Genomic DNA, 143,244 nt, shown 5'->3' on the forward strand with positions numbered 1-143,244 from the left:
CTTTTTTAAGGAAAAAAGCAATTAAGAAGTGATTAAAACCCTTCAGCTCACCCATTCAGGAACTGGTAATGTTGTTCAAGATTTATACTAAATTCTTCCACTTGGAGCAACATACCCAATAATGAAATTATACAAGAAACACAGCTAAGAAAATAGGAATATTCTTTATAAATTCTTTTTTGAACAGATGAGCCTAGCAGACCCTAGCTGTCCCCAAGCCTATCACGTAAGGTTAGACATAAAATTCCTGTGAAAATCATGGATAAACTATCAGATCCAAATGGGCATTATATACATTTTTGAAAGAGAATTTAAATCAAGAAATAACGTTGGAATGTGACTTTGCCTCCAATTGTGGTTATGTTTCTTTCTTTCTTTTTGAAAAAAACATTATCTAAAACAGAACATTGGGTGGCAGGAGAAATAAGGAACATGGTGATAACGCCACAGGCTGTTCTCTGACATGTATGATCTTCCCTGTCCTCCCCACAGAATTTGAACCCAAATATATTCATATCCCTTAGTTTGGACGCCTTGAGGAGGGGTTTACATAGGAATCTAAAAGTGCATACCATGGGATCTAACTTTCCCACTCTAGGTGATTATGATTCCCTTAATATGAGATGAGTGCAAAAGGGGGTGGGTCCTGTGTACAGGATTGGGGGGGGGATTATAATCCTTGAGGGATGCTGCTAAGCACTAATGGGACTCCTGTGGGGGCAGACCTCAGATGCTGAGCTTCTTCCATCAGGGTCTCTAGAGTAAATCAGGTGTGCCTTGGATGGTTCAGATTGGCCGGGAACTCAACAGAGCAGAAGGCCTTTGCAGTTCCTGTAGGTTTTGTGCTGCTGTGTCTAAGCTCTGACCAGGGAGACCACAACTCAGAAGAAAGGGCTTGCGGCTACATCGCACTGGTCTCATGGCATGCATGCACACTTCTTGCTGTTTTATTTACTCACAGGTAAACAAACTCAGTAGAAAGACATCTCTTTTCAAAAGGAAGTGGATACTTTTGGTATTTTCCTCCCACATCTGGGCAAAAAAATTATGCTTGATAGGAGACAAAACTTCTTTGCTCTCTTAGAAATGTTAAGTTTTCACACCAAAGGAATAGAGAAAGTTGGTTTATTATATGACATGGAAGAGACATGCATTATATATAAATGCTGCTTCAGACAGCAAAATTGCAATGTAAGCAGGCAGCAAATCCTGCAATACACACACCTTGATCTAAAGAGAGATGAAATGGAGAGTTGGGGAGGAAGAGTATATCTGTCCTGAAGCACGTGCATGTTGGTTCCTTGGGTGCTGAAAGAAGGTCCTTGTGGGAGCTAGGAGATCCACTGGCTACACATTTTAGGGTTCCTTTCTACCCTTTTCCTTCATGGAGAAGGGAGGAGGCTTTGAGGTGAGCAACTCCCAGAGTTCCCAAGGTATTTCCCCCAGAGTTCATGCCCATTTATCACCTCACCATCTTGCAAATGAAGAGCTTGGAAGACTCTCCTTCTAGCTGGCTGTGACTGAGCTGGTTCCCTTTTGTCTCTGCCTTCAAATTACCCTGGCATTATTTTGATGGTCTCCATTCAGGGGATGAACAGACTGTACCTGGTAACGAAATCAGCATGTGCTGGCCTTTATGCAGGGTGTGAGGAAGTCAGAATAGACCTGAATGCCTTTCAGGACACAAGGCTGGGATCAGACTGGTAGCAGGGTCACTCTTGTCCTTTTAGGCTATGTCAACCTTTGATACTTCTGCCATGATCGGCAGTAATAAATGATAGAATGAAGTTCAGATTGACCCACACCTATTCACAAGGCCCCAGTATCTCAGCGGAGATGCAGTTTTATTTTTGTTTTGGCATCAGCAGCTGCCTTTCTTAGGGCCTCGCCTGCTTTACATGAGGAACTTGGAGAGGTCTTCCTTGATTTCAGCTTCATCCCAAGGCCCGTGGATGTTGTCTTTGAAGAGCTGCAGCTTGATGAGGCAGTAAGGACACAGGCAGGAGATGGAGACGAGAAGAAGGGCAAAGAGAACCATGCCAATGCTGGAGATGGTCAGCAGGCCCACCAAGGCAGACAGAGCAAAGAGCAAAGTGGCGACAACATAGCAGCGGGGAGTCCGGGCTTTGAGCTTCTTTTGCAGCATGGGCCACAGGGCAAAGATCTGGATAGCGAATGTCACCATGACGAAGGCGTGCAAGGAGCGAGGCAACCGCGAGGCCAAGCAGACCGAGGCAAAGATGGCCATGTTAAGGGACAGAGTGCTGGACACAATGGCAGCATTGGCGCCGTAGTCATAGAAGATCAGATGTCCCAGGAGCATGAGAGAAGACATGGCATAAATTGTGTCTGTGCTGATGGACTCAGTCAGTGTTTTCAACACTGGGGAGAAGCCGTAGGTGAAGGCCACAAACACCACCGTGTTTTTCAGATCTGCCCAACGCGTCTGGCCGCTCTGGTTTCTCCCCATTCCTGAGTCCAATACGTCAAAAAGGATGTAACCTACCAAGGAAGTCACCAAGCCAGCGCCAAATAACCACTGGGGAGCCAGCAGCCCCACATCCATGTACCGCCAGATGACGACAAAGACGCAGACGCTGCACAGCTGCTGTATGACCACTCCGGACTCAAACACCACCGCCCAGTACTGGTACTTGCGGGCATGGATGTTCTTGCGTAGCTTCTCTAGGAAACTCTGGTCCACATAGTTATCAGGAAAGGGCTGCCTTTTATACAACACTTTCTGCCAGCGCTGCCGTGTGTTTGGTCCCAGCTGAGCAGGCAGCATGATTCCGGCCAAGTCCCTGTCTCACGGCTCTTCCTTACAACATCAATGGATGATGGAACTCATGCCCAGACTTGTCCCTGGTTTTCTAGGTCACTGCTGGCACCTAGAAAGAAAACAAGTCCATCAAGCCAAGATCTGCAGGTCAAAAGCACAGCAGTCAGTTCCCATGGCCACAGAAACCACCAAGAGAAGCTGTGCTACAACACTTGGGGACCCCATCATCCGACTGCTTCGGAAACAGGGCCCACTATCTTGGCTCCTCCTAGGCAGTCACATTGCTTGGCTTCTCCTTCCTCCGGCCCTTCATGATCACCAGTAACCAGAAGTCAACAAAATCTGTTGGCTTTACTTGGGAGCAAACACGCCAAGGATTTGGTATTTAGGCTCCATGTGTTCTTTCATATATAGCACCCCAAAATCTCTGGCCTCCTCTTGTGCAAGCTGGGCACACACGTGAAAGTTGTTCAGGGGAAACCGAAACATGTGTGTGCGTTTAGCTCCCAGCATGAAAATACCTTTATGGTGCCATTTCCGTTCACTTCCGCCTTTTGATCCAGTGCCAGCGTCCCTCCGCCAGCTGCCTGGAACTGACTTGCAGGGCTGGAGATCCCTCCGTTCCCCAAGCCAAGGATCCCCGGGATTCCCACGGGCCGCCGCTCCCTCGGGGCTCCAGCCGGCCAGGCCGCGGTGGCTCCCAGATCGGCGTGCAACGCAGCTGGCAGCCCAAGCCGGCGAGAGCGCGGGCTGGCAGGCGCGCGCCCGGGGCGGGGAGAAGGGACGCCCGGGTGCCTGGCGGGGGAGGCCGAGAAGGAGGGCAGTGGCGGCTCCCTGCCTCCCTTCCTCGTGCGCCAAGAAGGCTCCTCTTCCCTCCCGGGCCGAGCAGCACATCCGGACGTGCAGGCGCCCCCGGGAAGGAGAGGCGAGGCTTCTCCCTGGCAGGCGCTGGTCCAGGGGAGCTGGGGAACTCCCTCCCACAGGACAGCCGGGCTGAAGGAAGGGGTTCCCACCGACGCATCTGGCCGGCCCCAGTGAGAAGTTGGTACGTTTACTGGCTGGTTTAGGTTCAAATCCAGGAAACCCGTTTCTTAACTAAGAATGGCTAAAATATTGTGGAACTTTAAAATAATAATTGCCCCCCCCCCAAAGATTTTAAGGGACATAAGGAAACTCACTGAACACACACTAGGGAGTGAGCCCCCTGGAATGCAGTGATAGAAGTAAATATAGGATCACACCGCGTGTCCCGGGGTTTATATTTGTTGTAAATAGGTTTATTGACCCAGGGATAGTGCCCATTCATCCCACTTGGCTCAGGTGTAAAGACAGATAGTACCTGCCTAACCCTAGGAGGAATTCCTGCCATAAATTCAGACATCTGCAAACTCAAGTTTTAAGTGGTTGGCATTTTGGGGTAAAATATTGGGGGGGGGGTAAAGCCTTGTGCATGTACTAAATGGACAGTTTGACTCAATTTGACACATTTGCATTATTGCATGCTCAGAGGAAAAAAAGTCCTTTCACCTGTGCATAGGTTTCTGGGTCAAGCATGACCACCGGACATAGGGCAGGGTTCTGTCCTATGAAATACGCCTCTGTTGGCTACCAATTGTATTATGTTATGGGTCAAATATGCTGCCATCATCTGATTCAGTAGCTTTACCTGCTAGCTAGAGCAAACGGACTTTGGCATCGTTGTCACCAGGTGCCCTGTGTGCCTGTAAGCTGTCACCCTCCAGCAGGGCACCTTTTGGCAATAATTTTTTTTTGTCAGTGCTGATGTTTTCAGTGGAAGTTAAATCAAATTCAAACCAGCCCTTATCCTCAGTAACCTCAGATTACAGGAACTCCCGTAGGAGAAATGGTTCTGATCAATGCATTCAGATCCACTGAGAAGAGCAGGGGAACACAGAGTGTTCTTGGTGTGCACATCCGTCCGGGAAAGTGCTAAGAAGTGTCAGCTTTTCCTTCCAAGTATCTTGTGAGGGTGATGAGTGGGCCTCCTAAAAATGGTTGTGGGAGGAATAGGGCTCCCAGAACACACAGGCAGTGGGAGTGGGCAAATTGATGAAAAAGGTTCCATATGATGTCACTGAACCCGATTTTCTCAACAGACAGAAGCATCAGATATAATCAGGCTTGTACTAAATATATTTACTAAATATATTTACTCATAATTAAGCTCTCCCAAAGTTCAGTGTGGTTCATGTTCTAGTAAGCATATGTAAGATTGCAGCGTCAGCAGCACAAGTATACGTGCAAAGGTCATTTTGGTGATAGTAAATGAAGCCCACGTCAGCAGCACAAGTATACGTGCAAAGGTCATTTTGGTGATAGTAAATGAAGCCCACTTGAATGACGCTTAGGTAACTCCTGTTCTTGCTGGATAAGGTCCACTACCTGCACCTCACATGATGTTTGTTTCATTTTTCAGGTGTAGCTGGGGACAGCGTGGCAATAGTGGTGTCTGATTTCAAAACTAGAGATTCCTAGCTGGAGGCCCTATGGGACATTTGGGATTTTAGGTTGCTCCGCCTCCCATCTTGCAATAGCTTCTGATGCCTTTCCAGATTTCTCTCCCAGGGCCATAAAAATGTTTCATATAGCAAATCGGAAGTCAGTCACTGTGTTAGCAGCACTGAATGCTCTCTTCCTGAGTGAGAAGACATATATATACACTCAAGATCCATGCAGCTTAATTCCCAAAGTCTGCCAACTGGCAAATTTCCATTGTGAGAATTTGTGATAGGAGATGAAGTGAATTTCTTCATACACAGAGCTAGATTATGGAAAACAAAAGAAAATAGGGACAAGTCAACAGAAGACGATAGAAGGGAATGGGTAATGAATTCACACAATTTGAAATGCAAAATTTCAAAATTAAAGCTTTTAGTTCCAAAATTTAAATTATTTATTCTGGAAGCCATTTTTGGTTAATTTTCATAGAACCATGGGATCAGGTTTTGAAAGTACAAATAACAAAAACATCAAAACAGTGAGGGTGTTTATGTACTAAGTGTTTATGCAATAACTGCATTTTGTTCACTTGTTATGTGACATCATGATCAAATTTGTTCTCCTGTTTCCCCCATCTACAGTTCTTCAATCTTTTTTCATAATGCAACCCTCTTTTTAGAGAAAGAATGAAACATTGGTGAAATCTTCCTTCTAAGTAGCCTTAGAAGGAACTCTTTTATTTTGTTTTGTTTTTTAAAGATCTGTGACTCTGAACATGAAAGACCTGCTGGGGCTTTGAGGGCACTTGGGACCCATGAGGAAGGAAACTAGCAATCTTATAGTGTGATTAAATGATTTTTTTAAAAAATAAAAATGTTAAGATTTACTTTTAAAAAACATGGAGTGCCTGTCCATTTGGCACCTTAATATTGGGTTGATCTTTTTAGCCTACTTTTTTTTAAAATGGTAAAACGATTATGCAACTAAAAATGCTTTAGTTCAAGTTGTTACAATTGATTTTTAAAATGATTAAAATATGGAGGGTCTCCTTCATGATTATGTAGTTGTTACATGTGGTTGGGTTGTGGATTTTTTTTGAAATTAAACGGTGTTTAATTTCAAACGGAGGGCAAATGTTGTCCCTATTTTCAAAAAGGGGAAAAGAGAGGACCCAAATAATTACCGCCCAGTCAGTCTGACATCAATACCAGGGAAGATTCTGGAGCAGATCATTAAGAAAACAGTCTGTGAGCACCTAGAAAGGAATGCTGTGATCACCAATAGTCAGCATGGATTTCTGAAAAATAAGTCATGTCAGACTAACCTTATCTTGTTTTTTGACAGAATTACAAGCCTGGTAGATGAAGGGAACGCAGTGAATGTAGCCTACCTTGATTTCAGTAAGGCATTTGACAAGGTGCCCCATGATATTCTTGTAAAGAAGCTGGTAAAATGCGGTCTTGACTATGCTACCACTCAGTGGATTTGTAACTGGCTGACTGACCGAACCCAAAGGGTTCTCATCAATGGTTCCTCTTCATCCTGGAGAAGAGTGACTAGTGGGGTGCCACAGGGTTCTGTCTTGGGCCCGGTCTTATTCAACATCTTTATCAACGACTTGGATGATGGACTCAAGGGCATCCTGATCAAATTTGCAGATGACACCAAACTGGGAGGGGTGGCTAACACCCCAGAGGACAGGATCACACTTCAAAACGACCTTGACAGATTAGAGAACTGGGCAAAAACAAACAAGATGAATTTTAACAGGGAGAAATGTAAAGTATTGCACTTGGGGGAAAAAAATGAGAGGCACAAATACAAGATGGGTGACACCTGGCTTGAGAGCAGTACATGTGAAAAGGATCTAGGAGTCTTGGCTGACCACAAACTTGACATGAGCCAACAGTGTGACGCGGCAGCTAAAAAAGTCAATGCAATTCTGGGCTGCATCAATAGGAGTATAGCATCTAGATCAAGGGAAGTAATAGTGCCACTGTATTCTGCTCTGGTCAGACCTCACCTGGAGTACTGTGTCCAGTTCTGGGCACCACAGTTCAAGAAGGACACTGACAAACTGGAACGTGTCCAGAGGAGGGCAACCAAAATGGTCAAAGGCCTGGAAACGATGCCTTATGAGGAACGGCTAAGGGAGCTGGGCATGTTTAGCCTGGAGAAGAGGAGGTTAAGGGGTGATATGATAGCCATGTTCAAATATATAAAAGGATGTCACATAGAGGAGGGAGAAAGGTTGTTTTCTGGTGCTCCAGAGAAGCGGACACGGAGCAATGGATCCAAACTCCAAGAAAGAAGATTCCACCTAAACATTAGGAAGAACTTCCTGACAGTAAGAGCTGTTTGACAGTGGAATTTGCTGCCAAGGAGTGTGGTGGAGTCTCCTGCTTTGGAGGTCTTTAAGCAGAGGCTTGACAACCATATGTCAGGAGTGCTCTGATGGTGTTTCCTGCTTGGCAGGGGGTTGGACTCGATGGCCCTTGTGGTCTCTTCCAACTCTATCATTCTATGATTCTATGGTGTATAGATTTTATGAAATAGAATGAATGAGTGAGTGAGTGAGTATGGCCTTTGCGTTCATTTCTGTGAAAAGGTATAGAGCAGTGCTGTCCATCATCCCGACGCGGTGAGCTCAGGTGTGCTGGCCAAGGACCAGCCTAGGGCAGCCCTTGCAATGTCACAACCGCAGGTAAAGGCTGGAGCCCAGTCCCAAGCATCATGGAAGGTAAAGGTAAAGGGGCCCCTGACCATTAGGTCCAGTCGTAGACGACTTTGGGGTTGCGGCGCTCATCTCGCTTTACTGGCCGAGGGAGCCGGCGTACAGCTTCCGGGTCATGTGGCCAGCAGGACTAAGCCGCTTCTAGTGAACCAGAGCAGCGCACAGAAACGCCGTTTACCTTCCCACCAGAGCGGTACCTGTTTATCTAATTGCACTTCGTGCTTTCGAACTGCCAGGTTGGCAGGAGCAGGGACCGAACAACGGGAGCTCACCCTGTCGCGGGGATTCGAACGGCCGTCCTTCTGCTCGGCAGGTTCTAGCCTCTGTGGTTTAACCCACAACGCCACATAGTGCAAGAGGAAGCCGCAAATTGGGCGCTCAGTGCGCCTCTAAAACCTGATCTTGAGGCTCTGCGTCACATCGCCGCCGGGGGCCTCGAAGACTATAAAAAGCCCCCGCGCGGCCTTTGCTGCAAGCTGCCGTAGAGAATGCCTGATCGACGAAAGCGATTTAAGGCTCTTGTCGGTTCGTGCTCACGGCGCGTAAGTTCTCTTAAGAAAAGCAGCGCCTTGGCTGCTACACCCCCATCCCCACCCCGCCTGCAACACCCGAGGCAGTTTCAGAGGGACCCGCGAGCGCTCCGGCGTTCCCGCAGGACGCCTATCCCTCCCCGCCATGGCTTTAGGGCGGGGGAGCGCGCGGCCCGTCCGCGGGCGGAGAGGGGAAAGGGAAAACTGTCCAATCAGCGGCCGCCTTGGAGAAAAGGTCGCTGTCGATTGGCTGGCGGCGGCCTCTCTGGGCCGTTGTCTTTCGAAACGGAGGGGAAGCGGCCTGGTGCGCAGGCGCGGCCCTGCCTCCCCTGGCGGTGACGCGTCACATTCCAGCTCAGCGCGTCGCGGATCCAGCGCGGGCGGCGGACGCGGCTGCCGCTCGGAGCCCTCGCCCGCCCCGCCGCCCGCCCTTCTCCGCCCCGGCCCTCGGGAGGATGCGCCGCCGCCCGCGGGCCCCACGAGGCGGACGGCGGAGACCATGAAGGAGCCTCCCCGCCGGCGGCTGCTCCTGGCTTCCTCCTGCTTCCTCCTGGGCTGCCTGGCCGGGTGAGTCCCAAGGCGCCCCCGCCCGGGCCAGGGCTCTCGGGCGCGATGGGGCTCCTCCGCCTGCGCGGGCTGTCAGCTGAGGTCAGGCCTAGGCAAGCCTGGCGCGGTCCGGGAGGCGGGCAGCCCGCGGGGACGGGCGGCGGAGTTCCGCTCGTGGGAGAGCAGGAGGAGAGTCCGGGAAAGAGGTCTGGCTGCTGCCCCGGGTCCCTGGGCCCCCTGAGCGGCTTTGGCGAGCTCAGCCAGGCGGGCCGGGCAGACAGGGATTTGCAAGGACAGAGCGGGATTCTTAGTGATGTTGTTTCCCTGCACTCCCGTGAGCTGCTGCGCCCCAGTTCTTCAGCCTGGCAGGCTTCCCTTGGGGGCTTTTTTCGCTTTTTGGCTGTTAATCTGTGTTTGGCATAATAACCCTGTAAATGTAGTGAACAACTAGCATGTAGGATTCTGCTTTCTGTCGAGGGACTACAGTCCTGCAATAGATTTTAACTAGTTACAGATGGGTAGCCGTGTTGGTCTGCCATAGTCAAAATAAAAAAATTCCTTCCTGTAGCACCTTAAAGACCAACTAAGTTAGTTCTTGGTATAAGCTTTCGTGTGCATGCACACTTCTTCAGATACACTGAAACAGAAGTTGCCGCCCGCCCTTCTCCGCCCCGGCCCTCGGGAGGATGCGCCGCCGCCCGCGGGCCCCACGAGGCGGACTAGATTTTAACTAGATTTTAACTAGTTAAACTACCATTCTAAACAAGAAAAGTCAGAGGGGGAAATGGGCCTTGTGTTTGATAAATGTACAAAACCAGCTGAAAAATAACGTGCTATTCTTTGTTATCAATGTGTTTTCTCCCTCGGGCATGTAAGAGTGTTTTGAAAGCAGAGCAAAGATGTAGCTAAAGCACCACACTGGCAATTTCTGATGGAAATAAGTGGAGCTTCAACATGAAGTCACAGATCTCCATCTTCAGGAGGAGAGTAGCAAGCCAGATATGCTACAAAAGCTGTTCTGTGACACTTAGGTACAGTGGTACCCCGCAAGATGAATGCCTCGCAAGACGGAAAACTCGCTAGACGAAAGAGTTTTCCGTTTTGGAGGTGCTTCGCAAAACGAATTTCCTATGGGCTTGCTTCGCAAGACAACAATGTCTTGCGAGTTCCTGCTGGTTTTTTTCCCTTTCCCCCCTTTTTCTAAGCCGCTAAGCCGCTTATCAGCTGATCCGATCAGCAGATAAGCCGCTAAAAGCGCTAATCTGTCACTGGGCTTGCTTGCAAGACGAAAAAACCGCTAGACGAAGAGAATCACAGAACGGATTCTTTTCGTCTTGTGAGGCACCACTGTACATACAACCATATGCACTAACAGTATGTTTGTAGGCTGGTGTATATTTATTTTATTGGCAAGGCTGATACAAGTATGTATTCTTATGATGCATTATGACTTGCGCCAATCTGAATCCCCCTTTGCTTCCAGATAATTTGCTCACATAAGCAGCTTATTCAGCAGATATTTGGGGGCTTAATCCTTTCATTATTTATGAATAACTGATTAATTAATTATATTTGTATACCACCCTTCATCCATGGATCTCAGGGCAGTTCACAACATAAAAATACACGTGCTCGCTTTGGCAGCATATATACTAAAATTGGAACGGCACAACATAAAAATACAGGATAAAAACACAAAATACATAATAAAAAGAACAACAAAAAGCCCATAAACCAATAATCCCCTCCCCCCACAAACATTTAAAAGGGCCTTGTTGAAGAGGAATGTTTTCGCCTGGAGGGTGAGACTTAATACCCATGGATTCAAGTGACAATAAAGGAGTTTGTGACTAAATATTGGGAAGAACTTTCTGACAGTAAGAGCTTCTTCGACAGTGGAACAGTCTCCCTTGGGAAGTGAAAACTTTCATTGGAGGTTTTCATGCAGAGGTTGGGTAGCCATGTGTCATGGATGCTTTAGTTGAGATTCCTGCATTGCAGGGGTTGGACTAGATGACCCTTGGGGTCCCTTCCAACTTGATTGAAGCATGTATTCTGGCAGCAATTCTTTAAGCTTGGAGTCTGGCAGGATTTATTTTTCACAAATCCATGCTAACTCCTACAAATCACTATATTATAAAGATATTTGCAGATAGACTCCTTTATAATATGTTGTAGTTTATTCCCTTATGTCAGAGTTAGACTATCCAGTATTTAGGTTTTTTGGGTCTTCCTCTTTCACCATTTTGAAGATTAGTACAACATTTACTTGCCTCATCCTCGCATGCAGGCCATTCTCCAGGAATGCTCATACTCTGACCCCTCACTTTTCAGGCTGTATTTGTGAGGGTGCATTCAATGCCCTTTTGGGGCAAAACAGGAGTTGAGTAGGTAACTTTTTTTTTTTGCGGGTCAGGGCATATTTCATCATCCTTGCCTCGCCCTCTCATGGCATCAGCTATGATGTAACTGCATCTGTCTGTGGTTTTGTTCTTTTAACAGATTACCCAGCTGGCATGTCTTTTGTAAAGAGAGTCCTTCCTCTGTCTCTTTGCATTTACCAAATGAGAACTGTCCCTTGGCAAACATGGACAAGAACACCCAGGAAAAGGTAACTGCCTGGAAGAAACTGAACAGCTTTATTGGGGACTTGCATGCAGAATATGACATGAAAAATGTCGTCCTTGCAGGATTATTTAAAGGCTGCTTTAAATTGAGAGGAAATGTTTAAATTTGAAGCAACAACTCAGAATGGCTTTCTTTTTCTATACATCATGGAACCTAAATTATTGAAACATAATGATTTTCTAAAACAAGCTTATCTGTGTCTTAAGGTTCCTTGGCCATCTCTCTTGAGTTACATCCAAAGCAGCTTCTGTGAAATGGCCCTCCCAAAAGCCTCTTCTGGTGGTGACAGCAGGATCTTTGCCACGTGTATCTGAGAAGATAAAATCAGACAATCCCCCAGGCTAGGCCTTTGGAGCATCTCTCAGAATGGATTTGATTTCACCCCAGTGGGTAGTTGGGAATTCTTCTTCTGCAGGTGCTGCTTTGGATGCAGCCCAGTGTAAACAGTGCAGCCATTGTTAAAGATTTACACAAGGGTGGCCTTGATTGTTTTTGTTGCAACAGGCCTTGTGGCCCCTTGAAGAATAACTATTTTAATTACATATATTATGTATGCTATCCAATGTCATGCGATTGGACTCTCCAGAGTGAATTTGGTAGGAACTGAATGGGGTAGAAGAGGAAGAGAAGTCCTCCTCATGCGGCAGGAATAACCCTGTAGGCCAGCTAACTCCATTAGATGTCACCCTATGACAGTTTTTCTCAAACTTGGGTCTCCAGCTGTTGCTGGACTACAATTCCCTGATGGGAGTTGTACTCCCAACAACAGCTGGGGACCCAAGTTTGAGAAACACTGCCTATTGCATGGGTAGGCAAACTAAGGCCTGGGAGACAGATCCGGCCCAATTGCCTTCTAAATCTGGCCCGCGGATGGTCCGGGAATCAGCGTATTTTCACATGAGTAGAATGTGCATCTCTGGGTTATTTGTGGGGCCTGCCTGGTGTTTTTACATGAGTGGAATATGTGTTTTTATTTAAAATGCATCTCTGGGTTATTTGTGGGGCATAGGAACTCGTTCATATTTTATTCCAAAATATAGTCCGACCCCCCACAAGGTCTGAGGAACAGTGGACCGGCCCCCTGCTGAAAAAGGTTGCTGACCCCTGGCCCATGGCATCAGTCTGCATCAACTTTGGCCATAATGTTTTTGGTTTTAAGATGCCAGAGGTCTCTTTGTGTTTGCTAAATGTCAGTCATTGAAAGGTCTTAAACAATTGAAGACACTCTCTAGATCACATTTTGGTGCATGCAAAATGGTGAAAGATTAGACTAAAAAATGTCTTTTAGGATTAAAAGTACCTCCTCAGAGCCGAAGTTTCCCAGGAAAGCTTGGCAGCTGCATCTATCTAAATACATTTCTGTATCTTTCCACTAGGAGGAGACCCATGGATCCATTGGAACATTGTCTTTGGAACACATTGACTCCAGTATAAACACCCATCCTGAAGAATGTTTAGTTGACTGCACAAAGCAAAAAGAGGCAAGTCTTTGGGGATATGCCTATTCTTTCAGCCATGATCCATGCCTCTGAGCTTTGGAGCGGTCATAGCAGCGCTTGAAACTCCCCTGGTGCTAGACATGTTCCGCTATAGGGAATGGTCCGTTGGCAAGCAGTTTCAGAAGTCTTGTTGTGCTGTGCTGTGTCTGATAAAACTTGAGATAAAATTTTCTGCCTGCTGCCTGAGTGATCTGCCACTGCTTGCCCCGCTGTGTGGGTCAGCTGGAAGGCACTGCAGTCGCAGGAGTTGAATGCCTCCCTGCATGACTCTAGATGCTTCCCCTCCTCCATGTGGCTGCGCCTGCCCTACCTGCTTTGCTTTAGCTGGGCTTCCTTGAAGGAACGGCTAAGGGAGCTGGGCATGTTTAGCCTGGAGAAGAGGAGGTTAAGGGGTGATATGATAGCCATGTTCAAATATATAAAAGGATGTCACATAGAGGAGGGAGAAAGGTTGTTTTCTGCTGCTCCAGAGAAGCGGACACGGAGCAATGGATCCAAACTCCAAGAAAGAAGATTCCACCTAAACATTAGGAAGAACTTCCTGACAGTAAGAGCTGTTTGACAGTGGAATTTGCTGCCAAGGAGTGTGGTGGAGTCTCCTGCTTTGGAGGTCTTTAAGCAGAGGCTTGACAACCATATGTCAGGAGTGCTCTGATGGTGTTTCCTGCTTGGCAGGGGGTTGGACTCGATGGCCCTTGTGGTCTCTTCCAACTCTATGATTCTATGATTCCTTCTCTCCTTCATCTGCTGCTGTGAGAGGGAGGGAGGGAGGACGGGTTTTGGGGGGAACTTTCCCCTAGGTAGCTATTGGGAAAGTGCCTCACATGTGTGGTCTAAACCACTGAGCCCCTTGGGCTTGCTGATCGGAAGGTCGGTGACTTGAATCCACATGATCCACATTGTTTCCTGCTTGGCAGGGGGTTGGACTCGATGGCCCTTGTGGTCTCTTCCAACTCTATGATTCTATGACTCTATGATGGGGTGAGCTCCTGTTGCTCTTTCCCAGCTCCTGCCAACCTAGCAATTTGGAAGCATACCAGTGCAAGTAGATAAATAAGTCCTGCTGTGGCAGGAAGGTAAACGGCGTTTTCGTGCACTCTGGCACTTGTCACAGTGTTCAGTTGCGGCAGAAGCTGTTTAGTAATGCTGGCCACATGACCTGGAAAAGCTGTCTGTGGTCAAATGCTGACTCCTTTGGCCTAAAAAGTGAGATGAGCACCTCAGCTCCATAGTCACCTTTGACTGGACTTAACCGTCCAGGGGTCCTTTACATTTTTTGATTTCTCCTTTGCATGGGGGGAGGGGAAGATCAACACAGAGAGTCCTTTCCACCACCAGGGATGAGGGGGGAGAGGCTGGAGGGAATGTTGTGGGGTTGGGGTGCTGAAGAGACTGGGGTGTGTGTGTCTCTGTGGCTCAGCTGTGTTTGTGCTTCTCTACAAGAGGGAGGAGACTGAGAAATAGCAAAGGAGAGAGGGAGCCATGGGGGGTGTGTGTGAAAGGTTTTTATTCTGGAGTAAATCTGCACCTCAGAGAGCCTGTCTGAGTGTCGGGTGTGAAGGAGCTGCCACTGTGGGAGGAGGGAAGGAGGCTGATATCATCATACAGTTTAAAGGTTGTGTTGTTTTGCTCCTATCGGTTGAAGGGTTTGAAGGATTTATTTAGCCTTTTATCTTCCTTTCGGGCACCACCTCTGTGGAAGCTACAGTGGTTACATACAGGTTACATACGCTTCAGGTTACAGACTCCGCTAACCCAGAAATAGTGCTTCAGGTTAAGAACTTTGCTTCAGGGTAAGAACAGAAATTGGGCTCCGGCGGCGCGGCAGCAGCAGGAGGCCCCCATTAGCTAAAGTGGTGTTTCAGGTTAAGTATGGACCTCCGGAATGAATTAAGTATTTAACCTGAGGTACCACTGTATACTGTTTTCACCCCGTTATTTACTTCATAAAATGGGTATATCAAATGAGTGCCCTCACAGAGGTTTAAAAAGGAATTAAACACTAAATACCAGCAAAGCCCTTTGACCAACTGGCCATTGAGGTCTCTGGCTGCTCAGCTCCAACCCTGGCATCTCTCTGCTGTGAGAGCCCTCAAGGGAAAGGCAGCATCAGCAACATTTGTGCAGTGGGTCTGTTCCACCATTGAACTAGGTAGAGCTGGTTTGGCTGCTAATCCTGTTTAGGGCAGTCGTTGTATAGAGGCTTTTCTCAAGGAGTGACTGGGGAACCCAGCCAGATGGGTGGGGTATAAATCATAACATGATTTTTATTCTTGTTGAGAGTACTAAGTGCAGTACGGTTGCTGAGCTGCAGGGCTGCCTTTGTTTAGCACCGGGCACAGGATGTTTGGGTGTGAACAGGTGCCTCCTTTGGACTGCCTGAGCTCTCTGGTTCCCTAAGCCACTTGCCCTGGCTCTCAGTAGTAGAACTTGCTCTTCTCCCTTACGTGTTCCTGCACAGGGACCTTGGAGAAGAAAGGTAGGTTGCTCTCCTGTAGCTTAAGTGGTCCTCCTTCCCCACAGTCCTTGTATCCTCTGAGCTGATTTTCTCTTTCTCTAGCTTTCTTCTTACGTGCTGCAGCAGTCTTATTAGCAACCGAGTGAATAGGCAGGGGCCACCCCCCTTCTGGAGGACTGGGGGTAATCCTCTTGCCAAAAAGCATTTTCTCACCCACCTCTAGAAGGTTCTGAACATTGCTCTATGCAGGTTTCAGAACCTGTGAGCAATGACAGTTGAAAGACCTATGGTCACAGGCAAGCGATACTGATGCTATTAAAAAAACAACCCTTACTGGCAATATGAAGAAGTCGCTTTTCTGTTACATGTAAATTGATGGCTAAAAAATGTCTTTAATCTGCTTGCAGTCCAAGTGTAAAATTAGTTAGGGAAAATGCAGATTTCTAGATGGGATGTAAAGATTTTATGAATGCTCATTTCCTTTGCACAATAGTTTCCTTGTGGACTGCGCGGCCAAGTCTACTGGCACTATGAGAATAAGAAGCACTTGAATTTTCCACAAGGAACCTGAAGTATTTGCTAGGCTAATGCAGTTGAGTGCTGCCCCCGTCCCAACAAATTGATCCCGATAGCAGCATTTCATATATGTAGTTTTAGTAAGATGAACCACTTGACTATCATGGTGAATTGTATTAAGGCTCAAAGGTTAGTTTTTACTTGTCCCAGCTTGCTTATGGTTGGCTTACCCTGTGGAATAGCAGCCTTGTAGGCTTCACTATTCTTTTTTGTGCTTTGAGTAGTTAAAATAAATTCTGCAAATTGGGCAGATGTTGGAACTGATTCTAAAGTGTATATTGACATTTTTGAACAGAACATGGAGATGGAGGAATTGAGGACACCTGAAGTTGAGGCACAGTCTTCAGTGGATTCCAATGAAGGTTCTTTTAGTGTAGCTGATATCCCTGATAGTACTTTCAGCATATCTACCTCGGAGATCTCACCAGTCTCTCAGCCCAAGTAAGCTATTCCATTTTTTTTGGCCATTTCTGCATAGTATTACATCAAGAGGCATTTCACCTCCTGGAGATACTTTCTGATCAAGCAGTTTATAATTTTTCTATTAAAAAAATTAACCTTTCATCTGTTCTAAACAGAAACTGAAAGAAGTGTGAACCTGTAAGATATTGTCAGGGACTGGATTGAGAAATGGTGGCAGCCCCCCCCAACCTTCCCATTGATTTAGAACAATGGTTTGCAGAGGGGCATAATGCTGAGGGGGAAAGCTGGGAGATACTGGGTGAGGAACAGCTAGAAGAAGAAATACCAGGAGAGAGACAGCTGGCAGATTCACTGTCTTTAGAAAGCATTCCTGACCCCCCCTTTGCCTAAGACTAGACGGGCTTTGAGATAGAACAGAAAGCACAGTGGCAACAAGCTCAGATTACCCGACGTAGGAGTGATGTAGATTAATGGGTACGGAGGGGGTGAACCTTTACTGGGAGTAATGCCATTCCTAGAGAGATATGCATTCCTTTGTCTCTCGCTGTGATTATTAAAGAAATAAATGGTAAGAATGCTCCTTTCATTTGATCTGCTTATTTACTGTCACCAGGGGAGGGATCCTATTCCTCGAAGCCTGACATAGGTAGCCAACACACTGCATTATGTATTATATATATGCACTTTAAGAAAACTACACGAGGTTATCAACTGTTGACTCTCTGACTTGATTCATTCATGGCAGCAACTGATACCACATTAAAGTTAGGAAACTGCATTTGTTTTAAGTTGAATTATATTGACAGGTGTAGTATTGCTCCATAGCTAAAGATTCACTATTGACATTTCTAATAATGCCAGTGAAATAATAATAATAATAATAATAATAATAATAATAATAATAATAATAATAATAATAATAATAATAATAATTAATAATTAATAATTTATTTATACCCCATCCAATCTGGGCGGCTTCCAACAGAACACTAAACTACAATAACCTATTAAACATTAAAAGCTTCCCTAAACAAATTCCCTACAATTGCACACTTTCTGCAAGAAATAATAGAATAAGTCATTTGAGTAGAAGAGTACTCTCCCTCTCAACAGACTAATTGAGGGTTGGATGCATTATTTATTAATATTATTATCCCTCCTTTCTCACAGACTGGGACTCAAGGCAGTATATACAAATATATGCAAAAATGTAAAAACGTATAAAAGATGTTCCCTCACTGCCTCGTTTCATATATTGGGCTATATGCAGTTCTTTGTCTTCTGTGGTTACCAGGCAACTGCTTTAATACAAGGGTGCGTTGATGTGTCATGGTATTAGAAATTCCAGCAAAAATATTAGTTATTTCACAGAAGTAAAAAGCATGTTTGTTTTCTTTTCCTTCAGTGCAATAGAAAACTCCAGTGCTGATATCCCTGTAGCTGAAGCAGAGCAGTCCGAGTCTGACTGTGACCTGGCTGGGGCACTTGAGGGTCAGCCTCAGGGTGACTCTTCGGCTCTTGATACTTCTCCAGAGGGGTGAGTATTAAAATAACTGCTGCCATAGGCTGTTCCATTGATTTTCATTCTTCTTCTTTTAATTTTCATGTCTATTCAAAGAGATGCAAGGTGACCAACCGGTGGTGGATTTACGTGTAAGCTAAGCAAGCTCTAGCTTAGGGCCCCACTCTCTTGGGGGCCCCCAAAAAATTAAAAGGGGGAAAAAACCCTGGATGTAATAGTAATTATCTCACTATTTGTATACTTCTTAATTGTATTTCAGTTCAACAATTACTTTGATAAAATACATATTTTGTTATGTGCAAATGGCTTTCGATACCTATTAGGTCCGTAAATTACCATATAGCATATATTCAACTCAAAAAAACAGCAACAATTTGTTGTTGACAAAGGACAGCTGGACATATAAAGGGCCCCATTACCTTCAGTAGCTTAGGGCCTCATCAAACGTAAATCCGGCCCTGTGACTAACAGATAGTAATAGATAAAAAATAAAAACAAACCTAGTCCTTAAAGACCAACCCCCTCCCAGTATATGCTCAAGTAAATAATCTAACACTATCCTTGACTAACAATGTATTTCTAGATAATCAAAGTCAGTAACTCAGAACAGCTTTTTATTGCCTGACCTTGCAGGTTTAATTTTCTTTTTCTGCTCCTTCAATAAGGTTAATGAGGGGCAGTATTACTGTACTTGAAATACTTCTGACCACATGTCACTTTACAGAAGAAGCTGAAAAAGAAGCAAAAGTTTTTACCCGCATCCTTGGCTAAGCAGGTTTCCTCTGGCTTGCATTGCCTGTCCGTGTTGGAGGACAGACTTTTTTCACAGTTGAGACCATACTTGGAATATTGCTGCTCTTCACTAAAACACTTATTTTATCAAGTTCAGTAGCAACTGACTGGTTCTCTGTGAGAATTCTGTGCTGTCTATATTCTATGTATTGATATGTAAAAATATTTTGAGTTAGGTGTTTCTGATGTTGCTGTATTTTCAGCCTTGTAGGTCAACATATAGAAAATATATCTTCACATGGAAAGGGAACGATAACTAAATCAGAATTCGAACCCAAAGTTCCTGCAACTGAGCAAAAGACCACTCCAAAATCTGCACTGAATGCTTCGGGTAACATAAGAGGGGAGGTAGGTGATAATAACCCCAAACCCCCTGTAGGGATACAAATGGTTCAAGTAAATGTTTATCTCTCACACTAAATATCAAAGAACATTTTGCTCCCTTTGTGGTTTGACATTTCTCAGCTTTATACTTTCTACAGTATTGGTTCTCAGTGCTTACTTTAAATGGGCAGGTACTTAACGTGCTGCTTCCGTTACAGCTTACTTTCGACTACTAGCAGATGATGCTCATATTTCAAATGTGGAAAATGCCAAGCACTACTATTGATTTTATGGGACGCAGGTGGCGCTGTGAGTTAAACCACAGAGCCTAGGACTTGCCGATCAGAAGGTCAGCAGTTCGAATCCCTTCGACGGGGTGAGCTCCCGTTGCTCAGTCCCTGCTCCTGCCAACATAGCAGTTTGAAAGCACGTCAAAGTGCAAGTAGATAAATAGGCAGCGCTTTGGCGGGAAGGTAAACGGCGTTTCCGTGTTCTTCTCTGGTTTGCCAGAAGCGGCTTGGTCATGCTGGCCACGTGACCCGGAAGCTGTATGCCAGCTCCCTCGGCCAATAAAGCGAAGTGAGCACTGCAACCCCAGAGTCGGTCACGACTGGACCTAATGGTCAGGGGTCCCTTTACCTTACTGTTGATTTTATTTTAACATTACTCTCCTGCTTTCATGTGAAAGCACATTCAAAATACAGTAACTACAGCAAAAACAGTGCCGAGACCAGCAGATAAAATGCACCACCCCAGACACTAAACTTGAAATGCTTGTTGGAATCAGCTGGTTTGTTCCATCTTCATCCCTGCCTTGGAACTGGAGGGCAGACTCCTTCCAGATTTGGTTGTTTACAGGAAGAGCCACAGTTGCATGGACAGGTTCTTGTGTGACTGTTCCGGTCAACAGACCCATCTGGAACTTGGCTCCACTGCTCTGCCTTGGACAGTCATCTAGCTGCAAAGTGGTGGCAAAACTGAAACTAACCACAAGATAGGATACCATACCATTTTTTAAAAAACGACCTAAATAAAACATTTGTAAAAGGTTGGTCCTTAACAACTGTAGTTTCCCAGCATTTTGGAACTTGAGTGAACATAGAAAACCATTGTCAAATCAACATATTTCTTCTCAGTTGAAGATGAACAATGCAGGCATTACAGAAATTCACTCTGAAACATTGAGGGTTCATGGCTTATCCTTTTTATGATTTTAAAGGAAAAACAGAAAAAGCAGAAAAGTCAATGGCATTGTGAAAAGAATAAAACTCCACTCCTTTCTTACTGTAAATATGTAGTAGCTTTCAGCAAACTGGTGCTTTCTAAATGTTTTAGATTACAGCTGCCATAAGCTCTGACCATCTCAGCTGGTTCTGATAGGATTTGCAATCCAGAACATCTAGAAGGCAACGGGCTGGGGAAGGCTATACTAGATTCTCTGTTTTGGTATCTACAACCTTGTAAGTGATTGAGTTATTCCCTCCATGATAGTCTGAGTACCTACTGAGTACCTTAAGGTCTCAAAAGTATAGTAGGACACACATTTCATTCCTTTCTCTAACCAGCACATTTTGCACATCACATTCCCCCCAAACGCAAGCTATGTTTTGCAAAATAACAATAAGAAAAATTGTAAAAGCACTGCTATGCAATAGAATGGTCAGTTTACCATGCAGCCTGCTGGGCATAACTTGCCTTTTAATGTTTGGTTCTTGAAGCCTTACACTGTTTTGATTGCTTGCCTTATTGCCTGTCTTGTTGTTTTTTGTTAATATCTGAAAACCTTGCAGAGAAAAGTAGGAGAAATTGACCCAACTTCTGTAATAAGCCCAAAGGATCCAGGAGATATTCCCACTTTTGATGAATGGAAAAAGCAGGTTATGGAAGTGGAAAAAGAAAAGAGTGAGTTCAGGGTTTTTTTTGGTGGGGGGGGGGAGGTTGTTGGGTTGTTCTTGAAAACTTTGAACAGACTTATCCCTTAAAAATCAAGTATTTAGCACTGACCCTTTTTTATTTAAAAAGAAACTCAAAACCCTTGCCAAAGGGGGAGAGACTCTGGTTTTATGGATAACTGTATTTTTTGTTTTGTTCACGAGTTTTGTTAACAAATGTCCTTTTGCGATGCAGCGCTTGTGTTTCTCTACTCAGTCTGTTTTAATCAGGGGGCCAAGACCACGTGGGGGCCATGGGCTGCAGTGTCCCAGCCTGCGCAGGGCCTCTTCACTGGCCTCCTCTAGCCTTTGGGCTGGACCAGTGCCAGCTCAATCCCCTTCTTGTGTGCTGAGTGAAGGTGGCTGGGAAGCAGCAGGAAAAGGAAAGCCTCTCTGCTTTGAGAGGAAGGAAATCAGAAAGCAAGATAAAAGATTGTGAAGCGGGGAAGAGAGGAGGAAAAAGTGAATGTTAAAGGACCAGGGAGGAAGGAAACTGGCATGTTGTGGGTGAGTGGAGGATTAAGGTGCAAGTGAAAGGAGAATGGGAGAAGAAATGCCAGGAGGTGGGTAAAATACTTTGAGAGGCATGGCGAGGGGAAATATATTTATAAAAAGTCCTTTCCACGTAGAGACTCTGGATCAGGACATTCTGCCTCCAATGGAGAGGCTGAGCCACAGTGTTTCCTGAGCCAGGTCCTGCACTTAGCTTGAGGAACACTGAGCTAAGGAACTTCTTCACCACCGTTTTGTGACTGGGTCAGGGGTGGCCAGTAATTTTCAGTCCATGGGAAGAAAGAGAGAGAACCCCTGATCTAGATAAACATACGGCTGTAGTGTCATCAGCTGTGCAGAGATCAGTTCCCCCCTGGAACTGTGGTCTTGCCTTCCGTGTCCTTGGTCTGCTGGCATAATAACCAGCTCACTAAGACATCATAAGTATCCCAGCCCTACAGAAGGGAGATGTAAGGGGTGCTCTGTTTTTACAACACAGCCGTTAGTCATAGCAGCTTCTGTTAGATAGATCTCCCATTAAGCAAGGGCGGAAATGATTGTCTAAATGCAACTGAGTAAGTATTTTGTACCGTAAAAGAACAAACCAAAGGGTGCCCAGTTTTTATTTTTGATATGACAGAGGTGTTCCCTAATTTGTTTTTTAAGGACCCTTGTTTCATTTTCCCACATTGCGATATCAGAAATAAGAATTTGGGCACCCACTTTAGTTATTTACTTTGTTGAATAAAACTAGGACATTCTGGCCTACAAAAATTGGCTTTCCATGTGGAAGGGCTGCAGAGCCAGCCTGTGGCTGAACTGGGTGGGGTGTGCAGGCCATGCTCAAGCCATGCTCCTGTGCTGCGTCTAGGCCACCTTGCTTCATGGAATGCTGCCTCTCCTCCTCTCCAAATCACTGACCCAAGCCCACCTTCTCTGTGCGGCCTTTGACACAATCCCCTAGTCCAGCATTAGTGCATGTAATCAAATCACGTATTCTTAGTTCTCTTTTGTACTTTGCTGTGAATTTTCTCATATGCACACCTGCTTGAGATTAAAACCCCACTTGACTCATCTCCCTAATCCTCTAGCTTCTACTTGGTGCAGTGTTCGAAATTAACCATGCACATTTTGCTGCTGGCAGGGCTCCAACTGCGACCATGTGGAGATTTCTGGGCGCTAGGTTGGCGATCACAGTTGGCAAACCTCTGTCTTAGCCCATAGTTAATACAGTGATACCTCGGGTTAAGTACGTAATTCATTCTGGAGGTCCGTTCTTAACCTGAAACTGTTCTTAACCTGAAGCACCACTTTAGCTAATGGGGCCTCCTGCTGCTGCTGCTGCTGCGCCACCAGAGCACAATTTCTGTTCTCAACCTGAAGCAAAGTTCTTAACCTGAAGCAATATTTCTGGGTTAGCGGAGTCTGTACCCTGAAGCGTATGTAACCCGAGGTACCACTGTAACCATTTCAGTTTCAACTGTGTGTGTTTCTTCTAGCCTACTGGGACAAGTGAATTGCTGTAAGAGCAAGCCACAGTCAAGCAGTGTAGCTGAAACCATAGAATTGTAGCATTGGAAGGGACCCCAAGGGTCATTTAGTCCAACCCACTGGTGAACAGACATTCTGTTGTGGCGACCACAACCTAGATTTCAGTGTGTTGTTTGGCACCTAGCTTACATACCTGAGTTCAGTGCTTTTTTCTGGGGGATGCAGGGGTACAGATACCCCTAAACATTTTGTAAACATTTGTACTTTTGTTAATTTACTGTATTTATTCCCTCCGATTTGAACTATAAAATGGTGATTTTCTTGAGTCAAAATGAGAGTACAGTGGTACCTCTGGATGCAAACGGCATCCATTCCAGAGCCCCGTTCGCATCCTGAAGTGAACGCAACCCATGTCTCTGCGTGTACAGGTTGTGATTCGCCACTTCTGTGCATGCGCGTGACGCCATTTTGAGCATACGCGTGAGCGGCAAAAGCCGGAAGTAACACGATCCGTTACTTCCGGGTCGCCGTGGAGCGCAACCCGAAAACGCTTAAGCCGAAGCTACTTCAGCCCAAGGTATGACTGTACCCCTAAACTTTTTTTTAGAAAAAAAGCACTGTTTGAGTTTCTAGCACCAACTTGGTGGGAACATTTTTACCTAGGGAAGCAATGAAAATGTTTATCCATATATTGTCTGAAGTTGTACTATCCATTCTGTCACGTCCTGATTCATATATAGACCAGGAGTTTATGTTCTTTAACTAAGGCAGTCGGTTTATTATTTGTGTGAGCCTATCTGCTTTGATTTAGAGGGATTCTGCTTCCCGTGTTAATGCATTTGGTTTTTTTAGTCAAATTTATAAGAGTAAGTATAACATAGAATTTTGCCTGGTTTTTTTGGGGGGGGGGTTTAAAAATATATGGAGTACACATCAAACCTAAACTTATTTACTGCTTCAACAACATAAAAGGAGTCACTTAAGGCATACTATTTGCCATATTTATGAAATTTACAGAGTACTTCTTTGTTTAGTCAGAAGTAAGAACCACTCTGTTTAATGGGAGCTTGCTTCCTGGTAACTGTATAGGATTAAAATGCCTTAATCTGTGGAATAGACAGGAATTACTTTTCCTTCTTTCCGTCTTCCTTCTTACTAGACAGTTTGAGTGATTAAAATATTTTTTGCGTCCCAAGAGATTCCTAATACTTACCGCTCTTTTTTCCTCCTAAAAGGGAACTGTGAGTGCGTCTTATGGAGCGAATGCAGGCGGGAGAAGCCGCTCTTGCTGGCTTTTCGGCGAGGTGGGAGAAGGAAAGGAACCTCTCTTCTTCTGGCTCCCTGGAAAGCCGGCAACAGCTGCTGACACTCTCCTCAGCTCTCTTTAAGCAAGAGCTGCGCAGCGTGCCTGCCTGCTCACTGGCTTTTCAACAGCATGAAGAGGGGGAACTCTGTTCCTTCAGTGTTTTTCCTTCCCTCCCCTTAAACCCCTCTCCCGCATTGTTAGCAGCCTCCTTCTCCACACACCCCATGTGTGCTCCTTGCCCCTTCAGTGATTTTCATTCCCTCCCCACTTAAAACGTGGTTACAAAGCACAGATCCACATGGATCCTCAGGATTTTGCATTGGGCTACCACATCTTAATGATTTTTTTTCCTGCATCTCCACTTGTGTAAGAAAAATGATTACTTTTACATTTGGGGAGAGAAGGGATGCACGGCTGCGCTGATCAGCCAAGAGACCAGTAGCTTTGGACTCCTCATCCTTAAACCTTTCTAGCTCAGCAGGTTATTAAATTAATCTGTTGGTTACTCCTCCCAATCCATTTCCCCATTGTGATGTATATTTTTAAATTGTAAGCCTGAGGGTAGGGGACTGTGTTGTTTACAATGGTATATAGTCTGCTCTGGAAGCAGGTTGTTTTGGCTAAAGAGCAGGGCAGATTATTTGTTAAATGCAAGTACAGTCATACCTCAAGATAAATATGCTTCAAGTTGAGCGCTTTCGGGTAGCACTCCACAGCGACCAAGAAGTAACGGAGCACATTACTTCCGGGTTTCGCCACTTGCGCATGCGCAGACGGTCAAAATGACGTCATGCGTGGAAGCGGCGGCACGCACAGACGTGCTTTCGCGTCTTACGTTTCGTTCAGGATGCGAATGGGGCTCTGGAACGGATGGCGTTCGCATCCCGAGGTACCAGTGTATTCTAAATCTGAGCAATTACAAATACTACTGTTAACTTCATGTAAGTATTAAATACTGCTGCCTTGCATATAAATCACTTTAGCTTAGAAGCTTGGAAGTAACGGCATAGTGATCTTTCTAATTCGTTGGTATGCTTCCTTTCGTATGCAGGTCAGTCAATGCACCCATCCTCCAATGGAGGTCAGCATCTCACAAAAAAGGTCCAGAAAAATAGGAATAATTATGCTTCAGTTGAGTGTGGTGCCAAAATACTGGCAGCTAACCCAGAAGCAAAGGTAAGTATACCACTTCAAAGGCCATGTCGGTGGACGTGGCAATACTATTGATGACTTTGTCAGTTAAATATAACAAATAAATTGGTTTCTTGTGACACTGTTTCAAAGCTGGAGCCTTCTTGGTTCAGTTCTCCCCAGAGAATACCCTGAGAGGATTCCCACTGCTGCTGGCTTGGATGGAAAACTCTTTCTGCCAGTCAGCTGGCCCCTTGAGAGGGAAAGAGCTGAGGAGACAACTGGCAGTGTTGGCACCAGCGAGAAGTGGCCATGCCAGCCCATGAAGGTGAAGTTCCAGACGTTTTGGACTACAATTCCCGCCAGCTGCAGGCAGTATGGCCAAGGTTTAGGGGGGCTGGGAGTTGTAGTCCAGAACATCTGGAGGGCTGCAGATTGGAGAAGGATGAGCTAGAACAACTCTATTCCATAAATTTATGCTAGAATAAACTTGTTTATCTTTAAGGTACCATAGCACTTCATCTCAAGAAAGAAAGAAAAGACGCCAGCATTTTATGGCAGCCTAGATGGCAAGGGGCTCTTCAAAAGTCCCACTCCAAATGGCCCCACCAATGAATTGGTATTGGGGAAGTAAAGTTCAGTGGGAGACTAAGGTTCTTATCATAGCATTGATGAGCTGAAGTTTCAGCTCTAATTTTTACATAACTTAAGCAGCACTCCTTAAGTGCTCTAGAATCTTGTCAGGCTAGGTAACGTATTATTATTATTATTATTATTATTATTATTATTATTATTATTATTATTATTAATGTATACCACCCTATACCCACAGGTCTCAGGGCGGTTCACAAGACAAAATCACAATATAAAACCACAAACAACATAATCAAAACAAAAACAACCTAGTACCTAGTACCCCCCAAACACATTTTAAAAGGGCATGGGATGTCATTTAGCCCAGCCTTAGAGATCTAGCGGTGAATCTGTGGATGAGATGTTTCTTAAACTTAGCTCTCCACAAATTAATGCCTGCACTGTTCATTGATCATCTTGGTCTTCCTATTGGAGCATAAATTGTCTTGTTCAAAATGTGCCTGAGTATTTCTGTTAACACTTCTTTAGGAAGCCAACCCTTGTTTCTCCAGGATTAGCAGAGGAACACAGTGTTACGAACATAAGAAGACGCCTTCTCTGTTGAATCAGGCCTTGGTCTCATCTGTCTTGCTGGCTGTGGCTCTCTAGGGTTTCAGACAAGTCTTTCCAGGCCTTACCTGGAGATACTGTATTTCAAATCTGGGACCTTCTGCACACAAAAGGTGGTCTCCTGCCGTTGAGCTATGTCCCTTCCAAATTGCTGTGTTGCAGTTAAATACTTTCAGACAACATGACCTGTCTTCAGGGTTGTTGTCCGTGTTTTAACTGAAAAGGGACACACAAATAATACTGTGAATTAAACCAAAGGCATGTTGAGATTTCTAAAAGTACCAGCAGTAAAAAAGAGGCCAGGATTCTTTTAAGTGTTATTAACACTTAATGAAGTGTTATTTTCCTTCTTTATAGAGTACATCAGCAATACTAATGGAGAATATGGATCTCTACATGCTGAATCCATGCAGTACTAAAATCTGGTAAGTAGTTATGCAGCTCAGTGAAATAAATATCTGTTATGCCACTGAATTGTCTACAGTTTCTGGCAGGCCTTGGTAGCCAAGCATTGTATGCTACTAGCCTCGTGTGAAATGTGATTGCATCAAGTTATTGCAACAATTCATAAAGCATTTTCAAAGAAGATACTGGTTTCATCAGAGGGAAGTTATACATAAGAAATAATTATTAAAGATATAAAATGGCTTTGACTTTTAAATATATTAATTGCACAGCTTCATGGTTTTTCTTTCTAGTTTTTTCTCCATATGCAAGTAAATAATTTTGTTAAGGTCCAAATATTTTCATATCAAACAAAATCATAACAAAATCCAAAATGTAGGGAAAACATGGAGTTTGGCCAGTGAAGTACCTATTTTTATTCCTAAGTTTTTCTGCATATAAAATCCTATCTTCAGAATGGTTCAAAAGGTTTTAATTTGACTAACTTCCAACTGCCTCTGACTGGAAATTGACCCCTCGCTAGGCTTGGGCTGTGAAGTACATTGAACGTTGGCTTAAGGAAGGCTTGTCTGCCCACTGTAATGCACCTTTGGTTTTCTAAAGATCAACTAAATTCTTACACAGAATTATTTACCATTTCCAACTTGGTTTTCAAATGTAAACTTCTAATAAACTGTGCTAGGAATTCATCAAAGAAATGGAAGGAAATCTGCAGCCCTGCTCTGCATAAAGTCTGTGCCTCACTCAGCACTTGCCTGAGCAGGAAGGGACTTTTAGGATTGTTGGTGCTCTCTATACGTGAAAATGCACACGAAGGGCCCTTTGAAGCATGTTTCCGTGGTGAATTCTACCTACTCAGTTCAGCTGGACTTTCTCCCCACCTGCCAGGTTTGTCGTTGAACTGTGTGAACCAATTCAAGTGAAGCAGCTGGACATTGCCAACCATGAGTTATTCTCATCTACTCCCAAGGATTTTCTGGTGTCTATCAGCGACAGGTATGTCTCGGGATATGAAGGTGAATGTAAGGTTTCTTTCTTTCACTGCAACAGCTGCTTAAGTTTCATTATTTGGGATGGGCACATCATTACCAGTCGTTGGGACACCTATTTGATTAGTCTGTCATGCCAGCCGGGCGGTGGGCAGGTGGGCAAATTGGTAAGCAGAATATGGTCTTGGTAGTCCACAGCTTTAAAATGGCCAGCGTTTAAAGCCAAAATGTACTGAGGTTACCACTGAAATCCTTTACTCATCATCTGCACTAGGTGGCTTAAGCGTTGTCCATCGTAACCTTGTACCTGCAATAGAGTATTTGTGATGCCCATTGCAGTAACAGTGCTTTTTGTGTATTATAAGGGAGGTTCTGAATTCGTTGGTTTCTGAGAGGTTACTGTGTGTGTAACATCTTTCTGGTGGGTGTTGTGTTCTAGGTATCCAACAAATAAGTGGGTCAAGCTAGGCACTTTCCATGCCAGAGATGAGAGAAATGTCCAGAGCTTCCCTTTGGATGAACAGATGTATGCCAAATATGTAAAGGCAAGTTTCTGCAGTTACTACAAGTTTCTCACTTGTTCCGTTGATTGTTGTCATGCCACTTCACATACCTACCAGAGTGTATGGCGATGTATACACTGCTTGATTGCAAAGACCCCTCAAAGTGCCTGGCCTTTGTTGTCCAGTCCAACCCTACAGTTCTGTGATTCCATGCCAGCAGTGCCATAGGAGGATCCAACCAAGTCTGTATGAATCACAAGTGTATGTGAATACTTCTCAGTACCTAATCTTAGACAACTGCAAGTTTGGACAGTCATGACAGATACCTACAGCTGGAGGACCTCCTTTAAGTCCTCTCTTGGCCGGTGCTGTTGGCAAAGAGAGAATGCTCCCTGCTGCTGCCTGTTCTCTCCACTTTCGCATTGGCAGCTTTTTTTGTTGTCTTCCAACTGCAGGTGAAAACAAGCAAGGAATACTGCTAGGGCACTTTGTATGTGCCCCGTCAGACGTTGTTGTACTCTTAACTACCATCAGCCCCAGCCAGCATGTTGTGCCCCACTCCCAAAGATGAGCTACAAGTTGGCCGCCCTTGTTTCAAGACAGAATATGCTCTTCACTAACTCTCATTATTGTGTTCAGTCCAAATCCATTTTTAAAAAGTAGAAATAAATAGAGAATGAAATAGAACTGCTGGGCAACTTAAATGCTGCCCCTCAAGGGGAAGGAAAACGGGTGTTTGTCCTTTTAAAAGTGAGTACAACCATAGGAGCCAACTCCTAGGGTCTAAGGGGGCTTTGCCCCCCCATAAAATATTTGACGGGGCTGGGTCACTTCAAAGTAGATTGGCATTGCCATTCAAATGGGGTGTGTGGCTGCGTCATTATGCAGGGCCCTCCAGTATTTTATTCAAGTTTGCACTCCTGACTACAACTGAACTGGCAAACACCTTTGCTTGTTTCAAGTGCAAGAGTTTAAGTTGGGGGAAAACAGCCCTAGAGATTATCTCCTGGATGCTTTAGGTCAGGCACCTCCAAGTTCAAGTAGGCTGTGATCTACTATCCAGTATCAAAAACTGGCCGTGATCTACCACGCTCTCCCATTGTCATTCTTCAACTTAAACATACAAGGTGCGTCTTTTAAAAGAGGCCCCGTGGAACATGTGTACTCTGTATCCACGGGGCCTCTTTTAAAGGACTCATCCTGTATTATATTTGGCTGCGGAAACCCAGCCAGATGGGCGGGGTATAAATAATAAATTACTATTATGATGCTAAAAGTAGTAACATATTATTACCCCCCCCCAGCCTCCCCCCAGGGTCCTTGGCGCACATGGGAGGCCTACATGCCCCAAAATGTCCGGTTCCTCCTTTACCAGACAGCAAGCTCTGTGGGGCGGGGGGCTTACTTTCAAGTAAATGCTGCTAGGCTGGAGCTGGAAAGGTCCACACAGAACTAGGAGGGGCGGGGGACCTGGTGTTTTCTTTCCATGGGAACCACCGGGAGAGGGGGGAGGGGCATCATCGTCTCTCCGCGCACCGCCCTTCCTGTGGCTCCCTCCGCAGTGCTGCAGCCCGTGTGCCGTCCCCCCCCCTGCTTGTGGCTTGCATGGGGCGGAGGTAGAGGCCTCACGCCTTTCCGGGACTGGCCAGCTGGCTGGGCATTGGGCAGAGCCAGCGGTCGGAGAGGGGTGCTTGAGGAAGTGGCCCCAGCACCTGCCAGAGCAAGCCTGGCTAAGTGGAGCCTTGACCGCCATGCCGCCTGTGGAGTCGCTCTGGCCGTGGCCGAGCGCGCACTGAGAGCGCCCGGCAGTCATGAGCGAGGGCGGAGGCGACGAGGCATGGTTGTGTAATCAACCAAAATCCATCCTGCGATCGACCGGTTGATAGTGATTGACAGGTTGGACATGTCTGCTGTAGGCCATCCGGTTGTCTGACTTTAGGGCAAATTGTTGTTTGCAGGATGCTTCCTTGCGATGGGCTGCGTGTGTGTTAAATGCACGTCTCCTCTGTTCCAGCGCCAGCTGTTCCAATGCAGTTTGAGACCCTGAGGAGTTGCCCTGTCCCCTCAGATCCTCATCACGGGGGATGTTTTGCAGCGTCCCCTGTGGAACCTCCGCTGACAGTCCCAGTTTCTGCCTAGTCACCAGTATTCAGCTCCTGCTGCCCCTCATCTGTGAAGTGGGGGTCATTTGCGTGGGACCACTGTATGCCAAAAGGGGCACCTGATGTTGTAGGGCAAAGAGTTGTGAAGGGGGAAAGTGTTTTGTGTGCTCAGTAAAGGCACTACATGGGGGAGAAAGAAGAATAGTTGCGCTTGGATGGAGGTGCAGAGAGCGGCTTCAGGACCTGTTGGGCTTTGTGGGAAGAATGTCAGCCGTCTGCTTCTCATGCACAGGGAACCCCATCTCAGGTCGCTGTCCTTTCAAAATCTTCAACTTCCTTTTTTTTTCTAAGAGAAAACGAAGAGGGTTACGAAAGGTGAATGGAAACGTGGAAGGGGGGAAAACATGGCTTAAAAAATAAGGTGAAAAAAAAAATACTGCGAAAGTAGCTACTGGTTTTCCAGGTACATACATCTGTGGGAATATTGTTCGCAACCAGAGATTTTGTACGTGAGAAGATGGACTGGAGCCCAAATTTATTAATAATAAGAATAATAATTCATTATTTGTACCTTGCCCATCTGGCTGGGTTGCCTCAGCCACTTTGGGCAGCTTCCAGCATATATAAAAACACAGTAAAACATTAAACCTTAAAAAGCTTCCCTGTAAAAAGCCTTCACACGTCTTCTAAAAGTTGTGTAATTCTTCCCCGCCCCCCTGCTTATTTCCATGCTTATTACATACAGGGGGGGGGGGGACAAAACCGAAAAGGGGTACAGCTTAAGAGGGGAGGGAAAAGGAAAGAAAATGAAATTTACACAATTTCATGTTACAATAAAAATAAAAATCTCATTATCATTTATACCCGACCTCCCATTTATTCCTTAATTCTTTTTACATAAATTTAATGCCATATCAAAATACTATTTTCATATTAATATTTTCACAATTTATAAATGTTTATATAAGCAATTAATGAAAACTGCTGGGATCACTCAAAAGCTGCTACAGATTTTAACAAGGTATAATTTTGTTTAAGATATGTTCTGAAGGCCTCCCATTTTGATACAAATTCAATTCTCGGTTTATTTTTTATTTTTTCAGATAGGCTACCTAAATCAGCATATTCAATCAATTTTTGTATCCACTCTTGTCTAGAAGGAATTGTGTCGCTCTTCCACCTTGTAGCTATAAGAACTCTCACTGCCACTGTTGCATACAAAAAAGGTCTTTGATTTTTTTAGGAATATCTGAATCAGTAATGCCCAACAGATATGCCTCTGGTTTCCTAATAAATGAGATTCTTAACATTTTTTCTAGTTCAAAGTGGATTTCCTCCCAATAATTCTTTATTTTGCTACAGTACCACCATATATGGTACAGTGAGCCTGTTTGGTCTCCACACCTCCAACAATTACTTTTGGCTCCTTGGTATATTTTGGCTAATTTCCATTGAGTTCAATACCACCGGTGTTGCATTTTTAACAAGTTTTCCTTTATGGCATATCACGTAGTAAATTTCCAACTATTCTTCCACAGGTTTTCTCATTGGGATATTGTTATAACATACCCAAAGTCTTGAGACCACTTTATCATGACTGATGTAACTTCCTCCTCCTCGACTTCCCAGTCGAGGAGGAGGCGATAAGCTTTAGAGAGGGTTTTACTTTTTGAATTTATTACATCAGATTCAAATCTCGAGGCTTCCTTGGCAAACCCTTTTTGTTTATCTACTTTAAATCTTTCGAATATTTGATAATATTGGAACCAATCTGTAATGACATCTCTTAATTCCTCAAAGCTCTTAAGTTTCAGTTGGTTCTCTTCTTCTTTCAAAAGTGTTTTATAGGTAGACCAATTTTCCAACATATTTTTTTTCTTCATCACTGTGGCCTCTACTGGAGAGGCCCACCACGGGATTTTGAACTCCAACTGATCTTTATATTTCTCCCAAACTTTAAGAAGTGATGTCCTTATGATATGATTTGAGAAATCTCTGTGTATTTTTGCCTTTCCATATATTAAATAAGCGTGCCAACCCCAACAATTATTATGTCCCTCCAAGTTCAGCATATCCATATCTTTCAAATTGCACCAATCCTTCATCCACATGAGGCAGGCTGCCTCATAATACAATTTCAAATCGGGCAGGGCGAAGCCACCTCTATCCTTTATATCTATTAAAATTTGATGTTTAATCCTGGGTCTCCTGCCCTCCCATATAAATTTAGATATTTCTTGTTGCCATTTTTTGAGGCCGCCAGAATTGGGATCATTTGAAATAAGAAAACCAGTCTAGGGTTTAAAAAGCTTCCCTATACATGTCTTCACATGTCTTCCAAAAGTTGTGTAATTCTTTATCTCCTTGACATCTGAAGGGAGGGTGTTCCACAGGGAGGGCGCCACTACCGAGAAGGCCCTCTGTCTGGTTCCCTGTAACTTGGCCTCTCGCAGTGAGGGAACCGCCAGAAGGCCCTCGGAGCTGGACCTCAGTGTCCGGGCAGAACGATGGGGGTGGAGATGCTCCTTCAGATATACTGGACCGAGGCCGTTTAGGGCTTTAAAGGTCAGCATCAACACTTTGAATTGTGCTCGGAAACATACCAGTGTTTCCAGTGAAGATCCTTCAGGACCAGTGCTATGTGATCTCGGCCACTCCTAGTCATCAAAACATCAGATAAGGAGAATTAAAATACAGATTATAGGAACATAAACAAAATCTTTGGATTTGCATGCAAACATAGGAGTTTAACAATTCCTGAACATGAACAGCCAGCCTTTTAGAAAGTAAATATAATACCCCAAGTAAAATAGTATGTGCTGTGTTCCTACCTTGGTTAGATTTTTAAAAAATATACACAAAGGTAGGAATGAAACATAAAACTGCGAAGCTTCTTCATTCATATTCATAATTTCTACCTTAATGGGACTGTACGTAACGTGATTTATGTTTGATTTTCTAAGCCAGATCTATGCAAACTATGTAGCAACACGTTAGTGTGTCGGCTGCAGTGCGTGAACGCTCCCCGTGCTCCTCCCGGGGCTGGAAAGGGGTTAGTTTAACTTCCGGCTTGCTAGTAAAACTGAATTAATGTGTCACGAAATAGTGCATTTCTAAAAAGGGTGTCGCTAAGATGACAAGCTTGGAAAGCTCTGTTCTAACCTATTATCTTAAAATAGAGAAGCCATTATATTTTGGCAGATCAGTAACTGATATTTGCAAGAGGCAACCTTAGGTTTTTTTTAGTTGTCTTCCAAAAACTACCTGTAGGTTTATTTCTTCTGCTGTAGTGCAGTTAGAAGAAATCCAAAAGTAACAGATTTAGGAAGTAGAAACTAATTTTATATTACACAGTTAACAAATGAAAACATCTGATAGCAGTGTTTTTTCCTTGGTATACAGTCGGTACTGTAATTTTTATGCATGTCAAAGTTTTGATCATATAACAAGAAGCTGCAATTTTACTCTGCATGTTATTGTAGACATTAATGTGCATCTTCCCTTCCCTTGCAAATGCATCCTTTGTAGCGATTATTTGGGGCGGGAGGCAAAGAGGGAAGGAAGGGTAACACACAGTGGTCATGTTCCGTAATTCCTTAAGTCGCTAATATTGTTGCCTGTGGCATGCATACAGTCTATTGACACTTCTTTCCCCCCTTTTCTCTTGCTTCAGATGTTCATCAAGTACTTAAAGGTTAGCAACCTCTTCGTAACGTTGGGTGCCTAGAACATGGGTGTATTCTGTTGCTCAGCACACTAACGCATGGCAAGAATTAGAGTCGGGCAAGATCTTTTCTGTTACCGCATGGCTAATATAAACATTCTTTTTCTATTTTGTTATGAAAACTGTTACTTGGTGCACCTGCAGGCCATTCATTATTAAATGCTTTTTTATTATTCTTTAGGTGGAGTTGGTATCACATTTTGGATCAGAACACTTTTGTCCTTTAAGCCTTATAAGGTAATAGTTGATGAAATTGAGCAGATGCTTCTAATCTCCTGTCACCGTGAAACATATTTTTCTGGTGCCCCCCCCACTCCACTCCCCAAATAACTAATAACCCCAGCCAGCCACTGAGTTTCAAAAACGCATTGGTGTTTGCAAAAGCCGTTTATATAGAAAGACTTGATAACACTCACTGTAGCAGATATCTTGAGAACTAATTGGCTTTATCTATAAAGTTGTGAAACATGTGAAGTCTTGAAACAGTAGGAGCTTTCATCTGCTATGCATCTCAGTTTTACACAGGATACCAGGTAGACAAACTCCCTCTGAGGAGATGAAAACTGCCTCCATTTCTATTTTAATTTAACACGTTTTTTTACAGGGTGTTTGGAACTAGCATGGTTGAAGAATATGAAGAAATAGCTGATTCACAGTACCAGTCTGAAAGGCAAGAGCTTTTTGATGAAGACTATGGTAAGGAAGCAGGCTGGTCACAATTTAAGATTAGCTTGAATTTTTTGTTAATCATTTCTAAATAATAAGCGAACCCAGAATGCTGGGCAGGCAAGGGGGCTAAAAGAAGCACTGAGGAAACTAAGTTGGGCAGGGAGGAAGCCTGGCAAAGACCAGCCAGGTGAAGGATTAGAAATGGTGAGGTGAGCTTTTTGTATATTGCAATTACCTGTGAGATCATTGTGATATTGATCTAAAACTATAGCTGTGAAAACTCGGGCTGAGGGGTTAATTGAAGCAAATTTTAAGCAGACCTTTGCAAACTATAAGGGCCAGAAAGTGCATTTCCTAAACCTGGTGAAATTTCAGTAAGAGAAGTGGCTGAATAAGACTGCAGTCCGAGAACGGGATTTAGTGCCTTACAAAAACCTTTAATTTCTTGCAAGATCAGCAGAAATGGAATTAATTATGCAGAATAAATGGTGCAAATTGCACAGATTCTGTCAGATTCACCTTCCCTAGGCTTACAATTCCTGATTTTTTTTTAGTATCCTTCCATAAGCCATGGGCTTTCCCTTCAAAGGTCTACACCTTTAAAAAGACCCATATCCAGGAACATTTTTCAAAGGGGCCCAAAGTCCAGCAAACAGTGGCAGAACAGCAAGATTGTAAATTGCTAGATTTGTTAAAGTGCTTCAGTTTTACTAAATATTAATAAAATTGTATCAAAATTAAAAAGAAGGCTCTTGTGCCTTGTAAGTCAGCCTCATCATGTTTGCATTCATTGTTCATAGCATTGTAAGGCAAGAGATTTAGTTTCAATTGGGCAGAATACTGATTGCATGTTTTTCCCTCTGCCCCCACAAGTAAGATGACTGGAGACATGAAAATTTGGCTAGGAGGCTGGAATATATTTTGACAGAACTATGCCTCCTTGTGTCTAGAACCTTGTTTCCATAAGTTTCATTAAAAAGGCAGTTTAGCCCAATGCAGATTTTCCCATCACCACAACTCTATGATGGCAAAAGCCATACCTAGGGGCGGTTTTTGAGTCTCAGCCGGAACTTGATGAGGTCAGGGTGAGACCCACAAGGCACTGGGGAAGGTGGGGGGTTGGCTTCATTTTACAAATTGCAGTGAGAGACATCCTCAGCTGGACATCTCTGGATGGGCTCCTGCGTCAGGCCATAAGAGCTGCTGCCGCCGCCGCCGCCATGGGTTGCAGTGGGCAGCAGCTTTCCCTTGTGTCTGTTTCTTTTTGCAGTGGCAGGCGGCTTTCCTTGGGGTGTCAGAGGGCAGGGGAGAGAGATCAGTCCCGCTGGGGCAGCGATGGGCTAAGAAGAGGCAAGGGCACAGCCTTCCTCCCCAAGGGCTCTCAAGGGGCAGAGAGCTTTCGACCTGGATTTGACATGAAGAAGTTAATATTTTGTCTTGGGAGTATTTTAATAGAAAGACGACATACAAAAATTTTAGCACCATCTATTCTAGTCACTTTATGAAGTGCTCTTGAGGTAAAAAGGTGTGCGATTTGCAAGTAAGTGTTTTCTTCTATTGTAAACAGATTATCCTTTGGACTACAATGCAGGAGAAGAGAAATCTTCAAAAAATCTTCTTGGCTCTGCCACAAGTGAGTAATTACAGGGATGTGTTTTTGAGGGGGAGCTAAGGTACTCTACACATTCTTAGAATCCATGTAGGAAAGAGTCCAGTAATTTAGCTTGAAATGCATAAAGGGCAGAGAGAGATATTTGCCAGGTGTATGGAAAAGTTGGAAACTTCTCTAACAGAAGCAGCATTGCTTGTAAAGATTTCCGTGATTTCCACTTGCACAGTATCTCGTTGTGTAGTGGCTAGTCTGGGGCTGGGGAGACCTGGGTCTACTTCCCCACTTGTTCCTTAGAGGTAATTGGATCACCTTAGGCTGAGAGCTGGACTTGTGTGACCATCTGTTTGGGCAGATGGAAGAATTCCTTCCTCTTCCTCCTCCCCTCAGATACTAACAATGGGGCAAGTGGCTAAGACCAATCAAGCAACTTGGTTCAGTTTTGGTTTGGGTTGACTCTCTGGAACTCAGTGCAGCAATAGTTTCCTGCTGTCTAACAAAGGCTGCATCTACACAGCTATTAAGAACACTCTGAAAATGCTTGGGAAAAACCGTTTTAAAGCTCACAGTGGAAAATTTCATTCTGATTTCAGCTCTAAAGCGCCATCTGGTGTCACAGTGTTAGAATGCATTTATAATGTTTTATTTTTACTAATACAGTGGTACCTCGGGTTAAGAATTTAATTCGTTCTGGAGGTCCATTCTTAACCTGAAACTGTTCTTAACCTAAGGTACTACTTTAGCTAATGGGGCCTCCCACTGCTGCTGTGCCGCCGGAGCACGATTTCTGTTCTCATCCTGAAGCAAAAATAGTACCTGAGGTACTATTTCTGGGTTAGCGGAGTCTGTACCCTGAAGCATCTCTAACTCGAGGTACCACTGAATAGCTGAGTCCAAAGATAACTACTTTCTCAGTTCTGAGAAACACAGGCAAACGGTTTGTTTGAAGAGTGATCTTGCTTGACATGGGCTGTTAAATGCAAATACATGGACTTCCCCCCGCACTTTTCTCTGCAGGGGGGGGGGTGCTGCTCAGCCACCTCTGGGGAGGGTGCACTTGGGTGAGCTGAGCCTTGGCCACACTTGGGACTCAGCACTACATTTGGGGTGCGCAGTTTTGCTATGTGTGCATAATGTGCTACCCAGAAACTGCACCAGCACACCAGACAGTGAAACACATGTGGGAAGGGGCAGCTTTGAAAAGACTGGTTTTCTGCAGGCTTTCTTGTGATTTTTAAAATTTGTCTATTTGATCCTTTTATTTTTTTAGATGCCATTTTGAATATGGTGAATATTGCTGCTAATATGCTTGGAGCAAAAACTGAAGAAGACTCAACTGACCAAGGTAAATTATTGCAACTTGTTAAAGTGAAGTGACCTTTTTAAATAGATGTGGGGTTGGTTTTTTCCGGCTCCAGCTGGATTTTGTTTCCAGTTCTCCATAGTGAAGACTTTCCCCCGGTTATCTAAGCCGCTGGTAGATGCACCAGTAGCTGTGCCAAGCAGTTCCGGCTCTGGGTGGCAGTAGCCTTCCCGAGATCCATGCAGCATGCAAACCACGTTCCTTCTGTGCTGTGTCCTCCTATGGCCAATTCACCATTTTATTGGTTGATCTACTTACCCACAACCTGAGTTTCCTCAGGGTGGGGTTGTTGTGTCGGTTTTTTGGGACACCCTCATGGAGCCTGGTCTGTGGCTGCTTAAACAGACTCCTCCCCAAAAATCTGAAATGTGTGCACAATCCTACGTCCCCTCATGAGATGGCATCTCTAAGACCCCTGTTAGTGCACTGCTGATGAGAACTTCTGCCATTAGTGGGCTACCAATCTGCCAGTTGCAGAGGAGCTTCTTATGCTTCAGTTTCGCAGGCAGACCCTTTCAGTACTACACAGTCCCATTTTGTTTGTAATTGTCATGGTTTGTTTTAGCACACCTGTGTCTAGGGTGCCGGAGTACCCTAACCTGGATGACATAAGGATAGCAGCAGCAGCAGCAACAACAATTTAATATTTATATACTGCCCATCTTGAGTGGGTTGCCTCAGCCACTCTGGGCGGCTTCCAACACATATAAAAACATAATAAGATGTCAGACATCAAAAACTTCCTGATACAGGCTGCCTTCAGATGTCTTCTAAAACCTCTGCCTGGTTCCCTGTAACCTCACTTCTCGCAGTGAGGGAACCGCCAGAAGACCCTCGGAGCTGGACCTCAGTGTCCGGGCTGATGCTAGAGAAATGCCTAACTACATCTGTATGGATGGAGACTTTTAAGGCAAGCAGCTTTTCTCAGTCCTCCCCATAGTTCTCCAGTTCTCTACATGGGATCTGAACACTGCTCTGAATGCTCTCTCAAAACTCCATTTCTCAGCTATGGCTCTGTATACTCTTAAGAGTTGCCTGCTGAAAACAGCCTTCTACATGGAAATGCAGTTTTCTCAGAGTTTGAGAAATGTTGTTCTTTCCATAGGTTTACGGCTGGGTCCATTTGTTCCAGGGCTAGCTGTCTAGTTCAGTATTGCCTGTTCAAACCAACAGTCGCTGTCTGAGTTTGCAGAGAAGAGTCTTTCAATCCCAGACCTGCCTGAAGATGTTGGGATTGAGCCCCTGACCATTAGATGATAAAAGCGTATGCTGCATCTCTGCATTATGACCTTGCTCACAGGGAGTGTTTGGCCTAGCAGCCAACGCCAATGTATGGGGCAGCAGAGACTAGACTTGAGGACTGTATAAACACACTAGTTTGGAAGTCTATTTCAAGGCCCTCCTTCCCTGTCCTTGTTCTTCTGTTCTTCTGCTATGGTTCTTATTCTAGTTAGGAATGAGGCCTTTCCTTTCAAGATTCTGGGCTTGGTTTTGGGAGGTAAAGGACGATGGCTGTCCCTTTGCATTAAACTTTCAACCAACATCCCTGCCTGGTTACAGAGGAGGATTTTTTTAAAAAAATCACAAGTCCATTTCACAGGCCATTAGTTTTTGTTTTTATTCTCTGTATTTAACAGTCTTATATGGAATGTGGTGTCTTATAAATCTGCATGTCTCTTTGATAGGAAATAAAAGTGTCTCTGAAAATACAACTGCCACTTCCTGGCCAGAACCTAAACTGCCGGAGCCCACTACCATTCCCTCCTTAGAGTAAGTGATTTGCTTATGTGTTGGACTTGAAGCTGCCCAGACCCAGAGTCTTTTTTTAGCAGATTGCAAATAATATAAATACTGTACAATCAAAAGTACCATTAAGATCAGAGCCCCCGTGCTCCCCCATCTCTGTCCTCACCCACGTCCATTACTCTTGGCTTGATCATCCTTCCCTGGCTTGTATTCCCAACACGACCTCAGCCCTTAGCCTTTCCTGGGCCCTGCAATCCAGCTCTGCCTTGGAATAGTTTAAATCTTCACCTAGTGCCTTGTATGGAGATGGAGCTCCATTCTCTCTCACTCTCGACCCATTTCCCAGAACAGGTGCAGTCAAATTTAAAATATATTTGGTCCAAAAATAACTTCCTGACCCTCAGTGATCCTGTAGTATACAAGACCTTGATATGAAACTCTGGCCAGATATGGAATTGCAGGGCAGATCTCTGAAGCCAGACTCTTTAGGGGTAGGTTAGGAGAATGGCAGTAACTTCGACTTGGCAGAGGTTTTAGGGATCTGCTAAACTGCATCTTGATGTGTACTTCTAAACTTCTGTTTATAGGCTTGTTACTTCAGAGATCCTACAAATGGATAAAGAGCTGCTAGTCTTAGATGCAACAAGAGAGAGCCCGATTGTTCAGTTAGTCCATGAATATGAAGAGGAAGCAATTCAGTCCACAGTGACCTTACTGCCCAGTGATGAGCAGGAAGAAGACATACCATGGTTTGAGTCTGAAACACAAATCTATTGCTACGAACTATTGACAGTCTGTTGCATTTCCAGTTTCTCAGAGTATCTGTACAAGTGGTGTTCAGTGGTAGCAACACTTCACCGTTACCGTAGCAAAAGTGACACCAGTTGGGAAAAATACTACTCGGCTGCTACTTGGCAGGCCCAGCTGGTTCCAACCAAATCGTTGCCAGTTTTGGTGCATGAACATCCTTCAGAGAAATTGGACACCTTAATTGCAGAGCCATCTGAAACTGTTGTCAGTGTCTTAAGTAGCATCTTGAATGGGGCTGTGATCAATCAGACGGAGGGCACTTTTGAACTGGAGCCCAGTCACCCACAAACTGTGTCTCAGTCCATTCTCTTGGATGCTACCACAGGAGCTGAGTCCCTGTCCACAGTTGAGGCATCCCCGGAACCTACAAAACTTGAAGCCGTATCTGAAACCCCAGAGGCCCCTTCACAAGAGGAAAGTCCTACTGAAGAAGATGGAGTTGTTGGGTCTGCTGCAGAGAATCCATCTGCAACCAGCATTGTAATTGAATTCAGTGACATGAACACAGATGAAAAAACCTCAACTGAAATTATTTCAAAACCGACAGAGACTATTCCACAGTCTGAATGTACAGTAGCTGCAGAAACCTATGAGGGCGAAGCAAAAATTAGTTCTTCAGATGCAGAAAAGCAAGTGGTGTCTCTTGTGGAAACATCATCTTTAGAAATAAAGGACGATGAGCAGACAGCTGAGGAAGCATTTCTTGCTATTCCTGTTTCTGGATTGCCACGGACAGCTACAGATTTTTATGCCGAATTGCAGAATTCCACAGACTTGGGTTATGGAAATGGGAATCTTGTTCATGGATCAAATCAAAAAGAGTCTGTGTTTATGAGGCTCAATAACCGCATTAAAGCCCTGGAAGTGAATATGTCTCTCAGCAGCCGCTACTTGGAAGAACTGAGTCAAAGGTAGGTCTAGCTTTCCATAGCCTTGTATTTTCACTTCTGAGACGTTTTAAAAGTTGAAGAAGAAAATCGGTGGGACTAAATTAACTGCTTGCACCCTGAGTATGAGCTGAGCAGCTCCAAAAGCTCTAAAAGGGGATCACTCGCATTCCTAGGGAGGTGTTCTCTAAGCTTCTTTTGAGGGGTGCTCCTGTTTCCTTACTAAGACAGTTGAGGAACTTTCTGTTAGCTAAAGTACGTTCAGTGGTTTAAGAGTGATACACATCAAGTGTTCTTAGGAAAGCATGAAGGCCAGGAAGTGCAGCTTAACTTCAGTGGGCAAGATTTCTTCTGCGTGTCCCAAACGTCAAATTTTGCTTCAAGGTGCAAAGGGCCCTTGTGCACATTTAGAAAAATGATTTAAAGTAGATGCTTACGAAAGTATTCTTTTCAAGGGGTATAGAGAAAACTGTATACAGTGGTACCTTGGGTTAAGTACTTAATTCATTCTGGAGTTCCGTTCTTAACCTGGAACTGTTCTTAACCTGAGGTACTATTTCTGGGTTAGCGGAGTCTGTAACCTGAAGCGTATGTAACCTGAAGCGTATGTAACCCAAGGTACCACTGAATATCATTGTAAGTGTCAGGGTGCAGCAGCAACATAAGCAACTACCGTACTTTTCCATCTATAAGACGCCCCCCCCCCAATGTATAAGACACCTCCTATTTGGGGGGACTGAAATTTCAGAACATGGGGGGAGACGGCAAAAAGTTGTTGAGCTTCTTTGGGGGGGGGATGCCAAAAATCGCTCACCCGCACACGTCGCAAAATCCGTCTCCCGTCTGTCACCTTGCTGGCAGAAGCTGCCAATCGCCGCCCAATTGCCACAGCGTTGGCCAATCAATACCACCCATTGACGCAACAACCAATAACACACACAATAACTGCTGACAGCCGCAGCAGCAACCAATCAGATGTCCACCCTATGCACTACCCATGTATAAGATGACTCCCACTTTTTAGCATGAATTTTAAGGGGAAAAACCTAGTCTTATACACAGAAAGGTACTAATTCAAAAGGTTAACCTTTCTGTTTTTCTGTTTAACTCACTTTGTAGATATCGCAAACAAATGGAAGAAATGCAGAAGGCTTTTAATAAAACTATAATAAAACTTCAGAATACTTCACACATAGCCGAACAGCAGGTATGTCTACTGGGTGCACCCTTGTTTCTCCTGTAATAGCGCAAAAAGGGGCCTAACGTAATATTTATTATTATTAAAATGTGCAGAGCAGACTCAGGTTTCACTTTATTTGCCTCTTAAGTACTCGTGGGTCTCATTTTTCCTGGAAATAGTCCATTAGTTGAAGGTCCGCATAGTGAATTGACTATTTCCATTGGTTCCTATGGGGAATTTTCTAAACCACGGAAGTTTGCCTCCAAAATGATGAAAAAGCCAAGGACAACCCTCTGGGGCTTTACTAAAGTACGGATCACTACAGCTTCTTTTAAAAAAAAAAAAAGCCGGGCAGCGCCCGCGGGTCTCAAACCGCTGGAAGCAATTAGGGGATCTAAGCAATGCTTTGGTTGATGGAACCGCTGGGCTGAGCTGGCTCATCACTACAGCTTCTCAACCAAACTGCTAAAGGCAAACGAGGAAGTGAAAAAACGTTCTCTTGTTTTGAATCTGCAGTGTGCATAGTACTATGTCCTTACTTTCGGATAAGTGAATTTTCACATAGCGAGCCTTCAGAAAGTTGTCCCTGTGTGTATGTGCAAGTTTTAAAAAGCTGACAGTTCATGTTTTTTGTAGATGGATTCCTGTTAGTACCCTTCTGTAATTTTAAATGGTGGCTGCGGAGTAAACAGCTTTATTTGGTTTTAGTTTGTAGCTAAGGCCATTTTTTCTGTATTTCCTGTAGTTGATGCTTTCCCCTTCCACTTAGTGGACTTCTTCTGAAGCAGAATATTCAGAACTGCTGCTTAGCTCATGAAGCCAAAGACACACTTTGGGTCAAACTACATTTTCTGTCTGCAGCCTGTAGCAGCATCTTGTGAACTGGAGTGACCTGAGTGCCATAACAACAGAGAAGCTTTAAAGAACCCCACAAAGGTGGGGAATAGAGCTGAGATCTTGAACATTGTTCTCAGTGCAGAATTTTCCTATGCACCAGACATTTGGTCTGCTAAGCAAAAAATTAAGGGCAATCTAAAGACTGTGAAGAAGGAACCCCTAGTTTATTTGTTCACATGTTCTAGGCATTTCTTATTCCCTCATCTTGTTCTTTAAGGCTTGGACTTGTGTCCTCATTAGTATTTTAAACAAGGGCTGCCTTATCTTGCATGGAAAGCTAGAATGAAAGGGAAAGAATGCCTCACTTCTCTTCTTTGCCCAGGACTTGAAGCAGACAGAGGCCATCCAACTGCTGCAGGCTCAGCTGACCAACATGACACAGCTGGTCTCCAATCTGTCGCTAACTGTGACTGAGCTCAAAAGACAGGTAAAAATCTGAATGTGGAACAATGTTTTGCAAATGGAATGCTAAACCCAGAACTCCAACTGTAGATTGCTGTGTAAATAGTTCTGTATTTGAGTAAAACAGATTGCTTACAGATAAATTTGAAGTAACTTCCCCGGGGCAAAAAGAGTTTTTAAGCTCTCCTCTCCCTGGGTGCTGGGATGCTCACAGGGACTCAGGTGGCCTCCTGAGAGCGTTCCAGGCCTCCTGGAGGTGGTGTGCTGGTTCCAGAAGCCCTGGGGTGGTCACTCAGGGGTTCAGATCTAAGCGTTTGGGGAAGGCTGGTTGCCTTGAGCACCAAGACCACAAGGCTGGACCTCTCGGAGACTGTTGTAAAAACAAAGTCATGCCCAAAGGCCTTAGAATATTGAGAGAGCCCAGTATATTTCCAGATAATGAGAAATTTGTGGAGGTGGTAGGCCTTTCTCAGCAGCTGCTCTATGGATCTCATACTTTTGTTGATAGAAATGTGCTAGCACTTCATCCAGGCCAGCACATCATGCCTGCTTCAGCCGCTCAGCTACATGCATGTATTTCACATTTAACCCTTTAAAACCTGTCCTTGTTTAGGTCTCTGATCGCCACAGCTATCTTGTGATTTCCTTGATCCTCTGTGCCATCCTGGGTTTGATGCTCTTTCTTCAGCGTTGCAAAAATAAATCAGAGTTAAATTATGACTACTTCTCAAAAGTTCCCAAAAGTAATCACTATCCTAGTCCGAAAAGGTAACGTGTTTCCACTTTACTTTTGACTTTTTAATTCTAAGGAAGAACATGGATATAAGAGTGTTATTTGACACTGTCAGTCTTCTTGGTGGTGTCTGCTGCCAGACAGCTTTGGAAACTTTTCCCCTAGGGAAGCCAGACTGGCTCCCTCCTTGTGGTCCTTCCATCAGCAGGTGAAGGACCACCTTGTTCCAACAGGCTGCTGGGAACTGGCTGCTTTTCAGGAAAGGGCTGGGGCCATGCTGCTTTATTGTAATTATTTTTATGGTTTTAATAGATTTTGTGTCGCTGTTCGTTTATATAGCTTTAATTCTATCAATGTTTGATTGTTTTTAATGTCCCCCCTACCTTTCTATTTTCTTTTGGTTTTCATAGACCACAAGGATACACACAATGTCTGCTTTCAATGCCCAGAGCCCTTTCTATAAGTCAGTTACATTTGGTGTGAGACCCTGTTGTCATAGACACTGTGAGGTTGAGGAGAAAGAAGGGGGGTAATGACCTTTCATTCCAATCATCTGTTTTCTCAGCATTTGTTACCATAAGCTGTGTCTGTCCTGCGAGGGTAGAAGGGTCCTCACACCATAGTTTTGAGACGGATGCAGTTGCCTCTTGGGCTTCTGCCACTTATTCTGTTTTCGCTCGTGTGATTTTATATACGGATGGGAGACTTGGGCTCCAGGACTTATGTGTGCACACTGGTTAAGGGTGACCTTGAAAAGAGAGTGGCGGAGAGGGTGCCTAATTCTTGCTTCCCTGTGTCCTGGAAGATCATCTCCTGCAGGGATGACCGGACATTCTCTCTGCAAGGGGCAGCCACCACGGCAGCCTTTCAGGACAATATTTCCTTGGAGGAAATTTGCAAGGTGGCTCCTTGGCCTCCCAGCATACTTTGCAAAATACGACAACGTTATCTTCTGCAGACACTGCAGATGGATACAGCAAAGGGTCTAAGTGCCTTGATTCTGGTAGGCCCATCCAGGAAAGGCACTGCTTTATATATCCCAAAGTTTCTGGAATTTTCTCCTGGAGCCACATGAGAAAAGGGGCCTTTCTTACTGCCAGTTCACATTCTTTGTACTTTGGTGGACCACAGTCCTCTTCGCAGGCCTTCGCCTCACTATTCGCCTGGGGTGGTAGTTGTGGACTGTCAGCTTGACTCCTGCCTGTCTCCTGCGAGCAGGAAGGCATGGAAGGTTTTCTTCATGTTTGGCACCAGTTGCACCTTTTAAAAAAATGTTTTTATTACCCAGAGGTTCCTGGAAGGCTGTCCTTAGTCTGGGGTGGCTCCTCCCTTCGGATGGGACAGGCAAAATTCCTGACCACCACCCCTCTAGGGAGACAGGCTTTGCCATGCAGGGGCAGCGGGCGGGATGCACTGGTTAGAATGACATTTGGATCTTTTGTTTTTTACACTTTTTTATGATTGTTATTTGGTTCATTTACCTCCAAGAGGATCCTCCTGATTGAACCCTCCCTCTGGGAGTCGGCCAATAAGAACTTATGGCAAGAAAATTTCCTTTCACAGATAATGCCTGTGAAAATGCCATCCGTGGTGTGATTTGCATATTATGTCCAGCGAAGATTATTTGGAAAGGCATGCTTGATAGATATTCCAGATTCAATGGCTAGCTTACCATAAAGCTACAAATATGTTGGTGGCTATTTAATCCACATCAGTTTCCCCCAGTACTGATGCTTCATGGAACCTGTGCTCTTGGTAGCTTTTAAGCTCTTTAAGCTCTTTCAACTTGAAGTTGAAAGGACAGAGTTCTGGGAATTCTCCGGGTTGGAAGTCTTGAAGTTGGGTTTAGGACAAGGAACTCCTAAGGAATGACAGAAAGAAATGAAATAATTATTTCCCATCTGGATCTGAAGTTGCTGTGTATTTTCATCCACAGATGTGTTTCTTCCTATGATGATATGAGTTTGAAAAGAAGAACTTCCTTCCCACTCACCAGGTCTCAGTCTTTTCAGCTGAATAGTAAGGAAGGTAGGAAGGTCACAGGTTCAACTACCTGTCTCTGGGTGTATTGTAAAATCTGTACAGTGTCAAATACAGAACAATATCTGTTTTGTAATGGAGAAAGATCTCATGTTGGTTTAATTTAGAAGCAACTTGGTAAAAGTATGGGCAGTTAAAGCCCTCCCTCCACTAGATTTCATTATTTATACCCGACCCATTTGACTGGGTTTCCTCAGCCACTCCGGGCAGTTTCCAACACATATAAAAGCATAATAAAACGTCAAACATTAAAAACCTCCTGATACAGGGCTGCCTTCAGATGTCTTCTCAAAGTTGTAAAGTTCTTTATCTCCTTGACATCTGAAGGGGGGCGGGGTGTTCCACCAGGAGGGCACCACCACCGAGAAGGCTCTGTCTATTGGTACATATATCCTCCCCCCACTGCTTTTGCAATTCCAAATTGCACAACCTAATGCTATGAGTTCTCTCTAATTCAAATGAGTTCTCTCATCCACCAAAGCTGATTTAAATTCAGATTGCCCAAGAAAAAGCAGGTAGCAGGAGTTTTCCCTCTGAGATGGAGGAAGACCCCTCTGCCAGGGCTGGGAAGGCCGGTTTTGACTTCTGTATCTGGAAAATAGGAGGAGCTTATTTTCTTGGTCTGTTGATTTCCTCTCAGAGCCCTTTGCTTGACCTTCAAAAATATTTTGACTCTATTCAACCTTGTATTAATAAAGGGAGAATAACAGTTAGAATCATAGAATAGAATCATAGAGTTGGAAGAAACCACAAGGGCCATCGAGTCCAACCCCCTGCCAAGCAGGAAACACCATCAGAGCACTCCTGACATATGGTTGTCAAGCCTCTGCTTAAAGACCTCCAAAGTAGGAGACTCCACCACACTCCTTGGCAGCAAATTCCACTGTCAAACAGCTCTTACTGTCAGGAAGTTCTTCCTAATGTTTAGGTGGAATCTTCTTTCTTGTAGTTTGGATCCATTGCTCCGTGTCCGCTTCTCTGGAGCAGCAGAAAACAACCTTTCTCCCTCCTCTATGTGACATCCTTTTATATATTTGAACATGGCTATCATATCACCCCTTAACCTCCTCTTCTCCAGGCTAAACATGCCCAGCTCCCTTAGCCGTTCCTCATAAGGCATCGTTTCCAGGCCTTTGACCATTTTGGTTGCCCTCCTCTGGACACATTCCAGTTTGTCAGTTCTGTGTGAAGCTGGTGGTGTGCTTATATAGTCTTATTTTTGTCCCTTATCTTTTAGTGGATCCAGAGGACTTGTACATTGTAGAACCACTGAAGTTTTCCCCAGAAAAAAAGGTACATTGTAGAAAGGCATTTGTTCTAAACTCACTGTGTGTGCGTGTGTGCATGTCTGCATTTAAAGTGAATCATGCTTTTTAAAGAAATGGCTAGAGTGTGCTTCCGCTGCTGCTACATTGCACATAAAAGAATTTGCAGAAAGTATTGGAAGTGGACCTGGAAAATCCTGCCTCTGAACTGAGGGCCTTTACTTACCAATTCTGTTTTTCTTTTTTTAGAAGAAACGTTGTAAATATAAAAGTGAAAAAATCGAAACTGTCAGGCCAGTAGCAGAACCAGTGCAGCAGGTAGCTAATGGCGAAATAAAAAGCAAGAAGCCCTTTACCAATCAGAGAGACTTCTCTAATATTGGCGATGTGTATCACTCTTCATACAAAGGTCCCCCGTCGGAAGGGAGCTCAGAAACCTCATCACAGTCTGAGGAGTCCTACTTCTGTGGCATTTCGGCGTGTGCAGGTTTGTGTAATGGACAAATCCAAAAGACAAAAACTGAGAAGAGGGCTCTCAAACGAAGGCGGTCTAAAGCCCCAGAGCAGGAGAAGCTCCTAAAAACATTAATACAGACTAAGACGGGATCCTTGCCAAGTCTGCACGATATCATCAAAGGAAACAAGGATTTAACCGTGGGAACACTCGGTGTCACAGCTGTTTCTGGGCACCTTTAAAACTAATTGAACTCTTCCTAATGGGAGCTTTTTGTACGACAAATCTTGTAGTATTTGGGTTGACAGGGAAGGGGGGGTTGGCTAATTGGGAAACATTTAGAAGGTACCTTGGTTCTTTTGCAAATAGATAGGACTGTGGCAGCAACCACCCTTAGTTAATAAGCCTCCGCTTTTTCAAGGCTGATTTTCTATGTGGATGACTTTGGGATGGGTGGAGATGGCAGGGTGGGGACTCATTTTATACAGTGTTTTTCACAATTGCTGACGGTGAGGTCTTGAAACTCATTTTGGGTGGAGCAGAGTTAAAGCATAAATGTTTCCCATATTGCTGTTCCCCTGTTTCTAGCACCTTCCCATATTTATGTGCCTTTTTGTCTATTTATAATACCACTGGAAGGGAGAACTATTTTATTTGTACCTTCAAATTTTATGGAAATACAACACTACAGTGCTAGGGAAGAAGATGCTGGCTTCCAGTGAGGTTAAGTAATGTGACTGGGATACTGTGGAAATGCCGCCGGGTGGACTTTCTCTTTGAGATCCACTTTGCAAACTCACTTGTGGCTGATACATCTTTGATGGTACAGTATCCCTGCTTGGATGTATTACTCAAAACATGTTTTGTAGCCCAACTGACTTGATTAACAGAGATAATTAACATTATGACCTTTAGTTGTCTTCCTGTGCTAATAAATTGGGAGGAAAGAACCATTTATGCCAGTTTTGGATAAAACTGCCAATCAGTAGAAATGCACCAGTGAGTTTGTCAAGCTTCACGTTCTATTTTCTGTTTCAAAAAGTGTGTTTATAAAGTTTGCTTTTTGTATTGAATGACCTTATGTTCTTTGTGTGTGTGCCAGTATGCGTTTGTACTTTCTCTTGTGAGGTTTTTGTTTTTTTTAAAAAATTGCATATCTGGAATGTGAGTACATGAGAGTGAATGTGATAGAAGGTCCATTTTGAGAGTTTAGAGGTTGTTGTAGAAGTTAACTTATTAAGCACTTTTAGTAGATCCTCCTTTGTTTTCTTTTCTTGAAAGAGCTAACGTCTTTTCCCAAATATCATTCGTAATGTGACTTATTTAAAGCCTGTTTTGAAAATTCCATGTTTGAGTACTTTTTTACAGTGATGAACTTAAGTATGCACAGCTAGCCAGTCAAAGAAGCGGACCTGGGTTTGGGTTTGTTTGTTTGTTTGTTTGTTTAATAACAAGGATTAAGAAGTGGGTCCAAACCAGAATGGCAATCATAACGGAGATACTGTTTGCGTGAAGAATACAAAATTGAGGCACTAGAACTTGTAATAAGTGACTACGGATTTGTAGTGCCAGTAGAAACTGTGAATTTCCAAATAAATCTGAACACTTGTCTTTAAAATACATTATGTATTTTTCTTTTCACAAATTATTCTGCAGTTGAGCTTCTTCATTGGGTAATCTTGGTTTCAGCCAGCAGTTTCTGCCATTCTGTTGATGAGACCTTGCGATGCCCTGTCTCCCCATCCAGGCACCACCAAGCAGCATTCTAAGAGCTTTGGGGTGGGGAGGGCTCTGATCAGGGTGGCTGACCTTTTGGGGCCAAGGGCTACATGGACCCTGTTCAGTCCTCCACAGCCACAACGGCAACTTGGCTCTGGGGGAAGGGAACTTGCTTGTGGTCAGTTTTATTTTATTTTTCTAAAGGATGAATTACACGCCACGTTTGTTTGTGTGTCAAACCTTTTGGCATCACAAGATAGATAGATAGATAGATAGATAGATAGATAGATAGATAAAGGTAAAGGTACCCCTGCCCGTATGGGCCAGTCTTGCCAGACTCTAGGGTTGTGCGCTCATCTCACTCTATAGGCCGGGAGCCAGCGCTGTCCGCAGACACTTCCGGGTCACGTGGCCAGCGTGACAAGCTGCATCTGGCAATCCAGCGCAGCACACGGAATGCCGTTTACCTTCCCGCTGGTAAGCGGTCCCTATTTATCTACTTGCACCCGAAGGTGCTTTCGAACTGCTAGGTTGGCAGGCGCTGGGACCGAACGACGGGAGCGCACCCCGCCGCGTGGATTCGAACCGCCGACCTTTCGATCAGCAAGTCCTAGGCATTGAGGCTTTAGCCCACAGCGCCACCCGCGTCCCAGAGATAGATAGATAGATAGATATAAACATACTTTTTTTAGACTGATGGAACAATTTAAAAACAAAATAAAGGAATGGCAAATGAGGGAGATAGTTAGGGCCCAAGGGCAAGAGGATCCCAGAGGGCTTGGAAAGAATAGGCAATCCATGCAGAACCATGGCTTACTAAGTCAGGAAGAAGCATCAGGGGCTCACACTTGTCCGGGCTCACCGTTTGCACCAGCTCTCCTCATATCATAGTTGCTTTAAATCAAAGTTTCCTACTGTGTCCAAACCAGGAAATTCTGGCTATGATACTGAATTCCATCCAAACCATTACATCAAACTAGGATCAAATTCTGGGCATGATCATTGCATCCATTTTAGCCTGAAGAAACAGCACACTAAGGAAGCCTTAGATGTAACTGACTTGAAACATAGAATCATAGAGTTGGAAGAGACCACAAGGGCCATCGAGTCCAACCCCCTGCCAAGCAGGAAACACCAGTGAGACTTGTCTCGCAATAAGGGAGTGAAGGTCAGTTAGTAGGGCAAGATCAGGTCCACAGGACTTTGGACAAGTCCTAGGAAAGGCAGGTGGTGGTCATACCTAATTATGCAAACCACTAAACCTGGAAGTAGTGAAAATGCTCTGCTTAGAATCACAGACACTACGAGCTGGCAGAAATTTTAAGATTAAAATTACTGGATTTAAGCCATGCATAATTTTTTTAGCTAGTAACATGTAGGAAAATAAACTTCAACAGCTGGTGAAGCTTCATATCCCAGGTTCCTTTTTAAACCTCTGCTTCTGATTCCCAAATCGGAGTCCTTTCCCTTGGAGGCACATTCATGCTGACCTGCATCTAAGTATCTGCCTTGTTTCTTCCAGGAATGGAATACAATATTGATTTGACTCCTAGAGTATCAGCAAGTTTTATCTACACATCCTCTGGATATTTTGTGACGGTCCAAATATATGAACCTTTTGAAGCCCTAATTTATGATCATCAAGGACTGGGGTGAACCAGTTTTTAACTTTGTCCTGGTGGAATCAGATGCTGCTGATGTTACCCTCTTTCCCTAGCTCCCAATTCTAACGCTGGAGATTTGTGAGAAATACCTTAGTGGTACTAAGAGTCGACCCCCAGTATCTGCAGTTAAAGAATTTCAGATAGCAGGACTGGAAGGTTGTCTGTGTCTTATCTAGGGGAGAGCCCCTGCCTGTCGAGGTGGACTCTCCACCTGAGGCCTGGCAATCTAGGGTAGTTTTCCTTTGTTGCTCTTAAGAGACTCCAACTGCAGGAGGCTTCTCTGCCAAGCTGCTCCAAATGACTGGGTTCTGCTTCACTGCTCAGTGTGATAGTCCAATGCTGTGTGTCTCATCGCAAGGGGATTAGAACCCAAAGCACTCCTTTATCAGCAGTTCTAAGTGCCGCCTCCATATAGAAAGTGGGGATGACTCATGTCCCTCCCACAGGGTCCAGTGGGAGGAAGGTTCACAAGCTTCAGTCTCACGGGGGAATTGTTTTCATAGGCTGCCAAGTTCTAGCTGTATCCCCAAAGGGCAAACCAAGGGTTAAGTCAGAGTCTCTCCTGCCCCAAGGTATATAATGGAGACCCAGTTGATGAAGGCCTCTGATCCATGGTTTTCCTTGTTCCCAAGAAAGATAGAGGTGCAAAGCACATTTAAATCTCTGGCACCTAAAGAATTCTAAACAAATTTGAGCTCTTTTAAGTACCTTGTGTGCTGGGCTCTTTATCTGAGAAAAGGTTATCACCAAAGTGTGTGATTGTAATAGCCCAGCGCAGAGAGCAAATCTCTGCCTGTAGCTACTAACTAATCCGAAGTTTGTGGAGAAGGCTTGTCTGGATGTAGAGGTAACACTGAATATACTTCCATGGCGGGGGCGGGGAGGGGCGGCGGTGATATTTTGTTTAAGGCTGCTATTGCTGCTGAGAAAAGTTCCACATTTGGTTTCACACCATATTCTTTCTTCTTGACACAGGCTGTTAGCTATCAGCAGGGTCAAATCTAACAACTTGATCACACAGAAGACTTGATCCCCACTTTGGGATGGTCTTGGGCATTGGGGTGCAGCCTTCGATAGAGTCTAAGATCTCTCATGAACTTTTACTTCCGCTTTTGCTTGCCGCGGCAATGGGAACCATCCAGCCCTGGCGAATATCTGGCGTTTTCTCCCCTTATGGCTTTGATCTTTGGGCTTCCACTAAAAGGGGGCTGCATTTTAAGATGCATTTTAAGCTCTATTCTAACATATTTTAATCAACTGGGATTTTTTTGTTTTTAAAAAATGTTTTGACTGTATTTATATTCAGTGTTAGCCACCCTGAGCCCGGTCTTGGCCATGGAGGGCGGGGTATAAATAAAAATTTATTATTTTTTATTACTGCTTGGCCTGCTGTTGGGCAAAGCTGGCAAAACAGTGTCCAAGTGTCCAACCGGCCTGGGTGTCTGTACGGGTTTGGAGGCAGCAGACACTGGAGCATCTTCTGGGCTTGACTGACAGCCCAAAGCCTGCGCCCCAAGGGGGAAAAGCAGCAGCCATGGCACCCAGAGGGTTACTAGCCCTGTGAACTGGTCTCTGTGCCCTTCTGCCTGGAGGGAGAGGGGAGACACTGATAAACAGGAAGACAGACAGGTGTGCCGCAGAGGATTGTGGGGACAGGAAGGGGCGAGGAACAGTCAGCTTGCAGGGGAGGAAAAGGAGAGACCAGAGTATGTGCCAACCAAAATGTTGGCAGAAGGCTTCTACTAGCTCGTTTTCATTAAAGCTTTAAAGACACAGTATATCTGATGTGTGTGATAGTTCTATATGAAAATTCTAGTAGTAAATGAAAGGTACTTGAAGGCAGAATGCTATGGAATAACTTTAGATGAATGGTCAAATTGTTCCACTTCTCATGGAACTCCTGAAGCACACAGACCCAGCCACAAAGTGCCGTAGGCAGAAGAAACTCAGTCTTTCCAGATGGCAATCAGCCTTGCTCAGCTTGGTGTGTTTGGCATGTCACTGGTGGGCGTAACTTGCCTTTGTGGAAGGCATATGCCTCACTCATTGGGTTTGAGACAGACCATGTTTTCGAGAGAGGTGGTTTGAAAGGGATTGCCGCTCATCCCACAGTTGCCTCTGCAAAAATAACATTTGCATGCTCTGCTATCATCCTTGATCAGAGATGGCAGATAATCGTGGTTGCCTTTCTCTGTCCGCTTCCATCGACAAGTGCATGCCTGACTCTAGTCCTAGTCAATATGTAGAGTGAGAAGGGGGGAAAAATTATTTTTATATACCCTACAAACCTTGTAATGATCCTGCACTCGCTGCACCATTCTGGCTGGATGGATAAAGGATGGTAATCCATGCACCAGATTTTGATGGGGATCTCTGCTTGTATAGCACCATGATTATGCTGTCATAAACTCAGCATTGGGGCATCTTCTCTAACTCAAGGACCAAAAACAGCAAACTGCACTGGCAGAGTGTTAGGCGTCAGCAGGGCATCACTGAGCCACTATACATTCCCTCGGAGCTCACTCCAGCAATGGCGTAACATTGTTTGATTATATTTTTAAAAGAAGCCCATGGAGAGCCAAAGCAACACGGCCTCCCATCTATTTCTGCTTTGCCTGCACAGCCACAAGGGAGGACAGAGTCCGGCATAAGCCACTGTTAGAGCAGGGAACAGGCCCAGGCCACCTTGTCCCCCCCTGATCTCTGAGCCTGCAAAGATGTTCTGCTAATGCAGAAGTGGGGAACTTTATTCAGCATTCCTTTCTGAGAAACCTTCCAAGACCACACATCAGTGGTGGTTGGGGCCAACAGCTCCTTTCAGTTCTTCTTATTCATTCATTCATTCATTTATTACATTTGTATACCACCCAATACCTGCAGGTCTCAGGGTGGTTTACGAAGGTCCACTGCATTACTGCCTTATAGAAACATATCATTTGGCTGTCAGCACTCTTCTCCAGCCCAAGGCCTGGCCCAGCCCAGCCTCAAAGCAGCCCATGGGTTCCTGCTATTCACAGAGCCCTGGCAGGAAACCTATAGCAAGAGAGACTCTCCAGCAGCATGTAAACCACAGGCAGGAAACATGCATGTGGTGACACGAGTCTCCTCCGTAGAGAAGGTAGAGCCTGCAAGTGGGGGAGGGACTTGGTGGTGGGAAACCAAGTCAAAATAGCCAACATCTTCTCAGAGCTCTGAATGCCTATCCTGCCATCCTACCAGCTCCTATTTTAAGAATTGCCCTTTTGCTGATGCTGTTCAATAAAAGTTTGGGCAGCCCCCGCCGTCCTCCTTGGTCCTCATCTTGTGTTCAAGGTGGCAACCACCCCCAGGAAGAGGGTCTTAGGGCTCCTTCCATAGAGTTTGGGCTCCCATGCATCTCAGCTATTGCCCTTCCACCTGAGTTCCAGCATGGGCAGAATAGCTGGATGCTCACATCTCACGAGCTTTCCTGGTTGCTCATGGCATACTAAGCTATGCAGCAAGAAGAGTAGCAAATTAAGTCCTGCTGGCACAATAAGCAACAGGCACAAGAGATTTTATTTTGTAGCTACTTTTTAATTTATGGGTTGCTTTTTTGCTAAAAGACTTCAAGTGGCTAACAAGCACTGGATTATTGGGGGGGGTGCAGGTAGCCTCCTTGCAGAGGGCTCAGCTGAGTCCTCCTGAGGCATCTAGAGTCAGGCCCGGAGCTCGTGGGGCACTTAGTCCACTCCCCAGTCCTCCTGGCTCTGGCACCACCCTGTGTGTGTGTGCTGCTGGGACAGGGTGTCCTTTGAGCCAGGAGACCACATCCAGGGTTCAAAGCTAGGACCTGTAGCTGCATGAATCTGTGCTGTGCTGCCAGACTAGAGCTCAGATTACCACCCCGCTTGGTCCTGAGAGGTGGCTGGCAGCCTGTGCTCTGGATGATTTCTGATGCCCTGCTTTTCCTGCCCACTCCTCTTGTTGCTGTATAGTGAGAGACCTGCTCTATGGAATGTGGCCTGGTCCTGCCTGCTCCCTTCCGTGCCTCCGATGTGATGGTTGCTGGCCAGCCTTTGCTCACTCAAGCACCTCTCTCCAGTTTGCTATCTCAGCATGCTGACTTATTTTTCCATCTCCGCCAAGCTAAGCAGTTGGCTCCTTATCTCTCTCGCCCTGACCTAGCCACTGTGATCCACGCGACGGTCATCTCCAGACTGGATTATTGTAACTCGCTCTATGTGGGGCTGCCCTTGAGACTGACCCAGAAACTCCAGCGGGTGCAGAATGCCGCGGCGAGACTCCTTACGGGGTCTTCGCTGTGAGATCACATTCATCCGGTATATACCAGCTGCACTGTCTCCCAGTGGAGTACAGGATCAGGTTTAAGGTGCTGGTTTTAACCTTTAAAGCCCTATACGGCCTAGGACCCTCGTACCTACGGGACCGCCTCTCCTGGTATGCCCCACAGAGAAACTTACGGTCTTTAAATAAAAACATCTTGAAGGTCCCAGGCCACAGAGAAGTTAGGCTGGCTTCAACTAGAGCCAGGGCTTACTCGGCTGTGGCTCCGATCTGGTGGAACGCTCTGTCACAAGAGACCAGGGCCCTGCGGGACTTGACATCCTTCCGCAGGGCCTGCAAGACAGAGCTGTTCCACCAGGCCTTTGGCCAGGGCACAGCCTGACTCCCTCCCTCGGCAATCTTCGCGGAGCTCTGGCCCAATGGTTGCCAGTGGCCTGAATTAATTAATTTTATGATGAATGATTTTAGAGTGTTGTTTATGCTATACTTTTATACTGTTTTATTGTTGTTAGCCGCCCTGAGCCCGGCTTTGGCTGGGGAGGGCGGGATATAAATAAAATTTATTATTATTATTATTATTATTATTATTATTATTATTATTATTATTATTATTATTATTATTATTATTGTTTTTCTGACATCTTTGTTGCTAGGAGTGCAGAGGATCCCAACAAGAGTGTGCTGGCGTTACACTAAGATAAGCAGCTGTCAATGTCTGCAGCAGCAAATGATATCTCTGCCCATGTATTGGGCACTTCAGCAAAAATTTCAAAAGCATTTAGGCTCTCACTAGAGCAAATAAGAAAACAGCTGGATAGGACAAAAGTTGTTGCCTCTCCCATGAATCATCATGCAATACAAAAGTCAGGGGGGTGTTCCCTTATCAACTTCTGGGAGACATCAAAGAGACGAGAAAGGCCTAGATGTGGTTTGGTTTGTAATAAGAGTGAGTAGAAGCAAACAAATTGCAAGAGGAAGCTCATTTCATATTTGCACTTTGGAGGTCAGAAGTAAATAAAGAGGAGGAGAACCCAGAAGGAGCAAAGAGGAAGGGAAGGATTGCAGTCTGGGCTTCCAAAATAAATAAATCAGGCTGTCAGGAAAGCAGCCAGTACTAGGCTAGGAGGAAAATGCAGGCAGCAGAAGTCTGAAGAAACATTCAAGTTTTAAGGTGGGAAACCGAAAACAAAGGTCTACCAAGTAAGAGACAGAATTTGAACAAAAAATGAATAGGAAGCAAAACTGTATTTTGCTTTTTGCTCAAAAGGTCCAGGTTTACAGTGTCTTTGAATGCATATCATGTTTGGGTACCTTTTGCATGAGAACTGCTTCTGCTCCCTGCTCTGCTCTGTGCAGGCAGCGTCAGGTATCTTGCATCTAAGCAGTGGGTGGAAGCTCTCTGAGGTTTTCTGGTGTCAGCCCAAGAGGCTTTCCAGCGGTGGGCGCAGGTGACGTCTGGGGACACAGCACAGGAAGAGAGCCCTTCTCTGACACAGCATCTGAGCAAGTGAGGAGGACTCCAGAGACATGGCTCTCCCGGCCTTGCAGCAGAGCCAGCACTGCATTTATCCCCAGGTCTTCTGGACAAGCAGCAGTGGAGTTTCCAGCTCTGAGTGTGCCCCTTCAGGACTGCGTCCCATCAGGTTTGCGCCCCACCAGGACATTCGCCCTGCTCTGCCTGTGCCAGAGACCAAAAGGAAAAAGCAGAAGAAAAAAGATGGCACACGCCTGTGTTTCCTGGTGGTTTCTCTGCTGACCCTTCTGGCCCTCACTGGGGTTGGGCTTGCAATGTTTCAGATCTTCCATCTGCAGCAGGAACTAGATGCTCTGAGAGAGGTAAATGGAGGCACAGAAATACCAGAGGAGACCTGCGAGTGGCACACACCACTTGGGGGAAGGGCACCCAGGGTTGGCAGCTCCTGAAGATGGGGCCCTCCACGGAAAGGGGCACAGGGTGATTTTTATTCCCAAGTGTGAACGTCTGCCTTTTACCTCCACAGCTTTCCTGCTCCGGGCAGGTGCCTCAATCTCCTCAGATGCTCAAAGGTGAGAAGTCCTTGTCCAGGGATGGCTGGGGGGGGGCAGAGGGGGGAGAGCAGAGCCAAATGGGTGGTTGTGCCTGGGCTGCCCTGTCTGCATTTGCAGTTTCTTTCATCTGGAATCACAATTGCCTATTTCTAGAGCTTATTGTTCTTGCCACTGACTTAAAGAAACTTGGGCCACTTTGGATATCTTGGCTCATTACCTGAACAGTGAAATGTTGAATGAAATGGCTGCATTGAAGTCCCAGTCCATGCTAGTTGCAGATGGACTTCTCTCTTTCTGTTATTTCTGTATCCTCAGAGCTTTTGCTGCTTTGGGGATTTCTGGACAGGTCTGTTTTATCTGCATCAGGCAGATGATACCGAGAGTGATTATAGCACACTTGAGAGCCATTTCTCTTACTGTCTGGCATATAATATTTTGATACAGAACTGTTTGTTGCTGTTCACAAGCTTTTAAACAGAAATGTATTGATTTCAAAATGGTTTCATCAGAAAAATATGTGGTCTGCTGGTGGTGCTGGGGGCCATCGGCCTGTGTTTGAAGTCCAGGTCTTGTGTGGGAGGGGGAGAGCATTCAGCTCTAGGGAGATGGGGACTTCTTCTTCCAACCAGCTAAGGCCTGCAGGTGGGTGCATTTAAAGGCACTGCAAGAAAGCCCTCGGGGATCCACAGTGGATTTGGAGATGTGCCATTGTCCCAAACCAATCTGAAAACCAGAGAGCTGAGACGTTTGAGAAAAACATTGGGCATGATCAATGGAAAATGTTGCTTCTGTGCTGACGCTGCCTGTAAGGATCTCAGGGTATTTGCTGGGAAACAAATTAGTCCTGGGTTGGGGGAGCAGCCAGAAGGTAGAATAAGATATTTGAAAAGCAGTCTGAGCTGTCTCATGGGAGGGGACTCAGGAATAAGTTCAGCCATAGGTGGCTGTGTGGGAAACAGCATCCAGTCCATAAACTGGTCTGCTGAGGGAAATGAAATGTTAAGGCGCTCATACCTCACCTGAAGGGCTGCCCCCCCTAAAGCACAATTGCCTCTGAAAGAGGCAAGTTTAGCACTTGCGATCCCATTGATTTCAGTGCCAAAGGCCTGGGGGGTAAAGCCTACTATGGCACACAGTGGCATAATTCTCATTGAAATGGATGTGACCAAAATGTGCTTAACTTTGGCTGGATCACACCTCTCAATTTCTTCAGAGCTGACCTCATTGCTTCCGCTTTCCATTTCTTCTCTCTGTTGGAAAGGTATAATGCGTTACTTGCCTTATTCTCTATTGCAATGTAGGATTTCTGAATGGAACAGCGGAAAAGGAAGTCAAGAGGAGAGCACACTTGACAGGTGGGCAGCAAAACGCATAGCAAATAATCCTGCAAACAGCGAGGGCAAAAAAGAGCTGTAGCTGAGGAAACTAATGAACTGGCTGAATTGTACTTGGGAAACTGGTTTTCATAACCAAATCAGATACTTTGCTGTCTCTCAAAACTAATGGGAACAGGTCAAGGAAAGTGCCTGACTTAACCCTCTCTGCCCCCTCTCCCCCTGAATTTTTCTCCCATCTTGGACTGGGCAAAATGTCTGGAAAAGGGACTACAGGGGGAGAAGTGGAAGACTGGGAGATGCTTCAGCATTTCTCTTTGCACCAAATCACACATTTCTCTCCCACTGCTTTTGAGATGTTTGGAAGAGATAAGATTCTCTGGCTCTGGGCTGATGTCCTCATCCAGATGAGAGCACTCGGCCCTCAAGCTACATATCCTGTACTCTTATGAGCTGCACAGAAGGACAAGTTTTACCAAGCATGACGTTGGTCATTCTTTAACTGGGGTGGGTAGTTGCAATCTTCCATTTGCTGCTCTCTTGCTGCCGTCGCCTGTTTGTAGCATTGGAAGAGAGCCGGCCCAGCCATGAGGCAGGTGGCAGAAGCACAAGAGGCAACACCCTGCCTGCCCCATCGCTTCCGGTGTGTGGCGTTGCCTTGAGCAGAGAGGATGAGCAGCAATGGTTCAGTGCTCTTCAGATTAGACATAAAGGTCATTTTGCTGTGTTCAAAAATATTAGGAAACCTTGCAATATAGTGGGGTCTGAGAAACTGCTTGTTGTCTTATTTTCACCATGACATTCCATGTTTCTAGGCAAAGCAAACCAGCGATCGCTCCCACTGGAATGGGAGAGTACCTATGGACATGCCTTCATTTCTGGTGTTCAGTATGAAAACAGGGGTTTGGTGATTGATGAAGCTGGCCTCTACTTTGTGTACTCCAAAGTGTTCTTCCGGGGTGGGGCCTGCACCTCCCAACCTCTTGATCATGTGGTTTTCAAAAGAAACCCATCTTATCCTGATATCCAGGTGCTGATGGAGGACCGAAAGATGAGCTATTGTGTGGCCAGGCACATGTGGGGCAGAAGCAGCTATTTGGGTGCTTTGTTCAACCTTTCCAGGCAGGACAGCCTGTATGTGAGTGTCTCAGAAGTCACACTGGTGAATCCTGAGGAGTCAAAAACCTTCTTTGGCTTATATATGCTTTAGGGGTGGGTGGAAGATTAGCATTCATCATACAGGCTATGTGAAAATTCTGAGCAACATGAAAATGATCTGGGACAGCTGATGGACTGCAAACGTTGCTTCTCTAGAAAGCCCATCAGACTCCATGACTTCACTTTTTACACTGAGAAGTTCAAAAAAGGCCTGAAGTGGATCTCCACAGATTTAAACTGAGGGTCGACTTTTCCTGCTGGATTCCTTCAGAGACAAACAGCCTTGAACCACACATGACTTGCCAAAGAGTGCCGGGAAATCCTCCATTTGGGGAAAAGCAGGGATTTTGCGGCATAAAAACTTGTCCCTATTGACCAAATGTAACAGCCAAATTTGGATCCACATTTGAAGAGATGTTCTTTGGTTGTGTGGCAGCTGAGGTGTGAAGGGAGCAGAAATGTGTGACCGCCTAGCTGCTAGTGTGGTTCCATCCAGCGTTTATGTCCTGTGCTGCAGCTTCCCAGTGAAGGCCTATTGGGTTGCTGTCATTAATCAGTCACACTTTTAAAACTCCCCCAGTGCCAGAAATGTAAGCTACTCTTTTTCAGCCTACCTCTTTGGCTCTAGAGGTAGCCAACTCTCAACGAAAAAACAAAACCCACTTTCCCACTTCTCTCTGTGCTTGGAAGCAGGCGAAGAGGCAGCTCCTTGAGCCCCACAAAGCACTGTGGGTCACTGGCACCATCCTCAGCACCCCTGATTCCCAGCACCGCCTGAGCAGTTCCGACAGTCTTGTGAATGTGATGTAAGATGAAGCACTTTCAGATGAGCGTGGTCATGAAACTTCAAATGAAACTAATTGCTATGCATTTTCCTCAACTCTGGGAAAATTTAGAATGATTTTTGTTTGGAGAGAAATTAAAGAAGTTAAAATATTCTGGCAGGTGAATACTCTCAATGTTTTGGGATCTCTTCAGTCTGGAGGGGGGCATTATTCACAACCCAGAAAGTAACATGGAGATGAATATGTGGGGAACTTGGGGTAGTTTGAGACTATCACTGTTTTTGGCTGGGATTCAGTCACATACTGGCAAATTCAGGTTGCACAGCTATAGTTGATTAGGAGCTCTTGCACAACAACCCTGCTTCCTCAAAATATTTTAAATTATGGCGCACATTAAGCAGAGTGACAAGCAAATGTAGTGGAATGTGTGGAATAACAATTGTTTTGATGCAATGTCATCTAGCCTCCCCACAAACAAATTGGACTGAATGCTCATTTAATAGCCAACTGTGTCTATTCTGAGCTGGGAAAGGGAGCGGAGGGCTGTGTCTCTGCAAGGCCTGGCTCATGAATGGAAAACTGTGGACACCACCCAGGCGAGGGCCGAGGGCTTCACTGTGCAGGAACTAGCCTTTTGCTTGCTTCTGGGAATTGCATTTCTTTGAACAACAGCAGAGAGATGCCAGTTTCTGACCTCAGTCTGCAAGAATCGGCTCACTCTTGGTTTAGTTTCTCAGTAAGCTTCGTTTCTCAGGAAATGGGGACTTTGGTCAGGAGACCTTTCCTTCTGTTGCAGAATTTTCCGTCTGCTAAAAAGTGCACAACAATGCTGTACATACAGTGGTACCTTGGGTTACAGACGCTTCAGGTTACATACGCTACAGGTTACAGACTCCGCTAACTCAGAAATATTACCTCGGGTTAAGAACTTTGCTTCAGGATGAGAACAGAAATCATGCAGCAGCGGCACGGCGGCAGCGGGAGGCCCCATTAGCTAAAGTGGTGCTTTGGGTTAAGAACAGTTTTGGGTTAAGAACGGACCTCCGAAACGAATTAAGTTCTTAACCCGAGGTACCACTGTATTTGCATCTCATCGTCTGGTCTAGGTGGATTGGAAGCATTAATAAGAAAGAAATGCCCACTTGAAAGCCCTGGCTGGGACTTACTTATTCTAGAGCTGGTTTCAAGGAAATCTGATGGTTGGACTATAGCCTTGGACCTGGAGACTAAATGTTTCTCTTCTAAATTTGGCTTTCTTGCCCATTTATTAAAAGCAGCTCTTCTTGGAATATGTAAGCATTTTAGCCAGATTCTTCCTTGTAGACTTTGGTGCTGTGTGAGGTAAACTTTAATTATGAATCGGTCACAACAGGACAACCCTTAAGCAGGCTGTGAAATTATTGAGAGAGAAATTAACTCTCTGACTGAGCACGGCCAGCTCACTTTCTGATGCCAAGTCGGCTGTTTCAAACACCTAAGCCCAAATTTGTTAAAGTACAAACCATTACAAGTAGTATCTTTTGATGTGGCAAAAGACATGATGTAACCTGAGTGTCAATGAGGATCTGACTTGAAAGGGCTAATTTTAGTCAAAAGAGTAGTTCCGAATGCTGAGAGAGAGAGAGAGAGAGAGAGAGAGAGAGAGAGAGAGAGAACACACCACCACCACCACCACTTTGCAGCCCCTTCAAGCATCTGGGGAAGCAAAGCTGACGGCAGACTGAGCTGCACCATTTCAGTCTGCCGTGTGGGCTTCACATTTTTAACACACGACTACAAACGACTACCTCCCTCCAAGGGAAAGAGAAAGGCTGACCTCTGTGCCTGATGTGCTAGACGTTTCTTCTGCACTAGGAAAGAGTTGCTGGGGGGGGGGGGAGCCTGCAACTTTCCCCTGTGGCCTGAAGCGGCACCACATCACCTCATTCTGTTAGCCATGTCAACTAGCCCTTGAACATTTCACCTGTGGCTGCAGTCTGGGGTGAATAAAAAGAAAAATATCTGAGTGGAGCCAGATGCCAGGGGTTGCAGGTGCTTTCCCAAGGTTTGGTTTCCCTGAAATAAGGGACAGCGGAGACTGTGGTGTCTTTAGGATATACAATTTATTTATACATATCCACAAGCTGGGCCTATGATGGAGGGGCTCACAGCATTAACACCCCAGAAGGCTGTGCTTTTCCCATAGCCACAGCCCTGGATTCAGGCAGAAATCAAGCCTGTCTCTCCCTCTTAGGCTTCAGTCTGCAGCCTGCTTCTAGCTCTCGCACACAACTCTGGCGTTTTGTCCTTCTAACTACAAGCTAGTTGGGGGGCAGGGCACCTATTTGATCTCTGGCACAGAGCCACTTCCTTTGTTAGCTTAATGATATATAGTTAGAGGGTCAATACCAAGAAGCTGGCCTGGCTATTCCAGCAATTGAATCCTTGCTGGATCCAGGGATTAGAAGGGACTCCGGCACACCCCAAACTCACAACAATATCTTTATAGCGTATGGGATGCTTTTCCAGGAAGCACATCTGCCTCCCCAAAAAGAAAACAAGGCATTGCCACAGCATCCCTTGCCTATCATTTCAGAGAGTTGGGTCTGGAGCCCTTTATTAGAGGATGGGAGATCACATTTAGCTAGCGCACTGGTCTCTTATACAAACGCAGGCAGCCGACAAGACTTTGAGGAGCCACCTTGTGACTGACTCTACAGCTCTAGACTGACAAGGAGGAAGATCTGAGATGAGATGCAACCAAGGCAAGGATTCCCACCCTCTCATGTCCAAGTCCCACCCTAATGTTGCAAGCAGGCGGGAAGCCATCTGCCCCATGTTTTGTGCAGGAACTCTTTGCCCCAGAAAAGAAAGGGTTAAGCACACCCACCCACACACACCCACCCACACCCACACACACCCACACACCCACACCCACCCACACACACACACACACACACACCCCGCTGCAGTTTGCACTTCCGGAAACTGCCTCACACCCTAAGTAGGCAAGTCTAAGCCAGAGGGAGCTTTGTGGCCTGCATGACACACTTCACACCTCTCGATAGGAAACTCTGCCACATCAAATAGATCCTGTTACGCTCCTCTGTGGGGGAAAGAGCCCCTGCTTTCATACTTGCGGGCAAAAGAAGTCAGAAACAGAGTTACATCCTTCATGTGCTATTTATCAAGCCCCTTGCACCTCTCTTTTGGCACCAGAGAATGAATTTCCCAGTTGCTGGAAGATTCTGCAAACCGACCCCCAAAGTGGGGAGACTGTGGCTCACCCCACGGAGGAGCCTCGAAGGGCAGAGCCTCTCCAGAGCAGGAGGGCCGCACCCTGCACTCATCTCACAAGCTGCCCAGGAAGTGGCATTTGTGATACTATCCTACACGTCAGTTAAAAACGAGAGCGTACTGCTATGGCTCTTATAGCAGGATGTCTGTAAAGTAACCCAATAAATTATTGCTATCCATGCCGCAACAGAGCCCTGATCACTGCAATACAAGAAGGTCGGGTAATGAAAGGAAATGTCAAGGGGTTTCGTAAGATGTGCACTCTTGTTCAAGATGGCTGCCAGGACGGTGGTCCTGTGTGGGGGGCTACAGTCCAGGGATTATGTCTCCTCTGTTCTGCCCATGTCACGACTCAGGTCCCCTCCCCTATCTCACTGTATAATAACTTTATTTCGTTGGAGCCCAGTAAAAGCAATTGCCTTTTTTAAAAAAAGCGAATTCCCGTGCCCTTCCGCATGCAGAACAGGCTGAACTGGAGGGTTCCCTTGGGGCGGGGGTGCCTTAGAGAGAGGCGATGCTGAGCTCTTTGCAGCAAGCTCTGCCGGGGTGGTGCGCATCCTGCCTGCTCCTCCTCCATGTCCCCTGGAGAGGCTGCTCTTTCCTAAGCGGGATTTGAAGTTGAACAGGCTTGCTGTCAAACAGGATGGTTCCTTCAGACAAAGGAAAATGGAGGTTTCCTGCCGTATTCTGGCAGGTGTTTGGGGATATTGATGTCAGTAGTTGCTGCCATGGTGTGGGCCCGTTCTTGTTTGCCTTTTCGCTTCAGCACTGCTCTGCTGCCAGTCCCTGCAGCTTAACGCTCAGCTTGATCCACTCAGGCTCCTGCGTTTTGAATGGGGGACCCCTCCCCACTTTGTCCACAACACCCTCCTGCTCACTGCCTGCCAGCATCTGCTTCAGATTTACATCAACAGCAAACCCAACCTGAATTGCCAGGTTTCAGCAGACATGGCTCTTGCTAAGTTGTCCCAGGCCCAGCTGCTCCCAGCTCCAGCCGGCTCTGCTCCATGGAAGCGAGTCGTGCTTCAGCCGCTGCACAGCATAAAATGAAAAGTCAGGACGCAAGCCGGGAAGTGGGCTGCCATGGGCTGGTCGGTTTGCTCTGGGCTTCCAGGTAGGGACTTAATACAGCAAACGGGTCACTGGGATTTTGAAAGCCACATTGGAAACAGCTTTGCATACTTACTGGATTTTCCCCAGAAAGGGAAAACCTGGATTACATGGAAATGAGGGGTAAAGCCTGGTATTTTGATTCCAAGAGGCAGGGGTGCCATCTAGGGGGGCCAGGGGGCTGAGGACCCCCAAATTTTCAAGGAGGGTCCAGGCCCCCTCAATATTCCGCAGCTGCAATGGGCGGAACACGTCGCGTGTGCCAAGACGTCACCTGGACCCTGCAGAAACAAGAAGCCTGATCCTTGTTTTTACACGTTAAGCCATGCTTCACTCAAACACAGAGACAGCCTCTGCAATTCTCTCTCTCTCTCTCTCTCTCTCTCTCTCTCTCTCTCTCTCTCTCTCTCTCTCTCTCTCTCTCTTTCTTTCTTTCCTTTCTTTCAAGCTCCATTTTTCTCTTATTGGAAGTAAACCCTCGCTGGCGCAAGGAAGGGGCAGCTGTGGTTCTCCGGAGGTTTCTGGACTCTCCTCAGCCGCAGCAAAAGTTTTCCAGTGATGGAAAATCTGTAAACTCTGAAGCGCCACAAGTTCCCCATCCCTGAGCTGGAGAATGGGGAGTGAAGAGGATGCCTGTCTTGGCCTCTTGACAATGGTGTGTGTGTGTGTGTGTGTGTGTGTGAGAGAGAGAGAGAGAGAGAGAGAGAGAGAGAATTTACCCCCTCCCTGCTTTCCTACTTGAGAAATGCATGAGGGGTTGCAGCAACACAGCCGGCCTGTGCCCTGGCCTCCCGCCCCATGTGGTCTTTCATGGGCATTTAAAAAGGTGCCTTACATTCAGCTGAGAAAAGTCACAGGCACCCAGACAAACAGGTTTCTAAAAGGCTTGGAAGACGGAGCAAGCTTGTTTTCTCCTGCTTCAGAGGGCAGGACTCGAGGCAATGGCTTCAAAGTACGAGAAAGGAGATTCCGACTAAACATTTGGAAACACTTACTGACAGTAAGAGCTGTTCAGCAGTGGAACGGTTTCCCTTGGGAGGTTGTGGACTCTCCTTCACTGGAAGTTTTTAAGCAGAGGTTGGGTGACCATCTGCCATGGATGCTTATTTGAGATTCCCGCATTGCAGGGGGTTGGACTAGATGACCCTTGGGGGTCCCTTCCAACTCTATGATTCTAAGATTCTATGGCAAGAGGTTCTACAAGAGAGAGACAATCTGTTATCAAGATGGTGGTATAAGCGGCCATTATGTTGATCAGAATGTAGGTAGGTTCATGTGCATGGTTGAATCACTCTCTTAATTGGGCTCCTGTGACTTGGTCCTTTTCTTACTTCTAAGAGAGAGAGAGAGAGAAACTGCCTCTGTTTGTTTGCCTAATACAGAGTCCAACCGTTGTTCCCTCTGGCTCAGTACTGCCTTCCCTGAGTGGCTCTCTGGGGTTTCATAAAGGACTCCCCCCCCCCCCCGCCTAGTTGGAGATGTCAAGGATTGTACCTGGGAGCTTCTGCCTGCAGCTACACCTCTTTCCCCCAAAGACGGAGGCCTCAATTCTGCCATGCCTTGGCGAGGCTCCATCCTGCTAGACTGACTTGCCATCCTGGTGCTCTATGCAGGGAACTTGCAGCAAGAGCACCTTCTCTCTTGCTTTTTCTAGTTCCTTCCTTGGCAAAAGGGTTGCATGACGGAGTTTGAATGAGTCTTCCCACCACAGACCTGATTCCAGGCTAACTTGAAATTCTTCTCTGTGCCCTAGAAACCTCACAGCCTACTGCCAGGAAAAAGTCCCAGGAGTTCCAGTGTGCAGCCACTGGATGGCAGCAGTGACACATTTTTGACACTGGGCAAACATGGCACATTTTTTCACCCTGGGAAAATTTCACACAAATTTCAATAGGAAAGGGACTGTTAACTAACCTTTCAAAGAAAATGACCCACAGTTTGTTTTTTTTTGCAGTCAGCAGTGCGCAAAGGCCACAAATGCATGTGAAAGATCCTTTCCCAGCTCCTTCCCTCCCTGTTTGTGCGTCTCTAGGCGGGGTCTGCAAAACAAGACCTGGCCTTTTCTTAGAGCCGGAATGGGGGAAACTGTGGCTCTCAAGTCTTCTCATCCCTCACCACTGACTAGGCTTTCTGAGGCTGATGGGAGTTGGAGTCCAACAACATCTGGAGTCCATGGGCCCCCACCTCTCCTGGAGAGTCTGCTTTCTCTCTGTCTCTTTCTCTCTGTGTGAAATGTCTCCAGCCACCTAATGTGCCTTTCTCCACAATCATAAAGATAATTAGCGGTTTATCATAGTAAGAGTGCCACAAAAGAAGGTACTTGGTTTTGAACAATTGGCCACCAAATCTTGGCTCAAAGATATCTCTGCATCTGCAGGAGCCACCCATTTTCTTTGCATCTAGAAGAAATCCAGTGCTGCTCTCAATGAAGCACAGCAGGGAAAATGCTGCCCAAATGAACCAGGTTAGCATTTCTGAGCAGATGGAACTTACTATTCTGCTTTTAAAATTGGGGTGTGTGTTTTGTTGTTCTTGGGTTTTGTATGTCTTTTGGTGTGTTTTTTCTTGTATCTTTATGCTGTGGACCACCCTGAGAGAGACACATTTAATAAATAATTAATTATTTTAATTCAAATCATTATGAGACAGGAGTGTTTCCTGCTAGGGATGCAGGTACCCCACTATATTATGATACAATGAAGCAGCTTTGGAAAACTTCTGAGAAGGCCAGGCAGTAAGGCTGCGGGTCATTTGGAAACAGGCAGGTGTTGTCATGGCTATCGCTGGCATACATCTCTGCAAAAACAAAAAGATGGTGTCCCTTGTGTTGTGACTTTCAGTAATCCAGAAATCTCAGGAGAGTGCCTCTGAGCGACAGAATGGGGAGAGGAATGCTGTTCCCTGATAGGCACCTTTTGCAGTCGGGGGCATTGCTGCTGACGAAGCATCTTTGTGAATGTGAGCCAGTAGGACCTTATGCAAGTTGCAGAGGCTCCAAGGAAACCTGCCCCATCCTCCCCCCCCCTTGATGACAGATGTGCATCCTGATGTCAGTGCTGAAGATGGAGCAACACCCCCCAGCATCTCAGCTGCAGTGAGGCTTCCTGGACCTGGACAAGAGCAGCACTTCGTATTGCCACAGCACACCAACATGCATATGGGGGCTATCAGGTTCTACCTTCCTGTTATGATGCTTGGATGTGGTGGTGGGATGGGTGAGGAACTTGAATCCCAGCCAGATGGAGGCATGTTGGGTACATGCTTCCCACATCCAACAGTTTGGCCAACTGCCCACCCCCAAAGGAGCAGGTTTGCATGGGGGGGGGGGCTTCCAGATCCAGCTTTGTCTCTGGTGGAATGACATTACAGCTACAAGTCCTCAAGGGAGTTGTGAATAAGCCCTTCAAGGACCACCTCCAAATGCTGATTGACTTTTGCTCAGAAAATATGTCCTCTCACCAAGCCAAAAAATTAAGAAGCTACTGGACCTGCTGTAAGTTGTTTTCAATGGAAAGAGAAAGAATATAATCTGAATCTGTTGCCAGTGACTTCAGAAAATGCTGCCTTCCCATTGCAATGGGTGGTAATGAAGATGACATATTGTGGTAAGATCAGGAAGAAGAGAACAACAATGAAAGTGACAAAGATGAAGAACGCCGTGATGACTAAACTGGCTAAAGCATCTTTCTTTGAACTGAAAGAAATGGAGGGGGAGCAGTGATTATTAAAATGAATAAAACATCTCTTTGGGAGTTGAAAAACTCTCACAAGTGTGTTTGTGTGTTCCTGTAATTCTTTTCAGTATATGCCTATATATTTTTTCCTTTCAAAGAAATCTCATTTTAGCAGAGTGGCCTGTATTTGGGGGCTGTCTGTATTCAGGTCAATATGGCGCTTACTCAGAAGTAAATCCCATTATGTTCAATGTTGTTTACTCTTGGTAAATGTGTTTACAACTGCAGCTTCCCAGCTTCTCTGTAGGTTTTATTATAAACATCCTTGTTTAGGAGTTTGCTGAATCCCATATTTTCATTTTTTCAGATTAAGGATTGATTTATTTTCATTTTCACCCAGGAGCCAGTTGATGACAGTGAAGTAAGGGTGTACAGATGTGGCAACAGCTGGCATGAGATGGGAGGCCAAACCAAGCACTCCAAAGTCCTTTGGGGTGGAAGGAAAATTTGACTCCGTGCTCTCGGTTCCATGTGAAAGTATCTAAGCTTAGAAGCAAAGAGCCCTGAGATACTTCAGCGGTGTCTCAACGGACGACAGCCTCTGTAAACAAGGCATTGTTTGCATCAGAGCCTTTGCATCAGAGAGGTTTTATCTGATATTTCCCCCAACTATAGCTGTATTTTAAGAAGGGCTTCTGCAGCTTGTCACTCCTGACAAGGGAAGCAACTTGCTGTGATGTGGGTTTGTGGTGTCATGGGACCTTTTCAAATGTTAAGTCTGTTTATGACAAAAGCCAGAAAGCCCAGGGTCACTGCTGCTTTTTGCTAAATAAATAAATAAATAAAAAATGTTCTACAATCTGCTTAAAGTGTATTATTGTGTAGGATAATGTCATTATTTAGGATGTAACCAGATCATGAGAAGTTCTGGCTCCATAGAAGACAGCTTCAAATATCCAAAGTTCTTCACATCAATCACCAACGCTTATTGTTGTCTTCTGGAACTTCTATAGATGTGGTGCCCACTGCCTTAGAGAGGGGATTAGCCACGCTCATGGTGCAGAGGACTGTCAAGGGTGCTCTTAGCCATAACAGCTAATGGAAATGCCAACTCAGGCACAGAATAACTCTGATTATCTGAACTACAGTGGTACCTCAGGTTAAGTCCTTAATTCGTTCTGGAGGTCCGTTTTTAACCTGAAACTGTTCTTAACCTGAAGCACCACTTTAGCTAATGGGGCCTCCCGCTACTGCCGTGCCACCGAAGCATGATTTCTGTTCTCATCCTGAAGCAAAGTGCTTAACCTGAAGCACTATTTCTGGGTTAGCAGAGTCTGTAACCTGAAGCGTATGTAACCTAAAGCATATGTAACCCGAGGTACCACTGTACTATTTCTGGAGACAGACAAAAGAGAACGGTTGCCTCACATGTTGCTTGTTGGGCTGCGCGCTGGGAGAAATCGGACGCTGGACTGCATGGCGCCTTGGTCTGTTCCAGGGGCACTTCTTACATCTTTATGGTCTTAGCTCTGCCTTCAGGTACATGCAGATGTATTCAGTTGGGTGTCTGCATGTCCAAACATGTACAACTCTCTCCTTGAGATTCGAAACTCTGCTTTTCTTGTGGTGAGGTGCTGATTTGCATGCAGTTGAACACCCAGACACCATGCAGAGGTCATTTGAGATATTCTGGAGGGGATCTCCACAATAATTTCAATGAACATGGAGGATGTGGGAGTGTGGGATTTTGTGTGGTGGTATCAGGTCTTCAAAACAATATACACAGGGCCTCCAGACACTCTGGTTTCTAACTTAGAAAGACTGGAAGGCAGCAATGGAACTCTGTGTAAAACTGTTGAAATTCCGGTGACATTTGGGAGTTTGTTAAGAGGGAGATAGTAAAAGCACAACGTCAGGCAATACCAATGAGACGGAAACATGGAAGGGGCCTAAAGAAGCCAGGGTGGCTATCTAAAGAACTTTTAACTGAATTAAGATTAAAAAAGGATGTGTACAAAAAATGGAAAAGGGGGGAAACCACCAAAGAGGAATTCAAACAAATAGCCAGCACATGTAGACACAAAGTCAGAAAAGCTAAAGCACAGAATGAACTCAGGCTTGCTAGAGAGGTTAAAAGCAACAAAAAAGGCTTTTATGGGTATGTTCGTAGCAAAAGGAAGAACAAAGAAACAGTGGGGTCACTCAGAGGAGAAGATGGTGAAATGCAAACAGGGGACACAGAAAGGGCTGAACTCCTCAATGCCTTCTTTGCCTCAGTCTTCTCCAATAAAGAAAACAATGCCCGACCTGAAGAATTTGGAGCAAATGATTCTGCAAAGGAAACACAGCCCAGAATAACTAAGGAGACAGTACAAGAATATTTGGCTAGTTTAGATGTATTCAAGTCTCCAGGGCCAGATGAACTGCATCCAAGAGTATTAAAAGAACTGGCAGATGTGATCTCAGAACCACTGGCAGTCATCTTTGAGAAATCCTGGAGAACAGGCGAAGTCCCGGCAGACTGGAGGAGGGCAAATGTTGTCCCTATTTTCAAAAAGGGGAAAAGAGAGGACCCAAATAATTACCGCCCAGTCAGTCTGACATCAATACCAGGGAAGATTCTGGAGCAGATCATTAAGCAAACAGTCTGTGAGCACCTAGAAAGGAATGCTGTGATCACCAATAGTCAGCATGGATTTCTGAAAAATAAGTCATGTCAGACTAACCTGATCTCATTTTTTGACAGAATTACAAGCCTGGTAGATGAAGGGAACTCAGTGGATATAGCCTACCTTGATTTCAGTAAGGCATTTGACAAGGTGCCCCATGATATTCTTGTAAAGAAGCTGGTAAAATGCGGTCTTGACTCTGCTACCACTCAGTGGATTTGTAACTGGCTGACTGACCGAACCCAAAGGGTTCTCATCAATGGTTCCTCTTCATCCTGGAGAAGAGTGACTAGTGGGGTGCCACAGGGTTCTGTCTTGGGCCCGGTCTTATTTAACATCTTTATCAACGACTTGGATGATGGACTCAAGGGCATCCTGATCAAATTTGCAGATGACACCAAACTGGGAGGGGTGGCTAACACCCCAGAGGACAGGATCACACTTCAAAACGACCTTGACAGATTAGAGAACTGGGCAAAAACAAACAAGATGAATTTTAACAGGGAGAAATGTAAAGTATTGCACTTGGGCAAAAAAAATGAGAGGCACAAATACAAGATGGGTGACACCTGGCTTGAGAGCAGTACATGTGAAAAGGATCTAGGAGTCTTGGTTGACCACAAACTTGACATGAGCCAACAGTGTGACGCTGCAGCTAAAAAAGCCAATGCAATTCTGGGCTGCATCAATAGGAGTATAGCATCTAGATCAAGGGAAGTAATAGTGCCACTGTATTCTGCTCTGGTCAGACCACACCTGGAGTACTGTGTCCAGTTCTGGGCACCACAATTCAAGAAGGACACTGACAAACTGGAACGTGTCCAGAGGAGGGCAACCAAAATGGTCAAAGGCCTGGAAACGATGCCTTATGAGGAACGGCTAAGGGAGCTGGGCATGTTTAGCCTGGAGAAGAGGAGGTTAAGGGGTGATATGATAGCCATGTTCAAATATATAAAAGGATGTCACATAGAGGAGGGAGAAAGGTTGTTTTCTGCTGCTCCAGAGAAGCGGACACGGAGCAATGGATCCAAACTACAAGAAAGAAGATTCCACCTAAACATTAGGAAGAACTTCCTGACAGTAAGAGCTGTTCGACAGTGGAATTTGCTGCCAAGGAGTGTGGTGGAGTCTCCTACTTTGGAGGTCTTTAAGCAGAGGCTTGACAACCATATGTCAGGAGTGCTCTGATGGTGTTTCCTGCTTGGCAGGGGGTTGGACTCGATGGCCCTTGTGGTCTCTTCCAACTCTATGATTCTATGATTCTATGATTCTATGATTTGCTATGGAACTATTGAAATTAACAGTTGATCCTCAAACAATTATTTTTATTTTCCAGGAAGATATGGAGCCTATGCTGAGATCACTTCTTGCACCACCTTGGCATGACAACTGAGAGCAAAATGCTGTGTTTTTGAGGACTACTTGCAATTTGCTCCCCTAGCTGAACAAACTGCTCTGACATTGCGAACTTTTTCACACTGGGGGGGGGGCAGCTTTTCAGATGCAAGACGGATGAGCTGGCCCTTTTCAACATTATTGCTGCCAGGGCCAGCGCCAGGCTTTGGTGGCCCCCTCCCCCCTCCTGGCCCATTCCTTCAAACTAAGTTGACTGACATAGCAACCCCACCACTGGCAAAGAAAAATATAAACCTTTGAATTTCAATAATTACCTTTTAAAAGAGATCTGTGAACAGTACAAAACTGAGCAGTGTAACTTAGTCTCATGCCACAGTCTCAGTCACAACAAACCAAGTCCAAACCCAAGTTGCCTGCATTTGCCATGCTGGTTACCTGCAAAGTTCTTCTACCTGCAAAGTGCCTAACAGCTAACCTGTCCTGCTCCATTGAACTTATTCCCAACATGGAACAATTGGATCTGAACTGCCACCACTTGATGCAGGAGTGGACAGACAGCAGGTTTGAAGAATTTACTGTTTTTCACTGGAACTCACCAACCAGCTAGAACCCCAGAATCCACCAACCAAAGCAAAATGAGACACACTTATAATTGCCCCCATGTATCTAACAAAATGGGCTTGAGCCTATGAAAATTTATGCAGTAATAAATTGCTTAGTTTTTAAAGTGCCACGTGACTGACTCTTTGCTGTTTTTACTTAGAGTTAAGGAATGCTAAACCCAGGGATATTTGTTCTGAGTACCAGGAATGAATGGAGCTTGTAGGGTTGTTATTTTTTTACACAAAAGATCACTTCTTTTTGCAACCATTTCTAAGGCTGTTTACTCACCCCATTCAAGAGTACCAAGAACAACACATATCCCCTAAAGCAAAGGCTGAAGTTCAAATGATGCAAACTTTTTAATTTGAAAAACAATAATTAAAATCTTCTGACTATTATTGGAACTGAATTGATCTGTGCTGTAGACCTGTGCCTGTCTCTGCTGTCTCTGCTGACTGTTGCTGCTTGAATCCCTTTGCCCTGGCTTGTGGGCCTCGGGCGCTTCCTCAGCCGGCAGGTATTTTGCACCGTCAGCTGGGGCTGTGAATAAAAGGAACTCAGCTCCCACACTCCGGGCGCATTGGCTGCCCGTGCCACAAAATCCACCAGCATGCAATGGCACAGCAGGGCACTGACCCTGGGCAAAAGTGCTGGGGGGCTGCCACGCACGGGAGCCCAACTGCTTCCATCTGAAAGTATTGCCCCTGCACACCTGCCCTGCCTGATACATATGTTCTCTCGTCTAGGGATGGATGAATCCATCCACCCTGGTGTTTGCTGGTTTTCTAAACTCAGATTTGATCCTTCACATTCCCACATCCATTTGTGACTTTAAAAATAATAAAGTCCTCATGAAAGTTCATCAGCATCTTAGTGTGACTCTTTCCCAATATGCACATTTCTTTCTAGAGATTTTATGTCATTTTACCAAATATATACACACATTTTCTGAAATATACAGTGGTACCTCAGGTTAAGTACTTAATTCGTTCCGGAGGTCCGTTCTTAACCTGAAACTGTTCTTAACCTGAAGCACCACTTTAGCTGATGGAGCCTCCTGCTGCTGCTGCACCGCCGGAGCACGATTTCTGTTCTTATCCTGAAGCAAAGTTCTTAACCCGAGGTATTATTTTTGGGTTAGCGGAGTCTGTAACCTGAAGCATCTGTAACCTGAAGCGTATGTAACCTGAGGTCACTGTACATCTTATTTGGTCAAAAGAGTACATCACAAAATTCAGAGAAACGTACATTTTGACAGATAGCTGTTGGCGTAAGTGTGAATTAGGTAGGTCCCCATGAAAATGTGAACATTATTGTCTTTCTCAAACAGGAATTACTGTGATGTAATGACAACTATATAATGACATTGTTACATGAGATTATACAATATAATTGAGTTCCAGTGAGTTCCGGCTGAAAAAAATGCCCTGGATATAATTATGAGCTAATTTTGAGGGAAATCACCAAAAACGACACTGCCAACATGGGTTGCCATATGACCGGATTTTCCTGGATGTTTCATCAAATTCCGCCTGGACACGGTTCTGATGGCCAATTGCCAGCTATGTCCGGGAAATTCCAGACACATGGCAAACCTAGCATAACAGCAGTGGGGGGGGGGCGACTCTTCCCTCTTAGTGTGTCTTAATGAATAGTTCAGAGGACAAATATCTCAGATGACAAAAATGGTTTCGAAAACAGAAATATGGATCATCTTCTCTGATCTTCATGCTTATTACCTGGCTCCACATAGCCCCTTCTTTTTAGTTTTCAACAGAAGTGAGTTTGAACTCCGTCTTTCTCATGGTCCTTCAGTGAACTGCATACAGCTTTGCTTAGTTTAAAAGGAATCACAACTGGTAGCACTCTGAGAGCCAAGGTTTTCATTGGTGAGGAATTCATATGCCACTGATGCCATTACAGAAAGGATTTTTTGGGTCAAAGTGTGAGATGATGAAGACAATGTGATGTTTTCAGAACCACCTTCACAGAACACTGCCAAAGAAATACAAATTGCGATTAGGACACACTGGACCCTCTAAGCTGAGTGTCCATGTTCTAGAGAATTCCTGAGCTCTCCGGTTTGGCCGTTTCAAACCGCTGCTGCATCAAACAGAAGCCTTTGCTGGCTAGAATTTAAGTGAGTAATAACTAGAACACTGATGAGTTTCTAAAATAATCAGTGAGGGCCCTTACAGAAACCACACGGCAGACCTTGATCTGATATCACAGGCATTAGGAGAATGGAATTCCCCCCTCTTTTCTTGCTGCCTGAACATACAAAAATTTCACAAATGAAATTAAGTGGGAGAGAAGTCTAGATTACCATCAGCATCATGATCAAAGTCATTATGGGTCATAATTACAGTAGAAGTACAAGGTGGAATCTAAAGAACCACATTATTTGTTCCATGTTCCCGAAGAAGCCTTCGCCTCTTGAACATCAGCCCTCCCATGGACGTAGCCGGGGGGGGGGTACAGGGGAGGCAGTGGCTGCCCCCATCAAGTAAATAAATAAATGATCAAATGCATCACAGATAGCTGGGTTCTGCCCTGCCCCCAACCTAAATCCCATGGCAAATGGCTTTTGATTTTGAAACTGATTGAACTTCCCCAAGCCTAAGAGCAGGAGATGAGCCTGTGGGTGAGATGAGCAGCCCCTCGAGTCCAGCATCGTGTACTGGCAGTGGCCAGACAGAGGACTGAGAAGCCTGCAAGCCGGACCAGAGCGCAAGAGGGTATTTGGAAGCTTCCTGCCTCCGACAGTGGAGCTAAGAGCAGAACCATGGGGGTTAGTAGATGCTGACAGCCATCTTTCGAAGCCATTCCAGCTGAAGGCCTTCATCATGTGGGAGCTGAATGCTTTTGTCTGCTCTGTCTCTTCCAACATTCAGCTTTTGTGGATGCTCAGGATGTCTACTGCAATAAGAAACTCCATCCACTTTCTCTGCACCGTGCATGATTTTACCACAAACTTCGATCATGTTGCCTCTTATTATTTGCTTTTTCTCTAAACAAAAGATCCCCAAATGCTGTAAGCTTTCGTCATGGGGAAGTTGCTCCACCCTCTGGTCACTTGGATTGGTTAGGATATAGTTCCGTTCCACCTTAAAAGGGAGCAGGCCATTGCGTGTCACATGCCTGATTACTTCCAGCACTCGCTGGGAACTTCCGTTGTATGTTGCTTTTGCTACACTGCTGTTTGCTGGAGACAAAGGAAAGCAGACATGTTTTCCTTTGTTCCTGAACTATGCTGAATAAAATGTTGTACATTATGCTTGCACATCTCTCTGTCCACCTAATTTGCTGTGTGTTGATTTACACACTCTGCTGACAGAGCGTGCACGGGTCTCTAAACGTAGCTGAGGCTCGTGTCACTGTTTGATGCTATTCCAAGTGAGACTGGCTGCCGGCTGGTGGCTGGAGCCAGCTGGGGGGCTGCTGGGGGGCTGCCTGATGCCTGCCTGATGCCCCGTCTTCCCGGCAGGATCCCAACAGGATTGCCCTTTTCTGAAACTCTTCCAGCTCTGTTTTCTCCTTTCTGAGGTTGGGCCACCAGAGTTTCCCCCGTGTGTCCACATCATAGATTTGTATAATGGCATTAGGAGATGGGCAGTTCTATTTTCAATTCCTTTCCTAAAGATCCCTAGCACAGAATTTGCCCTTTTAACAGCTGCTACTCACTGGATTGACTTCTTCTTCAAGCTATCAGCTAGGAACTGAAGGTCTCATTCCTGGTCAGTCATTGCCACTTCATATCCTATGAACACAGTGGTACCTCGGGTTAAGTACTTAATTCGTTTGGAGGTCTGTACTTAGCCTGAAACTGTTCTTAACCTGAAGCACCACTTTAACTAATGGAGCCTCCTGCTGCTGCTGCGCCACCGGAGCACAATTTCTCTTCTTATCCTGAAGCAAAGTTCTTAACCTGAAGCAATATTTCTGGGTTAGCGGAGTCTGTAACCTGAAGCGTATGTAACCTGAAGCGTATGTAACCCGAGGTACCACTGTATATGAAATTAAGATTTTTTTGCCCCATTGTGCATCACTTTGCACATTTTAAACTGCATTTGCAATTTAACTTCCCATTCAGTAAGTTTGGAGAGGTCTTTTGGAGCTCTTTGCAATCCCTTTTTGGTTTAAACACCCTGAACAATTTAGTATCAGCAGCAAACCTGGCCCCCTCAAAGCCCACCCCAGCTCTAGATCATTAATGAGCAAGTTCAAAAGCACAGGTCCCCAGACTGACCCTCGGGGGACTCCCCATCTCTCCCTTTGGAGAACTGTCCACTTATTCCCACCCTCTGCTTCCTGCTTCTTAACCAGTTCCTGATCCACAAGAGGACCTCACCTCTTATTCCAGGACTGCTTCTGCTTCAGCAAGGAGGGCTCTTCTCTATGCTTGGCTAGTTTGCATTTGCATAGGAGTGTGTTTGCTGCTTGGGTTGGGGGTTCACTATCTGGTTCTGCAAATTCTCACCTTAACGTTAACCTTTAAGAACCGCCTTGCTAGCTCTCGCCCACAGGACTATGTGAGCATGAGAACAGCTGTGAAGGATCAGACCATTGGCCTGTCAAATGCAGTGCTCCAACAAGCCCCTAGGGGGAGCCCACAAGCAGAACCCGAGTGCCAGAGCCCCTCTCCTCCCCTTGCCTAACCAGGTTGCTGGGGCGCCTGCAGTTCGCTCCACGACTCCCTTGGCTGGCTCCCCGTCAGGGCACCCCCGGCCAGGGTCCCGCCACACATCAGCTTTGTGCATGTTTAGTATTTTATCTCTTCATGTTTGACAGTAAAAAATATTCAGCATTTTAATTTATTTAGACCAGAGATGAAAGTTAAAAGGAAAATGGTTTGTGTTTACCTCCTTGTAGTTGGGACACTGAATTAATAAATATGGAAGGCTCCTTACCGCAAATACAATGTTTTCTCAGAAGAGGCTAAAATGAAAATAGAAGCACAGCTTCCAACAAAAATAAAATGCAATAAAAAACTTGTAAGGTACCCACAACATTTATTATTTTTATTTTATTTTATTTTATTTTATTGAATTTATATACCGCTCTGTACCCACAGGTCTCAGGGCAATAATAAACAAACATCCAAACAGACATATACTGGGCTAATAGCTTGAACTTCGGCATGCATGAACCATTTGATAAGGTGCCAAATTTCATACTGAGCCAATAAATATTGTCACAGGTACAGAAAGTTTAAAATTCTGAAGATGACATTTTAAGTTATTTACCCTGGATCGTCCTGCCTTCCAAAGCGGTGCTGGTGTGGCAGAGGATGGCTCACAGGGCGGGCGGAGGAGCAGCTTCTCCGTGGAAGCTCAGGCAGCCTGAGTGGCGAGACGTGCCTTCTCCCAGCTGCACAACTGCAGTGGGGCTCTCTAGTGTTTTGACAGAGAGACAGCAAAATTAAAACATGTGCAGAGCAAGACAGGCAGCAAAGAAGGTGAACTCACAGGATGATTTCTCTCAAAATACAATGAGGCACAAATGCTTCATGAGGCAATACAGAGCGAGGACAATGTCTACTGGTCCCAGATACCTTTTCCCATTCCCATATGGATTTGGGCCAAATGTGGGTGCAGGTAGATTAAGTTCTAGGCCAACACAATTTGTGTTGTGACATTGCTGATCCAACTGCATGACCCATACGCCAGCAGCACAGATATATTCTGGGACACTTTCATTGCTCTAATCGGGACCTGAAAGGCATTCCCTGCTCTCCTTAAGCAGCTCTTGGTGTGCATGCTGAAGTCGCTGATTCTGGAAGAGTGCCATAACCTGCTAGCCTGCACCAAGGAGCCCGGCTGATGAGCCTCAGTGCAATGTTTCGCATGCCGCTGCCTATGGGACTACAGAGAGCATACATGGATTTCCTCCTTAGCCGCTCCCTGCATTGTCTGTTGTGCTGAGGTGGGGGCAGGGGGGGACTGAGGTGTTGTACATCGCTCTGGGGTTTTGTTATAGTATCAGGGTTTGAGAACATCAGTTGAAACTGAAGGATTTTGAGGAAACAAGGGACTTATTAACTGATTGGTTACAATTTCATCAATTAAATGACATTTTTTAAAGAGGGGTTTCAGCCATGAAATCTCAAGGTTTGAAAAAAATTGTTAGAAAATAACGTAAAATTACTCTCGGAAATGTATAGATTGGTTTTGGAGTGGCATACAAAGGATGAACAGGTTAAATCTGTAATGATACACTGGGCAAGGGATTTGGAACATAATATTCAACTTTCATCTTGGGAAAGGTTTTGGAAAACTGATTTGAAATTTTTGGCATGCTGTACATTGAAAGAAAACTATATGAAAATTATGGACCGTTGGTATCTGACTCCTAGCAAGTTAGGAAAAATGTATAAGACAGGTACAAATATCTGCTGGAAATGTAAATATAAAAAGGCAACTTTTATCACATGTGGTGGTCTTGCAAGGTAATAAAAGAATTCTGGGAAATGATATATAATGAATTGGAAAAAAATTGACTGGAAAGCTCAGGAACCAAGAAGACCAAACTTCAATAAGGAATGGAAAAAAATTATAACTGTAAGCAGTTGAAAACGTTAGCAGGATTGCAATAACACTTGTAATGTAATGAGAACTGTGGAGACAATGGAATAATAAAAAACATGGGTTAAAGATATAGATGCAGTAGAAAAGGTTTAACAACAGAACCTATGGAGGGGAAGGTGGGAAGTCCAAAGATTTTGGACTCTATTTCATTTGTGTGGCTCAGAAATCATTTCTTCCCGTTTCACCCACTGACTAATATGGCTCAGTCTCAAAATACCAAGGAGTTTCAATCATTCTGAAAATCCATACTTTCTCCTTTCTAGATTATGATGGAGATTATTTGCTGCATCTGCAATGAGATAATAAATGCCACCAGAGATGGTAATCGTTTCTCCTCAAATGGGTATGGAACCTTTCTGAGGACCAGATGGCTTGGGTGGAAAGCTGCTAAAGGCAGCATTCTAGGTGTAGGTGGGGCCACATGGATACACATTGTTTGGAAAGAAGAAAAGGTAGTGAAAGGGGGAAAGAAACAAGGAAGGAAGGAAGGAAGGAAGGGAGGGAGGGAGGGAGGGAGGGAGGGAGGGAGGGAAAGATTTACCTGGACTGGAGTGGGAGGCAGTAGAGAGAACAGAAAGTGTCTAGCCTCAGAAAGAGGGTCACCTGAGTCAGATGGAAACTCCTGTCAGTGTGGCTTTTGCTCTTCTCTTGGTTTAATATTGGAGGGAAATGAGTGATGCTGAGTTGCATCTAAGCTCACTTGGTTGGAAATCTTCTAGTGAAAATTGCAGCTAGTATTTGGTGTGAACCTCTTAGTCACTGAGCCTTCGTCATACCAATGCAAAGAACAGGAAATGTCTACTACATATTTTGTAAAATGGTTTGCCCCTTTTATTTCCTTTCTATGCTTTCAGATGCCTCTCAAAATATCACCACCAAACTCAGCACAAAAGTGGGGGTGGCAATTTCTGTTTATGTTTGGATGCCACTCCTATTTTGAATCAAGATGGCAGACCAAAACGTCACTTTGGCGTGACTTTACCAATTATTTGGCATAGGTTTGGCCGCCTCTTGAGATATCATTGCAAACTTGGCACAAGGGTTTCTGAGGTGGGGGTAGATGTTTGGTTGCTGAACACCATTTTGATTCAAGATGGTGGACCAAAACATGATTTTGGCATAATTTTGCCCATTTTTGGCATGGGTTGTTTCCTCTTGAAGTATACTGGCCAAACTCCGCATGAGGTTTCCTGGGGGAGGGGGGGGGGCTGCAGTCTTGGTTGATGTCTGGATGCCAAGTGCCATTTTAAATCAATGTGGAGGACCACTACATGACTTTGGAGTGACTTCACCCAATTTTGGGTATGATGGGTCAACTATCCATTTAAAAATCACATATTTTTTTGTTTCAAAAATTCCCAGGCAGCATCAAGCTAGTACTAAATATTATTAAAGTTTCACTGTGAAGAGGTGGAGGAGGAAAAAATGCATGTTAAGTTGGGGGTGAGATCTAGATCTAGAACTGCCTACAACATTTAATGTGTGGTAATATTTTTATTGAACATCTGGTAATATTTTTTCTTTAAGTGCAAATGCAGAAGAAAATTGTATTAGGCTATCTAGCTATCTAATACCAGAGAGCTCTTCCCCCAGCAGCATTGTGTTGTTTCTTTTTCTTTTTTAATAATATTTATTGCTTTTACAACAATTTAAATACTACAAAAACACACACAGAAAACCAATACATTACAATACAAAGACACTACCTTACACTAAAACATTAAACTAACAAGACAAAACAAAAACAATTTAAAAGCACATCAACAAAGAAAAGGAAAAAAAATTTCAATGTCTTATCTTTCTTTCACATATTTCCACGACCTCCTCACACCTCCCTTTTTGTATTCCACTTCTATTAATTATTTCAGCAATTCCTTTCCATCTTCCCCTGTTTCCTATCCTATATTTAGGATTGAACCAACAGTGTGACGTGGCAGCTAAAAAAGCCAATGCAATTCTGGGCTGCATCAATAGGAGTATAGCATCTAGATCAAGGGAAGTAATAGTGCCACTGTATTCTGCTCTGGTCAGACCTCACCTGGAGTACTGTGTCCAGTTCTGGGCACCACAATTCAAGAAGGACACTGACAAACTGGAACGTGTCCAGAGGAGGGCAACCAAAATGGTCAAAGGCCTGGAAACGATGCCTTATGAGGAACGGCTAAGGGAGCTGGGCATGTTTAGCCTGGAGAAGAGGAGGTTAAGGGGTGATATGATAGCCATGTTCAAAGATATAAAAGGATGTCACATAGAGGAGGGAGAAAGGTTGTTTTCTGCTGCTCCAGAGAAGCGGACACGGAGCAATGGAGCCAAACTACAAGAAGGAAGATTCCACCTAAACATTAGGAAGAACTTCCTGACAGTAAGAGCTGTTTGACAGTGGAATTTGCTGCCAAGGAGTGTGGTGGAGTCTCCTACTTTGGAGGTCTTTAAGCAGAGGCTTGACAACCATATGTCAGGAGTGCTCTGATGGTGTTTCCTGCTTGGCAGGGGGTTGGACTCGATGGCCCTTGTGGTCTCTTCCAACTCTATGATTCTATGATTCTAATTATCTTAACACATTTCAACCTTATTTTTCTTTTAATACTCTATTAATCTATTTGTACTTAATTCCTTATAACATTTCTACTAAAGCCATATCGCTTCATTCCAACATTCTTCTAGCATTCCTTAATTTTACAATATTTCTGTAAATAGTCTTTAAACTTTTTCTAGTCTTCTTCCACCGACTCTTCTCCCTGGTCTCGGATTCTGCCAGTCATTTCCGCCAATTCCATGTAGTCCATCAACTTCATCTGCCATTCTTCCCTTGTGGGTAAATCTTGTGTCTTCCAATACTTCGCGATGAGTATTCTTGCTGCTGTTGTTGCATACATAAAAAAAGTTCTATCCTTCTTTAGCACCAATTGGCCGACCATGCCCAGGAGAAAGGCCTCTGGTTTCTTAAGGAAGGTATATTTAAATACCTTTTTCATTTCATTATAAATCATCTCCCAGAATGTCTTAATCCTTGGGCACGTCCACCAAAGGTGAAAGAATGTACCTTCAGTCTCATTACATTTCCAACATTTATTATCGGGCAAATGGTAAATTTTTTTCAAGCTTAACTCTTGTCCTGTATCACCTATAAATCATTTTCATTAAATTTTCTCTTAGGGCATTACATGCCGTAAATTTCATACCTGTGGTCCATAACCGTTCCCAGTCAGCCATCATTATGTTATGTCCAACATCTTGTGCCCATTTAATCATAGCTGATTTCACCGTTTCATCCTGAGTGTTCCATTTCAACAGCAAGTTGTACATTCTTGACAAATTCTTGGTTTTTGGATCTAACAATTCTGTTTCCAATTTTGATTTTTCCACCTGGAAACCAACTTTTTTGTCCAATTTGTATGCCTCCATTATTTGATAATAATGGAGCCAATCTTGCACTTTGTTTTTCAATTTTTCAAAGCTCTGCAATTTTATTCTCTCTCCATCTTGCACCAGAATTTCCCAATATTTCGGCCATTTGGCCTCCATATTGAGTTTTTTTCTGTGCCTTCGCTTCCATTGGTGACAACCATCTTGGGGTTTTCTTGTCTAACAAATCCTTATATCTTATCCAAACATTAAACAATGCTTTTCTAACAATATGATTTTTAAACGCTTTATGTACTTTTACCTTATCGTACCACAAATATGCATGCCAACCAAATACATTGTTAAAACCTTCTAAATCCAACACTTCAGTGTTTTCAAGAAGCAGCCATTCTCTCAGCCAGCAAAAAGCAGCTGATTCATAGTAAAGTTTAAGGTCTGGCAGGGCAAATCCACCTCTTTCTTTAGCATCCGTTAATATCTTAAATTTTATTCGAGGCTTCTTGCCCTGCCAAACAAATCTAGAAATATCCTTCTGCCACTTCTTGAAACAATCCATCTTATCCAAAATTTGCAATGTTTGGAACAAAAATAACATCCTTGGCAGCACATTCATTTTTATCACAGCAATTCGGCCTAACAATGATAACTTCAAATTTGTCCATACTTCTAAATCCTTTTTCACTTCAGTCCAACATTTTTCATAATTATCCTTAAATAAATTCACATTTTTAGCAGTCATGTTAACCCCTAAGTATTTCACTTTTTTAACCAATGTTAGTCCTGTCTCCTCCTGAAACTTCTCTCTCTCATTCATAGTTAAATTTTTCTCTAAAACCTTGGTTTTCATCTTATTCAACTTGAAACCTGCAACCTGTCCAAATTCTTGAATCAGTTCCAATTCCCTTTTAGTACTAGGTTCTGGCTCCTGGCAGGGGGTTGGACTCGATGGCCCTTGTGGTCTCTTCCAACTCGATGATTCTATGATTCTAATACTAAATCATCAGCAAATGCTTTCAGTTTGTACTGTTTAGCTCCCACTTGTATACCTTTAACCTCTTGGTCCTTTCTAATCATGTTTAACAAAACCTCAAGGACCGATATAAAAAGCAATGGAGAAATTGGGCAACCTTTTTCAATCTTAAACTCTTCTGTCATCACATTGTTCACAATTAATTTTGCCTTTTGTTCTGAATAAATTGCACCTATACCATTTTCAAAACCTTGTCCAACCCCCATCCCCTGTAGGTTCTTCTTCATAAAACTCCAAGAAATATTGTCAAAGGCTTTCTCTGCATCCACAAATATCAAGACTGTCTTAGTATTAATATTCACTTGTAGTTTTTCTAGAATATTAATTATATTCCTTGTATTGTCAGACAAATGTCTGCCCGGGAGAAAGCCCGCTTGGTCTGTATGAATTTCTTCTGCTAACACCTTTTTTAATCTTTTAGCCAAAATATCTGCAAAAATTTTGTAATCCACATTAAGCAGCGATATAGGGCAGTAGTTCTTGAGCTGTGTCTTTTCAGTCTCTGTTTTAGGTATAAGTGTAATGTAAGCTTCCTTCCACGACTCTGGTGCCTGTCTTCCTTCCAATATTTCATTGCAGACTTCCTTCAATGGTTGTATTAACCATTCTTTCAAAGATCTGTAATATCTTGAAGTCAAACCATCTGGTCCTGGAGATTTGCCTAATTGCATGTTTTAGATGGCCCCTTCCACCTCCTGATCCGTTATCTTATAATTCAACATTAGCTGTTTTTCCTGAGAGATTTTACGTAGTCCATTCATTTTTAAAAATCGATCAATATCCATTTCTTTTTGCTTCTCCTGTGTATAAAGTTGTTTGAAGTATCTCTGAAAACACTTCCTGATCTCCACTGGGTTCTGTATATTCTTTCCTTCCACTTCCAAGTTCGTAATAGTATTGAGTTTTTGTCTTTTTTTCATCTGCCAGGCCAACAATTTTCCACACTTATTTGCTGATTCAAATGTCTTTTGCCTCATCTGTTTGATTTTCCATTCTATTTCCTGATTCATCAGCTTCATATATTGTGTTTGGTATAACTTTATCTCTTTCAGGATCTCCTGTGACTTTGGTTTTGCTCTCAGTTTTTTCTCTCCTTCCTTTATTTTCCCCAGGATTTTATCCTTTTTTCATTCTGAATTCTCTTCTTAATTGCATTCTGTTGTATTAGGAATCCTCTCATAACCGCTTTGCTTGCGTCCCAAATTACTCTTTTTTCCACTGTAGTATTCATATTTATCTCAAAATAATCTCTTAGAGTTTTTTGGGCCTTCTTAGTCACCTCTTCATTCCTGAATAGAGTATCATTCATCCTCCATCTAAAGGAGCCAATTGACGTCAATTTCATTTCCATCTTCACAGCATTATGGTCAGAACAAGTTTTAGGGCAAATCTCCGTTTTGCAGATATTCGGAACCAGTCCCCTGGTTACCCAGATTTGGTCAATCCTTGTCCAAGTCATTTTAGCCTCAGAGAAAAAAGTTCCCTCTCTTCCCAGAGGGTTCTTCATTCTCCAAATGTCAACTAAGTCCATACTTTCAGTCATGTCAAAAAAGGTTTTTGGTAGTCTACCATCTTTGGTGACTACCTGTCTCTGTGCCTTGTCCATATTTGTGGACACCACTCCATTCATATCTCCCATCAAGATCATATTGTAGTCCATATAGTCCATCAGAGTCTCATGTAGCTTCTTAAAGAACTCCGATTTTCCTTCATTTGGTGCATAAATACCTGTTTTTTTCTTAATAGAGGTGTCATTGCAGACTATCTGAATGAAGCTCACTCCACACTCTGGGAGCCCCTGCGTTCAATACCCCTTCAACAACAAGGATCTGTGACCCTCCAGAGGATGTTGGACTTAAATTCCCATCACCCCCAGCAAACATGGTCATGGATAATGGGACTTGGAGTCCAACACCATCCTGAGAGCCACAGGTTCCTTGCCTTAACCTTGTTTTACATATAAATATTTGATCATTTGCATCTGTAAATTGTTAGCTGTTCAAGTTGTGTCCAATACATTTTTACAGATTTGGGAGTCTTGCTAAAGCTTTGGCAGGATGCCAGATTACTCTCTATCTAGACTCAAACATTAACAAAAAGAAAAAGAAAAAAGATGGCATGTGATGCAGTTGAAATTACAGCTTCATTCCCTGGGAACAAAGGAAAAGAAAGAGCAAAAGAGTGGAAGTAGCAATGCTGTGCAGGATATAATGGAGAACAGGAAGAATGAAGAAACAACATGGACAAGATAAACATCAAACACAGGAAATATATGGGATACAAAACTCCCCTTGCGGAAATAAAATTTATTAAATGTGCTGTAGCTACTGATAAGGGATTAAGATCAAGACTGAATGTAATTGGATTCATTAAGACTTTGGAAGCAGGATGAAATAAAATCAACTCACCTTGAAACCTAGCACACGGGAGGCCACACAAAATGTATAATTGGCTCAAATATATAAAATTGAGATATATTTGAATTTGAATTGTAATTTGAGATTGATAAAATGTGGTTTATATTGGATTTTAGTAATTGAAGATGGGGGGGAGATGGAGAGACAACAGAAAAACTTGCTCATGAAAGACTAGATTTGGTTAAGATATACTTCAAAACTGCCTCTAAATCAATGTGAAATTATCATTGTTATGAGTTTATATTCCACAAAATATTAGAAATCACTGGGGAGCATCCAATGCCTTCCGTTCATCAGCTGAAGAACTTCTGCTTGTGCAACAGGACTTCATCCCCTCTCCTCCCCCGTGTGCCCCACACCCACCCCAAATCTGCTCTGGAGGGTTAAGCCCCCCCCCCAGAACACATTTAGGAGGCACAAGGAGGCATCCCTTGGGCAAACAGAAATCCTTGTGCTGATGAGACGCTTACTTAGCACTACACTGAAAACAAGCCCTGATCAGAACCCTCTTTCATTGAGTGACAAGATAAACCCTCTGTCTGTCTGTCTGTCTCTCTGTCTGTTGTCTACTGTTATTTCCCAAAGTCCATAAAGCTGAAGAAAGGAAGACAAAGCCTAATAACATTTTCTGAAATATTTAGTTGCTTTTTGGCAAAACAAACATACCGGTACTCTTCAACTGATGTGAAACATTTGATCAGTATTTTGTAATGTACTGATTTTTCGTCCATCTGTCTTCTTTGATATCTGGAATTTTGAACTAAATTTATTAATGGCATTTGTGCTTTGATTTTTGATTTTTTAAAAAAGAATAGAAAGGATTTTTGAATGACTAATATACATTTTTACTCTTATATTGGGGAATTATAATTGTCATCTGTTTTGCAAAGACGATGTTACAATTACTGAAATAATTGTGCAAAGCACTTTGTAGACATTAAAGTGCCATGTGCGTTTAACTAAGGGCTTATCTACACATATCTTTACAGACATGGTCTGCAATTTAAAGCCCCCCCTTCTCCTCCAGAGCATTCCTGCTCTTTAAAGCTCAATCAGAGAAAATGTCAATGTGCAGAAAACTGAATGGACATTTCCTCTGATTCAGCTTTAAAGAACAGGTTTTCATGGGGGGAGTTCATGGGGGGTGGGAATGCTCAGACACAGTGTTAAGTTGTGGGTGAACATATCAGACGACACAGCGATTCTTCAAACAGCTCTTGTTTATTCACAGGCCAGAACAGAACTGAACTCAAGGGTTCAGCCAGCCTGCTTATACAGAGCTCCAGTACAACGTAATTGTAACAACTTTCTGTAACTATCCAATCACTGAACGTCACTTTCGATCCCTTATTAGCATATGTGGACCTGAACTGTCTACAGTATCCCCCTGCAGGCCCAGGGTGAGAACTTCAGTACATAACACACAGAGCATTTAAGCACATGGTTCAAGGAATAGCAAAAGGATATTACAAGATTTATCTGGAAAGGGAAGAAACTGAAAATAAAATATAAACTTCTTACTGATGTCAAAGATAGATGAGGTTTCTCTTTACCAGATTTAAAATTATACTTTGAAGCAGTAGGCATTTTCTGGATTCGGGATTGGATTAAATTAGAGACTACAGACCTGTTAGACTTGGAAGGGCATGATAACATATTTGGTTGGCATGTGTATTTATGGTATCAGAAGGCAAAAGTCCACAAAGGATTTCATAACCATATAATAAGAAATGTGGTTTTTAAGGTATGGGAGAGATATAAAGATTTAATACAACAAAAAACACCAGGATGGATATCCCCAGTAGAAGCAGTATCTTTAAAAAAGGTAAATATGAGGACTAAATGGCCAACATGTAGAGAGCTGTTAACAGAAGTGGATAACCAATTACAGTTAAAAGAATTTGAGGAAATTAGAGAGAAGATAACAGATTGATTACAGTATTTTCAAATAAATGAAAAATTTAAATATGAAAATAAGAAAGGATTTAGCCACACAATATCAAGATTTCAAAGAGAAATTGTAGAAGATAATACAAAATTACTGTAAAAAATGTATAAATTCCTGTTGGAATGGGAAACCAAAGGGGAAGGTGTTAAGTGTGTAATGATAAAATGGGCAAAGGATGTGGGACATGAGTGACTGGGAAAGGCTTTGGAGGACGGATTTGAAATTTACTGCATGTTTCACACTTAAAAAGAACCATATGAAAATGATGTACCGATGGTACCTAACTCCAGTAAAACTTGCTAAAATGTACAGAACAAGTTCTAATAAGTGCTGGAAATGTAGAGAAAAGGAGGGTACGTGTTAGGATATTTCCGTTCCACCTTAAGAAGGGAGCAGGTTGTTGTGTCACAGCCTGCATATTTCCTGTTCACAGGATGTTTCTGTTTTTGTATATAGCTTTTGTTTCCTCTCTCTGCGCCTGGACATCGAAGCAGGCAGTCATGTTTTTTTCTTTGTTCTGACCAACGCTGAATAAAGTTGTAAATAATGCTCTCCTGAGTGCATCTTTCGTTGTGCGAACTCTGCAAAGGGCGTGCACAGTCCTTGGAATGTGGAAAGATGTTTCTGAGGCTTGTGTCGCTAATTGACTGATACTGCGTTTCTACGGGAGGTTGATGGATCGTCCGGAGACGGCATGGGGGCATGATGGCCTTTGTCTCCCTGGCAGTATCCCAACAGTACGTTCTATCATATGTGGTGGGAATGTAAGGTTATTAAAAGCTTCTGGGAAATGTTCTATAATGAGTTGAAGAAAATGTTTAAAATAACTTTTGTTAAAAACCCAGAAACGTTCTTACTAGGATTGATAGTGTTATGTACTGAAGTTCTCACCCTGGGCCAGCAGGGATACTGTAGATAGTTTTCACTCAGGTCCGCATATGCAAATAAGGAATTGAAAGTGATGTTCAGTGATTGGATAGTTACAGAAAGTTGTTACTGTTGCCATGTAGTTGAGCTCTATATAAGCAGGTTGGCTGAACCCTTCAGCCCTGTTCTGTTCTGGCCTGTGAATAAACAAGAGCTGTCAGAATTGCTGTGTCGTCTGATATGATCACCCACAACTTAACACTGGTGACGAAGATGGGATTGATGGACAACAGAACACAGCCAGACGCGGCCACCCTCTGAGCTGAGCTGAATCACTGAACAGAACCAATTCAGAGCTGACCATTCTGGCTAGAGCACGGTGTTCCATCCATCGCCCTCCATGTCGGCATCAGAACCATGGCTTCACTCGTGCCTCTACTGCCTTTTGCCCCAGCCTCTGAATCATGGGACGCCTACCTCGCTGGTTCGACTGCTACCTCCAAGCAAACAAGCTGACGGAAAGGTCAAAGGACCGTAAGCAGGGCCTATTCCTCAGCCTCTATGGGCCCAAGGTGTTGAGACAGCCCATGTTTTGGTTGCACCACTAGCAGTCCAGGCAGCGCTGTGGGACGTGGCTCAAGAGAAGCTCTGCAACCACTACACGCCGAAGCCGTCCAAGATTGCTGCCCGCCATGTGTACTACCACCGGAACCAGGCAGAGGGGGAGTCAATTAACAACTACACCGCCGCCCTCCGACAGGCCGCAATGCACTGCGAGATCTGAGATTTAGACAATGCCCTGATGGATTGAATCATCTGCAGGGTCCGGGACATCTGTCTGCAATGGCATCTTCTCGCCAAGCCAGACCTCATGCTGCAGAAACCCACTGAGGAGACCACGGCCTTGGAAGCTGCTGAACGCTCCGCCCAGGAGATCCACAAGACCAGCTTAGGCACAGGGTTGGGGATTTGGACACTACCACAGTGCCCCCAACCATGCTCGTGGCTCCGGAACAGATGCTTACAGATGGTGAGGCTCCACCTACTTGCAAACTGTGGGCATGGAGCTGAACCAAGCCGCTTCAGAGGGTCTGCCGGACTCCCCACAGACTCAGACCACTGCCGTGCCTGACATTCCGCCAACTCCACTTGCGCAGGTTCCACCCACAGCAGCGGATCCAGGGGACTTGGTTTCAATGCAACCTAGGGTCGCACTACAGCCTCAGCAAGAATCGGGCAGACCCCTGGACCTGGGTACCAGCCCTCGGCTGTCTGGCAGAGTTTCCAAGTGCCCAACTTATTTAAAGGACTATGTCGTTGGACATGTAACACTGTCGGTCTAATGGAAGCATGTGAAATGTAACCGATATGCTTTTGTGCCTAATTGAACCATTACATGTAGTGCTGTATATAAGGAAACCATCACGATTGGTACTAACGCCTTATCTCGGTGGGGAGGGGTGTTATGTACTGAAGTTCTCACCCTGGGCCAGCAGGGGGATACTCTAGATAGCTTTCACTCAGGTCCGTATAGGCAAATAAGGAATTGAAAGTGACGTTCAGTGATTGGATAGTTACAGAAAGTTGTTACTGTTGCTTTGTAGTTGAGCTCTATATAAGCAGGCTGGCTGAACCCTTCAGCCCTGTTCTGTTCTGTTCTGCGAATAAACAAGAGCTGTCTGAAGAATTGCTGGGTCGTCTGATATGTTCACCCACAACTTAACAGATAGGAACTGAACTTCTTAAAGAACAGAAGAAAATATTTATGTATGCTACAACAGCCGCAAAATTTTGTTAGCCCAAGGATAGAAGGAAGAAAAGACACCAACGAAAGAAGAATGGCAAATCAAGCTAATGGACTATGCAGAAGTGGCAAGATTAATGGCAAAGCTCAGAGACTATGAGAACGAGAAGCTAAAAAAAGAGTGGGAATCGTTTATTGTTTATGTGCAAATAATACTGTAAACAAGTTGATACATTGGCAGGATTTTAAGTAAATGCTTGCAACTAGTAGAAAATTAGATAAAATTAAGGGAAATAATAATTGGAAAAGTGTAAGTATGGAAATGCAGAAGAATTGGGTTAATATAAGGAACCAGAAGTGGGTATGAGGGGAAGTCCAGAGATTTAAAAAATCTCAAAGAGAAGGTACTTGTATAAATTTAGATTTGGTAGAAATGTGAGTTAATTACTGCTTTTATTTGTGAAAATGTAACTGTCCAAAAGTAATAAAAAATTATTTACAAAAAAAGCACATATCTCTGCCTGAAAAGAGTCAGGCAAAAGGCAAGTGTGAAGAAGCCCAATGACATTCAAGTCAGTGTTTTTTATCCTAAAAAGATAGGCAGATATATATACGAATAATTAAATGAAGGGAATACCTCTAAGGATATGCTCAGTTCAGGAATTTGTGAGGCTAGTTATGATAGTGATCACAAGTTCATTCACAAGTTCTTTCAAACAAAAATCCCCTTCTGGTTCCCTCCCCACAATGTTATCTCTCAGCAAATTTGGGGGTGGGGGTGGAGGCTTTTTAGTTGTTGTGACTGTTAGACAATTGGGAGTCAGAGATTCTTGCAAATTTACTGCACATTACCCAGAAATCTACCAGTACATCTAGGTTCACCTTCCGTCCATCTTTGGTTTAGGCAGGATATTCAATTAAATGGTGCAAATGTGTCTTGGATGAGTCAAGGAATTGCAGTTTCTGCTTCCTTTGTGCAAGAAGATCTAGTCTGCCTGTTGGCTGGAGTGAAGCAAAGCCAAAGCATATGGTCTTGGAAAATGTAAGGCAAAGACTGGGCAACCAGCCGACCTCCAGGAACATGGGCAAACGCCTTGGTGTAGTGCTAAGAAATCCAGAATCCCCCTCAGGAATTAATTCTGCAAGTTCTTTCAACTTAGTAAAAGCTGACACAGGTTGATGCCTTTGTTAAATTTTTAAAATCCCCCAGTATGTTCTATTGCTGTCAATATGTGTGAGTCCTTCATTAATGTCCAAGTGCAACTTTATTCCATTTTTCAGGAAATATGGCCTTCCCATGTTTATAAATGCAAGCATAGCATTGGGCCCTTGGAAAACACTGTGAACTTGAGAGTCGGCCATCAGGTAAACAGAAAAGCGATGTTCAGTCGAGGCCTCCTCCGTAAGGGCCACATAAGCATAGACAAAATACATTCCACTTTCCAAGATTTCCAGTGAGGAGGGACTTGCGGTCAGTGCAGAGCCAGGGCAAATGGGTTTCCATTCCCAATGGATGGTCTTGTCAGAAGGGACTGGAGCTTGCAAGCATAAACCAGAGGAGAAGAACACCAAAAACAAAGTACAAAAAATGGTTATTGTTGTTGTACTATTATGTGCAGCAAAATGGTATCCGACAGTCTCACTTCCTAGGCCTCCTTTCCAGTGTTCTAACCAGTCATCTCTGTCTCCTAGATACTTCCACATTTCTTTTCCAACTAGCTTTCTGCATTCTGTGGCTACTGAGGAAGCTCAGCCTTCATTGAGCTAATTTTTTGGGGGGAGGCAGGGCCCGCTAGCTGTTTTAGGTTTTTTTTACTTCTGCAAACCATGTGACGATTGCCCAACACGCTGATGCATGTGTAAGGAGTTCCTGCACATGAGGGGAGGGATCCTGGGCTAATTGGATGTGGAGAAGTTCAGTACCAATACTTCGGTATGCGTGTAGAGCCCCATCACACAAGGGCGGAGGTGCCTGGCTAACATGCACAGCTGGGGGGGGGGGTAGGACATGCAGCAACAGCCCTGCAACTCCCTCATGTTCATTCAATATGAGAGAGACTTTGAGTCAACCTCACACTCAGATCCTGTGTGTGTGCAGAATTAGTCCTTATGCCTTGCTTTTGCATAGGCAGCACCAGTGAAGGGGGCAGAGGAAACTTCAAGAAATAATCAGCTTTCCTCAATACCATTATGAAACTGAATGGATGGATGAATAGTAATCACAATAGTAGAATTGTCCTTCATCATTTTAACTACCCTGAGACATATTTGATGAAAAGAAGTATAGAAGTGTCTTAAATAAATAAAAGATGGTAATTAAAAAATAATCAAGCAGATCTGAGTACTTACAAGATCCATGAATCCAGCAAGTCTTGGGTGACTGTGGAGAAAAGAAAAGTTGGGAATTCACTATGTAATTACTCAAGTATTCCTTTCATACGGGGGCACCCAGGTCCAATCTCTATTTGGCCACGAAGTCACAGTCTCTCAGCCTAACCTACCTCACATGTTGCTGTGAGGCCAAAATGCTACTTGACTTCCGGGGGGGGGGGGGGGAGAGAGAAAATCTGCAAACACAGCATTCAAACTGTTTCTCGCTCTCAGATAAAAGCAGCTCTTAGTTAACGAAAGCATAATTCATCTTTTGTAAACAGTGCTTAGTATTAGTGGCAAATGGAGATGGGCAAACAGGCTTAGACTCACCTGAAGAGGAATCAGGCTTGTTCCAATGCCCCAAAACCCTTGCACGTTTTACATATCTGAGACAATGATTGAAAATTCTATCTGCTGCCCTTTATCCCATCTCCAAGAAGAGAATCATAGAATCATGGAATCCTAGAGTTGGAAGAGACCACAAGGGCCATCGAGTCCAACCCCCTGCCAAGCAGGAAACACCATCAGAGCACTCCTGACATATGGTTGTCAAGCCTCTGCTTAAAGACCTCCAAAGTAGGAGACTCCACCACACTCCTTGGCAGCAAATTCCACTGTCGAACAGCTCTTACTGTCAGGAAGTTCTTCCTAATGTTTAGGTGGAATCTTCTTTCTTGTAGTTTGGATCCATTGCTCCATGTCCGTTTCTCTGGAGCAGCAGAAAACAACCTTTCTCCCTCCTCTATGTGACATCCTTTTATATATTTGAACATGGCTATCATATCACCCCTTAACCTCCTCTTCTCCAGGCTAAACATGCCCAGCTTAGCCGTTCCTCATAAGGCATCGTTTCCAGGCCTTTGACCATTTTGGTTGCCCTCCTCTGGACACGTTCCAGTTTGTCAGTGTCCTTCTTGAACTGTGGTGCCCAGAACTGGACACAGTACTCCAGGTGAGGTCTGACCAGAGCAGAATCCAGTGGCACTATTACTTCCCTTGATCTAGATGCTATACTCCTATTGATGCAGCCCAGAATTGCATTGGCTTTTTTAGCTGCCGCGTCACACTGTTGGCTCATGTCAAGTTTGTGGTCAACCAAGACTCCTAGATCCTTTTCACATGTACTGCTCTCAAGCCAGGTGTCCCCCATCTTGTATTTGTGCCTCTCATTTTTTTTGCCCAAGTGCAATACTTTACATTTCTCCCTGTTAAAATTCATCTTGTTTGTTTTTGCCCAGTTCTCTAATCTGTCAAGGTCGTTTTGAAGTGTGATCCTGTCCTCTGGGGTGTTAGCCACCCCTCCCAGTTTGGTGTCATCTGCAAATTTGATCAGGATGCCCTTGAGTCCATCATCCAAGTCATTGATAAAGATGTTGAATAAGACCGGGCCCAAGACAGAACCCTGTGGCACCCCACTAGTCACTCTTCTCCAGGATGAAGAGGAACCATTGATGAGCACTCTTTGGGTTCGGTCAGTCATCCAGTTACAAATCCACTGAGTGGTAGCATAGTCAAGACCACATTTTACCAGTTTCTTTACAAGAATATCATGGGGCACCTTGTCAAATGCCTTGCTGAAATCAAGGTAGGCTACATCCACTGCGTTCCCTTCATCTACCAGGCTTGTAATTCTGTCAAAAAACGAGATCAGGTTAGTCTGACATGACTTATTTTTCAGAAATCCATGCTGACTATTGGTGATCACAGCATTCCTTTCTAGGTGCGCACAGACTGTTTGCTTAATGATCTGCTCCAGAATCTTCCCTGGTATTGATGTCAGACTGACTGGGCGGTAATTATTTGGGTCCTCTCTTTCCCCCTTTTTGAAAATAGGGACAACATTTGCCCTCCTCCAGTCTGCTGGGACTTCGCCTGTTCTCCAGGAATTCTCAAAGATGACTGCCAGTGGTTCTGAGATCACATCTGCCAGTTCTTTTAATACTCTTGGATGCAGTTCATCTGGCCCTGGAGACTTGAATACATCTAAACTGGCCAAGTATTCTTGTACTATCTCCTTAGTTATTCTGGGCTGTGTTTCCTTTGCTGAATCATTTGCTCCAAATTCTTCAGGTCGGGCATTGTTTTCCTTATCGGAGAAGACTGAGGCAAAGAAGGCATTGAGGAATTCAGCCCTTTCTGTGTCCCCTGTTTGCATTTCACCATCTTCTCCTCTGAGTGACCCCACTGTTTCTTTGCTCTTCCTTTTGCTACGAACATACCCATAGAAGCCTTTTTTGTTGCTTTTAACCTCTCTAGCAAGCCTGAGTTCATTCTGTGCTTTAGCTTTTCTGACTTTGTGTCTACACGTGCTGGCTATTTGTTTGAATTCCTCTTTGGTGGTTTCCCCCCTTTTCCATTTTTTGTACACATCCTTTTTTAATCTTAAATCAGTTAAAAGTTCTTTAGGTAGCCACCCTGGCTTCTTTAGGCACCTTCCATGTTTCCCTCTCATTGGTATTGCCTGACGTTTTGCTTTTAGTATCTCCCTCTTAACAAACTCCCAGCCATCATGAACTCCCTTTCCTTTTAGTATTACTGTCCATGGGATCTCACCCAGCACTTCCCTAAGTTTTATGAAGTCGGCTTTCTTAAAGTCAAGAAATTGAGTCCTAGTATGCTTGGCTGCTCCTTTCCGCTGTATAGTAAACTTCAGAAGAGCATGATCACTCGCGCCTAATGATCCTTCCACTTCTACCCCACTAACCAGGTCATCAACATTGGTTAGGACCAGATCTAAAATGGCTGTTCCTCTTGTTGCTTCTCCCACTTTCTGGACAATGAAGTTGTCTGCAAGGCCAGTGAGGAATCTGTTTGACCTTATGCTCTTGGCTGAGTTTGACATCCAACAAATATCCGGGTAATTGAAGTCCCCCATTACTACTATCTCCCTTCCTTTTGCATGCTTGGCCATCTGTTCCAGGAAGGCATCATCTATGTCCTCCGTTTGGCTTGGGGATCTATAGTAAACTCCCACAATGAGGTCCCTGTTATTCTTCTCTCCCTTAATTTTGACCCAAATGCTCTCACTTTGGCTTTGATGTTCTAAATCTTGGATCTCTTCACAGGTATACACATCCCTGACATATAACGCCACTCCTCCTCCTTTCTTGTCTGGTCTGTTTCTCTGAAATAGATTGTATCCCCCCATTATTACATTCCAATCGTGGGACTTATCCCACCAGGTTTCAGTGATGCCTATTATGTCATATTTAGTTTGCTGTACCAAGAGCTCAAGCTCATCTTGTTTATTTCCCATGCTTTGCGCATTAGTGTACAGACATTGAAGTCCATTAATCATTCCCCCGTGTCTCTTATTTAAGGATTTTTTCCTCCCACCACTACGTCTGCGTGCTGTTTGCTCCATTTGGTCTATGACATTTGGATGATCATCTTCATCAATTGATAGGCTCCTACCTTCAGGAGCACTGTCTCCCTCCCCCACATTAGTCAGTTTAAAGCCCTCCTGATGAGGTTTCTGAGATTTTTGGCAAAAACATTTCTCCCAACTGTTGTGAGGTGCAGCCCATCGCTTGCCAGAAGTCCATCTTCAAGAAACTGCAGTCCGTGATCTAAGAATCCAAACCGTTCCTGTTTACACCATTATTTTCCCCTCTCTCCCTGGGCCACGTCGTTCAACTGGGAGGAGAGATGAGATGACAATTTGTGCATTTAGTTGCTTCAATTTCCTGCCGAGAGCCTCGTAGTCTCTTTTGATCTTCTGGAGGCTATTGCTTGCAGTGTCATTGGTTCCCACATGAACCAAGAGGAAGGGGTATTTGTCAGTGGGTTTTATGATTCCTTGCAGTCGTTCAGTTACATCTTGGATCTTAGCCCCGGGGAGACAGCACACTTCCCGAGACATCTTGTCAGGCCCACAAATCACTGCTTCTGTTCCCCTCAGTAGGGAATCCCCTATCACCACTACACGCCTCCTCTTAGGTTTGGTCGGGGTTCTTCCATGAGCTGTCCGTTCCAAGGTCGCCTGCACATTCCCTGAGGACTGACTTTGCTGCTCGTCTTCATTTACCTGATCGACAGAAATGAGGGAGAGATCCTCAAATGGAGTCTGCTCTTCGTCTTCCATGCTAGGGGAGAGGACCTCAAAGCGATTGTGTAATTCTAAACAATCAGAACGAACCCTGGGCCTCCTACTTCTTTGAGTCACGTTTCTCCATATATCCGGCTCCTGTGTTGGTGAACTAGCCTCCTTCTCTGGGGAGTCCCCTGTCTCCTCCTTGATGGAGACGGTGTGGTCTGTTGCTTCCAAGAAGAGCTCCAGCTCTCTAATTCTTTGGAGCGTAGCTACCCTTTCCTCCAGTTTCTGGACTTTGTCTTTTAAGAGGGCAATCAACATGCAATTGCTGCAGGTAAAGCTGCCTGCAACCTTTGGCAAGATGGCAAACATTGCGCAGGAACTGCAGGCGACAGCAGCTGTTCCCTCCCCCTCCATCTTGAGAATGTGTCGTTGGGGGTGGCTACAGCGGTCCTCCATCATAAAAAGTGTGCAGACAGGACAAATAACTCCCCCCCCAAAAAACCTAGGTCTCCCCCAACAAACGTTTGAGACTAGCTCCCCTAAATCTAAAAGATGGATCAAACTGCGCACGCCGCTAGGCGCGCGCCGCTGCCCTGCTAGCTCTGATAAGCTCCTCCCACAGCTAATCACCTTCCTCAACAGAAACCCTGCCCCCTCTGACCTTTGCACAGGGAAAACAGCTAATCAGCCACAAAGAAACACAAGCACACAAGAGAAAACCCTTTTTGCTCCTTCTTCAACTGCTTTCCTGCTAGCTCTGATCTCGGGTTCCAGGGCAGAGTATCGGGGGCAAGCAGAAACTCATCTGATGGTGGGAGAAGCCCAGCAGGCCTCTCCTCCTCAGATGTTTGTGAAGATGCTGCCAGCATGAATATCACTGAGAGCCAGCACTCATGAGTTGTAGCAGCACAACAACTCCAGTGGGAAAAGGAGCTGCCAGCAGACCATGTTCCATCTTGGGAGCAGCATTTCACTGTAATCAGGGGAAGCCCCAGCAGGCCTCCCCCTCCCCAAAAGAGCTGCTGCTGCCACCTGCTACCCTCCCCCCTCCCTTGGCCACCAAGCTGAATTGTGTCCCCTTCGGGATGGGGGTACCCAGCCACAGAGGGAAGGAAGGATGAGCGAGCTTGTCCATAAGCTGCCTTGAGTCCCTGTCAGGGAAAAAGGAGGGGTATAAATTCAAATATAATAATAATACTATAAATTATTATAGTAGGGGTGTATGCTCCCAATGAGAAAAAAGCAGCTTTTTTCAAGAACTTAGAAACAAAGCTGTTGGATTACCTGGAAGATAAAGTATTACTCCTCGGAGACTTTAATGGGGTAATAAACCCACAACTAGACAAATCTGGAGGGAATAAAGGACAGGGGAAATTACAGTCTAGCTTTGTGAATATGACTGAAAGCTTTGACTTAAAAGACTCTTGGAGATATAAGCATGGGCTAGAGAGATAATATACGTATTTTTCCAAACCAAATAAATCGGCTAGCAGGATAGACTCCATATGGGTTTCCATAGATATGCTTAAAAGGATTGAGGAGTCACAGATTATACCAAAAACAATCTCAGACCATAACCCGGTCTTATTAAGAATAAAATCAGATTGGAGAACAGGAACAAGGAGATGGAAATTGAATGAATCTTTATTGAAAGAGGAAAAAATAGTAGAGGGTACTAAAAATACATTGAAGGAATATTTTGAATTAAATAATAAACAAGTGTGTGACGTTAGAACAATATGGGACACTGGCAAGGCAGTTATTAGGGGATACTTTATAAAACAAAATGCCTTACAAAGAAAAGAAAGCGATAAGGAGAAAATGGGATTGTTAGAAGAAATAAAGGAAAAGGAAAAAGAGCTGAATAAACAGCTAAACAACGAAAAAATTAAAAAAAGAAATCAAATTATTACAGGCAGAATACAAGTCGAAAATAGAACAAGAAATTGAATGCAATCTGAAAATGTTTAAACAGAACAATTTTGAATTTGCACATGAACAACTCAAAAAAGGAAAAAGGAAAAAGGAAAAACAAATCAACAGAATAAAAATAGGTGATTCCAAAAGAATATTACAAAAATTTCTTAAATATTATGAAGATTTGTATTTTAAAAATGTAGACATAGGGGAAGAAGTAGAATATTATGTAACCCAACAGAAAATCTCAGAGGTTAAAAAAGAGAAAGTCCAAATGTTTAATGCTCTGATATCAACATTAGAAATCAGGAATGCAATCAAGAAGGCTAAAACAGGGAAAACACCAGGCCCAGATGGTCTCCCAGTGGAATTCTATAAAAAAATGGAAGAGATTTTAATACCACTAACCGAAATAATGAATAACACCCTTAATTAAGGGAAAATCCCCAACTCATGGAAAGAAGCCTATGTAACACTAATACCTAAACAGGGAGGTGACCCAGAGTTAATATCCAGTCACAGGCCAATATCACTATTAAACTGTGATTATAAACTCTTTGCCAATATATTGGTAAGCAGGCTTAAAGAAGCTCTCAGAGGAATCATTCACCCAAACCAGACGGGGTTTCTCCCAGGAAGGCAAATTTCAGGAAATAATAATAATAATAATAATAAATTTTATTTATATCCCGCCCTCCCCAGCCGAAGCCGGGCTCAGGGCGGCTAACAACAATAAAACAGTACAAAAGTACAACATAAACAACATTCTAAAATCATTCATTATAAAAATTAATTAATTCAAGCCACTGGCAACCATTGGGCCAGAGCTCTGCGAAGATTGCCGAGGGAGGGAGTCAGGCTGTGCCCTGGCCAAAGGCCTGGTGGAACAGCTCTGTCTTGCAGGCCCTGCGGAAAGATGTCAAGTCCCGCAAGGCCCTGGTCTCTTGTGACAGAGCGTTCCACCAGATCGGAGCCACAGCCGAAAAAGCCCTGGCTCTAGTTGAGGCCAGCCTAACCTCTCTGAGGCCTGGGACCTTCAAGATGTTTTTATTTGAAGACCGTAGGTTTCTCTGTGGGGCATACCAGGAGAGGCGGTCCCGTAGGTACGAGGGTCCTAGGCCATATAGGGCTTTAAAGGTTAAAACCAGCACCTTAAACCTGATCCTGTACTCCACCGGGAGCCAGTGCAGCTGGTATAGCACCGGGTGAATGTGATCTCGCAGCGAAGACCTCGTAAGGAGTCTCGCTGCAGCATTCTGCACCCGCTGGAGTTTCTGGGTCAGTCTCAAGGGCAGCCCCACGTAGAGCGAGTTACAATAATCCAGTCTGGAGGTGACCGTCGCGTGGATCACAGTGGCTAGGTCAGGGCGAGAGAGGTAAGGAGCCAACTGCTTAGCTTGGCGGAGATGGAAAAATGCCGCCTTTGTTATAGCTGCAATCTGCGCCTCCATGGAAAGGGAGGTGTCGAAGATTACACCCAAACTCTTAACGGACGGTGCTGGCACTAATTGCGCCCCCGCAAGAGATGGGAGTTGCCCCCCCAATCCCATATCGCCCCGTCCCAGCCACAGGACCTCTGTCTTCGAAGGATTTAGCTTCAACCGGCTCCCACGTAACCATCCAGCCACAGCTTCCAAACATCTGGTCAGTGTGTCTGGGGCCGAGTCAGGATGGCCATCCATCAACAGATAGAGTTGGGTGTCATCGGCATACTGATGACAACCCAGCCCAAAACTCCGAACAAGCTGGGCGAGGGGGCGCATAAAGATGTTGAAAAGCATCGGGGAGAGTATCGCACCCTGAGGTACTCCACACACCAAGGAGTGGCGCGATGACAATTCCCCCCCAAGCGCCACCCTCTGTCCCCGACCAGAGAGAAACGAGCGCAGCCATTGAAGGACTGTGCCCTGGATCCCCACGTCGGCAAGGCGGTGGTCCAGAAGTTCGTGATCGACCATGTCGAAAGCTGCTGATAGATCTAGAAGAATCAGCAGCCCCGACCCGCCTCGATCCAGCTGTCTACGAAGGTCATCTGTTAGGGCGACCAGAGCCGTCTCGGTCCCATGACCAGCGCGGAAGCCGGACTGGAATGGATCCAGAGCCGATGTTTCATCCAGAAACCCACCAAGCTGTTCAGCAACCGCTCTCTCAATCACCTTACCCAGGAACGGAAGATTCGAAACCGGGCGGTAATTGGATAGATCTAAAGGATCTAATGATGTTTTCTTTAAGAGCGGGCGCACCACTGCCTCCTTCAGTTCCCCTGGGAATGTCCCCGTGCCAAGGGACAAATTGATGATATCCCCCAGGAGGGCCCGCACCTCGTCTGGACACGCTCTAATCAGCCAAGACGGGCACGGGTCGAGAGGACAGGTGGTGGGCTTTCCAGCTCGGAGGAGTCTGTCCACATCGGCTGGGGATATCTGGTCGAAGTGGTCCAATACTGGACCCGAGGACAGTCGAGGGGCCTCCAGTTCCTTTATTGTATCCAAATTGGCAGGGAGGTCATGGCGGAGCGACAAGACCTTCTCCGCAAAAAAGCTCGCAAATGCCTCACAGCCGTGTGTCAATTTGTTATTTAAATTTGGCTGTCCCTCAAGGGACGTTAAAGACCTGATTATACTAAATAATTGCGCTGGGCGAGAGCTAGCGGATGCAATGGAGGCCGAGAAGTATGACTTCTTAGCAGCCTTCACCGCCATCTCGTAGGTTTTCATAAAAGCCCTATAAGATGTTCTTGAGGCTCCGTCACGGGCACCCCGCCATACTCGCTCTAGCCGTCTGAGGTCCCGCTTCATTTTCCGGAGCTCCTCGGTAAACCAGGGAGCCCGGTTTCTGCGGGGTCGCAGAGGGCGCTTAGGTGCGATCTCATTGATGGCTGCCAGGAGCTGGGCATTCCAGCCCTCAACAAGCTCAGTCAATGAGTCGCCAGGGGGAGCAAGGTCCCGCAAGGCTTGGCGGAATCTCTCAGGGTCCATCAGCCTCTGCGGGCGAGCCCAAATTGGCTCGCCACCTAAGCAGGGTGGGGGTGGAAAGTCAATCCTGGCTTTCAGAGCGTAGTGATCAGACCATGGCACCTTAATCGAAGGAGACATGATCACATCTATACCGACGCCAAAGATCAAATCCAGCGTGTGGCCTGCTTGATGTGTGGGGCCCGGAACAAACTGGGAGAGCCCTAGTGTCGCCATGGAAGACACCAGGTCCAGAGCCTGTGAGGAGGGAGTGGCATCAGCATGGATGTTGAAGTCCCCCAATACCAATAGGTTAGGGAACTCCAAGGCCCAGCCGGCCACCGCCTACAATAGGCCTGACAGGGTGGCTGCTGGTGCGCTAGGTGGCCGGTACACCAGCCAGACAGCCAAGCTCTCCTCGGAGCCCCACACTAGGCCAACACATTCGATGCCGGGGATCGATGGCGATGGTAGAGCCCTGAAAGGACAATCTTCCCGGATTAATAATGCCACCCCTCCCCCCCGGCCCACAGTCCGCGACTGGTGGAGGACAGAGAAACCCGGGGGCGCCATCTCTCGTAAGGTAACTGTTGCCCCTTCGCGCACCCAGGTCTCCGTCACACAAGCCAGGTCGACCCCCTGCGAGATAAAGAAATCTCGCAGGGTGGCGGTTTTATTGCCTATAGACCTGGCATTGCACAGCACCAGTGACGGAGGTGAGTAATCCTTGCTCACCCTACCCTCGTCCCTCGGGATGGGGCGCAGATTGGAAAGGGTACGAGCGTATCCATATCTCGATCCCCTTCGCCTGTAACATCTGCCCCCACCGCCATACCTCCCTCGCCCCTCCACGGTAGCAATCCCAGGCCTCATAGTGGCCTCCATTGATGGCAATTAATATTCTTTCGCAGCCTAGAACAATAAAACCTTAAAACAATAAAAACAAAAAACAAAAACAACCCAGAAAACAATAAAACAATACAAACAAAAACTGCAAAAATTACAAATTCATCAAAATCTAACAAATTCCCCAGCCCACCCAAACATCCATCCCACCCCCATATATAGAATCGAAAAGGAAAGGGAAAATACCAGAAACATTGCTGATATTTTGGAATATCTAGAAGCTAAAAGTGATAAAAGGGCAGCCCTGTTATTACTCAATACGGAAAAGGCATTCAACAATGTCTCCTGGCATTTTATGAAAAAACAGATAGAAATAATGGAACTAGGAACAAAATTTAGAAATGGAATTGAAGCAATATATCACCAACAAAGAGCTAGACTTCTTATAAATTGCAACCTTAAAGAAAATATCCCCATCGCAAAGGGGACAAAACAGGGATGCCCTTTGTCATCTCTGTTATTTATATTAGCCCTAGAACCACATTTACAAAATATCAGGAAAGACGAAAATACAAAAGGAATAGTGAGTGGGAAAAAGTCTTATAAAGTTAGAGCATTCACCAATGATCTAATTGCAACAACACAAGATCTGAAACAAAGCATACCAGCAGCTATAGACCTAATTAGTAAAATATGAATTATGGTGCTGGAGGAGACTCTTGAGAGTCCCATGAACTACAAGAAGATCCAACCTCTCCATTCTGAAGGAAATCAGCCCTGAGTGCTCACTGGAAGGACAGATCGTGAAGCTGAGGCTCCAATACTTTGGCCTCCTCATGAGAAGAGAAGACTCCCTGGAAAAGACCCTGATGTTGGGAAAGATGGAGGGCACAAGAAGAAGGGGACAACAGAGGACGAGATGGTGGGACAGTGTTCTCGTAGCTACCAGCATGATTTTGACCAAACTGTGGGAGGCAGTGGAAGACAGGAGTGCCTGGCGTGCTCTGGTCCAGGGGGTCACGAAGAGTTGGACACGACTAAATGACTAAACAACAACAAAAGAAAATATGGAAGAATAATGACCAAAAACTTAACACAGGAAGAGAAAAGAGAATTACAAGAAAGAACAGGCCTGGAAATTAAAAAAAGGTTAAATATCTGGGGATCTGGATATGAACGAAAAGTATAAACCTGTATGAAGACAACTACATTAAATCCTGGAAAGATCTTTTAAAAAAATATCTTTGGGGAAGAATCTCAGCAGTGAAAATGAATATTCTTCCCAGAATGGTTTTTTTGTTCCAAACAATACCAATCCTGGGAAGATTGAAATGTTTCCAAGAATGGAAAAAGGAAATAGCAAGATTTGTTTGGAACGGAAAGTAACCGAGAATTAAACACCAATTACTAATAGATAAAAAAGAGAGAGGAGGCTTTGCGTTTCCAGACCTAGAATTATACCATGCAACTGCAGGATTGGTATGGCTAAAAGAATGGCTCACTTTAAAAGATACTGATGTGTTAGATCTTGAAGGCCACGACAATCAGTACAGATGGCATGCTTACTTAATATATGAAAAAGTGAAGGCCCACAAGGGGTTTTTGAGCCATGTGATAAGAAAATCATTTTATAAGATATGGATTAAATATAAAGGATTACTGAAGCCAAAGATACCAATGTGGACCTCACCCGCAGAAGTCATAGCAGTTAAAAAGAGGAATATGAAAAGAGAGTTGCCCATGTACCGATTATTACTAGAAGCAGATAAAGATGAGCGAACTTTGAAGAAAAATGATGAAATCAAAAGCCACCTGTTGAATTGGCTCCAATATTTTCAGTTAAACCAAAGACTGTGTATAGATAAGAAAGAAGGTATTGCAAAAGAAACATCCAAATTTGAAAAAGAGTTAACCCACAATAAAGGAAAACATATTTCATGAATTTATGACTACTTATTAGAATGGGAAGTAAAAGAGGAAGAAGTTAAACTAGTAATGGTAAGGTGGGTGCAGGACCTTGGATACAATATCTCCATGGAACAATGGGAAAGATTGTGGAGGACAGATATTAAATTCAGGGCATGCTACCTCAGGGAAAACACTATGAAGATGTTATACAGATGGCATCACACCCCTTTAAAACTCGCTAAAATGTATAAAGGCAGGTTGTCAACATACTGGAGATGCAAAAAGTACATAGAGTCAGATTGTCATATGTGGGGGAACTGTCTTGTTATCCCTGAATTTTGGAACAACATCTACAGCGAACTGAAAAAGTTATTTAAATTTACATTAAAAAAAACCCAGAGATCTTCCTATTAGGTATACTAACAATAGAATTTTTTAAAAGTATAAGACCATTGTTTATGGATGCAATCACAGCAGCTAGAATAATAGTGTCAAGAAACTGGAAAAATGAAACACTACCAACGATAACAGAGTGGCAGACTCTTATGACAGAGTACCTGCAACTAGCAAAACTGACAGGAAGAGTCAGAGGAGTTTCAAACCAGAAAGTATATGCAGAGTGGAAAATATTTAAGGAATATTTAAAATTGTATTGTACAAACAACAACATACTTGCAGAACTAGATTGATACTTGTAAGCAAAAAGTGTATCAGATATCTTATCGGAATATATAAAAATAATGTGAAATAATATAAATCTGTGTGAGAAAACATAGACAATATAAGTAGTATAATGAGAATGATTGAATCATAGAATCATAGAGTTGGAAGAGACCACAAGGGCCATCGAGTCCAACCCCCTGCCAAGCAGGAAACACCATCAGAGCACTCCTGACATATGGTTGTCAAGCCTCTGCTTAAAGACCTCCAAAGAAGGAGACTCCACCACACTCCTTGGCAGCAAATTCCACTGTCAAACAGCTCTTACTGATTGGAAGTTTTACATTTTAACTTGTTACTTAATTGTAATATACTGTATTTTCCTTTCTTTCTTTTTTTCTTTACTTTCATTACTTTTGCTTTGTATGACTTGTTATCTATGTATATATGTTTATGTGGGAAACTAATAAAGATTGTTAAAAATACATAAACAAATAATAATAATTCAAATATTATTATTATAAAAAGTATCTTTCTCATTTATCCAATCATTTCCAGATCAGTCTGTGAATTAATTTTTAAAAGTCATCTTGAGAATTGATCAGCTTCTTAGTGTGAATTTCTCCTAATAGACATTTTCCTATGCAATTACTTGTAATGTAATGCATTTTGTATATTATTTTCACTAATACGAGACATTTTTAATTACTGTATTTTTGGCTCTTTTCCCCCTCCACTTTTTCCCCTCCAAAAATGAAGGGGAAATGTGTGTGCGTCCTATGGAGCGAATGCAGGGGGGAGGCAGGCAGGAAAAGCCCCCAAAAGCCGCACACAAGCTCCGCGCGGCTCTTGCGGGCTTTTCCTCAGGAGGGAGAAGGGACTGACGTGGCCAATCAGTCCCTTCTGCCTCCTCGTAGAAAAGCCCACAGAAGCCGCACGCTCCTTAAAGGGTGTGTGGCTCATGTGGGCTTTTGCGGGAGGTGGGGGTATTGCCATAGCCATGGGCAGCCTCTCCCGGCTGGAGAGCGGCTATGGCAGAAGCCAAGACAGTGAGCGGGAAGCATAGACAGCAAGCGGGAAGCATCCCGCTCGGTGTCTTGGCTTCCTCTTTAGTCGTGCGCCTCCAGCCGGGAGAGGGTGCATGGGGCTAAAGAAGCCATAGCCCCGGGCTTCCCCGGCAGCCCCGAGAAGCTTGCGGAGCAGCGGGAAGGCTTCGTGCCTTTCCACTGCTCCCCAACCTGCTCTTTGGGGCTGGTGGTGGGGGAAAGCAGTGCTTCCCCCCACCGCCAGCCCCACAAGCTTGGGGAGCAGCAGAAGGCTTCGCGCCTTTCCGCTGCTCCCCAACCTGCTCTTTGGGGCTGGTGGTGGGCTTCCGCCCGCCAGCCCCAAATAGCAGGTCGAAATGAACCTGAAGCCTGGAGAGCGAGAGGGGTCAGTGCGCGGGACCCCTCTCGCTCTCCAGGCTTCCAAGGTAGCCGCCTGAAGGTAACTGAACGCACCTTGAAGGGCACCTTGTTTTAGAGGGGGAGGACAAGGGGAGGGGAATTCTCCCCCTCTCTGCGCAGCGCCTCCTGCCGCTTCGCTGAAGGGGCACTGGGCAGAGAGGGGGAGAATTTTTTTTTCTTGTTCTCCCCTCTAAAACAACGTGCGTCCTATGGTCCGGCACGTCCTATAGAGCGAAAAATACGGTAATAGCTTTCTCTGAATTTGTTTTATTTTTTTATTTTTTATATAATAATATTTATTAAGTTTTCCATTTTAACAATCTAATTAAAACCACATTAAAAACATTCCAAATTATAAAATTAACAAACAGTCCGAATTTTATGCCAAATTATAAATCTTTGGTTGACTTCCTATGCTCTGAGGTTCGGGGGGTGATGATGATCTCATATTTGTACTGCTTCTCTTTAATTAGTCCAGGTAATTCCAATAAGACAATCTGATGTTGTTCCTTCGTTAGTTCGTCTGGCAAGCAGGTTAGACCAATATAGTATATTTCTGTGTGGCTGTTTATTTTCCTGTCCGTGGCATTTCACTTTCACTTTTCTCATGTCTGTGATTTTCCACTGTGACACATCCCAAAATGGAGGAAATCTGGCTTTCTGCCATTTGTAACAAGCATATGTCCAAACCTATTTGTTTTATCTCCTTTCCAAGACAAATAAGCTGTACTTTAGCTAGAAACCATAATTTCCATCTTCTGTTTTTATCAATCCGTTGAAGGTAATTGCAAATTCAAAAATCATTTCCACACAGTTGTGCTGTGGTGGCAAGGTAAACTGCGTTTCCATGCACTCTGGCTTCCGTCACGGTGTTCTGTTGTGCCAGAAGCGGTTTAGTCCTGCTGGCCGCATGACCCGGAAAGCTGTCTGTGGACAAACGCTGGCTCCCTTGGCCTGAAAGCGAGATGAGTGCCACAACCCCAGAGTCAAATTCAACGGGACTTAACCATCCAGGAGTCCTTTACCTTTATCTTAATAAAAGGAAGATGTAAATCTTCTGCAATTCTTCTCACATATTTCACGACCGAGCAAAGAGATTTTGGTCTCATCACTCCAAATAACACTGTCCTATTGTTCTGCTGTCCAGTTAACATGGGTTTAGCCCAGTTTAGCCTTTTCAACCTTTGTTTGAAAGATAGCAATGGCTTTCCCCTTGGAATTCTAGCATTTAGACCATATTCCTGCAGTCTGCACCGAACTGTCCTTGCACTCAACTTCACATTACATCACGCCATGTCATCTTGTATACACTCAGATGATTTTCTTCTGTCATGTGGGCACAGTCTCTCAATTCCTCTATCATCACTTGCTGTTGTGCACCTTTTCCTGCCTTTACCAGTCTAATTTTGTAGTGACTGAGTCTCTTTCTTTTAATTTCTTTATAACTTTAGCTTTGTTCACTTAATAGTACTATTTTACTTCACTTTCTGGGTGACCAGTCAACTCTTTGCGCCATTTCTTTAAAGTTATTTATTATGTTTTACAAGCTCACTAAATGAAAGAACACAAAAAAACCAACCAACTTGATAGCAATCACACAACACACTGACCAATGTCCTCTCAGCTCTAGTACATACCATCAGTAGCTGAATCCTACCGTGACCTGACTGAATCATTGCCAAAACAAGATGACACCCGATTGGCTCTCTAAACACTCGTGCTCATTCAAATGAAGGAAAGCTACTGCATATCAACCTAAGCATGTTGTGCTTCCTTTTTCTGGTTCTTTGGCTATAACTTTTGATAGAATTCAGATAATTGAACAAACTTTGTTACATTACATTCTTCATTCCATTGATATTTTATGGTATTACTAAAAAAGAAGTGGTGTTATGAGCCATCAAACCTTGGAAATACACTTGGAAATGTTTCCACAATTTTGGCCACTAGTGTACCCATATTCTAGAGTCATAAACTGAATTTCCCCCAGTATTTAGCTATTGTTCCTCATGAAGCAAAAAGGAAACGAGTCATCAGTTCCTTCTTCTTCAGATCTTCATTATTATACTTGAATAAGGATGCAAGCTTTACCTTTGTGCTTGCATTTTTGTACACATTGCTGGGCTGGAGAACTGGCAAAGGGAGAATCTTGACAGATGACCATTTCACTTTGCATATTGTTTCTGAAAGTGCAAACCAGGCAAATGTGAACCAAATTGAATTTCAACCTCATTCCTGAGCCAGGCACATAATTATTCTGCTTGCAACGATTTGAGGTGCGATGCTCGTTTATGCCAGTACCTCTGCTTGAATCCTCATAAGACCCATATAAATAATAGACTACTTTTCTTAAAGAACTCAGAGTTCTGAGTGGCTGGCTTCCCCCGCCACCCTGACCTGATGAACAATTGTCATGGAACTGCACCTCGTGAGCAGGGGAGCAGGGTGTGCCAGAGTCTGGTGCTGAGAACGCCAAGGCTGCAGGTTTGATCCCCGTCTGGGACAGCTGCATATTCCTGCCTTGCAGGGGGTTGGACTAGATGATCCTCAGGGTCCCTTCCACCTCTACAATTCTATGATTCTGTGATTTGTGCCATTAGTGGAAGCCACAGTGCTTTGTCACAGCTCCTCTGACCATGGACAAGGAGGAGCTAAAAATAACATCTCATAGAGCACAGAGGGGGAACCACAGTTCTGGGTCCAACTATTTCCCTCCAGGCCCCTATACCTGGCCCTTGACACTCTTTCCAGGCCTCACACCCTCTTGCCAGGCCACACTCTCCAGGCAACCTGAGGGGCTTTTTTTTGCCTGGTTGGCATTGTCGCCCGGTTCTAGGATAGAGCGGTGGGGGCATCTAGTATGCTTGAGTGGCTGGAGGGGAGCCTGCTGTGAAAAGGTAAGCAGGGGTGGAGGAAGGGGGGCTGCCCCGGGTGTCACCACTGAGGGGGGTGACAAAATGCCATGCAACACTCTCTACGGGGCCTGCAGCATGCCCGAGCCACGCGTCTCTCTTGAGAGAGACACGGTGGCTTGGGTGCGTGCAGGCTCTGCACTGCCCAAACAGTCTGCCCACTGCTCCCCCCCCCCAGCTGTAGGACGGCTGAGTGGGAGGAGGCAGGCAGACTCTGGAGGCTCCACAGTGTGCCCCGTCCCTATGGGCAGCTCGCCCCGCCCCTGGGCATGCCACCCCAGGCGCCTGAGCGGCTTGCTTCGCCACTGAAGGTAAGACCCACACCTGTTGCTTCACCCACTTTTCCTTCAGACACCACCTGTCGGTAACACCTGGGCCATGGGAAGAAAAGCACCCCCCTGCCGTAGGGCAGAGATTCATTGATGCCTCTTCTATCCCACCTCCCAAGGAGCTTTAGGGGGCAGGTATGGTTTCTCCCCTTCCCCGTTTTATCCATGCCACAAGGGCCGGGAGCGCATGAATGGCCCCAAAGATGTTTTGTGACTTTATGACCTGGGGTCTCCTGAGTCACAGCAGTCTAATAACTATATTGCACTGGCTCTTCCTTAAAATTCCACTAGACCAATGCTGCAAAGTTCCAGTATTGTATTTCCCATAAAGTTACCATAGACATAAAATTGTTACAACTACTAATTAATACAAATCATCGATATACTAACATCAGTCATTCCATTGGGCTGCAGCAGCAGCATCAAAGATGGGAATTGGGGGCACCCCTTGGCACTCACCCCTCTGGGCGCTTCTCCCTCAAGGGGATCCTCGCAAGAACTTTGTAACTCGCAAGCACTGGAGCCCCTGTTTGCTTGCCCCCTCCCCCCCTCGCCTTTTCTGCTGTCTTGTGGTTGTAAACCTGAGGGCAGCGACTGGCTTATTTTGTTAATGATCTCACTCTGGGAGCTTTTTCAGCTGAAGAGTAGGAGGAAAATGTTTTAAATAAATCTTTCTCTAGAGGTTTGTTATCTGCTTACCTGTTTGTGATGGAGAAGAATGCAGGCGATAGAAAATGGAAGTAAAACCAGCATCAAGATGACCAAACATGCTGCAAGACACAGGGTAATCCTATAGTTTCTTGCTGTTTGGGGGTCACTGTGAGGGTTGGGCCCCTCTGTGAAAGCCAGCGCCTCCATGGCAGAAGCTCCAGCCAACCTGTGCTTACTGGAACTCCTTAAAATGTCTCCAGAAGTTAGTAGCCCTGAGCCATGGGAAAGATATTTATATGCTTGGAGGTTACCTTCTTTAACAAGGGGTGGAGTTTGTATTTCATCACAGTCTGGGCTGTAGAAGAGGAGACACATTGAGCGAAACTGACGTAGGAGGAGGAACTCTCCTCTGGCTCAAAACCCCACAAAGGCTGTGAAATGAAACTGCTCCAAGGACAGGAGAGGGCTGCTGAGGAAGACAATCACATCAGCTGCTTACGTTAAGGTTACCAGATTTTTTTCAATGAATCTGGGGACACTTTTCAACTTCACTGGATTTTGTCAAGGGACTGATTTGTAAATACAGGGACTATCCCCAGGAAACGGGGACGTCTGGGTAACCTTAGCTTACGTCTATGAAGCGTTGTAAAAGGGCACTGCATAATGAAATACAATGTACTGCAATTTATTTTTATCTAAAGTTTAAGAGACATAAGGTCAATATGTACAAGAGTTTTGGTTTTCCTTGTGAAACAGTCCAAGTATCTGAACTACGTGAGTTTCAAAAGCTTTGACTTAATATTAGGAATGTGCAGTCAAGCCATCTGAATGGCTCAAATCTATATATGAAATCAAGTCCCTGCCTCTGCTTCCTGATTCTTGTTGTCCTCCTTAAGGGCTGCAAATGCTGCAGCAGAAGAAGTTGCAACTGGCAGGGTTCCCCTCTGAAGGCAGCAACCTTCAGTCTGCCCCACTGGCTCTCCTCTGCCTGATCCTTCCTGCATGCCAAGGCTGCACCATCCCTTCTGTCTCTGAGCCTCGTGTCGTTTGGCTCCATTCCTAGCTTCTCTTTGGCTCCTCATTCCATCATTTGCCACGTCCCCATCTGCCATTGTTTTCTTTTTAGGTCCTCAGGGAATGTGCAGGTGACCTTGGAACGGACAGCTCACGGAAGAACCCCGACCAAACCTAAGAGGAGGCGTGTAGTGGTGATAGGGGATTCCCTACTGAGGGGAACAGAAGCAGTGATTTGTGGGCCTGACAAGATGTCTCGGGAAGTGTGCTGTCTCCCCGGGGCTAAGATCCAAGATGTAACTGAACGACTGCAAGGAATCATAAAACCCACTGACAAATACCCCTTCCTCTTGGTTCATGTGGGAACCAATGACACTGCAAGCAATAGCCTCCAGAAGATCAAAAGAGACTACAAGGCTCTGGGCAGAAAATTGAAGCAATTAAATGCACAAATTGTCATCTCATCTGTCCTCCCAGTTGAACGACGTGGCCCAGGGAGAGAGGGAAAAATAGTGGAAGTGAACAGCTGGCTTCGCAAATGGTGTAAACAGGAACGGTTTGGATTCTTAGATCACGGACTGCAGTTTCTTGAAGATGGACTTCTGGCAAGCGATGGGCTGCACCTCACAACGGTTGGGAGAAATGTTTTTGCCAAAAATCTCAGAAACCTCATCAGGAGGGCTTTAAACTGACTAATGTGGGGGAGGGAGACAGTGCTCCTGAAGGTAGGAGTCTATCAATTGACGAAGATGATCATCCAAATGTCATAGACCAAATGGAGCAAACAGCACGCAGACCTAGTGGTGGGAGGAAAAAATCCTTAAATAAGAGACACGGGGGAATGATTAATGGACTTCAATGTCTGTACACTAATGCACAAAGCATGGGAAATAAACATGATGAGCTTGAGCTCTTGGTACAGCAAACTAAATATGACATAATAGGCATCACTGAAACCTGGTGGGATAAATCCCACGATTGGAATGTAATAATGGGGGGATACAATCTATTTCAGAGAAACAGACCAGACAAGAAAGGAGGAGGAGTGGCGTTATATGTCAGGGATGTGTATACCTGTGAAGAGATCCAAGATTTAGAACCTCAAAGCCAAAGTGAGAGCATTTGGGTCAAAATTAAGGGAGAGAAGAATAACAGTGACCTCATTGTGGGAGCTTACTATAGATCCCCAAGCCAAACGGAGGACATAGATGATGCCTTCCTGGAACAGATGGCCAAGCATGCAAAAGGAAGGGAGATAGTAGTAATGGGGGACTTCAATTACCCGGATATTTGTTGGATGTCAAACTCAGCCAAGAGCATAAGGTCAAACAGATTCCTCACTGGCCTTGCAGACAACTTCATTGTCCAGAAAGTGGGAGAAGCAACAAGAGGAACAGCCATTTTAGATCTGGTCCTAACCAATGTTGATGACCTGGTTAGTGGGGTAGAAGTGGAAGGATCATTAGGCGCGAGTGATCATGCTCTTCTGAAGTTTACTATACAGCGGAAAGGAGCAGCCAAGCATACTAGGACTCAATTTCTTGACTTTAAAAAAGCCGACTTCATAAAACTTAGGGAAGTGCTGGGTGAGATCCCATGGACAGTAATACTAAAAGGAAAGGGAGTTCATGATGGCTGGGAGTTTGTTAAGAGGGAGATAGTAAAAGCACAACTTCAGGCAATACCAATGAGACGGAAACATGGAAGGTGCCTAAAGAAGCCAGGGTGGCTATCTAAAGAACTTTTAACTGATTTAAGATTAAAAAAGGATGTGTACAAAAAATGGAAAAGGGGGGAAACCACCAAAGAGGAATTCAAACAAATAGCCAGCACGTGTAGACACAAAGTCAGAAAAGCTAAAGCACAGAATGAACTCAGGCTTGCTAGAGAGGTTAAAAGCAACAAAAAAGGCTTTTATGGGTATGTTCGTAGCAAAAGGAAGAACAAAGAAACAGTGGGGTCACTCAGAGGAGAAGATGGTGAAATGCAAACAGGGGACACAGAAAGGGCTGAACTCCTCAATGCCTTCTTTGCCTCAGTCTTCTCCGATAAAGAAAACAATGCCCGACCTGAAGAATTTGGAGCAAATGATTCAGCAAAGGAAACACAGCCCAGAATAACTAAGGAGACAGTACAAGAATACTTGGCTAGTTTAGATGTATTCAAGTCTCCAGGGCCAGATGAACTGCATCCAAGAGTATTAAAAGAACTGGCAGATGTAATCTCAGAACCACTGGCAGTCATCTTTGAGAATTCCTGGAGAACACGCGAAGTCCCGGCAGACTGGAGGAGGGCAAATGTTGTCCCTATTTTCAAAAAGGGGGAAAGAGAGGACCCAAATAATTACCGCCCAGTCAGTCTGACATCAATACCAGGGAAGATTCTGGAGCAGATCATTAAGCAAACAGTCTGTGAGCACCTAGAAAGGAATGCTGTGATCACCAATAGTCAGCATGGATTTCTGAAAAATAAGTCATGTCAGACTAACCTGATCTCGTTTTTTGACAGAATTACAAGCCTGGTAGATGAAGGGAATGCAGTGGATGTAGCCTACCTTGATTTCAGCAAGGCATTTGACAAGGTGCCCCATGATATTCTTATAAAGAAGCTGGTAAAATGCGGTCTTGACTATGCTACCACCATTTGTAACTGGCTGACTGACCGAACCCAAAGGGTGCTCATCAATGGTTCCTCTTCATCCTGGAGAAGAGTGACTAGTGGGGTGCCACAGGGTTCTGTCTTGGGCCCGGTCTTATTCAACATCTTTATCAACGACTTGGATGATGGACTCAAGGGCATCCTGATCAAATTTGCAGATGACACCAAACTGGGAGGGGTGGCTAACACCCCAGAGGACAGGATCACACTTCAAAACGACCTTGACAGATTAGAGAACTGGGCAAAAACAAACAAGATAAATTTTAACAGGAAGAAATGTAAAGTATTGCACTTGGGCCAAAAAAATGAGAGGCACAAATACAAGATGGGTGACACCTGGCTTGAGAGCAGTACATGTGAAAAGGATCTAGGAGTCTTGGTTGACCACAAACTTGACATGAGCCAACAGTGTGACGCGGCAGCTAAAAAAGCCAATGCAATTCTGGGCTGCATCAATAGGAGTATAGCATCTAGATCAAGGGAAGTAATAGAGCCACTGTATTCTGCTCTGGTCAGACCTCACCTGGAGTACTGTGTCCAGTTCTGGGCACCACAGTTCAAGAAGGACACTGACAAACTGGAACGTGTCCAGAGGAGGGCAACCAAAATGGTCAAAGGCCTGGAAACGATGCCTTATGAGGAACGGCTATGGGAGCTCGGCATGTTTAGCCTGGAGAAGAGGAGGTTAAGGGGTGATATGATAGCCATGTTCAAATATGTAAAAGGATGTCACATAGAGGAGGGAGAAAGGTTGTTTTCTGCTGCTCCAGAGAAGCGGACACGGAGCAATGGATCCAAACTACAAGAAAGAAGATTCCACCTAAACATTAGGAAGAACTTCCTGACAGTAAGAGCTGTTCGACAGTGGAATTTGCTGCCAAGGAGTGTGGTGCAGTCTCCTTCTTTGGAGGTCTTTAAGCAGAGGCTTGACAACCATATGTCAGGAGTGCTCTGATGGTGTTTTCTGCTTGGCAGGGGGTTGGACTCGATGGCCCTTGTGGTCTCTTCCAACTCTATGATTCTATGATTCTATCATTCTATGATCACATACTTTGCTCCAGGTCCTCCTCTAATCACTCTGTATGTGGACCTGTCTCCCTCATGCCCCCCAACCTGCCCCACAGCATACAGCCCCCCATATCTTACACACTGCAGGGTTTCTTCAGAGCTGCCATCTCTGCTCAGTCTTTCATTGCCTTAGTTCCCTGTCTTCTCTTCTCTTTTTCTCAAGCCTTGTTTTCCACTTACATTTTCTTGAACCAAGGGCAAAAACAGAAGTAACATGAAAGCAGAAGTTGCCATGGGTTCTTCGCCCACCCTCTGTAGCCCAGGCTCAGCAGCACGCCTGTCCAGCTGCCGGCCCAACGGAAAGGGGTGGGCCTTGCTTTGGCAGACATCTGGCACAGGATTGCTCTGTCAGCCATTGCACTTCACCAGCTTCCTTCCAGACAGGGCTTTGTGGTGAAAACTGTGGTCCTCATCCATGTGTGTTTGTTTGCAAGGTCCACACAACATTGTGTCAGTTACAGATAGGTAGCCGTGTTGGTCTGCCATAGTCAAAATAAAAAAATTCCTTCCTGTAGCACCTTAAAGACCAACTAAGTTAGTTCTTGGTATAAGCTTTCGTGTGCAACTAACTTAGTTGGTCTTTAAGGTGCTACAGGAAGGAATTTTTTTATTACAACATTGTGTGCCTTTCAAAAAATCTAATCTGTATTTATTCATTCTAGGGGGATTCTGATTGAAAAATTTGAAAAATGCCAGTAGACCAGTTGCAATATTTGAACGTTCTGTTTGCAATATTAAACCCTTTCCAGAAACCACCTAAGGGGTTTGCTGTGGAATCACCACTCTCTGTTTTACTCTCTTTTTATGGGTCATCTGTGCAGTGGTAATCAAATCACTGACTGGCTATGTTTTCCGTATGCTGTTTCTGGGTCTTTTTAGACCTCATAAAATCTGACTTAAGGACAAAAAAAGCACAGAAGAGCAGCACAACTTCCAAAAGTGTGGGCTATTCCAAGAGGTTTGGTTTTGACATTTGCCTTGATGCCTTGAGCGGATTTTAAAAAGAAAAGACTGAATGGGAGCCAGGAACCCTAAACTAGACGCAAAAAATATATTTAAGGATGATGAGGGTAGATTACTAGGGGTAAAAATAACAAAAGGTAAAGAACATTTAATTATAGTAGGAGTTTATGCACCAAATGGTTACAAAACAGAATTTTTCAGAAACGTAGAAGCTAATTTACTGGAATTTATAGAAGAGGAGATTATTTTGATGGGAGACCTAAATGGTGTTACATTAATAGAATTAGATAGGACACAGAGAGAAAGAAAATCGAAAAAAGGCAGATTCCCAGACACCTTCTTTCAGGTGGTAGAAAGCTTAAATTTGATTGACATATGGAGATATAAAAACCCAGGAGAAAGACAGTATACACATTTCTCGGAAGTAAAAAAATCAGCCAGCAGAAATGATGGCATATGGGTATCAAATAACTTAACAACTAAAATTAAAAAAGCAGAAATACAGACCAAAATTATTACAGATCACAACCCAGTCACATTAGAATTAAAGGAATATAAGAAAACTAATAAAAGATGAAGACTTAATGAAAGAATATTAAATGATGAAAAGATTGTGAAAAAAGCGCAAGAACTAATGAAAGAATTTTTTGAATTAAATAAAGAACAGGATACAGACATCAGGACAATATGGGATGCAAGTAAAGCTTTCATAAGAGGCTTTTACATACAACAAAGTGCAATAGGGAAAAGAAACAGAGAGCAAAAACTAGAACAATTAAGGAAAGAAATAGGAATAAATGAAAAATTATTAAAACAACCAAGAAATGAATTAATAAACCAAAAACTAAAAATATTACAAACCCAGGCTTCAGCAATATTAAATAGTGAAATTGAGGATAATATTAAATGGATGAAACAAAGGTTGCTTGTATTCGCAAATAAACCCAGAAAGATGCTAGCCTGGCAATTGAAAAAGAGACAAAAGGAAAAACTGATTGATAAAATAGTGGAAGAAGGGAGAACTTTAGATAATCCTGAGGAAGTTAATAAGTGCTTTATAAAATATTATAATAAGCTATATAAAGCAGGAAATGAGACAGAGGATGAAATAAAAGAGTATTTATGTGGAAAGGATATACCTAAAATTAAGAAAGAAAAGATTCAAGATCTATTTTTTAAAAAAATGATATTATTGAAACACAAAAAAGTTTTAAAATTACACCAAAAAAAGAGAAAGTTACAAAAAAACAAAAAACAACAAAAACAAAACAGAAGCACAAAAAGAAAAAGAAAAAATAAGACCATCACTTTCAAATTCTCCAATTTCCATAACCTTCTTTCCATGACCGCCTCCTCCTCCCATCTCTTGTATCTTGATTAATAATTGTCACAGCAAATCCTTTCCATAGTTCATAATATTTTATCATTACGTTACCTTACTCTGTTTATCATCTTGTCTTATAAAAACAACCTTAGAGCTTAAAACTTAAATCTTTTTTACCAACTTCTCATAACCATTACCTTTTTGCCAAATTCTTTAAACATCTTTACAAGAGCCAAGTAATTTCATTTCAACATTTTCCCAACATTCATAAAACATTTCTAGTAATAATAATATAAAAAATACAATAAAATAAAAGCAATCCAATCTTCTTCCAGCGTCCCCTCCCCCCAGTCCCGGGATTGTCAGTCTTTTTTTTTGTCCCATTAGTCTGGCACATTAACCTGGTGCTCTTATATCCGAGACCTTCAAATCTCTTCCATGTCCCTTTCGCAGCTCTTCTTCGTATTTTCCTTTCACTCGCGGGAACTCCAGCTTAATAGTGTTTTTGACCCTTTTCAGCAAATCAGCCCTTTTCTCACAGTCCAGACTAAGCTCCATGTGATGTTTAAAGACATATTTCAAATTCCCTCCAAAATTGAAAGTCCCAACAGCTCCAAACCTCTGACGGCCCATTACCAGACTCGGAAAGTCCAACCATCCCTGCAAAGGGGGGTCAGTCCAACCCCCCATTTCCAGTTCAATCCAAACTTTATCTTTCCAAATCTGCTTTTTTCCAAGTTCATTTATCAGATCCAAAGGCTCATTTTCCTGCTGGGCCAAAAGTCCCTCCATCCCTGGCATCCCAGATTCAGCAAAATCCTCTTCTTTCTGTTGTTCTGTCACGGCACGCTCCTGTTTTAGTTCCTGGATGGGCTCCATATACTTTTCCACTACCTGATCAAAGGTTCTGGCAGCATTAGTCATAAAAACCATCTTCTGACTTAACTGATCCCATAGGGCACTTATTTTACAAAAAGCACCCAACAGTGCTTCTGAAGGCATTGTCCTGCAAGGTCACAGAGTTCTTTCCCACAGTTGTAATCAGTAACAGCCGCAAGTTCCCAGGATTTAGTTACAATTTCATAGTTCCCCTCTAGGGGGAAAAACTTCTGATTGTTCTTTTCCTTGAAAACAATAGCAACAGAGTTTCTTCTTTAAGATATTTTGTCCATATTTGTTCTTTTAAAAGACAAAAGGAAACAATGGAATCACAATATTTCCCTCCTTTTAACTATCTGTCAAAGCATTTATTTCTGGTCAATGAGCTTCAATCGTCAAATCTGACACCCCGCTCCAGGGTCAGGACAATGGAAAGTTACTTTACTTTAACTTTATTTCCGCAGGTTTAAACAACTCAATAAACATCCCCCTTCTTCTCCTGCTTCCGAAGGGGGGTTCCGCAATTTTGAATGACGAAAGACGATCCTTTAAAAATGATTTTTAAGGCTCTAGTTTACGTTGTCTTTGCTTTGTTATAACCACAAGAAAACAGAAGGGTGACTTCCTGTTTAGCCCTTTCCGTTTCAGTACCAAATTAGGGTAAGTTTTAGAGTCCAAGTTCCTTTTATTTTGCCAATTCTTGTTTAAAATCCAGGTATTTAGCGTTCCAGTACTCACGGTTGGTTATTTTCGATGCCAAATTGTCCCAGGAAAAAGGCAGCGCTCTCCGGCAACGGCTGTGCGGCTTCGCTCCGCAGAAAAAGCAATTGACCCACTTCCCCCTCTTCACTTCGGAGCCCGTTTCTGGGTTACTTAGTGGGTTGGGGGGGCGCTAAAGGTGCCCGCCGAGTCCCACGGTCACAGGCTTCATCCGCTTGTGATTTTCAGAAGGGTCCCCGCTACGCCGCAGCGGAAAAGACCCGTTTCATGTGGAGCTTGTCCCTCCAGTTCAGAGGGAGTCCGCCATCAACGGAGGCGCCACCCCGGAAGTCCGAAAAGATTCAAGATCTAAACTCCCCAATAACCATGACAGAGCTTCATCAAGTGATAAGTAAGATGAAACTGGGAAAATCCCCAGGTCCAGACGGTCTTACCGCAATACATTATAAAAAATTAGAGGAATCACTATTATCACCTATGAAGACACTCTTAAATAGAATACTAGAAGACGGGAAGATTCCCAGTACCTGGAAACAGGCTCACATAGTAGTAATCCCGAAACAAGGACGAAATAAAGAGTTCATAACCAATTATAGACCAATATCATTACTAAATAATGATTACAAGATCTACACACAAATATTGGCAACAAGATTAAAGACAGTTTTGCAGGATTGTATAAACAAAGAGCAGGCAGGGTTCTTGCCGGGCAGGAAAATGAGTGATAATATAAGAACAGTGATCGATATGATCGAGTATTTAGACATGAAACCGAGTAAGAAGGTAGCCTTTGTATTTGTAGACACGGAAAAGGCGTTTGACAAAGTTTCATGGAAATTTCTAAAAATATTATTAGACCAAATGGACATGGGAGACCAAATTACAAGAGGGCTAAAAGCAATTTATGAACAACAAGAAGCAAATATAATAATAAATAATGACACGACTGATTATTTTAAAATACAGAAGGGCACTAGATAAGGGTGCCCACTTTCACCATTATTATTTGTCAGGGGTACAGGGACAGAGGCACAGGGAAGGCAGGAAATGGAGAGCGATGGAGAGGAATCCCAGGATAGCGAGGAAGAGGATAGCAATGACGCAGGGGATTCCATGAGTCTCTCCAGCGAATCAGAGGATTCCCAGAAGGGGGCGCCTGTGGTAAGGGCAAGGGGAGCCCCAGGGGGAAAGTGTCAGGAGTGGGGGGCCAGCAGGGGACCCCAAAGCGGTAGCTGGGAATCAGGGCCAGCCTCCCCACCAGAGCGCAGCGAAGGAGGGGGAGGTTCCAGTGTGTCAGAGGGAGCAGCTCCGGTGACAGAGAAAGGGGAGGGCTCAGAGCAAGCCGTTCTCCCGGAAGGGGAGGAGGGCAGTGAGGGGAGTAGCATAACTGTCAAAAGGAAGGTCAGAGGTTGGGCGCGCGCGCCAAGTTCAAATGAGGAGGCGCGCGGAAGAACAGGGAGCCCGGAGGAGGAGGAGCCAGGTCCCAAAGCCCGCAGGAGGGGGCAGGAGCAGTCTGGAGACTCCGCTTCAGGAGAAAGCAGGAGGGGAGGAACCCCGGCGGGCAGAAAGACCCTGCGGAAAAGGAAAGAGAGAAAAAGGTGGAGCAGCGTTAGCTTATTAAACTGGTGTAGGGGAGGGACCGATTCAGAGGGGACTTCTAATGTCTAAGGCTAAGAGACGCGGGGCTGTGCGCCTCGGTTGTGGAACCAATAATGAACTGCAATAAACATCCTTGTATATAAGAAGAACTTGGCGTTGGTCTTTTGTGAGCTGAGACCTGGAGCAGCCCTGACATTATTCATTTTGGTTTTGGAAATACTAAATCAAGAAATCAGACAGGATCAAGAAATAAATGGAATATCCCTAGGGGAGAAAATATACAAAAAAAGGGCATTTGCAGATGATTTAGTCTTAATGGTGGAAAATCCAAAGGAAAGCATCGCAAAGGAAGGGTTTCAGGTTTTGCTTTGAATAAAGAAAAAAGAAACTAATGGTAAAAAACATGGGAGATCAAGAGAAAAAGGAACTGGTAGAAAAATTTGGATTACAAATTGTAAAAAAGTGAAATATTTAGGAATCCAAATAACAATGAAAAATATAAATTTGTTTGAAGATAATTATAAAAAAATGGGAAGAAACAAAAAGAGAAATGGAAATTTGGACAAGATTGAATTTAACACTCTGGGGTAGAATTTCGGCTATTAAAATGAATATCTTACCAAAACTCCTGTTCCTTTTTCAAATGATTCCCATAATAGGTAAAGATGATTGTTTTAAAAAATGGAAAACGGACCTAACAAAGTTTATATGGCAAGGCAAAAAGCCACGGATCAAACATAAATTATTAACCAAAATAAAAGAGCGGGGAGGTTTTGGACTCCCAGACCTGAGACTATATTACGATGCGGCATGCTTTACTTGGATCAGAGATTGGATTAAGTTAGATAATAGTGACATTCTAGACTTGGAGGGATGGAACAACAGACACGGTTGGCATGCCTATCTGATTTATAACAAAGTGGCAGTACATAAAGAATTTCTAAGCCATGTAATTAGAAATGCATTATACAAGGTCTGGGTGAGACATAGAAGGTTGTTAGAACCAAAAACCCCATGGTGGGTCTCACAAATAGAAGTAATATTGGTTAAAAAGAAAACTACTATAGGAAGAATGGCGACATACCAGCAGCTCCTAAAGGAGGAACAGGGCCAATTAAAACTAAGACCATACAAAGAGGTGACCCAATACTGTACCACATGGTTACAATATCACCAAATTGCACAAATATTCAATCAGGATAAAGTAATAGGATTTGAAAAAGAAGAATCAAAATTACAAAAAGTATTATTACAAAACTCAAAAAAGAATATATCCAAAATGTATAATTTATTATTAGAATGGGAATTAAAGGATGAAGAAGTAAAAGAAGTTATGACTAAATGGGCATGTGATATAGGATATGTAATTTGGCTGAACCAATGGGAGAAATTATGGAAATATGATATTAAATTCACGGCATGTTATACAATCAGAGAAAATTTCATGAAAATGGTGTACCAATGGTACTTAACTCCAGTAAAATTGGCTAAAATTTACAAATTCAAATCAAACACCTGTTGGAGATGCAAAAAAGAAATAGGAACAATGTTTCACATGTGGTGGGAATGCCGACCTATTAAACAATTCTGGAATGAAATTTATGAAGAACTCAAAAAGATGTTTAAAATATCTTTCAGTAAAAAACCGGAGGCATTCCTTTTAGGTTTAATCACAAACGATATTCCCAACAATCAAAGGAAAGTATTCCTTTATGCAACAACAGCTGCCAGGATGCTTATAGCAAAAAACTGGAAAGGGAGAAAAATTCCATCAGTGAAAGAATGGCAAATTAAATTTTGTGAATACATAAATTTGGCAAGACTCACAGCATTCATAAGGGGACAATTGGACCAGAAATTATTAAAAGAATGGGGATGTGCTGAAGAGTATATGAAAAAACATTGTTTTGGAGTAAGTATATCGGTATGTAATGAATGATGCTTTACAGGGTTAAAGGAAAAGAATTTTTTTTTTTAAAAAAAGTACAAAGATGGAAGTAATCTACATTAGACACAACAATACAGTAAGAGTAAATTTTGAGGTCTTAGAACAAAGGAAGGAAGTCAATATGTGTATATGTATGTAATGACTACCCCTTCATGGATCACTGCCTTGCCGTGGCGAAGGGGCTTGAAGAACTCAGAGAAGCTATGAACTATGCCGAGCAGGGCACCCAAGATGAACAGGTCATAGTGGAGAGTTTTGACCAAACGTGATCCACCTGGAGTAGGAACCGGCAAGCCACTCCAGTATCCCTGCCAAGAAAACTCCATGGACAAAGACAACAGATATATAAAAGTTATGACGCTGGAAGATGAGCCCCTCAGGTCGGAAGGTGTCCAACATGCTACTACCAGCATGAGTTTGATCAAACTGCGGGAGGCAGTGGAGGACAGAAGTGCCTGGCGTGCTCTGGTCCATGGGGTCACGAAGAGTCGGACACGACTAAACGACTAAACAACAACAACAAATGTAATGACTAGATTAGAATGATGATATGGTTTCCTTCTGTAGATGTGTGCCTTTTCATTTTTGTTTTGTTTTGTTTTGTTTCTTCTGCTTTTTTTTCTTTGTATGTTCCGGGGTTTTTTTGTTTGTACAGTATTATTTTGGATTCAATGTTTGTAATTTTTGTTATGATTCTGCATTGAAAATAATTTTTTTAAAAAAAATATGATTGGGTGAGATTTTCTATTTCCTTTGCTTTGTATGCAGTTGAGCTTTTTTTTGTTATTCCATTCTGTTCATGAATCACTTCCCATAAAATAGCTGGTGGGGCATCCAGGGGATAATGCTGCAACCCCATCACCCCCCGCAAGCCCCTGGCATCTCTGCTGTGATGGCGATGGCTGGCGTACCACTGCCCACCACAACCATGGACTGAGCCAGGATGACATCAGCTGAGGGGTTGAGTTAACCTAGTAAAATGAGATTATGATTTGTTATTAATCTGTGTAGTCCTGGCTTGAGGGCATTTCAGTTCCCTTTTTGTCAGTGGTGATCTCCAGTAATTTACAGAAATAACATACAATTCAGAACTGAAACAGGAAGCTCCTTCTACAAAAGAACAGCCAACAGAAGAATTTGTTCTGCTAATAAGCTGTCATGTGGCTGCTGGGCCCACAAACTGATAATTTTCATAGTCTAAGTGCAAGCAGACTGTAGCTTTCAAGGAATAATCCTGCATCCTCCTAAACAAACTCCTCTGACACTATCTTTGGAAGGTGTGAGAAGGTCTCATAAATGGCTATAAGGTATTCAACCCAGCAGGTAGGGGGAGTCTCTTATTTTTCACTGTGCCATTCAAAGGAACCCTCACCTGCTGCAGGCTATTTTTATGGTGAAATTGCACATTCTTTTTAAATAATGACAATCATGCATTTTTTCATATACATTATATATACACTTTCCGTCCTATCATGGTGTCTATATACCCTGATTTCAGGGATTTTGCTGGGTTAGGAAGGACTCATTTGAAGGTAAACACTTTGAGATGTTTTAGAGGAAGGGATCTGTAAATGGAATGAAATAAAATAAGGGAGGCCAGATACATCTTGACTGGGAGGGATCAGGCTGCTGCCCCACGTGCCCCACGGCTGAGCCACTTTGGCTCCTGACAGCAAGAGACTCTTGAGGATGTGCTTTTCAGCTGAACCCCACCTACATGGAATCTGGCGTCTGCAGCTAGGCAGGGGCCACTTAGGCTTCTTGTGTTAGGAGCTAGTTGCAGAACTCTGCTTTTCCGTGAAACCAGGTTGGCACTTTAGCCAAGCTAGGTTGCAATTAGCACCAGTCACTTTGAGACTAGGACCTCCTTAGTTTGTGCAGCACCCAGTTGTGATGAGGCCCTTCGTTCTGAGGTATGTCCTAGGCAAGCACACACTTTGCACAATTCCTGACACCGCCAGTCAAACTGCAGCTTTTGGCTTACTTTTGCTGGCAGGGATCTCTCACAGCACGTTAAATTAGAAAAATAGATGTTTGTGATTTGAGGGGGTTGCTTTTCGGGAGTGGGGGGATAGCTTAGTGAGATTGTGCTTGTGATTGAAATCTATAGCACAGCTCCCATGACATGGCAAGGAGAAATGTGGGACAAGTTTGGGTTTCTTGTATCTGCTACATCACAGGTGCATGCACTTTGTCTTTCCATTGGCTGTGTGAGCTGAAATTGTGAGACCCTCTTATTCCAGACAGGAAAAGAGGCTTTCAGGTGTGCTCTTATTACGGACAGCACCACCTACCAAGAAGTCCTTTCTTCTGTCATGCTCAAAGTGAAACTCCTGCCTACGCACATTATACCTAGGATTATAAAGGCAAAGCTAATCTTAATGGACAGAATGGCATCCTGCCCTTATGGACGCGGGTGGCACTGTGATCTAAGCCACTGAGCCCCTTGGGTTTGCTGATCAGAAGGTTGCCAGTTTGAATCCACACGACAGGATGAGCTCCTGTTGCTCTGTCCCAGCTCCTGCCAACCTAGCAGTTTGAAAGCACACCAGTACAAGATAAATAGGTACAGTGGTACCTCGGGTTAAGTACTTAATTCGTTCCGGAGGTCCGTTCTTAACCTGAAACTGTTCTTAAACTGAAGCACCACTTTAGCTAATGGGGCCTCCTCCTGCTGCTGTGCCACCAGAGCACAATTTCTGTTCTCATCCTGAAGCAAAGTTCTTAACCCACGGTACTATTTCTGGGTTAGCAGAGTCTGTAACCTGAAGCGTATGTAACCTGAGGTACCACTGCTGTGGCGGGAAGGTAAACAGTGTTTCCATGCACTTTGGTTTCCATCACGGTGTCCCGTTGTGCCAGGAGTGGTTTAGTCATGCTGACCATGTGACCCAGAAAGCTTACTGTGGACAAACACCGGCTCCGTTGGCCTGAAAAGTGTGGTGAGCGCCACACCCCATAGTCAAGTTTGATTGAACTTAACTATCTGGGAGTCCTGAGCCAGTGTGGTGTAGTGGTTAAGAGCGGTAGTCTCGTAATCTGGGGAACCGGGTTCGCGTCTCCGCTCCTCCACATGCAGCTGCTGGGTGACCTTGGGCCAGTCACACTTCTCTGAAGTCTCTCAGCCCCACTCACCTCACAGAGTGTTTGTTGTGGGGGAGGAAGGGAAAGGAGAATGTTAGCCGCTTTGAGACTCCTGAAGGGGAGTGAAAGGCGGGATATCAAATCCAAACTCTTCTTCTTCTTCTTTATATTTACCTTTAATGGCCGGTTGTTTTGGTCCATGGAGTTTCCTTGGCAGGGATACTGGAGTGGCTTGCCGGTTCCTGCTCTAGGTGGATCACGTTTGGTCAAAACTTTATGTTCGGAAGCAGCGTTGTGGTGCAGTTGCCAATGTTGTTTTGTTCATTCCTAGGTCCGTCTACCCTGCACATCTGGATAGTCGGGCACAGCATTGTCCACTGCGACAGCAGGAGGGTGGCAGAGACTGGATTTGGATGCAGGCTCAGGCTTCCCAACCACGTGTGCGTATCCTGGATATCCAGACAAGGAATGTGTTGGGAGGAGCTTCTCCTGACGGTGCGGGCGAAGGTGTCTGCGGAAGGCACGCCTGTGGCGATGGTGGTGCAGCTGGGCGAGAATGATTTGCCGGAAGCTCCTGGCTTGAGCCTGAGGACCCGCATGCAGGAGGACTTGGAAGAGTTGAAGGCAGCTCTTCCCGGACTCAATATTTTTTGGTCGCAGCTGTTGCAGTGACCTGTGTGACGAGGAAGCCGATGCCCAGCTGCCACTGAGAGGGCCAGGAGGTGCATCCAGAGCGTGGTGGCCAAGAAGGTTCTGGCCTTGGTCGGGATGGTGAATCCCATTGCCTTCCGTGATGCGTCCCTTTACAGACTTGATGGGGTTCATCTGTCTGTGATTGGGAATGATTTGTGGCTGACCGCCATATCAGCAGGATTAAGGAACTGGTTACAGGTGTGATTGGTTGGCGGCGAGCGCATGTGCTTGTGTGGCGGATAGGCTCTGGTTCAGGTGATAGGGATGGGAGAATGCTCTCGCCATCCCTATGTGAAGGGTATACCGTTAAAGGAATCCAGGGACTTGATGGTTTGGTCAACCCCTGAGAGGGGGTTGTGCCCGTGCCTGAGTCCAGGGGAACATCTGGGTGGCGGACATAGTCTGTTCCCGACTTTTCGCCCATCCAAGTGTTCACCCTTGGCTGAGCTATGCTGGTGCCCTGGGTCAGCGCTACCTGCATGGCAGGGAGCTAGTCAAACCAGAGCCTATGCAACCAGCCACTGTCTGTAATCAATAAAGTTGTGGCCTAAATTCTACCAAAAACCCAATCTAAAATTTGAGTCAAGTTTGAATTTATTTAGGGGGGAGGTTTCTGGGTCTGAACACACAAAGGCTGTTCTCCAGCTGGAGTGCTCGTAGGCCAGTGTTTCCCAGTTGGCAGTGTTTATGCTACATTTTTAAAGATTTGCCTTGAGACAGTCTTTAAACCTCTTTTGTTGACCACCAGCATTACGCTTTCCATTTTTAAGTTCGGAATAGAGTATATGCTGCCATGCTAAAAACAGGCACCTATATCTGAATGTCTTGTTTATATGACATCTAATCCCTGCTTTACTGCACTTAAATGACAGCATGCTGTTTGGTGAGGAAAAGTCACTGGCTGCTTCAGGAGTGAGCTTCTCATTGATAGCCCCATATCCAATATGTGGATTTACTTGCATGCACATTTATGGACTTCTCAAGCTGTTCTTTTATTTTGAAAGCAGGATATTGCTGCTTTCAACCTGAGGGGTGGCACTTGTATTTGTGTTGGCTACACTTCATAATAACTCAAGCTGCAGATGCATGTGAAGAAAATCAAATTTCATCTGAAATATGGGGGTGGGGGTGGCTTCCTTTTTCTACCCTAAGTGACTAGAAGGAAAAACAGCTCAGTTCCTCTTTCTTGTGGAAACGGTATTTGGTGTGACGAATCATTGAAACGCCAGTGGGCTGCACTGCACTGAGCTCTATACTCAGAGCCACAGCACTTCTCTTGATTCATGTGGTCCCTTGTGCACGGGTGCAGAGTCAGGCCGAGTGCTTTGTTTCAGTTTCCTTTCTGTCTGTATAATTAATGTGCCCCTCTTCTTCTTCTCTGGTAAGGCTGTGGGGCTTCTTAAGTTTTGCATAGCTTACCGACTTCTGCAAGCCTTAACCTTGAAACTGTGCCAAAGGCAGGGCAGCAACAGAGGTACAGCCTCAAGTGTGGACAAAGTTGAAACAAACATGAAGTCTGCAGTCTGAGGGAAGACTGGCATGGCAGAAGCAGCCTTGACCTCAGGGCCTGGATGGGGTCAGCTGCTCTGCTTCTGGATCTGACTCAGAGGGAGAAGGCTTCCAGGTGGGGTTGTTCTTGGCCAAGGGCAAGGCCACCAGAGCCACCACAAACATCAGCGATGGAGGTGAGCAACTCCTGTGGGGCCTCCAACAGCAATCAAGTCAGCTTTCCAGGACAGAGCCCTGTCCTCTTGGCATGGGCCCCTGCTCTGCTGCCAGATCTAGTATGGGGGAGGGCAGAGCTTCTCTGAGGATTACTCTCCTCAGCAGCCAGAAACAGTCTCCAGTAGCCTTTGCAGGCAGTTCTGAGACTTCTTGGTGCCCTGCTGACCACAGTGGGCATGCCATTCCCCCTTCTCTGCCTGCCTGCCCTGCTGTCAACTGCATATCCCAGCATTCAGACAGAGACATCAAACTCCTGGGGAAACAGTTCTGTCCAAGTTACAGTACAAATCTTCTGCGGAACATAAATGGCACAAATTTCATAAGTATCTCCTGAATGGTGACCAACCTTCAAGAACTATTTTAGGAACCTTGTATACATTTTACCTTCTTCCAGAAGTTTCCAGGGAGCTATGGCTGAGTCCTCTGCAGGGAATCTGACAGCTCCTGCTTAAAAGCCTCAAATCCAAGCTGAGAAGTTGTCCTTCCTCTGACAGGCCCACTTGCAAGTAACCTTTGGGCCCTGGTTTTGCTATCTATTTGCCCAGACCTCCGTTTGCCTTTATTTTATTTTTATTAATCTTATTCATTATTTTCCTTTATATACATTACAACAATTATTTTGCTAATTTTCAATTTCGACTCACTTCCCCCTCTTTCTGCAGTTCCTTACATTTATTTTTGTCCTTTCCTGCATACTCCAAATTATCTTATCTTATTCTTTTATTCATCTATTCTCATATATATTATTTTGAAACTGCAGGTTTCTACCATAATCCTGCCAATGTCTTGATCTGTTTACAGTTTATTTGTAAATAATCAATAAACCATTTCCATTCCTTTCTTAAAAGTTTGTTATCTTGATTTCTTATTCTTCTGGTAAGTTTCGCCATTTCTGCATACTCTATTAGTTTCTGTATCCAATCTTCTTTCATCGTTCCACTTTGGAGCAAATGACATTCTTGCAGCTGTAGTCACATACATACATAAATTTCTATACTGTTTGGGTATTTCCAGTCCTATAATTCCCAAGAGAAAAGCTTCTGATTTTTTACTAATGTTATCTTAAACATCTTTTTCAATGCATTATATATCATTTCCCAGTAAGCTTTAACCTTATTACAAGACCACCACATGTGAAAAAGGTGCCTTCTTTCTCTTTACATTTCCAATACTTATTTGACTTTGATTATATTGCCAGTCTACTAGGTGTTAGGTACCATCTATATAGCATTTTAATATAATTTTCTCTTAAACGGTAACATGCTGTAAATTTTATATCTGTATTCCATAATTTTCCCCATGTTTCCATTTCTATATTATGTTATGACCAACATCTATTGCCCAGGGTATCATTGAAGATTTCACTTGTTCATCTTTTGTCTCCTATTCCAATAACTTCTTGTACATTTTAGACATCACTTTAACCTTACAATTTAACAGGTCTCTCTCTAATTGTGATAGTTGTTCCCCAAACCTCCGCTCCATATCCTTTTTAAATATTTCATTCAAAGGATGATATTGTAACCATGTTGCTAACATTCCTAGTAGATCCTTAAACTCTTTTAATTCTCTGCCCTCCTCTCTTAATAAATTTCTATAAGTCACCCGACTTTCCGTCATATTTTTCTTTCTCACCACCATGGATTCCAAAGGTGAAAGCCAAAGTGGTGTTTTAGTTTCCCATAATTTTTTATATATGTCCCATATTCTATATATTTTTTTCCGTAACTATATGGTTTGTAAAAGCTTTATGTACTTTCACCTTTTCATACCACAGAGAAGTGTGCCAACCAAAAATATTATCATGACCTTCCAAATCTAAAATATGTGGACTCTTCAATAGCAACCATGCCATCAACCTGCACAGACAAGATGCTTTATAATATGGTCTCATATCTGGCAGGAAGAAACCTGCTCTTTCTTTCATGTCTCTCAGTATTTTATATTTTAATCTCAGTTTTTCCCCTTGCTAGATATATTTAGAAATATCTTTTTGCCATTTGTTGAAGCAATCTGTTTTGCCAATCACCAGAACTGATTGAAACAAAAATAACATTCTATTTTTAAAAAATAATTTTTTAAACTGATTTTCTTTTCTCATAACAAATATTCAATATCATCATTTAACATCCATTTTCTAGTTTCCCTCCTCCCTTTGACTTCCCTCAACTTCCATTTCTGGTTTATTACACCAAATGTTACATTCTGATGCTTATACATAAAGTTCTGTTATCACTAATTATGTTTCTTGTTCTCTGTAAATAAAGTTGTAAATGTTTATTTAAATCCTGCCAACGAGTCCATTTTTGTTGTTTTTTCTGCAAGTATGTTGTAAATAAACAAAAATAACATTCTTGGTAATGCATTCACCTTTATGGTCGACACTCAGCCCAGCAAAGAAAGTTTCGTTCTACTCCATATTTGCAAATTTCTTTTAATATCCTCCCAGGTTTTCAAATAGTTATCTTTATAAAGATGTATATTCTTTACTGTTAACGATACACCTAAATAGTTACTCCCCCCCCCCCCGGCGATCTTTAGACCTGATATATTTTGTAATTCTTTTTACTCTCATCATTCATATTTTTTACCAGGAGCTTGTTTTATCTTTGTTAATTTTAAGACCTGATTAATACACGCACGCACACACACTTCTAATGCTTTTGGAATTGACTCTATTGGTTCTTCTACAGATATCACCATGTCATCTGCAAATGCTTTTAATTTGCATTGTCTCTGCCTACCCTTATTCCTTTAATTCCCAGGGAATGTCTGACACCGCTGGACCCTCCAGAACCCGAACAAAAACCTTTGGGCTTGTTAAGGTGTGTTGCCCTCGCTGCCTTCCCGTCTCCTCCCAGCAAGTGGGTCGCTCAGCACAAGCAATCTCCACCATCTGCCCTTGCCCACAGCAGACCTGGAAGCCCAGACCTCAGTTGCCCAGAACCTAGACTCACCAAATTCTAGAGTTGGAAGGGATCCAAAGGGTCATCCAGTCCAACCCCCAGCAAGGCAGGAATCACAACTTAGCTTGGTTGCCTTTGAGGCACAATAACTGTACTCCAAGCACAAAAGGGGGTGCAGAGAGGGTACAACTTGCCTATGCGGGGTGTTTGGGATGCCACCCTCTTGTGCCTCTGCATGGTTTGAGCCCTCACACGTTCCTTGAAGGCCTGAGTAGAACTAAGAATGAATCCCTCTCCCAGCAGCTCATGACAGGGATGCTGCATGTTAATGTTAAAAATGAAAGCCAATATTCTTGCCTTGCTAGAAGTATGTGAAAGCCTCTCTCTCTCTCTCTCTCTCTCTCTCTCTCTCTCTCTCTCTCTCTCTGTGTGTGTGTGTGTGTGTGTGTTGGGAAAGAGGTTGCACCTGCAATTTATACAAATTTGTTAACAAATTTGGATTTAATCAGGAGTGAGTTTTTGTTGCTATCCATCTGTCTTGGAAGATAGTGGAGGAGGGTGCCTTTGGGGGTGAAGTCTTTGGAGTGTTGTAACACCTCCTGTGGCTGCAGAGACCAAAGTGGGAGAGACATGTTTTGTTGCAGCTGGGGCAAAGGAAGTTGTCCAGTTGTGCTGCTGCAGATGCACCGTGGCCTTTCTTCTCTCTGCACTCCTCCAACGGTCATTCCTCCTCTGGTCACTGCTGTGGACACACATCCTGACTGATGGCCTCCAGGTGTTGTGAATGTTTTGTCTATCATTTTTGTCACCAGCCTAGGGCCCATGGGTGCAATGGTGGCCTTAAACATTTCTCCAGGTTCCTCTGTGAAGGTTCATTACTTTTTCACCTCTTCAAAAGTAGCAGAGATGGAGGAGGACGCTCTTCCTCTTTCCGTGCTCTTTGCTTCTCAAGGCTCAGTTCGGCAGGCAGCCTCTTCCTCTTTTGTGTGAGGGTTGGGGTCAGATTTAGTAAAAGGGATCCTCCTGAAACAATGTAATTTTCCATGGGTTATTTCACCACAATCTCCATTGAAGCACAGATCAAATGAAGATTTTTTGAAATAACAGACAAGTTTAGGAGGCTACAAAATGTTTTGGGCATCACTGTGGGGCATCTATTTTTAAAAAAAATGAAGTGAAAAAATGGAGGTCAGGAAAGCTTCAAATAATCTTTTGGTATCAGTAGGGAACCTATGGGTAGCAAATATTTTTTTTTAAAAAAATGTGTCATTTTAAGAAAACAGACTTAAAATAGATTTTGAAAAATATATATTTGGGGGACCCATAGAAACAGTGAGGGTCTGAGGACTATAAAGCAAGAGAGTGGCCTGAGAGAGGGAGGGAGGGAGGGAGGAGGGATGCCGCTCAAGGGCAAGGCAAGGTTGTAGTTCCCATGGCATTCTCATCCACGTTCCAAATATGCCCATGGACCAAAGGTACCTAGGAGAGGGTGAATCTGTCAACTCAGGTTTCTTGTTTTCCCAACCTTCAGCTTACCATGTTTCTGCAAAGTTCTCATGAAAATTTGTCACGTTTGCAAGCTACGTGGGCCTAATTCAATGCATTTTTGTATGTTTTCACTAATAATGTGGACTTTACAACCCTTTCCCGTAATATAGGCATTTTCTCTTTTTTTCTTTCAATTTTTTTATTTGCATTCTCAAAAACAGGAACAGAGAGCATATTTAACCCGCTCCCCTCCCTCTGTCCCACTTGCAACTTTGTACCCAATACAGCATGTATACATATACCATATGACTTCCTTTCCACAGTTTTCCTGGAAAAATATATGCATTTTCTACACATTTTTGGGTGGATAAATGGAAATTTTGGAGGGTAGCTGTATTTCAGTTCAGGAAGTGCATACTGCATAGTGCAAATTACGCACCCACTCCCACCAATCCTTAGCACGCCCCGCCTTAAAGTAGTCCCTAATTAGCACTTGGAATTTTACAAAATAAGGCAAATGCTTCTGTTACAGCTGTGGATGGTCCCCAAAACAGGAAACTCACCTGCAGACTTGGATTTTGCAGGAACTCATGTTTGCCTTCACTGGTGCTCTGTTTATATCTTTGCAAATAAAGTTAATCTTGGAAGGAAGGAAGAAATAATCATGTGCCCAGCCCTCTCTGATTCAAAGGAAGTGTTACCCCTGGAACACCGAACTGCTGTCATGAAACTGACGAGTGCATGAAACCCTATTTCTTTGGGAGCAGCAGTAACAGCTGAGAAAGGAGGTTTCTAGAACACCCACACCTCTCGCTTCTCTCTCAAAATACATGGACTTCCAAGAAGCAGCCATGCTGATCTTCTCCCTTTCTCTCACTCATCTTCAGTCTCAGCAAGAAATCCACAAAGAGCAACAGTTTCTGTCCATTGTTTTGTTAACTGACATGGGAAACAAAGGACAGTAGCATAGCAGTCCTGAAAATCTAGACAACTCAAAGAAAAACTTATCTCGGAGGAAATCCTGGAGGGAGAGGAGGGCTGAAGGTCATGGCTAGTCTCAAAGCTAGTCTAACTGCACACCATGCAGCAAGATGAGTCAGGTGCCCAGTTCCAGCTCTGGCCTGTATGAGGAGTTCATACGCTGCACAATTTCTGTCCTTAGAAAAACAGCATGTTGGGCTTTAGCATGTTGGGCCAGATCCAAAAGCTCCTCCTTGTCATTCTAGGCTTTCCATGTGCAAGAAATCATTATTCATTGAAGCAGCATAGAGGAACCATCTGTCATGTGAGTTCCCACCAGCAGTCTAAAGGGGCACACAAACACAAGTTGATCCATTTGGTGAAAACTAATCCAGGGATTCATTGAACCCCAACAAGACAGAATGATCAGAAGGCCAGCATCTTGCCAGCTTTGGCATTTCCCACCCTGAAACTCCAGCATTTATTGGCAGGTGAGCTATTTTTCTCCCAGGATTTATTCACAGCAAACTGGACTGCCCTAACCAAAGCTACTATACACATAATATAGAGAGAAAATGACATACTTGCAGTCAGAAAGTGTTGGCTTGGGCTGCTCCCGGCATGCCATGGCCTTTAGGACCTTGTGGCTGGCAGGCTAATTCAGGTCATTCTCTTAAGTCAAATGGCTGGCTTTACTCTGTGCTGCCCCTCAGGCAGTGAGGAAGAAAGTGACTACAGAGTGATGGCCAGACAACCCTGGGATGGGAGACCAGCAAATTCAGGAGCAGGGAGTTTCACATTGTTCTTCTGGGCAGCAGCACAGTGAGGAGACTGGCTTCTGCTGCAAGAGAGGAGAGTCACCAGCCTGCTTTGTTCCTGGTTCAAAATCTCAAGACTCTGTGTTGCAGGAAGTCACCCTGTCTCATCACCCTAAATCTCTTATTTCTCACTGCCTGAGCATGTGCAGAGTGCTGTGGCATCAAACAACTGTTTGCAGTGTTAGAGGCATTTTTGCTGAGGCTCTGAACTTTGCTGTGAGAGGGAGAGAGGACAGAGCATATGCGAATGAGCTGAGAGCCATGTGGGAGCCCCTCTGGGAAGTGGAGACATGAGGTCCAGAGTTGAAAGCTGATGAGCTGAGTCGTGATGGTGCAACATGTGAGTGGTCTTCCTCTGGAACGACTAAATGGCCGCAACTTCTTATTTGGCGGTCACTAGTAGCCAAGTACGATTGTCTTCCATAAACATGGTTTTAACAATAAGTCCGTAAGTGACTGTGGAGGCTAATTCTGGATCCACACATCCTTCCACAGTGGGGACATAGGTTTCCGGGAGGGAGTTGATCATGGTGTGGATTTGCCAAGTGTGCCTTCCTCTTAGCACGTTTCTCCCTTGCGTCCTGAGTTTGAGTGTCTTCAAAGCCCATGACACCTTTGGTAAAGGCTGTTCTCCAACTGGAGCGCTCGCAAGCCAGTGTTTCCCAGTTGTCAGTGTTTATACTGCATTTTTCTTAGATTTGCCTTGAGACAGTCTTTAAACCTCTTTTGCTGACCACCAGCTTTACGCTTTCCAATTTTAAGTTCGGAATAGAGTAGTTGCTTTGGAAGATGAGCATCCGCGCAACATGACCAGTCCAACAAAATTGATGTTGAAGAATCATTGCTTCAACACTGGTGATCTTGAACCTTCTGGTCGGTCACAGACCAAGAGGGAGTGGGATTTAGCCCTTTGGGGAAAATTCATATTCTGCAGAGAAAGTGGGGGTTATACAAAGGCGCTGCAGACCTCCGTAAAGCCCAAAAGGACACAGCATCCTCAAGCAGCCTCTCCGCCTCCCGGATCGCTCCTTAAAGGAGCGGAGAAGATCGGCGAGATTGAGGCATGAATGCTAAGGAGCCATTTTCCAACTCAGCAGAATGAAGCCTCAGGCTCCTCAGGAGTAAAGTGACAGATTCTCCAACAAAAGAAAACCGAGTCCAGATTTGGAAGAAAGGACTTATAATTTGGAATTCAATTGGAATGATTTGGAAGACAGCGAGGTGAAAATAATAATAATATTATAATAATTTATTATTTATACCCCGCCCATCTGGCTTGGTTTCCCCAGCCACTCTGGGCGGCTTCCAACAAAACACTAAAATACAATGACCTATTAAAAATTAAAAGATTCCCAAAACAGGGCTGCCTTCAGATGTCTTCTAAAAGTTTGGCAGTCATTTTTCTCTTTGACATCTGGTGGGAGGGCGTTCCACAGGGCGGGTGCCACTACCAAGAAGGCCCTCTGCCTGGTTCCCTGTAACTTGGCTTCTCGCAGTGGGGGAACCACCAGAAGGCCCTCGGAGCTGGACCTCAGTGTCCGGGCAGAACAATGGAGGTGGAAACACTCCTTCAGGTTTACTGGACTGAGGCCGTTTAGGGCTTTAAAGGTCAGCACCAACACTTTGAATTGTGCTTGGAAATGTACTGGGAGCCAGTGTAGGTCTTTCAAGACCGGTGTTATATGGTCTCAGCGGCCACTCCCAGTCACCAGTCTAGCTGCCACATTCTGGATTAGTTGTAGTTTCTGGGTCACCTTCAAAGGTAGCCCCACATAGAGCGCATTGCAGTAGTCCAAGCAAGAGATAACCAGAGCATGCACCACTCTGGCGAGACAGTCCGCGGGCAGGTAGGGTCTCAGCCTGTGTACCAGATGGAGCTGATAAACAGCTGCCGTGGACACAGAATTGACCTGTGCCTCCATGGACAGCTGTGAGTCCAGAATGACTCCCAGGCTGCGCACCTGGTCCTTCAGGGGCACAGTTACCCCATTCAGGACCAGGGAGTCCTCCACACTTGCCGGCCTCCTGTCCCCCAAAAACAGTACTTCTGTCTTGTCAGGATTCAACCTCAATCTGTTAGCCACCATCCATCCTCCAACCACCTCCAGACACTCACACAGGACCTTCACCACCTTCACTGGTTCCAATTTGAAAGAGAGGTAGAGTTGGGTATCATCTGCATATTGATGGACACCCAGCCCAAACCCCCTGATGATCTCTCCCAGCGGCTTCGTATAGATATTAAAAAGCATGAGGGAGAGGACGGAGCCCTGAGGCACCCCACAAGTGAGAGCCTAGGGGTCTGAACACTCATCCCCCCCCACCACTTTCTGGACACGGCCCAGGAGAAAGGAGCGGAATCATGGTATAACAGTGCCCCCAGCTCCCAGCCCCTCTAGACGGTCTAGAAGGATGTTATGGTTGATGGTGTCAAAAGCCGCTGAGAGATCCAGCAGAACTAGGAAACAGCTCTCACCTTTGTCCCTAGCCCGCCGGAGATCATTGACCAGCGCGACCAAGGCAGTTTCAGTCCCGTGATGAGGCCTGAATCCTGACTGGAAGGGATCCAAATGGTCCGCTTCTTTCAGGCATGCCTGGAGTTGTTCAGCAACCACCTGCTCAACCACCTTGCCCAAGAATGGAAGATTTGAGACTGGGTGATAGTTGGCCATATTGGCCACATCTAAAGATGGTTTTTTAAGAAAAAAGGAGATCAGCCTCGGATGTGGTGAGAATTAAAATGCAGAACTATTCGGCAAAATGTAACGTAACATATCTATTTCCCTCTAATGGAGAATTTCATTTTGAACTATTGCAGTTCTCTGCTTTTATATTAATACATCTGGACTTATTTTACTGAGGGGGGGGGAGCGAAACACCCCTCCAGTGACTTATATTTTTCCCCCTTTTTCCTCTCTTTTGGAGGAGTCTGGTCGGCAAGGGGAAGATTTTCCTGAATAGAGATTGTGTTGCCTTTTCAGCAGCTCAGGCTTAAATAATATTATAAATACTGCTGTGTGTGATACAAAGTGATATGCCAGTTCTGAACTTTTTACTTTGAAAAGGACCCAGAAAATCTTTTGGGATCATCTGACTACCCATCTGGGAGGGAATTGCATAGAAGGGATACAATACCCAGCAGTTATTAATTGATAGAGTTGCCACAGTTTTGCTTTATTTTTATTATATTTGTCTCTGCCCCTGTAATTGGAGCAGCAAGTGGCGGAAGCATTTGTTTACTGGATTTTTTCTTCCTTTTTTGGTTGCTATTTCAACTCTGTGCCTGGTGTCGCCAGGATAATAATAATAATAATAATAATAATAATAATAATAATAATAATAATTTAATTTGTATCCTGCCCTCCTCGGCCAAAGCCGGGCTCAGAGCAGCTAACATCATATAAATAAGATGATATGCATAATACAAGTGATCAGTCAATTAAGATACATCCCACAATTAATTCAAACAATTAAAATTAAAACTGGATGCTGGATTTCGGCATCAGTGTCGGCCCTTATGGAAAGATAACTGCCCAGGTAGGAGAAGTGATCGACATTTTCCAACGTTACACCATTGAGTTGGATTTGTGGCACTGCATAGGGGTTGTTTTGTACTTGTTGGTGCAGCACTTTGGCTTTTTGGATATTGGGTGATAGGCTAAGCTTTTCATAAGCTTCTGCAGAGATATTTAGGATGGTTTGGAGGTCATCCTCTGAGCGTGCACACACTACGTCATCATCAGCATACTGAAACGCTATGACAGAAGTTATGGTAACCTTACTTTTTGCTTTCAACCTGCTCAGCTTTCAACCTGCTGCATATCTGTTCAATATATGATTTCTACCTGTTATGTAATGAGATGAATAGGATCCAAAAGGCAGCAGTCTGGTCCTAGAACAATAGGATTCAGAATGCAGCAGTCTGATTGGTCCTAGAACAATAGGATTCAGAAATTCAGCAGTCTGATTGGTCCACAGGAGCCACCCAATCCAGCTCCAGGTGGAAGGGAATCCACAGCCTGATTGGCCTACAGGAGAATCCCAGAATTAGCCAATCACGTGGGGCCCATTGTGTAAATAATGTATATAAAGCAGACATTCTGGGGGAACTTCCATTCCTCCTCACCACTATAAGCTGAATAAAGAGCATGAAATCCACTCTCGACTCCGATATATTTCACTACCCCAGTGGGGAGTTTCCCTTCGACAAAGTGTAGGATCATGGCAATGAAAATAATGAATAGAGTTGGGGCAATAACACAACCCTGTTTAACACCTGATCCCACTGTGAATGGTTCACTTTGAGAGCCATTGTTATCTGCGATTGTTGCTGTCATATTATCATGGAGGAGCTGAATGATGTTTACAAATTTATCTGGGCAGCCAGTTTTCAGAAGGACAGTCCACAAAGCATCACAATTCACAGTGTCGAAAGCCTTAATTGGGTCAATAAACACCATATACAGGGGTTGGTTTTGCTCTCTGCATTTTTCTTGAAGCTGTCAAGCAGTGAAAATCATGTCCACTGTCCCCCTAGAACATGGGTAGGCAAACTAAGGCCCAGGGGCCGGATCTGGCCCAATCGCCTTCTCACTCCAGCCCGTGGACAGTCTGGGAATCAGCGTGTTTTCACATGAGTAGAATGTGCCCTTTTATTTAAAATGCATCTCTGGGTTATTTGTGGGGCATAAGAACTCGTTCATATTTTTTTTTCAAAATATAGTCCGGCCCCCCACAAGGTCTGAGGGACAGTAGACCTGCCCCCTGCTGAAAAATTTTGCTGACCCTTGCCCTAAAAGGCTGAAAACCATTTTGGGATTCAGGAAGGGTCACCTCGGATATTGTTAAGAGACGGTTTGCTAAGATCCTTGCAAGAATTTTGCCGGCCACAGCTAATAGAGAGATGCCTCTATAGTTTCTGCATTCAGTTCTTCTGTCAACTTTTAAAAAGAGATTAATAATTTTGGCATCCCTAAAGTCTTCTGGGATCTCTTCTGTGTCCCAGATTTTTTCGATGAGCTTGTGAAATTGTTGTGTTCCACTCACTTTGAAGAGTTTGGCAGGTATCCCATCAGGTCCGCTGGCTTTGTTGTTTTTCATTTGGCTGATAGCTGTACACAACTCTCCCAGATTTAGAGATACTGCAAGCTCATCTCTAACTTGGTTTTGTGGAATTTGTGAGAGGACCTCAGCAGCTACGGGGGAGTTGCGGTTAAGAAAATGTTGGTAATGTTCTTTCCAGTACAGTGCAATAGCTTCTTTATCTTTTAGAAGTGTAGTACCGTCTGCTGAGCATAGGGGGCATATGCCATGATTTATTGACCCATAGATGGTCTTTGTGGCTTTAAAGAAACTCTGTGCATCATGAGTGTCAGCTAAGTGCTGGATCTCTTGAGCTTTTTTTATCCACCAGGTGTTTTTTAGTTCTCTGGTTCTTCTTTGAACCTCAGCCTTAGGTTTTTTTCTTAGTGGCACAGTTTCTATCTCTTTGCCAGATCTGAAAAGCCTTCCTTTTCTTGTCAATCATGCACTCAATCTCACTGTCATTCTCATCAAACCAGTCCTGATGTTTCTTGGTTTGGTATCCAATAGTTTGTTCACAGGCTGCAATAATGGATGTTTTTAGCTTGGTCTGGTGTTCCTCAGTGTTATCAGGGAATTCCAAAAGCAGATGGGCCTTAAGAGTCGTTTGGAAGCAGTCCCGCTTAATGGGATCTTGAAGGGCTTGAGTGTTCATTTTGCACCTTGGTTTCCTTCCTTGAAGCTTGCATTGAGGTATAATCTTGATAGCCATTGTGGAGCGTATTAGTCGTGATCTGTCCAGCAGTTGTCGGCGCTCATCATAGCTCTGGTAAGGAGCACATCACAGCGATCTTATCACGGACAATAACATAGTCTAAGTGGTTCCAGTGGTTTGACCGAGGATGCCTCCATGAAGTTTTAAATTTATTTTTCTGTCCAAAGAGTGTGTTGGTAATAACAAGGTTGTGCGCTGCACATATCGTCAAAAGTAAGATTCCGTTCTGGTTGCTGTTGCCAATTCCTTCTTTCCCAATAGTCCCAGGCCGCAGATTGAAATCTCACCCAACTTTTGCATTAAAATCACCCAGGAGGATAATTTTATCTTCCTTAGGCATCTCTGATAGGACGGTATCCAGCTGAGAGGAAAAAAATTCTTTAATATATTCATTGGCATCCAGTGTTGGTGCATAAGTGCTTATAATAGTAGCCTGTTGGTTTTTGGTGAGTTCTATTCAAAGGGTTGAGAGATGCTCATTTATGCTGGTAGGGACTTCTGACAGGAGCTTCACAAGATGGTTTTTGATAGCAAAGCCTACCCCATGTATTCGATGTTCTTGTTCAGATAGACCTTTCCAGAATAATGTGTAGCCTCCTTTTTCTTCCTTCAGTTGTCCCTCACCTGCTCTTTGAGTCTCTTGAAGCGCTGCAATATCGATGTTAAAACGTCACAGCTCTTTTGCAATGATGGCAGTTCTGCATTCAGGATGGTCACTGTCTGTTTTATCTGACAAAGTCCATATATTCCATGTTCCAAAGTTCAATTGTCTTTTATGACCACTAGGTGGTGACCTCACTGGGTGTGGTAATCCAGTCATGGGAAAAGGGAGGCAGGCTATGTTTAGGGCACCTTTTCTAGCCCCTCCCCCTTTCCGGAGTGAGCAGAGTGGATCCTAAGTAGGGCTGCTCAGTCATGGATACAGCTGCCGAGCTGCTCAACTGCCTCATTCCTTGAGTCAGAACGACTGAATCTGTATCCACCGCCCATGTGCCAGATCATGACTAGGGGCTTCCAGATTTCACGATCCTGCCCCCGTTACCATTTGCCAATCGCAATGGGACTTTGGGGGGTTGGATTGGGGTTTTGGAAGTCGCCTGTGTGTGAATTTGTTTTATGTGTGTAGATCAGTGCACGCTGACCAACGCAGAGTCTTCGCAGTAGGGCTCTGTTCCAATGGCATGAAGTAGTCACAACAAACCGGTAGATTCCTATCTGCTGCAGCCTTCATCCACCTTCACAGCCGTTTTAATATGTTTCGCTTGTTATCATCCACCTGTTCTGCTGTTGAGGACTTCTTGGATCATTCTTTGTCTAGCTCCTTCCCTTTGGCCTTACGTGACCCTGCTGGGAGTATGAGAT

At 44.4% G+C, this 143,244-nt stretch overlaps 4 protein-coding genes across 7 annotated transcripts; 2 read left to right on the top strand and 2 right to left on the bottom strand.

Moving 5' to 3' along the window:
- Positions 1–1,111: 1,111 nt before the first annotated feature.
- PIGC (phosphatidylinositol glycan anchor biosynthesis class C) lies at positions 1,112–4,581 on the bottom strand. Of its 2 annotated transcripts, none has more exons than XM_081193333.1 (2): positions 4,449–4,581; positions 1,112–2,891 (listed from the first exon to the last, which is right to left on the bottom strand). In XM_081193333.1, exon 2 carries the CDS (start codon positions 2,786–2,788, stop codon positions 1,895–1,897), a length of 894 nt encoding a protein of 297 aa, XP_081049459.1. In that variant the 5' UTR covers positions 2,789–2,891; positions 4,449–4,581; the 3' UTR covers positions 1,112–1,894. The 2 variants fall into 2 exon arrangements, with proteins under 2 accessions (XP_081049459.1, XP_081049460.1); XM_081193334.1 differs by lacking the exon at positions 4,449–4,581 and adding an exon at positions 3,304–3,481.
- Positions 4,582–8,923: 4,342 nt separating this feature from the next.
- SUCO (SUN domain containing ossification factor) lies at positions 8,924–50,226 on the top strand. Of its 2 annotated transcripts, XM_081193277.1 has the most exons (24): positions 8,924–9,073; positions 11,555–11,663; positions 13,057–13,161; positions 16,509–16,654; positions 18,042–18,173; positions 19,154–19,298; positions 21,065–21,176; positions 25,546–25,670; positions 27,186–27,253; positions 28,122–28,229; positions 28,662–28,767; positions 34,501–34,521; positions 34,733–34,788; positions 35,156–35,247; positions 36,788–36,853; positions 38,100–38,174; positions 39,878–39,962; positions 40,526–41,659; positions 42,755–42,842; positions 44,035–44,139; positions 44,728–44,882; positions 46,784–46,875; positions 48,125–48,180; positions 48,402–50,226. In XM_081193277.1, exons 1-24 carry the CDS (start codon positions 9,006–9,008, stop codon positions 48,846–48,848), a joined length of 3,696 nt encoding a protein of 1,231 aa, XP_081049403.1. In that variant the 5' UTR covers positions 8,924–9,005; the 3' UTR covers positions 48,849–50,226. The 2 variants fall into 2 exon arrangements, with proteins under 2 accessions (XP_081049403.1, XP_081049404.1); XM_081193278.1 differs by lacking the exon at positions 34,501–34,521.
- A 7,242-nt stretch (positions 50,227–57,468) lies between these two features.
- Positions 57,469–61,713, top strand: FASLG (Fas ligand). The gene is made up of 4 exons (XM_081195473.1): positions 57,469–58,091; positions 58,256–58,301; positions 59,585–59,638; positions 60,433–61,713. The coding sequence occupies exons 1-4, from the start codon at positions 57,783–57,785 to the stop codon at positions 60,825–60,827; spliced, it is 804 nt and encodes a 267-aa protein (XP_081051599.1). The 5' UTR covers positions 57,469–57,782; the 3' UTR covers positions 60,828–61,713.
- A 30,928-nt stretch (positions 61,714–92,641) lies between these two features.
- TNFSF18 (TNF superfamily member 18) lies at positions 92,642–117,216 on the bottom strand. Of its 2 annotated transcripts, XM_081193345.1 has the most exons (4): positions 117,057–117,216; positions 112,287–112,593; positions 94,557–94,587; positions 92,642–93,745 (listed from the first exon to the last, which is right to left on the bottom strand). In XM_081193345.1, the coding sequence occupies exons 1-4, from the start codon at positions 117,083–117,085 to the stop codon at positions 93,396–93,398; spliced, it is 717 nt and encodes a 238-aa protein (XP_081049471.1). In that variant the 5' UTR covers positions 117,086–117,216; the 3' UTR covers positions 92,642–93,395. The 2 variants fall into 2 exon arrangements, 1 of the variants encoding a protein (XP_081049471.1); XR_014007961.1 differs by lacking the exon at positions 112,287–112,593 and having other exon boundaries at positions 93,643–93,745; positions 117,057–117,215.
- Between the last annotated feature and the right edge of the window lie 26,028 nt (positions 117,217–143,244).

The sequence above is a fragment of the Podarcis bocagei genome (assembly GCF_964188305.1).
Source record: "Podarcis bocagei genome assembly, chromosome: 5".
NCBI lineage: Eukaryota > Metazoa > Chordata > Lepidosauria > Squamata > Lacertidae > Podarcis > Podarcis bocagei.

Excerpts from the sequence above, each read along its gene's own strand:
- PIGC (XM_081193333.1), bottom strand. The coding sequence starts at position 2,788 with ATGCTGCCTGCTCAGCTGGGACCAAACACACGGCAGCGCTGGCAGAAA.
- FASLG (XM_081195473.1), top strand. The coding sequence starts at position 57,783 with ATGGCTCTCCCGGCCTTGCAGCAGAGCCAGCACTGCATTTATCCCCAG. Across the intron at positions 58,092-58,255 it reads AACTAGATGCTCTGAGAGAG|CTTTCCTGCTCCGGGCAGGT; the intron begins GTAAATGGAGGC and ends TTACCTCCACAG. Across the intron at positions 58,302-59,584 it reads ATCTCCTCAGATGCTCAAAG|GATTTCTGAATGGAACAGCG; the intron begins GTGAGAAGTCCT and ends ATTGCAATGTAG.
- TNFSF18 (XM_081193345.1), bottom strand. The coding sequence starts at position 117,085 with ATGGCAGCTCTGAAGAAACCCTGCAGTGT. Across the intron at positions 112,594-117,056 it reads CTGAAGAAACCCTGCAGTGT|CCCAGACTGTGATGAAATAC; the intron begins GTAAGATATGGG and ends CCTCTTCTACAG. Across the intron at positions 94,588-112,286 it reads TTCTTCTCCATCACAAACAG|TCACCCAAGACTTGCTGGAT; the intron begins GTAAGCAGATAA and ends TTTTCTCCACAG.
- SUCO (XM_081193277.1), top strand. The coding sequence starts at position 9,006 with ATGAAGGAGCCTCCCCGCCGGCGGCTGCTCCTGGCTTCCTCCTGCTTC. Across the intron at positions 41,660-42,754 it reads TTGGAAGAACTGAGTCAAAG|ATATCGCAAACAAATGGAAG; the intron begins GTAGGTCTAGCT and ends CTCACTTTGTAG. Across the intron at positions 42,843-44,034 it reads CACACATAGCCGAACAGCAG|GACTTGAAGCAGACAGAGGC; the intron begins GTATGTCTACTG and ends TTCTTTGCCCAG.